Below are 119,465 nucleotides of genomic sequence, written 5' to 3' on the forward strand. Positions count from 1 at the left end.
TTATCTTATCTTATCTTATCTTACGCATCTCATGTTGTCTTGTTATAAAAGTTTTAATGCATTAAGCCTGAACACATTAATAACTGAAGTCTTGTAATGACCTGTCATCCTTCATCAGAAGTAGCACCAATTTTTTTTTTTCTAAAGAGTATTTTTGTGAAATGTACTCAAGAACATTTACACATCTAACTTTTTTAAGCACAGTTGGAAGAAAGAAAATGAGACATTAAAAGTATCTTGTTAACAGTAAGGATGAATCTTTACCAACATTGCCCGGCAAGTCTGACACATAGTTTAGTTTATCTCTTAGGTCTATATCACACCATATTTTTGCTGTCCTGTGTGACTGCATGCTGACAACCAGCATTTGAACAAAAAAAATGCATTCGTGAAGGACCATTTGTTAGGTTTAATTCAGCAAAAAACAATAATCCAAGTCTAAAGACACAGTCCATCCAGGAGCATGACATAGCAATAAACTAAAAGTATAACTTTTCTATTACCTGAACTCAAACTCGTGATGAGAGGAAACTTCTCTAAAAGTTGTGTGAAGAGGGATAGAAAATGCACTGTTTTCATCCAGTGAGTAAATGGTGTCAAAGATGCCTCTCTAGGGTGCTGCTGTTTCTCTGGTGAGAAACTCCTCCTGAGAAAGACTCTTCTAACTGCCCGAGTCAAGAAACCTTGGTCACCTTGTGTGTCGCCTCTTCACCGCTACCCTGGAGGGAGGCCCAGTAGTTTTCGCTGCTGTGCTGCATTGCAGTGCACCTCTCTTTTTGTTGTGTCAGAACAGAGGGCTGCAGTGGGAAGATAACTTCTCTCTTCCATGACTTATTGGTAACACTATACAGTTTTCTCCTTTGTTGTGTCCTCCTCGTGGAATATCAGCTCAACCATTTGGGGATCTTTGAACCCTGAATAGCGGACAGACTGCAGTGCTATTAAAGCTTGTTAAGTATTTTCTGCATTTTTACTGAATGCCATTAAGGTGGCTCTTTACCTATTCACTACTAGCCTTCTTGTCCTTGACCATAGCCATGCTGTCTGCCTTACTGTCTGTGGCTTGTCTTGCTTGCTAGTGTTCTATATTATGCCGTACTTAGGTTAAAATTGAGCAAAAGTGTATTTCTGTTTACTTATCCTTTTTGTTTTGCTTTTCTCTCATACCTGATTTGTTTTCTTATCATCTACATTTGTCACTGCCAGACTTAGTATAATATGTCAAGCTAGAAATGTAAGACAGTAATGATGATGACATGCCTTTTTCAGGAATCCAAGTTTCTTTTTAATAGTAAGCCATCAGCAATCTGGTGTCATGTTGTGAGCTCCTTTGCTGGGTTCCCACACAGGTCTACAATATCTTTTCAGATAGTGTCGCTGGATAAATAGTACCGACAAATTTTGAAATGTAGTTCAATACTTCAGGTCATCATTGTTCTTCCACTGAATGTCAATCAATAATCCTCTGATTCACTGGCCTGCAGCACCATGGAAAGCAGTCCTCTGCCTGCAGTTCCCTGCTCAATGAGAAAGTTAAACATACAGCTACCTCTAGCAGCAAATGAACTTAAATTAGCACAAAGTGTGGAAGATCAGAGAGCCAACTTAGCTCTGTACAAAGGTAAATAAAATCCACCTCCCAGCATCTCTAAAACTGAATGATCAATGTGTAATCCTTGTTTAATTGTTTAGTTTAAGTAGATGATTGGGGAGCTGGCAACTTTCAGCACCATGGGGAGCTGCCTTACATGCAGCGTTTACCTGTCACACAGTTCTTCTGTGAGGTTGTGATTTAAATATTTTGAAAGTAACATAACAGATGTCTTCATCTAGAAATGTAAAACCAGTTAAATCAAAACCAGTTGGTTAAAATCCAATAACTTTCTAAACTTTCTAAATTACAATTTTTTTCCACAGTTGCCTTGACAATCCAATATCTGTATTGTTTGCTGGGGCCAAACAAAGTTCACAACTCTTTTCCCTTAATTTCTTAAATTTTCCCTTATTATTTCTGAGGCCAAAACTACTTTTCATCTCCACAAAGAAATGTGCTTTTCTGATGTTTGTTTGTCAAGGCGTTTTCAAGCCTTGACAAACCCACTTTTCCACTCAGATTCTGAGGGAAGTGACAACAAGAGACATCCATAATTTTGCTTTGAAAAAGATAACATGCAATTGCAATAGTGCCTGCATGACAGAGCAAAATATGAGAGCTGACTGGGGGTTGTTTCTAAAAGAGTCTATGGTAATTTCATGTACTTACATGCTGAACATTATCTCATTATTATTTGGATGCTAAATTACTTGTGTTCTCATTGGGCATGTCAACAGCATGCACATTGTACTGGCACTGAAGTCTTGATGAGGAACTGATTAGGATATGTATATAGCATATAAAAATATCTATTGGGATGCTGAGACATTTATACTCTCATCCAATTTGCTGGTATGTTTCATGCTCTATGAGTTTTCTCTTTTCATCCTATGTGGAACGTCAGAGGTGTAATTGGATTTATAAATGCCCCCAAGAGCCCCGAGCAGAGATGTGAATTGTTGTGTGATGGAAATGCCATATTTGCTAACATTTTTCACCTCGCACAGTGGGACAACCCAGGCAGGTAGGATCTCAGAAGCTGATAGGGTTTATGATTACGGTCTGTGCTCAGGCAGACTGACAGAGCCTTTCTCTGGAGTCACTCGAGTGAAACTGAGTTTCCCTGCCAATGTTACAGACACGAAGCTCATTAAGAAACACACCACACTGCCTACTTTTAAACAGCTTCTGCACGCTTCCCCTTCTCATCTCTTTCCCACTTGCCTCTAACATACCTATGCGCGCACACGCACATACACACAGAAGCTTAATTTTGTTTCATCATTCTTGTTTTCCTTTTCTACACCATCTTTCTTTTTCTTTCACCATCTGCAACTACTGTGTGGGAGCTGCGTGACTGTAAACTTACTGCTGGGACACCCCGCTTCCCTTTGCTTTGTTTCATACTTTTTGATCTTTATTATTCAAAATTGGCTCTCCTACTGCCACACTTGTACTTTATCTCCCAGCTGCTCCTGCCTCTAGCACAATAGGGTTTGGGGGGGGGGGGGGGGGGGGGGGTATCAGAAGAATATCTGACTCAAATGAGCCTGGACTGTATCTTTTAAAAACAGAGAGGGGTGACATGACTAATCTGGTATAACAACTCAATAACAATGAACAACTGTCAAAATAGTGAATATGTCTCCATGGCTTTTATTTTCAAGCATGTGTTTGAGCAAAGGGTTGGTAAAAGCCTTTTCACATCTCTTGCCCATTCATCCATTCAACCATGTTTCTTTTGCATCTTTCAGATATTCTTTTAGTATTTTTTTTAACATACCTACAATGTGCAATCATTGACATCAGTATTTGTAATGAAAAATGTTACAATGTATTGCAAAAACCAACTTTAATGTAAACAATTAACTTTGGTGAAAATGTATCTTTATTGGTGTTTATTGTTGTGTACCTTGTAGAGTCTCTCTCAGTGTAAGTTAGAAGGCTAAATAATAGATGCAAATGGAAATAGGCATTTGGCAGCTGAAAGACAAATGCTTAATCTAATTTCCAAGTCTTGCTCCAACTTTACCCGGTATTACTGTAAATGTCAGAGTACCATTTAACACAAGCTACATAACTATTAATTTATACTGCATATAAATGTCTTGTATGAGCTCCTAAATGTCAAACTCAAGTGTCTCATAATCATTTAGCTCATAAGCTGCTTATTGGACTTTTCAATTCAGCTATTTACATACTGCTTCACAGTACACAATACAAGAGTAAGAAATATGTTTTGAAAGAAGATCCTATTATTAATAAAGTTAACTAAAACATAAGACTTCAAGTTACACCAGAAAAATGAGCCATCATTTTATCCATTTTCTAATCTGGGTCTGGGTCGTAAAGCTACTAATCTAAGCAGAGACACCAAGAACCAAGCCAGCTGAGAGACAAAATCTCTCCTGCGTGTCCTGGATCTGTTTCAGGTCCTCCTCGCAGTGGGACATCCCCAGAACACCTCACCTAGAAGATTAGAAGGCATCCTTGTCAGATACCTGAACCGCCTTAATTTGCTCCTTTCAGTGTGGAGGAATAGCAGCTCCACCACGAGCCAATTCAAAACTCTAAGCCAGCCACTCTGTAGAGAAAGCTCATTTTCACCATTTGTATCCCTGATCACATTCTTTTGGTCACTACTCAGAGTTTGTGACCAAGGTGAAGGCAAGAGAGTAAATCAACCAGTAAACTGCCAGCTTCGCTTTAACCTCCTCTCTTCATATGGGGTAGTAACTCATTCCCAATCTGAAGTGGGCACTAAACCCTTTTGCAACTGAGGACCATGGTGTCAAACTTTGAGGTGCTACTTTCCTCCCAGCCCTTTCACACTTGGCTGAAAGCTGCCCCAGTGTGTATTGGAGATTATTCTTTAATGACGCCACAAAACCACATCATTCTTTAAAAGCAGAGACGAGATCTTAAGACCAATGAACCAGATACCATCTGCCCATCACTGTCAGGGTTCTGGGTCATTTTGACCCAGCATTTTCAGTTTCTTGTATTTTGGTATTTTTCTGTATTATGGTTTATTTTCTGATTCTTTAGTTTTCCTGTTTTGAATATTTTAATCCTAAATTTCAGAGTTATTCTGGTTAAGAGTTTGTTCTTAGGTTAGTTCAGTGTCTAGTCTGTGCCTGCCATGTTTCCTGTTTTACTTTGAAGGTCCCTGTCTCATGTTAGTGTGTCCAGTGTTACTCTCCCCTGTGTTGTCATTATGTTTCATTCGACTCAGCTGTGTCCTCATGTGTCGCCAGTTCTCCTGATCACCTCATGTGTGTATTTAAGTCCTCAGTCTTCCTAGTGTTCATAGTTCCTCGGTATCGTCTCTGTTGGCTCAGTTATCTTAGTTTTCCCAGTGTAGGTTTTCAGTTAGCTCTCACCCATGTTTGTCTTCGTTTGAGTTGTATTCATGTTTTCAGCCACAATAAAGGCTCGCTTTTGGTTTGCAACTCAAGTTCCGCCTCCTCACTTCTGTCTGCTCCTGGGTCCATCTCACTCACTCCACTTGGTCCGCCCCATGCACCATGACAATCACTGTGCCTAGAAATCCTGTCTATGAAAATTATGAACAGAATTAGTGACCAATAGCTGCACTGGCAGAGTCCAACACCCACCAAAGAATGAATCTCACTTGTGGAGTAATGCAGACCGAGCTCTTTATGTTATTGTACAGGGTTCAGATAGCCATATTGTACAACAGAACAGGACATGGATACAGACATGGCTGTGCCTTCTCCAAGTCAACAAAACATATGCAGACTGGGTGGGCAAGCTCCCAGACACCCTTGAGTATCCTTGAACAGATAAAGAATTGGTCCAGCTTTCCACAACTGCATTGTTCCTCTAGAATCTGAGGTTGGACCAACAGATATACTCTATTCTCCAGTAAAGAGCAAAGATATTTCCAACGAAGGCTGAGGAGCATGATTCACTTTTTCTGGAAACTACTTAAAGAAATTACAAGCATGCGTGTTGAAAAATAAAATCGATAACAAATACTGCTTGTTAGAATTTACAAATTCAATTTTTACTTCAAATATAGTATTTCCATGTTTGTATGTGTTTAAATAAATTGCTGCACCCTATTTCCTATTTTTTTTTTTTTTTTTTTTTTTTAGCAAAATATAAAGAAATGCGGAGTGGCTTGAGACTTTTGAAAATGCACTATATATAAAAAATGTGAATCCGCAAGAGAAGGTACTGATGACAATGTTTTTTTTTTCACAAAGTTCTTGTATTGTTTGAACAAGTCTAAAGTTTTAAATATTACATCTGACAAAACTACAATAATATAATAAAGAACCAGTGTTCCATATATCTTCACCTTTGTCCTGTCATACACAGAGACGATTTTGAATATTTATAATGTTCCCAAACAAAAAATTCTTAGACACAAGTATTCAAAATTTATGTCTCTTGAACCTCCATAAGAGTTCATATGATGCAGAATGGCATGCTTGGATTTTTGAGAGGGGCTTGCTTTTCATAATAAAGAACAGGAAAAACTCAAAAAACTTAAATGTCATTTTACATATAAAAAGTTTATTTTTTTCATATTTTTTTTGGATTCCAATATGATTCTTCTGCTCCTGCTTTTTGCATTCTTTGTTTTGATTGTTTATGCTTTACAATGACTTCATTTTGGAAAATATTTGCAATGATCCCCAAAACATAGCTGGGTCTTCTAAGAAAATATATTTCCTTAGTTTAATTATGACTGGATAATAGGGGTGGGCAGTTCAGTCCAAGTATCAGTAGTATCAGTATCAACGCTGGTATTGATATTGGATCGATACTAGCATGATAAGACTGATGCTTCGGTTTGTTTGCCTCCTCTAAGTTTAGTCATTCATTACACAGGAGATATGTCTGTGCAAATAAAGCTCCTCTCATGCAAGCACACTTTGCTCCGCCCCCTGCTCCCTTCACTACTGTTTAGATGTCCTGCAGTCATGTAACTCAGTAGCACTGAGCAGCAACATGTTGGTTACAGTGACTGAGAAAGTGGAGCATCATGTAGAGGCACTTTACAACTGTAAATGAAAATCCTTTAAAAAAAAAAAAAAAAAAAGTGGTGCGTGTTGGAAGAAAATTCTTTACTGTGGCAACAACCCTGACTTATATAAATAAATGAAAGACCAAAACGAGAGCTTTGTCCTGGAACAAGCAGCAAAAGAAATGAAGAGAGGAGGAAGGAAATCCTTCAGACAGACCCAGACACCCAGCACAGAGACAGAGGTCACTGCCACAGTCCTTTCAGAGAGGCAAAGAATATCCAGGTAGCTCAGACAGTGGTGAAAGTCATGTTTCAGTCAGGAGTGTTAAAGTGTCACTGGTCTTCATAATTGTTACTTTAGCAGACTGATTGCCTATAGACTATATTCAGGTATTCAAATAAAATATTCAGTCTATGAAACTATGTGAAATAATTTTATTCATATTTTATTAATCAACACAAATATGAAAAATGCCTGAATCTAATAAACGTGTTTTTATCAAGTCTGTTTTATTCATGTAACACACTTAAACAACAGAGCTTGCCCCAAAGTGCTTTAACCTCCTAAGACCTGAACTCTTTCATGGCATGCTTTTTTAATTTTTCTTTGCTATTTGGGTTGATTGGGACCTAAAGAATGTAAAAATAAAGAATTACCAGATTTTTTTTAATCTAATTTTTGTTTTTGAGAAAAATGAGATCCACATATGAGGACATTTGTTTCAAATTTTGATAGAACAGTGGCAGTATAATGTCCTCGTAAGTGGATATCAGGCCCTTGTAGAGAAAAATTAAGTATTTTGGTCCCAAAGTGTGATGTCCACATATGTGGACGCCAGGTCCTAGGAGGTTAAAGACGGGCACATTTACATTCCAGGTCTTAAAAAAAAAAAAAAAAAAAAGTTTCAAAATACCTAAAAAGCTCAGGTGTTTTTTCTGTGTTACTTAATTATTGCACTGTGAAAAGTAAAAATCACAGTTATTAAATGGTCCTGAAAATGTATTCAGAATGTGACACAGAATATGATTCTTCTCTGCATGATCTGCCTTTAGAGCTTAAAAGTTTCAGTGTTGGTATTGGTATCAGAACTACTGGTTCTGTATTTACTTTACTTATCAGATTGATACCGATATTTACAGTATTAAACACCACTAAGATGGTGAACTAATTTTGGGGTGGAGTGTGCTATAGTAAACCAATGATATCTCCCCTATATAAGCTGCCTTTATTAGTTAAAAGTATCGGTATTGGTATCGTCAATCCTGTCTCTGTATTTACTTCATATCAGATCGTAACAAAATTTACAGTATGGCACATTGCTACTGGATAACTGCCTTTATAAATATAGCATATGTAACATATGTAATGTTATAAAATTTCTTCTAAATTCCACATTTTAACACTAGTAAGTGAAAAATAGGAATCTCCGATTTCTTAGACGTTTATTAGCTTTGAAAAAAAAGCACCTGAAGCACCTGAAACACCTAGACCCAAACAGACGGTAGCAATGCGCTTCGAGAAAGAACTGCAAAATAAAGGAAAAGTTTCTCTCCTGACTACTGCTTGACAGCCTTATTAATCCTCGTAGCAGCCTATTTCGTAAAAAAAAAAAAAAACTGCAGCATCAGCAAGAGCACGCGAATCTGCGGAGATAAAAGATATGTTCTAAACCTTTCATTGGTTTTATCTGCGCCAAAACAGAACAGAACACACAGAGAGGAGAGTATTTCTGTTACTCACATCAGCATAGGTACAGAACCCGACAGTAACTTTTCACTGAACCAAACACATTCACACAGACACCAGAGGCCTACAAAGAGAGGCACAACAGAGTAGTCGATTAATAATTTACAGATACACTGTCACATACCCGAGAAATGAAAGCCCTGGTTATGCGCCCTATTTATGAAGTGTACTTTCATTTAAAAAGAGGGCCCTGCCTCTGTCCGTGGTGCTAAAAAGCGTCTGTGCCCATCCTTCATAGGAAAAGAAGCCGTTGAACGCTTCAGACACACATAACACTGCTCAGTTGTGGCTTATGTAATTTAATTGTATTAACTACGGGGACACGAGTTCGAATTCCACAACAAATGCGCGCGACTGACAGGAAATTTGTGTTTGCAATGTACACCCAAAACAGCGCTTTGACGTGCCTCCCAAATCCTGCCTGCGCTCTACTGTGAACACAGAAAAAAATCCCCTGATGAAAATCAATGACACGGTTAGTGGGAGAGAGAGAGAGAGAGAGAGAGAGGAGGCGGTGTCTGCTGACAGAGGAGGAGGAGAAAGCGCCCGGTCCTCTAGTCCTCGCTGCTCGCTTTTGCCGTCAATCCCACAAGCAGTCGGGTTCTAACCGGAGTGTGCCCGGGGCTGTGGACTTATTTTACCCCGGGAATCAGAAGTGGACACCAACGAACTATTCCAGGTGGGCAGTTCACTGCGTCGCGTCGCTGGTGTGAATTTGAAAAGAAATCTAAATTTGAAGTGATATAGGGAGAAAGCAGCTGAAAGCCAAGACAAAGGTCCGTGGGGGCAGCAATTGTGTTGACGCCGATAATTGCTTTTTTTTTCTTTTCTCTTTTTTTTAATTAGCGGATGGGAAGCTCGCGAGCTAATGTTACGCTGTGCCCCATCTGCCGCGGTAACAACTCTCCAGTGTTTATAATCCGATTAGATGGAGCCTCAGCAGTTTGATGAAATGATCACTCTGCACCCCGTGCAGTCTTTCAGTGGGGGTCCGTTTGTTGCTTCATTGTGACATTCTGACCCATGATGCGTCACAGCGTGAGAGTTGTGTGTTCTCTAAAGTGCTCCATCTCACTTCATCTACACTTTGCAGCATCCTCCGCTCCCCATGTGTTTTCTCACTCTTTTCTTACCCCCCTCTCGCCTCTCTCTCTCTCTCTTCTCTTCTGTGTTTCCTTTCAGAAGATGTTCTTCTTTCTGCTACCTGTCGTGGCTCTCTTGCTGAGCAGAGAAACGGTGGTCTCCGCTAACAATAATGAGAAATGGCTGGGAACCGTGGCTCAGTATAAGGACAGATCCTGGAACAGATTCAGAGATGTGAGTTGCTCTGAGAAACACAACATCTAGCCAAAAGCGGCGTTTTAATTAGCTTCAATGCGAATCTTTTCATGTGTTTGTGTTTATCTGTTTGGATTTGTGTGTGAGAGAGAGCACACTGTACCCTTGATACACCCTGTGAGTACTTGAGCACTTGCCAGCAGGCATAATCCACCTTGTAGAAACTCAGCAGGTTCAAACCCCGGCTGAAAGCCAATCAGACTTATCGACAGACATTGCACTTCTGTACATGATGGGGAAGAAATCTTGCCAGCTTTTGCTTTGATTGAACGATATTGCTACTGAACTGCCTTTTTTTTTCTTCTGGTAATGCTGTCACAAAGTCATAGGGTGTCATTCTGTTATATAGGGCTTTCATTAACAATAATTAATCTCAGTTTCCATTGGGATCAGAAGACATGGGTGTGTGCTATGTGATTTTAACATACAGAACACCTTTGCAGTTAATGTTTATTTTTTATTTTTTGTCCATAAGCCTTTTCTGTTTACCCTAAAACAATATTAATGTTTAATGCAAACTTTATGTAGCAGCTATTATATGCAGAGGTATGTGTGTTCTTAAGCTGTGCACATAAACGGTGAATCAAAGGGGCATGTTTCCTCAAGGGTAAGGTGAAAATGCTGGATTGTATTCTCATTTCATGGAAGACAAAGCCATAAAAATGTGCAGTCTTTGGTTCGAATCACATCTTCAACACAGACCTGAAAATAAATGTTTGCAGTGTTATCTGACAGCATGAATTTACCAGCTTTAAAGCTGCTAAAACAGATATTAAAGTGTATCCAATGCACCTCAACTATAACCCGCCGTGTTCCTACTGTATTGGGACTCTGTCTTGATCTTCTATCTACTCTGCATGATCAAACAGTTCTAAAGCATCCTATTATTGGAAAGTGCTTGGCCTCCATCTCTATGTGTGTAACACAGCTGTCTGCTGGGGGAGCCCTAAATGGGTTAAGATACCTCTCAAGCAATCTTTAATAATTTAAGTGAGAATAAATCTGAATACCCAGACGTCTTGATGCATGACACGTGTTCTTCAAATAATTAGGAAAAGCCTGTGCTCTTCTTTAAGTATTTTGAGATGCAAACTTTTCCACCAATGTTTTAGGTTTGGCCTAATGTGAACTAACACACATCACCAGACCAATAGTAACAGCAGTGTTGCCATACTCTTAACATCATGATGCGCTTTTCTGCAATCCCCAGAGATTTCAGCAGACAGAGGGGTAACTTTGGCCTTATTAGAGCTGGCCTTCCCCACATAGTACTGTTACCATGATGTGAGAGGTGGTCATTGTAGTATACACTCAGTTTGAGCTCTACTACCTGCAGTGTGTGTGTGTGTGTGTGTGTGTGTGTGTGTGTGTGTGTGTGTGTGTGTGTGTGTGTGTGTGTGTGTGTGTGTGTGTCCACTTTATTCCACTCTCTGGTCTCCTGTGCAAATGAAAGTCATTAACAGGAAACTGTCAGTGGAGAGCTGAGGACAGGAGACGAGAAGGAGGAAAAGGAGGGGAAATGAGGAGCAAATATATAGGGGGGAAAGGCTGTGACATTTACTGTATGTTTAATATTTCAAGCAATGCTACTAACCAAATGAGGTAGCTGCTGTAGTGTTTACATGTGTCTTTGTGTCCCTGTGTGTGAGTGTACTGTCACACCTATCACGTTGGGAAACCTGCTGGTTGCGATTTGTCCAACTGTGTCTTCTTTCCTTCACAATTTATTCCTAGTGATTTCTCTCCTCCTGTGTCTGGCACCAAACTCTTTAATATCACAGACAGTAAGAAGACTGCTCTGTATGAATCAGTTTCAAACTATAAAACAACTGTCTAAATTTGATGACTGCGGAAGTTCTGATCTTCAGGGACAGTACTAGGGTTGGGCAATAAATCCAATTTTATTTTCAGCTATATGTTTGAACTTCAATAGGTCCTAGCAACTATGAAAACAAAATAACATAGATAAAATGACATTGTGCCACAATCCATTTTGCTATGATGCTCTCGTTTTGTCTTGTGTTATAAATGAGCACATCCCTCTTTTTACAGCAGTGGCTTTTACAGCTCCTTTACAGCATAACATTCCCAGTCAAGCTCAAATGTTTTATCTAGCTTTTATTTTTCTAGTTATTTTATACTGTTACCAGGCACTTTATTAGGTACACGTGTTTAGCTAATATTTCAAATATCTAATCACCCAATCATATGGCAGTAACTCAGTTCATTTAGGGATGTAAGCATTGTTAAGATAACTTTTTGAAGCTCAAACCAAGCATCAAAATAGGGAAGAAAAGTGATTTAAGTGGCTTTGAATGTGACATGGTTTTTGAAGCCAGATGGGTTGGTCTGAGTATTTCAAAAACTGCTAATCTGCTGGGATTTTCCCATGCAAACATTCTTAGGGTTCACAGAGAGAGGTCCAAAAAAGAGAAAATATTGAGTGAGAGGTAGTTCTCTGAGCAAAAATGCCTTGTTGATGTTAGAGGCCAGAAGAGCATGGCCAGATGCTTTTAGGCTCATTGGAAGGCAAGAGTAACTCAAATAACCACTCATTACAACCAAGGCATATGCAGAAGACTATGCAGAGTAGTCTGTAGCATTACTGAGCTACAGCAGCAGTCAGCTAAGAACTGGAAACCCAGGCTGCAATTCTTACGGCCGTACCACCTGGAGTATGCCTGATCTCATCTGATCTCGGAAGTTTAATAGGGTCAGTCCTAGTTAGTGCTTGAATGAGAGACTGCCTGGGAATACCAGGTGTTCTAAGCTTGTGGTGGCTGTAGCTCAGGAGGCAGAGCAGTTCAAAGACTAATCAGAAGGTTGGTAGTTCAACTGAGTATTGTTGCTGACCATGGTCACCCCTTTATGACCACAGTGCACCACCATCTTCAAAGTTCAAATCATCTCAAACTTTGCCCAAAATGGCCCCGATAGTCACTAGAACTTTGGGATGTGGTGGAGTGGGAGATTCACATCATGGGTGGGCATCTGACAAATCTGCAGTAACTGTGTAATACCAGAAAGTCAATATGGACCAGAATCTCCGATGAATGCTTCCAGCATCTTGTTGAATCAATTCAAAGACATTTTTTTAAAGTTTGAAAAATTCACATTTTCCCAAAATAATGAGTAATCATGTTGCACAATCTTAATTTCATCAGAGTAATTGTGATTGTGATTAATTTTACCATAACTACTTGGTCCTAGACAGCAATCAAGTGATCTAAGGAGGCTTAAAACTGTGAAAAAATGTTTGGCATAATCATCAGTCTTAAATGATAGTCTTAAATTAAACTATGTGTCGTGTATGTAATTATTTTATTTAAGTCTTTAGTAAGAACAAGGACCCCAGCCATAGCACTGCAATCCCACAGTGTGACTGTTGCTATGAATCATGTTTACAACCCAGGTAATTAAAACACAGATTGGCATGATTCCAGTTCACTTTGTTTTTTTCCCCTCCTTTTCTTCCCAACCATGACTCCATGGATTCTCCATTTTCTCCTCATGATTTTTTTTTAATTTGGGGTGGGGTGGAGGCAGTATGTCAAAAGCATGTTGAATGTTAAACTGATGATCTAGTACTGTCTGAATCATCTGACATTCCTCAGAGCTGATATAGTGTGGAAGGAAGATAACGTGCAGATTGTAACATGGAAAAAAAACTGTGCCTCTCTTTGTAGTGAGTAATATAAAAAATATTTTACATTATTGAAAAACACAATTATTAAAAACAAAAGATGATTATTCTCTACAGGATGGCACTTGGAAAATGAACATATCACAGTGAAAGCAGATGGTAAGCGAAGTATAGAAAGAATAATTACTTTATTGTGAACAGTAGAACCCAACAGTACTGGATTTTGGGGAGTTGATGCTCATACTGAAAATATATTGCTATAACAACCAATATTCTTCTACTTGTTCGTCTGACGTACACTCTGGTACATTTGCTGCAGTCATTAATGACAGTATTGGAGTCGCTCTGCAGGGAAAACTATGATGATGATGATGGTGACACCGTTTATAATTTAACCCAAGCACCTTTTTCTGAGTTCTGTAAAACATCTCTACCAGACAGCATAGCTGCCAATACCAATATATCTCTAATAGGCTGATATCAGCTAACAGATGTATTAGCTGCACTCTGAAAATATATCTCAAGGTTTAATAGCCTTGCTGGAAAAAGTTTAGTGTATAACAATGAGTATCAGCTATAAATTATCCCGATCCTTACATTTTCCAACTGAATTTTACCTCCACTTATTAATCTTGTGAACAATTTCTGTTTATAGCAGTACGTCAGTCTCTCTGTCTCTCTGTCTCTCTCAGTTCTTTGCTCTTTCATCAATTCTTATTGAGTGATGAAGTCAATATTTTTCTTCCAAGCTTCTCCATTTCTGTCATTTTCTCCCTCTGTCTGCAAAGCAGCGAATGACCCTGTGCTTCCTCAACCATAGCCCTTCCTATCTCCCCCTTTCTCTTCCCCTGGCCTTACCCATGACTCCTCCTCTCTGCTGTTCTCCTCTGCCTGCCATGTTTCACTCTGCATCCCTGTTGATGAGCCACTTGCTCCCTTCTGCATAATGCATGAGTGTCCATTTCTTGGCAGAGCTGGTGCAATAGTTAAATAGTCAATGTCCAGGTGGCTTATCTTGAAAAAATAAGGAACACGGGATTTGATTTATTCAATTGCATAGTCACATTACTAATAACTGAGGTCTAACGTGTAGGGAGATAAGTGTGCTGCAGATTAATCTAGTCCTTCTTTTGTCAAACGACATGCGGTAGAAAAAAATTGTGTTTCTTACCAGCACAGTTTGACATTTTAATAGCATTTTTCTCAATCAATAGTAGCTCCAGTGTCTTTGTTCCTTAGTTGCATTCATGATGCAAATGTTAATTTATGCTGTTTATGCAGACAACAGAACATGTTTGTGGAATAAATGGCATGCAATGTTCAGAATGAAGTCTGTAGAAAGACTTGCTGCCAGAGCTAGTTCAAATACTCACAATATTGTGATTAGCTGTCTTGTGAAAAATGGCTTTAATTTGTTTGTTGGTTTTTTTTTTCTGCTGCAGTGCTTTTATTTCTGTATGTATGCTTTGAAGATGTGGTTCAGCTTGCTAGAGGATACCTAAATGTTCTCGACCAATTAAATTGTTTATTAATCCTTAAATTTGCTAAACCTCCTTTGTTGCACTTTTGCCAAATCACTTGTTGTTGTCGTTGTTGTTGTTTATGCCAACAGTAGCCTTTTTGAGTTGTCCTGAGGTTGCAATCACCATTTTAATTTTCATAAGCTCTTATGCAAATAAACTATAGCTGCAGAGAATATACACACATTTGTATGCAACACAGGGTTCAACTGTGTTTCTGTTTCAGACAGGGTCAACTTTGTTGTAAGCCTGCAGCTGCCTTCTGTTGTTGGCTACATCAAAGTATTCTGCTCAGGACAAAAGTGAATATGAGAGGTCCAGCTGGAGCAGTGGTAGAATTAGTAGCAGCAAAAACTGCAAACCTTACTAACCAATCCAAACCTAGTGACAAAGATGATGCCACAGAGCATCAAAGAGCAACCCCGCTGATTTCCTGGAGCGGAGGCACCAATATTCACACTTCCATCACACTGGTGGCACATATTCATCCACTCTATCTCTCCTCAGACGCTTATCTCAAGTGTTGTCAATAGACACATTTTTAGCAAATAATTATAGTCCTTCATTTTTTTTCTAAATCATTTGGCTAATTACAGCAGCGTTCACCTTCACTGTAAAATGTAATATTGTGTTTAATTAAAAATATTAAATAGGCTGAACTCATTTTTTATCAATTTGTTATTAGAACTCGATTTAAATAAGTTACCAGTACTTTTTATGCAAAAACGCTGATAAACTCCATTTATTTGAGTTGTCTTAACTTAGAAAAACTAAGTAAGCTGGAAGTTTTGCTTCTCAGTGCGGAAGGATGAAAGATGTGTTTTGAAAATGCCACGTGACTACCATCCTCCTCCCTCCCGGATCAGTCTGCATGTTCATGGCGCCAGCATTTGTTATGGAATATATTGAGCAAACCTGGAGATATTATTGTTGTCATTGCTGTGGATCTTTACTGACTTGGTGAGTAAATGTTTACTCTTATTCAAACTGATTTTGTGGCTTCTCTTAGTTTAGCACCAGGTTTCTAATCTTGCTAGCTAGTTAGTGTTAGCCTAGCGTTGCTGCTGCCGCTGGGCTCATCTTACTTAAAAATTAACACCACAGTCTTAAAAACCTTACATAAAACTATGTCGGTGAAATTTTCTGTTGATTGTTTGAAATAAATAAGTGAGAAAAGAGCCCAGACAAAATTCTTCGGGAGGTGCAGCCGTTAGGGGTGGGGGGTGGATAACAGAGCTCTCCGAAAACGTGGAAGCACTTTTGCAAATATGTGATATTTTGATAAATTAAGTAGATATTTGAGCATTAAATAGCTACATTCTCGCCTGAAAATATCTTAAAAGGTTATTTTGTGACCCAGAAAGGGTAGTCTGGGGAAAAGGAGGATCGCATTTGTCGGCTATGTTTGTCAGAGGAGCGCGGCTAAAAAACTTATTACTTTTTCTGGGTCACAAAATAAACTTTTAAGATATTTTCAGGCGAGAATGTAGCTGTGTAAATTTCAAATATCTGCTCGATTTATCAAGACATCACATATTTGCAAAAATGCTCGGACGTTTTCAGAGACGTCCATTTTTTTCATGCTTTGTGGCAGCTTTTGAACATCTGTGGCATCTATAAATGTCAAATCTAGCCTTTATTTAACAACATAAGCAAACTCTATGTTACGATGATTGCACAGTCATTAAGGATCAAATCAATGTTCTGTTTTTTCTCCCTCTGCTTGCTTCTTACTGTCTTTGAGGCCGATCGGGACCAACACTCCTGTTGTTGGACAGAAAGACATCAACTCAGTGGTAAGTGTTTTGGTTTTCCAATATATTAGCAACTGTCAGTGACATTTATATTAATCAGGCTGAACTTTAATCATACTTTAGATCAGCCTGTTTTACTTATTGTTTTGTTTGTGCTTTGGTTTGGGGAAGTTGTTTCTTTACTGGTCTTTTCCTGTCTTCTGTTATTAGACTTGAGATATGACTGCACTATGCTGTTGCTGTGACTCCAGTTAATTCTACAAGACATGCTGTGTAAGTAAACAAACAACAACAGTTTGGTCTGCATTTCTTGAAAGATCACATCCCCCAAACTTAGATTAGAGGGTCTAAACTGTATATAGTGAAGTCTGCAAGTTTTCTAACAGCAAAATTTGTTTTGTACCCAAAATCATTTTGCACAACATTAGAATGAAAGTTATTGGCCATGTTTGCATAGCCCTTTTTAAAATGATGCTTTGATGACATTATTGTGTGTTGGGTGGTGGTCACAGCTATCCAGACTGACAATTGGGACATTGAATGTCACCTCTCCGGTGGGGAGGGAGCCTGAGATTGTCTAAATTGGAGTCTGTTTTATACCAGAAGCAGAAAAAAACATGTTTTAAGAAAGCAATTAAGTTAAAATATGATTGTTTGCTTGCAGGACACCAGGAGAGATGAGTCCTCCGTCACAGATGGTGTGGTCAGTGAAGATGGTCGCCTGCAAGTTCAAGCTCATTGCATCTCCAACCATCAACCACTGCCACTGTACTTAAGGGAAGTTAAAGACTTTCTTCTGCACCTACATTTGGATCACCTTGATCCATGACAGTCATTCAGGCAGTAATGCCTGGACTAGAAACAAGCCATCCTTAAAATATTACAACATTCCAGCTCCTGTGTTGGAATGGAAAACAAATGTGTTGTTTAAATTAGAGACTGCACTTGTGACAGAACAACAAATATTTTATTTTGATTATATAAGTAATGTAAGTACAAAAAAAACTTGTGGTAGGCCTAAACTTATTTTCAGAATAATTACATCTGAGACTTTGTTTCATTGTAAGATTATAACAGTGATGGCAATATAATTGTTTGTTGTTCAGCAGAACAGTGTCCATTTTTGGCTGTTATACTTTGTTGTGTTTGAAAATAAAAGTTGGGCTGATTTTAACATCATTACAAAAAGTGTTGTTAATTATTTTTAATCATATTCAGGTTACCACAAATTGTTTTTTCATTTAGTTGAACTTGAAATGTTTGTTAGTAGGTAAACAATTAGTATTGTACAGTCAGAAATATCAAGTTATTCTTAATACTGCAGACTTGCAATGTATAAGTTGTCCTAACAGTCATCCTAAGTAAGCTTTACTTAGTTTTTTTGAGGCAACGAGTTTCCATAATTTTTTTGAGTTCTGGGAACTAAAAAAAGGCTGTACAGTGTACTCAAAATGAGTAAGTTGCCCTAACTTGGTCATCTTACGTAAACTTGATCCAATTTTTTTGAGTTCTGGGAACAAATGAGCTTGTACAGAATACTCAAAATAAATAAGTTATCCTAACTTAGTCATTTTTAGCTAAGCTTTACTCAATTTTTTTGAGGCAACGAGTTTCCATAATTTTTTTGAGTTCTGGGAACTAATTAGATTTTACAGTGTTGTTGACCACAATCTTAGATGCCCTCTGCAGGGAATAGAGGTAATAATGTAGTATAATCTGTTTATAACATTTCATAAAATAGTGCAATTGGAGATATACAATGCAACTGAAAAGATCCTTTTATAATCAAATTTTATGGAATATTGAAATCTATCAACAAACAGTGTGTACATTGTTGGGCTGACCGGTTTGGGTCAGTTCTGCTATTCTGGATTAAGACAGTCTATCACAGGTGGATTTTATTGGTTATTGGTTAGTTTGTATTGAAATTAATGTACTCTAAGCATTACAGCTGAAGAGCCTTTTTATATTGTGAGCATGAGCTTAGTTGATCTGAAATGAAACATCAGTGCATGAGCTTAGAGATCCCCAGATGGCAGAACGAGAGATTGTTGAAAGAACTGGAAAAGATAAGGCATTCTGCAGCAGAAAAAAACTCAACAGCTGCTTAGTTTACTCATATGACATCTTCTGCTGATGGGTGACTTGCAAGACCTTATAGCTTATTAACAGAATGCATTAAGTTGAGTGCAACAAAAAAATGGTTGGAGGGCTGTGTTGACGTCACAGTTTACGTGAGCAAAGACCATCATGGCAAGCATACCTGTGGCATTAGTAATCTCTGACAGCACACCACAGACTTTTCTGCACTGCCACTAGGAAACAAAGACACCAACTGCAACTGTGTCCTCCAAGCAGACTAGAAAATAACATCTGAAAGAACACACGTTCAGAGTGCCTATAGTTGCCTGCGTTCATGGCCACAAGTCACTATAGACCCTTATAGTGGAAAGTAAAAAAGCCCCTTAGCTTTCAATACAACCCCTGCCAGCATGCTATAGCTAATGTACAACAACTTTTTGACTGACAAAAAGTTCTGGTTATAGATTTAAAAATGCCATCTTGTACAGGAAGTCTGTTGACATAGACTTCTTAACTTTTAGACTTGTGGGACAAACCTACCTGAATGCATACTGATCTGAAAATTTGGTTCATGGATGAATATACTTGGAGTTACATCTCAACCGTGTCATCTACTCTCACCATTTCTTCCAGCTTTTTTTTCCTGACAGAATAAAAGCTGTCATTTCTATTCTGGAATCTTTTATACCAAAGAGGTAAAAAAAAAAGTTTTCAATTTTCTGAGCCTGTTGTTTGTTTCTTTTCTAAAGGAGGCTTTTTTAGTAGCTGTCCACTTCCACTATTTTCATTCCTTTCAGAGTGAGATTCTGTCTACCACCCTGCTGGTGTGCTGTCAGGTTTACAGAAACTAAGTCAAATTTATGAGGGACATTGGATGTCTGCTGTGTATTATCTCATGTATTTGTGTAAATGCATTCCGTCTTCAGACTGTCTATTCATTAGTCGGTGTATGGAGAGACATGATGAACACCTGTGTATGTGCTTGTGTAGGTGCCCTGTAATTTAAACATGAGAGCCACCTGTCTCAGCTCATTCTCACAATGAGAATTAAATGCCATCCGTATTCTGTTTTCCAAGATGCCAGCATTTTCAGGACTGTCAGTCAAAGATCCCGCCTGTGGCGTAGTTTTGTCTGCAACAGAAGCACCTGAAGAGTTACTATCATTTATTAAATTCACAAATGGTTTGTGTGGTAGCTTGTTTTGCACGTTTTGTCCTTTTGCATTTATGGAGGAAAGGATTTTGCTGAGCGTGCATTTTTTTTTTTTTAGCTCCACACACTGCCTCACAGTCAACACATTTATACCTGGATGCACCCCTCTGAATCCAAATTAAATGGTATTGGTCGGTGTGTCTGGGTTTGAGCAGTCCTGTATATGCATGTGTTCTGATTGGTCGGTTGCACAGCCGAGGGGGAGGGGTGGGGAGGTTTAGAGAGGTAGCTTAGAAAAGACGAACCCCTGGAGTCACCTTCACCTTCCCCCTCTCTCTCCCTCTCTCTCTGACACACACACACACATATACATACATAAACCCTGAGTGTATTCTCCCCAGCAGACATACAGTATTTCTGTCAATTAAGCGAAGACTTGCCTGAACACCTGTCATTCTTTCTTATCTCCCCCTCTGCTCTGCCCTCCATTTCTCTTTCTCCTACTCAGCTGCTTCTATACCTTCTCTTCATGCATTTCATTATCCTCTCTTCTCTCTCTCTCCTGGCTCATCCCATTTTCTTTTTTACATTCCACTAATTCCCGATGAAACAGTGCCCTTCAAAATAAACCCCCACTCTCTCTCATGCTTTCTGCTCCTTTCAACCCATGATTTTTTTCCATGCTCTACTTCTGTGTGAATATTTTTCACTTTGAGCCATTGATGTCAAATGAGAACATTCTGATTCTAATCTCTGTTCTGAAGGACTGTGGTTGTGTGCATTTCTCTGTGTCGTCTAGTACCTCTTCAAACTAAAATTTCCATGTGTCTGTCTTGCTGATGTTTCTGCCTGTGTGTACTGACACACAAACACATGATCCCATCCACCCCGAGGCTTTTGGTGAGATCAATTATTGAATTCACAGGGCAGGGTAACCCGGATTGGAGCCTTGATCTAATCAATAAGAGTGAAAAATACAGGAACACACAAACACACACACACACACACACACACACACCATGCATACATAGCCAGCTGAGGGGCAGTTCGGTCACAGGAAAGACAAAGGTCACTGTTCCTTATGACCAGGACACACAGATTGTGAAGTGTGGGTGTGTGCACACATGTGTGTACACTCAATACTGGAGTGTACAACAGAGAGATAGACAAAGCAGGGGAGCTAAAGGACTGGCCGTAATTTTGGCTACAGACCAGAGAGGGGAAATAGAAAAAAGAGAGAGAGATGCTAGGAGATGAGAGGAAGAGGAGGAGCTTTAATGTGAAGCCTATGAGCACCGGCAGAACAGATGGACAAACACAGAAGGATAGGAGAAATGTGGAATCGATCATCTGTGTGTGTGTGTGTGTGTGTGTGTGTGTGTGTGTGTGTGTGTGTGTGTGTGTGTGTGTGTGTGTGTGTGTGTGTGTGTGTGTGTGTTTCAGTCAGCTTTGTTACGGCAGCCCCTCCAAGCTCCATCCTTTCTCTGTGGGGATTGTCTTTCTGTTGGTCTATTTGGTGCAGATATGAAGGTCTCCTACTAAGCTGTTGATTCTTTTGAAGAGATGCTGTCTGGTTAGTCTGCTTCTCTCTAAAGATTTACCTAGACAGACTACCTCCAGACCATGGAAAAAAAAAAAAACCAACCAAAAAACTGTAATACCACCAGATCTACATTTAGATCTATTCATCTATGCAATATGTTAGAAGACTTGCATTAAGAACCCATGTCCTTGGTACCATTGTAATAGATGAGGTAATAATGAGTTATTACATTGCACATGTAACTGGACACATTAAATGTGTCCAGTTATATATGCAAAGAGATTATAGAACCTTTCCACTAAGTGCCAAAAATGTAATGAAATTTCCTTCACAAGCATTAGCTAGCAATATAATCATTTAAAAAAATCTCACAGGCTAGAGACTGAAATGTGAATTTACCATTCTCTGAATGTTAGGTAAAAGCATTAGCAGTAATTATATCGCTGCATAAACAAACTAATTGAATGCCATCAAACCATCCCTTAATGCAACAACGTGATGGAATTTGGGTGGATTCCCTCTTCAGTTCTGTCCTTTATTAAATTAAATCTGTTTTTTTTGGTTTTTTTCCTGAACATTATTTTGAGTGTTACATCTGAAAAATAAAATTTGGGATCATTATCATTGAAAATGGGTCACAATAGTAATTTTTAGCAACCACATAAGCATTATTGCCTATTAAAGGAGACTCTTGTATCAGCAGTGGAGCTTTCTCTGCTTTCATTTGCCTCTTCTTCACATATAGTTTTGATTGGCTATTTGATTCACAGTCTTACCAATTCAGTAATGCTTTGGGCTATGGGTATTGAGCAGGATTCCATCTAATTAATAATTCAACTAATCATTTGAGCACTACATCAGATTCAATCTGCATTCTAAATGTCCAGTGTTAACATGTGATTACAATGCATGCAGGACTTATGCATACACCTTTGAGCTGTTCTCCCTTCATTTTTTTTTTACCATATTTCATTTTCATTGATTTATGCCATTGTTGTTGTTTTTTTTGTTTGTTTTTTTTATATATATAAATGATCGAGTAAAGCATAAATGTCACAGTTGTTCTGCTTGTTTCTTGCTGAATCTGTTGCCACTGCCATTGATGAAGCTATCATCCTCACTGTGCACCTGTTTTTAGAGTGTGATCAGATGTCTTTTCCTCTGGGTTTTTTTTCTCTCTCTCTGCATCTCTCCATAAGCCAGTGTTTGATTTCTCTTCCTGTTAATCTGCTTTATAAGTTGACTCAATGTAGAGATAAGCTATAGCAACCTTATGTGCTTGCTTGTCACTCTGCCAACCCCAATACAACAATTGCATTGTAGTATTGTAGTGCGAGGCCTTGGGTTCATACCTCCTGCTCTTTTGAATCATTGTTTTTCATCCTTGAAATCTTAATTAAATATATATGATGCACACAACAACAGCAGCAAATATTACTGCCACAATTAGGCCGACCTGTGTCTTTTTTGAAAGAAAACTCTTACAGACTTGAAGTATACATAGGTTTGGCATTTGTCAGGGTATTTTTGGATGTATTGATATTGAACAATGAACAGATTGGCTCTCTGTGGTTGGACTGGCAACTAGTCGCAGCAGATGGCTCCCCTGAGCCTGGTTCTGCCGGAGGTTTCTTCCTGTTAAAAAGGAGTTTTTCCTTATCACTGTCACCAAAAGCTTGCTAAAAGGGGGTCATCTGATTTTTGGGCTTTTCTCTGTATTACTGTAGGGTCCTTACCATACAATTTAACGCACATTGAGGTGACTGTTGTTGTGATTTGGTGATATATAAATAAAATTGAATTGAATTTTGGTTATTCAACAGCCTTTGAATTACACACCCCCTAAAATCTATTAATTTGGTGTCTCTTACTATGAGTCTAATAAAATAATATTGTAAGAATGTACAGCTGTGCCAGGGGTTGTGCTAGACTGTATCGTTCTATTAAATACTTAGCATCTCAACATGTTGACAGCGACTGTGCTGAGCAGGTATAATGTTCATCCTCAGGGGTAGTTAAAATCTGCAAACCATAGTTTATACCCTCACTCAATAGCTGTTGAGCTTTTTCATTCTTAAACCAAAAGTTGATGGTGTAGAACATTCAGGTAACACATAGTTTGCATGATTCATTCCTCTGGGATATTGAAAACTTCAGAACTTTTTCTGGCAGTCAAGTTGTCAAGATTTGTCTGCCTGGCTCTTGACAGACAGAAAAACTTTGAGCAGTTCTGTGGAAGGCGTCGAAAGAAAACATAATATTATAATAATTATGCAGCATGAAATCTATGTGACTGAAAAAAAGCTGCTGGACATCTGAAGAAGTAAAGGTTAATTAGAAGAAATGTGAGCATGAGGCAGAGAAAGATAATTCTCACTGTTCAACTGTTTCTCAGTCATAATAATCACTTTTTGTATTGTGAAATTTGTTGCTGCCACACCACGGACCAACATTTTCCTCTCTCCACCGTCATGTAGTGAGGTATATCTTGTGATTTATAAACCAGCTTCTTGCCATGACTGATTATAAGTGTCTTCCTTTGCTTGTTCCCCGTAATCACAGTAGTTGTTACTGAGATGATGAACGGATCGCTTTTCTCATCGTGATAACTGATGCAGATTATCATACAAACAGCACTCAAATTACACATCAGCCTCTGGAATGAATTGTTTGGCTACATATTGTGTTTTGGCAGCAGTATAATCACTTATTGTTATTCATTAGATTTTATATGCAAGTTGGCTTACCACATTTGAAAAACAAAATAAGCCTTTCCAAACCTGAGAATCAAAATGTGGAATAAATTGTGAGAAGTCTGTTTCTGGTTTTTTTTTTTTCCTCACACCTTCGCAGTTTAGTTTTAGATCAGTGTCAGCATCTCTTCTCCACCTCTCTCACTCTTTCTCTTCTTCTCTCACTCTGATGTTTACAGTCTCTAAAACCATGTCAGATTGAATTGGTCATTATCTCGTTTTTCCCCTGAGGAAAGGGATACAGTTACTGTTTGTGTGTTAGAGTGCGTGTGTGAGTTTGAAAGATGTCTTGTCTCCTTCAATAATTCATCAGGTTTCTGCTATTGCGGCTCATGTGATGCTCGAGGGGGAGGGAGTAAAGGGGAGATACCAAGAGAGGCAGAGAAAGGAAGACGGGAATGGAGGGGCATTAACACCGAGATCTGACAGATTTTATTTTGTGTAGCTGTAATTGATTTTCCATATCCCTTACTGCATCACTTTCTACAGCATTTTTTTTAAAAACTCATCATTTCCACTCAAGGTTAAGAAAACAGTAGCAATTTGGTTTTCTTAACCAAGCAAATGTTTATTAAATTAACAGACAATATACTAAACAGACTTGAGATAGACTGGTGACCTATCCAGATTGTCCATTTGACAGCTTAGATAGACTTACATCATTTCATGCTGCTTTTCTATTGGTTGGCTTGTATTTGTATCAGAATTGTGGTCTCAGGATGTGTTTGGTCACAAGAAAACAGATAAGTTTTGACTTTTGATTTTTGACTGCTCATTTGGAGCAATGATTTAAGATATCATATTTCTTACACAATGGTAATCCTTTGAGCAATTTTTGGCTAACCTAGACAATGTGTGGTTTAAAACCAAGACTGCTTATAAACTTATCTAGGAGAAAAACTTCAGAGAATTCCCCAAAAATGGGCCATAACAGAAATCATAATAAATTTGCAGTAAAACTATTATGTTATCCCAATTTTCAGATTTGGTTTACTCTAAATAGGTTGCATTTTGTGCACGTTTTTACATGTATTTCTTCTCATACGTGTTTCCTTGTTGAACATGTGGTTTTACTACTATGCTTGTTATCTAGCCTAAGCTTAGGCTATAAATGCTTAATTATGTGACAATGTTGGATTCTATTTTATATTCATATACTGATGAAGTTTAAAAAAATAAAATAAGTCCCTGCAACACTTTCATTTATGATATGCAAACTCTGGGTAAATCAAAGCAATAGCAACAATTCTCTGAATTTTGAGAGGGTTATTATAGCAGATTGCTAAGTGTCTGAGAATGTTTTGATGTTACAGTTTGTTTTATTCTTACAATGTTATGCATGCAGTGATGCAGCTGAGTTTGACCCTTTTGACTCATAGTGGTCATCTTTGATAAAACTGAGACTGCATGCAGTGGTATGCAAGGACCAGCATACAGAGTAGAGTGTTTTAATCCAATACAGGAAAATTAGGCACATTTTCAGCATCTCCCTATCTCTAAAGGCAGTCTATTAAACATTTACAAACTATAGCATAGTTTGTGGTCACAATTTGGAACCAGAAACCATGAACCTTTATGAGTTTATTAACCTTTACCTCAGTAAGTTAAACTTTCTGTTTTGTTTTCTGTATTTGTACTTTAATTACACTCTTCCATGAATATGTTTCCTTAACTGTCACTCAAATAGCACAATACCATCAACAGCACACTTTCCCTCAAGATTAGTGATGGCTGTGGTTCAGGACGTAGAGTTGGAAAGTTAGTGGTTCAAACCCTTGGTTTTGTAGCCTGATGTGAAACTTCCTTGGGCAAGAAATTGAAATGCCAGGTCCCCTTGATCATCTGGATGTTAAGCTATAAGCATTTAGGTATAGAAAAAGGCACCCTGTATGTATTTGTTAATGAGGCTTATGGTGAGAAAGAGCTTTGAGCACTTAAATCGAGTACAAAAGCACATACTAGTTCAGGCTTTTTCTTGAATGTGACTTTGTTATGTTTCCAAACATTTTTGTATTTAGTGAAACCCAGAAGGCTCTGAAAATAAGATCAAGGTTTAGAAAGACTGCAGTTTTGCTTTCTGGAGTCACCAAAGTTATTATAACAGACAAAAAAAACATCCAATTTTGAAGCTGTGGGCATACTGTTTTATCCAACAGTTGTAGAGATATTTCACACAAAACCACAAGAGTGGACCTCCTGTTGGCACATGGAGAAAAGTCAGCGGGATTTGCCCTCTGGGGACCGCAGGAGTCCAATACAATTTCCCACAGCTTGTTGAGATATTGCCTGTCTTGACCAAAGCATAGGGCTAACCAATCTAGAGACAGACATGGCCATTGCCATTTCATACTATAAAGGCATATAGTAGGAAAACTGCTCCTGTACAGGATTCATTCAACTGGAATTCAGGTATTACATTTCAGCAACACAGTCTGCACCATACTCCTGCTGTGAAGTCCTAATAGAGAAGAATCCATTTTATTGTAAGCCCTGTGTGTTGGTGGGAATCTGTGGTTGTGAGTATTTTCTGCTCTGTGTTGAGGGTCAGAAATGGCAGTTGAAATGGATAAAAACCATATTGAGCACAATAATCAAGATCTGTAACAACTCTTAAAGTTATTCCAGACATTGGAGATACTTCTAGTATGTCACTGCCAACTTTAGACCCATTTTCTGAGGCGTTACACAACCACTCTCCAATCAGATGTCACAGTGTTGTCAGAGTAACAGCTGGGCGGATGTCCTGTTTCAGGCTGACTTTCAAACCCAGAGAGACATGAGTAACCAGATTTAAGCCAGATGGTGTTTTTATGCTGTATGTTATTTAAACTTTTAATGTTGAAGATATAGACATGTGTTTGAAGGAGAAACGGCTCATTTAAAAGTCATTTGGTGAAGTTCAGTTTTTATTACTTTAAACAGTGTAATGTAGTTAAAGTGGAGTCCTTTCATCGTTAGTTGTAGAGTTTTTTTTTTTTTTTTAAATCTAAACTGTTATTACATTTTACTTAGACACTATCAGTAAAGCTACTTATGCATCAAACAGTTAATACTAAGTCTATATTTTCACCCTCTTTTGGCTTTTGATGTGTTTATTACAAAATCTGCAAAGCAAATTTATGCACATGTTTTGCGATGTGGAATCTGATAAGGTTTGTTTTATTCATAGTTATAATCCATATAAATTACATTACACACTAGAGGATAGCATGTGCTCATACAGGGATTTGTATCACTGATTACACATTAAGCACCGTTCAAAATGAAGTGTAAAATTGCTTTACAAGAACAAATGGAATACTACAGTTAATCTGACCAAAATAGATACTGCATCAGTGCAGTTTTTATTTTGATCAGCTCAGATTGTATACATTTATGTGATCATTTCTGTATAAAGCCATTGGATCTACACTGAATTACACTACACTACTGAAATTGTTGTTCGGGTAAAACCATTTTTTTTTAATTATGATACTATAACAAAGATGTTTGGTCATTTGAGTCACATGTACTGTGTGTAAGGAGAAAAATGCATTGCACTGCTGCTGATTGGTTTGGGATTATGGTAATTAGAATCATATGTAAATCAGTTTGACTGTAACTGAAATATACAGAAAGTGAAAATAAATTGCTAGCTAATACACATCCTAATGACAAACTTAATGATTAGCCTAGCTTAACACATGCGTTACATTAGCATCACAGTTCACTCCATGTAAACACATATAAAAGTTGTTTCTGAACACATTAATACTCACAAAGACAAACGTTTTCCAAGGTACAAGCGTGTAGGGCACTTTTAGCGTGTACATGAGCTTATTCACTCTTTTAATACTGCCAAAGCACTTTTCACAGCATTAACGGAGAAAATACATCAAAGATAGGTTAATGATCAGAGCACTCCGTCGCTCCCATTCCCGCACGTACCATACAAATATCGCTTGCGATAAAGATGCCTCACTCTGAGCAAATTTCAAACCCACACATTTTAACTGTTTTTAGCATGAATTACTTATAATATTTCTTAACTTTGAACTTATTTATCACCTTGCTTACGTAACTTAATCAGATTATGCACTAACTACTGACTTTTGACCAAAACATCAATAACAACAATCAATATATGATTGAAGTGCAATCTTTCCACTTTAATTCAAGGGGTTTACATTACAAAATGCTATGTTTCCTTCACTGAAATGGTCTGCAGCTGTCTTCAGTTACTGCTTGTTGTGTGTCTATCTGCATCACTTTAATAACTGAAAAGCATGCCCTATTGGGGTGAGATGATGTATCTATTGAGGAATATACAATTCCTTTGAGAGACTCCTGGGTTGTTTTGGGTAATTGTACATTTGCACTGTGAAAGCGCTATGTACTTCAAAATGCATCCTGCTGTCATACATGCCCATACCATGACCTTGTCACCACCATATTTGGCAGATAATGTGGTATATTTTGGATCATGAGCTGTCTCTTTCCTTCTCCATACTTTTCTCTTCCCGTCATTCAGGTACGGTTTCATTTTAGTTTCATCTTTCCAAATATTTTTTATAAATATGCTGTTTTAAAGATTTTGGCAAAACATCTTCCTTTCCTGGAGTGTAACTAATGATTTGTGTCTGGCTGTAAACCCTGTATTTTCACTCATGAAGCTGTCTCTTGATTGTAGACTTTGACAGCGAAGTGCCTGCCTCCTTAAGTGTGTTTTTGACTTGGTTAGATCTGGTGAAGTTGTTTTTCTTAACCATGAAAATAATTCTGTCATCATGCACTTCAGTTGTCTTTTAGGCCTTTTGCTGTTGGTGAGGAGCTTTGCACACTCCTAAAGGTTTTGCTATCTCTTTGGCAGGTTTATTTTGCTTGTTTGTTTGTTTTACATCTCTTTGGTTTCACATTTAAAGTTACATTAAAAAACAACACTGTGAATAAACTTTTGAATATTATGTCTGCTTCATTTGTCATAAAATAACAAAGGAGCAGGCCACACCTGGTCATAAAACTGTTGGCCGGTCAATTGTCCAACTGCTTCTAGAAATGTAGAGTATAAAAATTCCTGAAAAGTTATTGCAAAATGTTGTAAAATTCCTGGAATTCAAGTTGAAAGTCTGCACTTCAATCACATATTTGTTGTTAGATCTAAAATCCAGTGTAGTAGTATACAAAGGCAAAACTATAAAAATGGTGTCTGTCCAACAAATTATGGAACTAATTACAGAGCAGTTGTATAAAATAATTGCCAACTATGGCAACACATCAAAAGCTAAACAGATACAATCAATATAATCCTCATTTGGAAATCCACCAGCTTCAAAATAAAAATTCAGGAGAAAATATGGCAGGAAATGTAGATGAGTAGCATTTTGCCCATCTTTAACCATGCGTTTGGATTTTTTTTCCCGGGGTCTGGATGTTCCCACTTAATAAACAGTAGTGTGATGGACTTACCTTTATCATTTCCTTCACTTTGTCACCTTTGTGACACCCCTAATTCTGTATGATAGACTGACTCTGTCATGTCGCATGTGCTAACAACGGCAGTCCCAATGATCGAGCAGTTAGCTGGGGAAAGACATAGGAAGAATAGTGAAGCAAAATGGTCATATGCATTGGCTGAATAAAGGGAGATTGATTATGCGTATGTTACACTTTTGATGAGAGAGAGACAGAGTGAGATGGATGTGGGAGTAAAAATGAATACGGTTATGCATATGCATGTTGGAGGCTGACACAAGAATTGTTTGACAGCTTTAATTAAACTCAGCTGAGTCAGGCGGCTGAGCTGCGACTTCAATCACATTTTAATGAGCCACACACCCAGCAGCCCACACGGAATAAGGTGCATTTCTTTAAATCGCCCTGTTTTCTTCTGCCTGTCTTGTGTGTGTTTGTTTACAACGGGAGTCCCCATTACGTGAAACATTAATTTTTAAGATGAAAACAGAGTTTAGGTTTTGGCAGGTCGTAGTTACAACTAAGCTAAGTCTTAAGAACATGATTGTAAGTCAATAAAGTTCTGTAAAGTCATGAAAACATAGGAACAGAACTAAGCATGTGTGTGAGTGTGTACATGTATGTGAGTGCACTCCTGTGAAAGCACAAGCCTTTGGCTTATTCCCAGTGACTTCTTCATGGATTTTCAGTTGGATAGTACGGTGTGCTCAGATGCTGCTGATCAATACGAGGAGCTTCCTTTTTTTTTCAAACTGACAGAAAAAAAAATGTTTCTTTCCAGCCAGTTTTGGCAGGCATGGCTTCACTTTGGACGGGGCTTTTTTAATTGCTGCAATTAAGAGATTTGCTTTGCCAAAACCTTTTATTTGCACAGCATTAGAGCCTCACTGACATATTGGTGGACCAATATTATCAGCTTATGTTGGCTTATCACAGATATGTTGTAACCAGCATGTATGTTAGAAGATTAGAGATGGATTGATTCTTATATTGCTCTTTTCTACTTTCCCAGTGCCCTCAAACTACTTTATACAACACTATTTCTATGCAGAAGTGCTTTCTATTTAACATTCAGAGAGAAACTTGGGGTTAGTATCTTTCCTAAGGACATTTGGCATGCAGACTGGAGCAACCAGGGATCGAACCGCCGAACTTCTAGCAGATGACCTGCTTTACCACCTGAGCTACAGCCACCCCTTAGTGCTGGCATTGCTAAAAAAAAAAAAAAAAAAAAAAGCATCATCAGTGTTTGTCCCTTTTCATGCTGAGATCTGATATCACTAAATGATTCGGCGTTATATTTAAAATGTCTGCTGCTCATACTGGATGCTACCAGAGCGTTCTAGGAGCAATAGTATAGAACAACGTAACTGTAACTGGCGCTGTATCAGTTGGTATACTAGGCATTTTTTAAGTTGTTAGCTTGATGTTGTGCATAGCAGCTTCTTGCATGGGATCTTGTTTGCCTATTAATGTTTTCTTTTAATTGACCTGTTAGAGCCAAGGCAACACTGCATAGAGCTAATAAAGCTTCTTGCAGCTGCCTATAGAAAGGTGTGTTAATCAAGTGTCACTTAGTGTTACTGGTTAATGCAGGTAGTTTGGAAAGAAATTGTTGGACTGTACATAAGTAATTAAGTGCACCTACAGACAAACAACCACACACAGAGATATTTGCAACCTAATACAAGATCCAATCAGGCTGACATTTCATGTGGTTTAAGTGCTCTGTTTAATGATCTTAAGTAGATTGTTTTTGAAGTATTCAACAACAGTGTAAAATACTTTGATTTGCACTAGTATTAATCTACTCTTGTGTATACATGCAGATACATACACTCAGATGAAAAAGTTTATGACCCTTGCTTGTATGTGTTCTCGCTTTTATTACAGCAACTTTTCATGGTGAGAGCTTTGACATTTAAATGGAAATGGCCAGTATCAACCCACTCTGACTTTCTCTAACTGGCTGCTCAGAAAGAGAGAGTGGGTGAGAATTTCTGTGGCTCACTTCCAGTGAAAGCACTATTTATCATAATGCTTTTACCTGTATTTGTGTGTACTTGTATGTGTGTGTCATGTGTGTACCATGTGTAGCCAAATGGCAAGAAGGACACTGCCTGCTTTAGTTGAAATTCTGTCAATCCAGCCTCTGTTGTTTCACTTTCTGGATTTCAGAAACTGTATTACTGTTAACTGTTGCATCTCTAGGGAAAACAGTTTTAAGAGTTTTAATACTGATCAAAGCTGATACCCTGATTTAATTCAACCAATTAACTGATTCTATTGCTGATTCACGCTAGACTAGGTGATAACTGATTGTCATAATAATAATATTAACAACGAGTCCAAGAATGTGTCATCTGTTCCAGCCTAAACTGTAACTGTTTCTTTGTAATTGGAAAAGAATTACACTGTAATACATGTATGCAGTATTACTATAAATGACACAGGATTGTTGGAAAATATTATTTCTACTGTAAATCCTTTTACATGAATAAATAACCAGTCAGATATTGGCTGATTCATTGTTGACTCAAATTCAAATGTAGATTCTGCCACAGTTAACCTGAATCAATACTGTATTAAGCGTTAGTTAATACTGTTTTATCGTTAATGCAACATTAACATGTTTATGTATAAAACTCTTTTTGAACATTATCTGCATTAGTATTTTAAAGTTTTATTTTATAATTTTTTGTAAAATGTGAATAAATACAGTGAGGCCCATTATGTGTATGCAGTGTTGGGCAAGTTACTTTGAAAAAGTAATTCAATTATAGTTACTAGTTACTTCTTCAAAAAAGTAACTGAGTTAGTAACTGAGTTACAATATTCTAAAAGTAATTAATTACTTGGAAAAGTAACTATTGCGTTACTTAAAAAAAAAACCAAAGAACGTTTAACCCTCTGGGGTCCAGGGTATAATTGGCCATTTTTTTACTACTCTTGATTTTCCCTCCACATTTTACCTTTAAAAACTATTTGCTGTGCCTTGTTTGGTATCATTCTTTTTAGCACAACATCACGTGTCTGAATTTACAGTCATGTTTTCATTTTGACAAACTGTATAACCAGAATTGATCTAAAATCAGACAAAAATCATAAAATCAGAGTAGAAAAAGTTATATTTTTATTGTAACAACCATAAACATGTTTAATGAATGATATTTCATAACTTCAAATGCAAATATTAATTGTCAATTTTAAATCCTATGCACAAGTTTTGCAAACAACAAATTTATTTGCATCCATTTACCTTGATTTTTTAAATAACCATTTCAAACTATTTACAGAACAATCAGCTGTCCTTCAATAAGATGCCACAAATTATTTGTGCCACTCCAAAAACATAATGTCTGTCCACTATAAAGGAGAACATCACAGCCTGATACCTGCAGGTCTGACAGCAGCAGGTGTATCACTCCTGTTTCTACCTGGAGACAGCAGTCGCCTCATTGTTCTAACACACAACACAAAACTATCCACAACACTACACACTAACTAAACAAGACAACACATTAACTACACACTCCAAACACGCTAAACGTCACAAATCTCTCACATCTCAAAACTCGCTCTCTCTCTTTTTCTGCTCTCTCTCTCTTTCTCTCGTCGTCACTCCTAAAACTTTTTTTTGTTTTGTTTTTTGCTCATAAGCAGAGAGTGCTTGCTAGCGCTAACGTGGCAAAACTATTGAGGTAAAAACGCCGCGTATATCTTGTTTATCACGACTCTGGTTTTACGTGGCCTATCAACACAATTTATAAACTGGTATATGTCACCTTGTTGCTTTGTCTTTAAGTGGTCATGTGATTGACTTACCACGACTACTTTATTCTTCCTCAGTCAAACAGCAGCACTCCTGCGATTGTTTTGCCCCTTAGCTCCAGGTGTTGTGCTAGACAGTGATCGTGATTGCCGTCCGCGGGAGCGCGCAGCTACTTAAAGCTGTAGCACCCTGATTACTTACAGCTACTACCTGCAGCTGATATAAGATTCGGTAAGCTGAACACAGCTTCAACCGTCTGTTTGTTGAAAAATAGTAACGGACCGCGTTTCCTTGTTAGTAACAGTAACGGCGTTGTAACGATAGGAATAGTAATTAGTTAGATTACTCGTTACTGAAAAAAGTAACGCCGTTAGTAACGCCGTTACTTGTAACGCCGTTATTCCCATCACTGTGTGTATGGCTACAGTAAATTATATTTGTGATATTTGTAATTAGGAATTTATAAGCAGGCTGGTGGGGACGGCTGGGATGAAGGAATATAGACCATAGTTTGTTTCCTGTTTCACTCACTGTAGGTTTTTTTTGTTTTTGTGTACATATTTACGTTCACTTTTTCGAACTTTTTGTTTAGGTTTAGGCAAAGACATATATAATATAGTAAATAAATGTATAAAAAATATGTTACATCACTATAATATTATCCTTATTGTCTCTAACCAGCAGTGATACAGTGCATATAATTACACTGACATTTCTTCAAAACTGCACCAGGAGGCAGAAGAAAAAAGATCCGGTTTTAAAAGGCAGAGCTTGTTTGTACAAATAAAAACCAATCTGAAAAAAAGAGCTATGGTATATAACACTATCAGACATATCCCTGCATTGCTCTGTATTTAAACCTTTAAAATAACATGTAGAAGTGGGATTTCCCTGCCACTGTGCTAAACTTTACTTCAGACAATACTCACTGAGCTGTGCAGATCATAGTGTACTTGGAGTTAAAAATGTGTTGATACTTAAACTGAAATTACCGCAGTGCAAAAAAAAAAGAAAGAAAGAAAAGAAAAACAAGATTTCAGAACAACTGAGCCTACACATCTTGGTAGAGCAGCGCAAGTGAGAATACAGCAGATGTTACATGGTGAGATTACTAGCTATTGCCTTATGGGAGAGCATTATGGTGTTAGGAAATGATTTCATATTTAAGGTCCAATGTTTTCGAACCACCTGAACCTCGTCATATAGACAGATTTCATCATTTTAGAACATCTGGTGAAATCCATTTTTTTTCTTTTTGTTAGAATTATTAACTACTGAACTCCTTATGTTGTTGTATCGTTATTCTAAGTCATAGACAGATTTATTTTTTTCATTTAGTTTGTGGTAGAAGTGATGGTGGTAAGGTCTGCCTAGTTTTATTGCCATATATAAAACTATTTGTTTGGTTGCCATGTTTGCCCTTCTCTCCTAACTTTATTCACTGTGACAGAGAACCGTGGTTGCAGGGAACAGAATTTTGAAGTGGAGGTAACTTAGATTTGTTTTCATTAAAGAGCTTTGTTTTACAAAAAGTGTGAAAAATGTTCACAGTTATAGAAAAGTAGAAATAAAGTAGTAATAAATAAATAGTTTGACACAAGATTGGGATTTTTTTTTGTTTTGTTTGCCCGTTTAAGGCAACATCTTTCAGGGGACACAAACACACTGTGATCTCAGCTCACATTAAACTGGAGAGTTTGTGTCAATTTGGATATGAAATTAAAATAAATGTAGCATAATTTCTTGAATCGTAGGATAATTTTGTTGTTTTTCTGTCATGTCTTACCTGATGGAACAACAGGTAAGTCTGTATTTCTCTTTCTCTTTATTGTAACACAGAGACAAATGTTTGCTGAGCTCTAATCTTGGGATCATCAAAACAAATATACGATAGCTGTCAAAGAATAAACACAAGTGGTACAGCACAAAACTTAATGACTATGTTTATCAGCATGTGCTATTACGTTTATTTTCTGGTTGGCAAGTAATTGTGACTCGAGGGATTGTGGCATTTGTTTTCAGCTGGGTTATATAAACACGTACCTACAGAGATTTGCGCCGCTGGCAAGATGGTTTGTGGCTCTCAGCGTGTCAGTGTGTTTGTGGGTTATGTGTCTTAGTAGGTAGAGCTTTGGTTACTGCAGTGTAGACCTTTAGGCTCGAGTGTGACAGCTGAGATATGTAACCCTGCTCATCTCCACAGACACGGTACAGTTTGATTTCACCACAGTTTGATGGCACTCCAATGCACTACAAAAAAGCAGGGAAAACTCTATTGCCTTTAGTCTCTGACTGCGGTTCACTGATAACACTACTGATGTATGTGGAAATGTAGCCCTCTTGTACAATTTTACACCACTGTTGTGAGAATGATTATCCTGATATAGTTTTCACAGCATTTTTTCCCACTTCTGACTAGAGGGTAAAAACCTGCCAACTGGCAAACAGATGTTTGCACCATTATTTAAGGTACATCTGGACAGGACACAGACTACAATTTAGCATGTTGCACAGTAATAATAAATCAAAAATTCAGTAGGATATTGTACTGATATGCTTAGAGTGATTAAAAAAATCAGTTAAATTTAATGGCTGCAGTGTATATAGTATTCAGTATAGTTATTTCAGAATACTTCAGTGATGTTAGGTCAGTTCTTACACAGTTTTAAACAAGTTGGGGAGGTAGTGTTTTAAGTAAAGACATTAAAAAAAGAAATATACTGTGTATCAGTTCTGTTATAACAATTCCTTATGAGTGCAGCGTTTACCTCTAAAACACTGAGCCAGCAGGCTGTAAAGTTTATTTATCAAGTGGAACCTCTTTAGTTTGCCTCAGTAAGAACGTCTTTCTATCCTAGTCGATGTATGCAATCCAAGTAATAGAAAGTCACTATCAAATGCTGTGGTTGCTGATGGTGCATAAAATTACACTTTTCATGCAGTCTTACTGTATTATGGCAACACTAGCTGCTTCATTTGCAATAGAAATATATTGCTCTGTAGCAAGTATACATTTCACAATGCCAGAATAAGTGATATTGGTTAGTCTGACCTCATCAGAAGAAAACCCAGAAATTCTAATATTGAACCATGACTCCTAAGACAATTAACAGCCAGTATTATTGTTGGGGTTTAAGATATAAGGATATAAAGAATCAAACTAAATGGTAAATAGAACTATATATAGCAAAATGCATCAACATCGTCTTGAAGTAGATTACATTTTTTACCTTAATGTCGGGTCTCCATACTGAAGGTATCCACTTCACATGGCAATGGCTAACTGTAACTGTCACTTACTGACCTAAACGCACATGGTAATTGTGTGTGTGTGTGTGTGTATACAGATTCGAATTCAAAGATGCTTTATTGTAATGACAATATTGTTTATTAATTGTAATTTTTTTAACAAGTCAAAGCATCAAAATCCAATTTATCATAAAATAAAAGATACACACAGATCAATACATATTAATTATCCAGTTCATTTCAACTTAATTTATTCTGTAAACAACTATAAATCATGCACGCATGTGTGTGCGTCCAGGTCTTCCAGCATAGTAACCCTACTATTACTACACTACACTACAAACCTTCTGCTTTCTATCTCTGCCAAATAATAATCTCTGTTTGGGGCTAGATAATCTGCTTTGGCCTTTAGTTTCTTCATTGCGGTGTTTCAGGTAGATTTCTTTGCATTTATATATTATTAGTTATTTAGTATTAGTTATATAGTTTAGTTTATTCTAATTTGTGTTTGGAAAGCTGTGGCTAAGGTGTGTTTGAGGGAGGGCAGTTAGTGTCAGCACCATCTGACGCATATACGCTTTTAGAATTGTAGCTTTTTCCTGTTGTTGAAATTACCTCTTATTATTATTCATTTACTACATTTTAAAAGCTACTTGTTTAGCTTCAAAATAACTGAACCTCGAGGCGCTACCAGGATGGCTGTCACATAGCAACCTTTGGTAATTGTTTTTCTTTATATAAGAAATGGAGTAGTTTTCATTTTCCTGTCAAGGAAAGTCATCAGTAACACTGCAAGGTAAACAAATAAAACAGTTTTTAAAAGTTCACTTTCTTTTTATTTTGGATTTTATTTTTTTGAACCACTGAAGTCAAGTTTGCAGAGGTTCAGCAGTCCCTTACCTTTTCCCGAGTGGAACAAGAAATGCTCATATGCCCTGCTATTATTTGTAAATCAATTTCAGACCCAACTCGCCCTGTTAATATTAAACCTAAACCTGTACAATGATTAAGGCTCAGAAGTGCTGTTGGGCAGGATGGCTAATATTGTGGAGGTAAACACACCCTTGGAGTTTACAGTGCATTGAGTTCACTTAAGTTCTGCTGCTTCTTTATTTGTGTGTTCTGCTCAGAAATAGTAGATGGAGGCTGACACTCATCCCTTATACCAATTCTTGTATACTTAAAACTTTTCTAGTACAGTGTATACTCAATAATTACATAGCACAGCTTGGGTACATTTGTCTTTAATGATGGCCTACTTTGTGCACTTTTCTGAAAAATAACTTATCTTCAAAGGATAAGACTACTGTTTATTTTTTTCTTATAGACAAATGGTGACATTTTACATAAAGATTCCTTTTTTATTTAATACATATCAATGTATTTCTGTAAATATGCAGGAGAAGGTAAGAAGCTTTGAGTTTTAATATATTAACCAGTAGAAGTATAAGAATTGTTTGCAGCAGCTTTTTCTGCAGTGAAACACAAGCATAGGAGCCTGTTTATTCTACTTCTGGCAGTATATAGGACGAAGGATATAAATATTTGGGGTGCTCTATATTTTTGCTCTTTTTGGGTTTTTGTTCTCTCTCACCTAAGCTCTTTCCTTCAGCTTTTTTTTTTTTTTTTTTTGCTGCTGCTTTTAAATGGAGATAGAAAGACCTATTGTTTATTACTAAAGCTAACTTTGACTTCAAATTCAGATTCAATCTTAGTGTGCAGTCTTCTTCTTGGCAGTAAAACTGGTATAGTTTGTCACCATAACTTCTTTGGTGTGCACTAAACATTGAACTGCCTTGAGCTTTTGTGGGTGGAAAACCATGTGAAATAATTAACATTGAACACAAGTACCAGATATGTAAATGTTTTTTAAATGACAAAAAATTGTTTGGTTTTAATGTTAAAGACGATACTGCCTTCTAGGCTAGAGGGATGACCCTCAAAAGTGCCTTGCTTAGTTCTCAAGATCACACAGATTCAGAACACAGAAGTTGTTAAGGTGACTCGAATGAGGAGGAGGAAATCAAGCATCATTTGCATTTAGCTGAAGTCAAAGAAGTGGAGTCAGTGAGCCATACTGATAAAAAAACAGCTTGCAGCTAGCCGCTAATGGGAACGGGTCAAATTAGAACTTGAACATGGTTTTAAATAGCTTAAAATTAATTAAATTGACCTCTGCCAATCACACCCAGCAAGTCATGATATCATTTTTAACCTACATAGTGATTATATCTAGCTTTGTTGAAGATGCTCTGCCAATATGAGTGAAATCTATTCTACAAAACGAATTATAAGTTAAATAAACTTGACATTTTCACCCTATTTACATCTTTTTTATTGTACTTTGACTACACCATACACTTTTTAAATTAGAACAGTGACTATACCTGATACAGCCACATTCATATATATCGCTGGATTCACCACATTTTAGATTTTTCTTCAATCCCTTTCTTGTGCTTCTTGTACAATCTCAGCAAAAACTGCCTAAAATTATATTAATACATTAATCTAATTGGCTCACAATTGAAATTTCCACCTTTGAAGCACGTGCTTCAGAGGTGCTTTTTGTAATTGAAACAAAAATGGATGATTGTAATAGTGAAGCAGTACATCTGGATCCATTCCTCTTTTAACTTCAAAAGGTCATGCTGAGTGTATTGTGTTCATATTCTTTTATGTTACAACAGCACATATCCCAGTATGTATACCTGGGAATGTACAACTCTCAAATATAAATGAAGAATAGTGAAATATTTATGTTGCCATATGTACACTAAACAGTGGGAGAGATAGGAGTGTAGAAAATAGTAGAGCGTAGTAGCAGAGTAAGAAGGGAAAGCAACCAAACAGAGGAGTATGAGTTTCGAAAGTGACAGGTCCATTATTTCTTTCATCCATTAATAACCAGCCTGGTCATTAGTTTGAGAAATGAATCCAGGCGCTCACAGAGACAAACAAACACATTGCTAATCCCGTTCTCAAACAGAGTGTCAATAGCCCGACATAAATGAGGGGAATGGAAAGCAAGCAGAGAGGTCACAGTGGTGAGAAAGAGGAAAGTATACAGAAAAGAAAATATGGTAAGAGATTGTGACAGACAGTTAAAAAGCTGACGGACATGTCAGGGTTTTGTAGATGTAATTCACAGAAATTGATGCTAAAGATATCAAATGAAGCAATGTAAATGAGGCAAAAGAGGGTAAAGGAAAGGAAAATAAAATGAAGTGCCTGTGATTTCTGCTTGAGAAATTTTTTTATCTTAGTTTGGGCAGTGATGGCTCTGTTATTTCCATCATCTGTGAGGAGCCAGGTAAGTCATTAGTGCTAGAAATGAATCTTTGTGGCACAGAGACAAACAAACATAGCACCGATGTCAACTCTCAAACAGAATGCCAATCAGCAGCTATATGTGTTTGTGATGAATGGTAATTAAACTGTGAGAAGGACAGACAGAGAAAGAAGCGGTCTGTGGTCTGTCCTGCATGCCTTCTTGCAGCATCGATTCCACAGTGAAATCAACAAATCACATTTCAGAAAGGAATGCCCGTTTGCTCTCTCACCATGTCTTCACACTTCCTAGCCCATCTTTCAGTTGTACCTTTTTTTTCTGTTTTCATCTTGTTCTCAGACTCATACTAAACACACTTCCCACAGGTGTCTATTTGTCTTTTTCTTTGTCTTTGAAAAGGAGATCATACAATAGTAGTTGATGGAGTACAATAACAGAAACCCTGCTGATGGACAAGGACAGAACCTTCAAATATACCTTCTGTGCCTGCAGGCAAGCTGCTTGGGTGTGTCTGTGCGAATGCCAATCGATGGCAGTAAATTCAACAACAGCTCCAAACTAAGGCTGCAGATGTCGCTTTCTTTATAAGATGATAAATGGAAAATATAAAACTTTATTGATCTTCATGTGGACACTGGGTTTTGCAGTATAAACAGTAATATGCTTAGACCCAGAAGTAAAATTTAAAGCAATAAATTCAACAATATAATGCAAAAGGAAAATGGAGGATAAAATTTTATGAAGGCATATAATCATAAAAGGAAATGCAACCAACATTTTTAAGCCAACTAATCCTAGTTCCTGTTTGAAACCTTAGTTTGACCAGGCCAAGTCTTCGATTCAGTTCAGTTCAGTTCAATTTTATTTATAAAGCACCAAATCACAACAGCAGTAGCCTCAAGGCGTTTTATATTGTAAGGTAAAGACCCTACAATAATACAGAGAAAACCCAATTACACAGCAATTAGACTCCCCTATGGGCAATCACTTGGCGACAGTGGGAAGGAAAAACTTCCCTTTAACAGGAAGAAATGTCTGATAGAACCATGTGCAGGGAGGGGCAACCATCTGGTGCTGCTCACGGGAGGTCTTCAGCCTAAAATGTAATCACTGACCTTATTATGGGAATTGGCTTGAATCCCCGCAATGTGAGGGTGTAAACAGATTAATATACCCCTTCTTCTCCAATAGTGTCACACACATTCAAATTACTTTTCACTCACTGATTATGTCCTGAGACCCAAACTGCTGACAAGTTAGGATGCTTCTAATTGAGTAAACATTCATATACAGTTCACACATGCTTAAACGCAACAAAAACACACACAAATGCACAGCTGCTGTCTTGGCTTCTTCGATTGCACTGCCAAGTCTGTATTGGATTTCTGTTTGGAGGCAGCCACCCGCCCTATTACAGTGTGTTCATCATATAAACTCACACTTAGATGCACATATAAAAAGTGTGATGTGACCAAATAGCTTTTAAAAAATGGGTAACCAGATACAGAAGTGCAGCCTTAACACTGAGTGTGATGAGCACTTTATGAGTAGGAGGAATGCGGTGTCAGAAGGTGGAGTTGGAGGGAGCTATATAATGGACAATCACGCTGGTTCCTCTTAGCCGCTTTAATTGCAGCAGACAGTTTTCTAATGAGCCGGGAGGAGAGGCCAGGCCAGGTTCTCATCAGAAAAAAAAAATTCTGTGTGGTGGTGAAAGTACAATTATAGTAACTTGTGCCTTATTAAGCCAGTCTGTTTTTCTTGTTTAGTATTTCCAACATATAGTAGCAGTGCAGTTGTTTGTAACCGCTATATTTGACATGTGCCCACTCCTGTAGAAACTCTGAGATTAGCAAGAGTTGTACCTTTTTGAAGACATGTTTATAATAATTCAGTGTGCTTCACAATATGAGTACTTTAGAGGATGCGTACCACTGTAAGAGGTTTTGTTAATAGTATAAATATTCTGTCTGATGAGGGGACGAGATGCATACCAATACAAATTATCTTTTTCTACAGCTAATTTCAGACTTCAATCTTAAATCTCCTCAAAGTGTTTTACAAAAACTTGGACAAGTCTTTTTAGATCTTGATCCTGTGTAACTAATTAAAGTACACAGAAGACAGAGAACCACGTTATTACTGTATAATTGCTAAAGTGATCAGTGAGCTGAGAGGAATGTCATGTAGAGGAGATAAAGATTTCTTGGTTACTTAGTTGGTATGAATTTGCCAATTGTCTCAACTTAATCACATTGAAAAATGATAATTGATACAGACTTGTTGGAAGATTTTAATATGTATATTTAACCATTAAAGCAAATAAAAGTTAAAGCGACAAAGGCTTGTGTAACATCCATATTTTTTTTTGTCCATTTCTTTGTGTGTGCCCTTACCAATTACAGCTGCAAAAATGCTTTGTGCTTGCATTTGCATTAAGAGGTGATCTGTGCGAGCTATAACACAACTGCAATTTCATGGTAAATGGAGAACTGAAAATACACTTTTATGCTAGATTTGCATAAACTTTGTGTCTGTCTGTTTCAGTTTCGTTTAAGGCCACAGTTTGAGAAAATACGCTAAAGCACAAAAAAAATTCCATCCAGTGAAAACGATCTTTCAGCCGTGTTTGTGTAACTGTAATTTTTGTTCCGGCAGGATCTAGACGTCAAAGAAACTAAGGTTTTTTTGTTTTTCTCCCCCCCAAAAAGGTCCATGAATGCAGCACAGTGCTTTCTCTTTCTGCATTTTATATTGTACAATATATTTTTTAGACAGGTATCCAAAATTATCTTCATGTTTGCCCTCTCTATCATCTATATGTCTGCCTGCTTGCTGTGATGATCCCACATCAGCCTCTGTGTCACTGGGGAGCCTGAGGCCTTGATAAAAAAAATGATTTAATCGTGGTCTTTCACCGGAGCTTCCGCGCTCGTGTGTGTATGTGTGCACGTATATGTGTGTGTGTGTGTGTACACTCGTGTCCTTTGCTGCCCTTCATTTTCAAATGACTTGGGTATTGCTTGAATCATAAATTCTAAAATAAATGAAAATGGATGAATACAGAATAAAACAAAAATCCCTACTGTGAATAAAGAAACCTTGAAATTACAGTGTTACACAGCAGATTCCTTATTCACCCGCTACATTTATAGTTCCCAGGCTATTTGGTGACACTTTTATCTAACTGTGCCTTGATCTCTGACCTCATGTGGAATTTGCTGGAAGCCTCACTTTGATTTGCTTATTGCTCATCTGTTGCTGTCTGCAATACATTGCCATAGATCTGAGAATGGAAAAACATGCAGTTAATGCAACTGCAGTGAGTAGCATTGGTTAAGCTCTCTCTGCACCTATAGAAACAAGAAATTTTAGCCAAATATATTTTACATAACCAGTTACATTTTATTGGTGACCAATTTCACCAATAAACTCTAATACATAAGCCACATGACTCAGTTATATGAAAAGACATTGTGTTAGGGTTATTTTTTGAAATAGCACAGCAAGTGCAGCTGTGTTTTTTTTTCCTGATAAAATCTCCTTGTAATTGCAGTCATTCTTAACCGTCAAGATATTTTTAGTTGGCTGATGTCTGGAACATTTTGTTGCATTGTGAGGGTGAATACAGGAAGTGTAAATAGGAGGAATTTATGAGAGCTTGTGATGCACTGCAACACAGAAGCGCAAAGTTCCTCTTAACATCACATCACCACTTAATCCAACTGTATAAAACCAGTGTTCGTATATTATTTCAGATATCTAAAGGTGTACATTTCTGTCTGCTTCATCTTCTTTTGAAGTCCGGTCATTCCACTGTCTGTCATGGTACTTAGACACAATATGAGGGAAGTAAAGACATTTGCTTTAAAAGCTTACGTGCCTCACTGATGTTCTCCTGCATTCCTAAAGGCATGAACTGAAAGATTAATTGGTGATTCTGATTTAGCTGTAAGTGTAGATGTGTGTGTTTTATGGACTGGCAAACTATCAGTGTATAACTGGTTGTATCACTTGTTTGTTGGGTGAATATCTGGATTTGAATCTGTATTTAGAATATGCATCCATAATGCAAAACATGACTGCATGATGTCGTCAGCCCGTGGCCATATGGAGCTTAATGTGTTGTCTTCCAAAGAGATAAAAGTGAGCTCAATGACTTATCTACACTTTTAACAAGTGCACTCCAGAGAAATGGCAAACTCTTTCATCTCTTAACAAATCCCTTTCTTGCACAATACATGCTTGGATTTTGGCAAACATTTTCAAATGGTTCTTGACATTTTTTTTGTCTGTGGTATTGAATTATTCAGTATTTTCAATTTGTACAGCAAACCTAGAGTCACTGTGTGAACTTTAACCTCTGTTGTCAAGTCTTGTTTTCTAAATTGTTGAGGATCTGTTGAGTTATTTTTTTCATCTTAGAAGTGGATTGTGCTTTACACTGGCACACTGGGTTCCACATTTATTGAGACTAAAGCACAGGCATGCTGAACCTTTGACTTATGAATGTGGTTGAAGTGACAGTTTTGGCAGCCCAGCTAGTGGAGGGTTACAGTAGTCGAGATCCAAGATGATAAGAGCTTGGATATGTCAGCTGTGGGTTGGGTAACATCACACTTGGCAGTCTGGCCAGGACTCACTGTCATGTTGTCAGTGCTGATGGAAAGGTCTTCAAGGAGATAAGACTCACATGGGAAAATAGCAGCTCAGTTTTGGCAGCGCAGGCTGAGATTCAGGTGTTGGGAAGCATCCAGCTCAGCTCAAAATGTCACCCAGACGGGCTGAGATTCCACCTCATAGGACAGAGAGTTGTCAGCACAAATGGAAAAAAAAAATATTGGCCCACACTCAGCTGCTCATTGGAAAAATGTGGTGGTAATGTAATCTCATACACATGGTAATCGCCACATTAAAAAACTATAAAGCAGAAGTGTCAGACTCATTTTAGCTGCTGAAATGAAGCCCAATTTAATCTCAACAGGCCTGACCAGTAAAACCTGTGCATAATACGCTTAAACTTTATTTATTAAAAAAAAAAATCAATAAACTAAAAGAAAAACTTTTTTTTTTCTTTCATTTAAGGTCAAGGAGCACAAGAAAACCTTCTCATTTAATGAACTATCCTTTTGGCCAAATCGATGATCAAAGTACTGAGATGACTGTAAAAATGAGTGCAATTTCAACAATAGGTTTCCAGTTTTCTGTCCTCAGTGTATTGTCATTACAAAGGAAACTCAAAGCAAACTAAATCCAAGCAAAAAAAAAAAATGGTCACAGCAACAAAAGGAAATGGCAAAGTAATGGAAGGAAGTGCTCTGTTCTGGACTAGTTTATTTTACAGCTAGTTGCTACAGTTTGTGTGCTTTCCACGGCTGTGGTATTATCTGTCTTTAGGGAAGCATTTAGCCCAAACTCTACCATACAGTATACCTGGATTGAGTCGAATCATGTTCACCATTAAAAAAAACACTCTGGAGTTAATTTGGAATTAGACTAAAGCTCCTCCAAAGGGTTTTGATGTGGTTTTGGTCTATACTTAAATGTGAATACCATGTTCACATCTGCACAAACCACACTAAGGATGCCACAATCAAGGCTCAGGTTGGACCCAAAAGGCAGATCCAAGTTTATTCACAGTCCTCAAGAAAATGTTTGACTGGTTTAGACTGTATGAAGTGGCTTTGGCACAGGAGAATAACTACTGATTAGCAGGGCGAGGGAGAATCACTGTTAGTGTAAGCCAGTGTGAAGGAATATTATGGGTCAAACTAAAGTCTTATTGCCAGGCTTATTTGTATTACAGGCACCAAAGACATAGGAGGGGGGGTAGGCTGAGGAGTGGGCATCGATATCCTGAGATAAGTAGATATTGCAGGTGAAGCATCTGGAGATATTGACTCATATTGGCTCATTTTCTCCAGAGGCAGAATGATTAACTTGACAGCTGGTGAAATCTTTGAGAAACACTGTAAAGATGGCAGAGACACTGAAGTTAGTTGTCACTGGAATAAACAGGATTTAAACAGCCTTAGGTTAGGCCAAGTTACCATTGTAGCGGACACAGTAATCTGGTGAAGAACTGCGGCCACAGCCACTCTTTAAAAACCCGATGACAAGACAGCAGTTCACATGACATGATACATTTGGAACAACTTGCAAGACTATGTTTAACGGTTCAAAATACAGAAAATAGTCTCAAAGCTTCGTGTTATTATTATGTTTACATGTTATTATGTAACTGTTCTCTGCAATTTTTACACATTTTGACACTCTAGCTATAGAGCCTTACCGAAATGTTGACTTGCATGTAGATCTATATGCAATTAATTAAATGGGTCATTGTGCTAATCTGAGTTGGTTGGGCTCACTAATAAGAATTCCGTAGAACTTTTTTTAATTTGAAAAGTTTTATCAGTGTCAGGTTGTCTTGACTTTCTCTACATTCTCTACATTACTTTTTATGACACGTTGTCCTCAAGATTTCATACAGTGGCGATACTGAGTGCAAAGTTTGTACAATGGCACACAATTTATGCTCAATTGTTTTTCTTTGAAAACATGTTAACTTCCTGCAGCATCTACTTAAAACCATGAGCCAAAATTCCTTTAGTTAGTAAGTAAGTAAGAAAAGTTTATGTACTAAGTAGAGCTGTCAGCGTTGATCTAGTTAAAATGACGTTAACGCCATTAATGCGGCAAATCTCCGTTAACGAGTTAACGCGGATCGCCCCGTGCGTTGGGCTCCACGGCGTCAACGCATCAGCGCGGTTAGCTCATTAACGCATTAGCGCCTTGCAGCCCCACGGCGTTAACGTCATTTTAACGAGATTAACGCTGACGGGACTAGTATTAAGCACTTTTCACAGACAGCCACAAAGCACTATACACAAAAAGAGCAAAATATATAGAAGAATTAACTGCCATAATAACCAATAAAAAGACAATATGACAGTAAAATAAGCAGGTAGTTTAAACAAAGTTTTTAACTGCTTTTTAAAAGAGTCTACAGAGTCAGTGTTTACCTTACCATTTTTTTCCCTTCAACTACACTATATCTCGTTCTAGAAGCATTACATATACATATTACACACACACACATATATATATATATATATATATATATATATATATATATATATATAGAGAGAGAGAGAGAGAGAGAGAGAGAGAGAGAGAGAGATACACAGAACGCACAGAGATGTGGTGCAGAATATGCCGTGAAAATCCCACTCTAGCGGACAAAAACAGTGCCTTTTAAATGAACGCAAACGCACGTTGCAACTTCTTATCTGGTGCGCGTCTTTTATTTTGACAGCGAATGTGCACCTACAGACCACTTATGTGCACCCGTGTATATATATATATATATATGTGTATATACATACATATAAACCACACCTGCAGTAGTTATATAGTGTTTTAGTAACAGCTCTACATCTAATTCTAACTACACGCGACCTTATTTCCCATAATAAAAAATCTTGTATGAAAACACTAATACCCTCACCTTTAACCTCCAACTCTCTACCTGGTTTTCTCTTAGCAATAATTTATTCACCATTCTTTTCAGTATTATATTTCTCCTTTATTCTCTCCCCTCTGCAACCTTTTAATTTCCACAATTTTCTTTCACTGCTGCACAAGCATGCATATTTTTGTCCTTTTTATATTCACACACGTGGAACACAGGCTCCAGTGATACCGTCACATTTGAAAGTCTTGAAAGTCAAGGGAAAAAAAAATCCATCCAGCTTTAAATTGGAGATAAATACCGTCACATTCATTCCAATTACTTTTCCACTCTACTATCAGCTTTTTGATTAGCATCCCTGTCAGCTTTATCATTATGATGCCGACTTTGTTGATCACTACTGTTGTGATGATGATGATTGTGTTTGTGATTACGCTCCTTATTGACAGTGGCTGTGCCTCTGGTACATTCATTTATCGCCCGTAGCTCGTTCTGATTGGAATTTGCTGTCTGCAGGAGAAAACCGGGAGTTTTAACTACTACGGGCATGTGGGAGATGTAAATCTGTGTAGGGTTTCAATTTAGTCAGTGATTAGGTGCGGAAAAAAATAACAATAATCATCCTCAACAGCTCACCTGCTTTATTATTAGGTAGAAGAAAAAAAATAACTTGAATTATTGTTGTTTTGCCTTTATTTTTTAATATATGTTTAAAGTGAGACCACTGTAGCATCTGAAGCCACAAGAGACAATTACAGGTAAATCCTAACAGTATAAACCGTCATCCCTGTTCAAGCAATGAAGCAAGCAGGACTGTTAAATTAATTAAGGGTCCATTTTATTACTTGCGAATTTAACATTTCATTTATAGTCTGTAGAATATCCTATTTCCTTATTCCAAAGTGGCATGGTCTTGCTTACTGTCCTGTGCAGAGGGAGAGATTCAGAAATAGAAAAAGCCAAAGACGGGGCACCTGGGGAGGGGTGTTGAGAGAAAAGAGAGAGAGAAATAATCAGAAAACAGCAGCTCCCTTACGGAAAATATTCCTCTTGTTTCACACATGATGCTTTGTGAATTGGGTGTGAATAACTGCAAGCGCACTCCTCTAAGATAGGATTTATATGCTCACGCCAACAAACACATAGGCAGAGGTTAAGGCATGTAATCAGAACAATAATTTGTGGAGGAAATGAAAGCACAGTCGAGGAAAACAAAGGAGAAATAACAGTAAATGCTGCCTCTGTATGCAGAAGCTCAAATCTCATTTAACAGCAATTAAGGAGGAATTTGAGGAAGAATAGATGAAATGATAAATAGACGCATTTTTTGGTGGGGGGTGGGTTTCTCAGTTGGCTTTCCAGAAGGGAAGGGAAAGGAGAATAACTAAATGACAGCAATGATGAGTAGCTGTGGAAATGTGCCTGTCAGTGTTTTCTTCTTTCTTTAGTGGCAAAAAAACATAAAATTGTCCCAATAAAAAAGACAAAACAAAGACTAGCTCATCACACATTCTTTGTGGATTTTATTTGACTGAGTATCTGCGGATAGCACACCTGACAGGTCTACACAGCACGTTTCAGTCCTCGTTTTGAATGGCAGAAGGGCCGCCTGTCTAGGTGAATGATGTAGATCTCGTTCATTATTCACAGCGGCTCTCTAAACACATAGGACCTCACAGAATGGCTCCTGCCTCAGAGTGCTTCAACCAAAACAAATCTGCATTTACAGCAGGGCTTCTAGAAATGTTATTAAGCTCCTCCATCACCCTTACTAAATCTGTTTCAACAGCATGGCAGGAAGAGTGTGTGAGGTATGTCGGTGTTCTTTCCACCCTTCTCAGCCAGAGCAATTGCAAAGAGCATTAAGCATATGAATGTAAAGATCCGCTCAGGTATCCTCTAAGGAGTCACTGCTTTAAGCGAGGGGATTTCTTCAAGCCTCGCTATCGCCTCAGTATCTTAAGCATGACTCTCATGTTTTCGCTCTAATTATACTGATCTTGTAATTACACAGTGAGAAAGAAGGATTTTAATAGAAGCATTAAGGCTGCCTTGACCGATCTAAGTGGATATAAAATGGAGAATAAGCCACTGAACTTCTTTGCTGCCACATGTTGAAATATGAGGTTTTCCAGGGAGCAGCTGGTAAGATTCAAGTTGATAGCGCGTGTAAAAGCACCTCCTCTGGAGCCCGGCTCAAAGACGAGCGACTACACTCACATTGTGGTTCAGAACTGAGAAGAGAGAGAGTGAAATAAGATGTTTGAGTCATGCTAGTAAGTTCCCCATCGCCGTTTTAAAGGGCATGTAAAATTCAGTATAATTAACATCGCAAATGGCTGAAGAATTGCGACATGAATTTTCAGATTAGAGTACTGGGCAGCTATTAACCTGCCAGCTGGAGAGAGCTTAGCTACTTCCTTTGGAATACATCAATGACAACACAGTTATAAATTTCTGAAATACAACAGTGCAGTTGCAAACATTTAGAGCACGACTGTGTTCGTTAAAGAGTAAACACAGACACCACATTTCTGTTACCTAAATCTTTCATATGCCATCCGGAAGGAACCAGTCACATGAGAAGGCGCCCTTCAAAGAACCAATCACCAAACTGGTCACTAAGCTTCGATTTGCATAACACAGATTTTAAAAAGAAAAGCCAACATTCAGGGATTTCTGTATCCTCAGTATTTAGCGTGACAAGTGAACAAATCTTGATTTAGCTGGTAGCAAAAGGCTGATTTCCTGTAGTGGTGTTAACAGCAGGTCCAGTGGATTCAGATTGATTGGATAGCTATGATGGCTCAAGGTAAAACTGGGTTTGAAGACTTGTGTTCTAACAACAGTGAGCATGTCTTAAGATCGTGATTAGTTTGCACTAATTAGGCTCCACATAGACTGCAAATGGAGCCTTTAACAATTGTTTCCTTCCGATAGTTGCAAATTGACAAATTCCAAAATCCTCTCCCATGGTCATGCATGAGTCACATGTGATTTTTTGGCTTAAAAGTACCAAATTAACAGGAGAGAAAAAGATCTCTTTTTGCATGTTGCAACTTGCATGAAACAGGTCCCAGTTGCCCCAAAAGGCAACAACAGCAATAGGACACTGGTGTAAATTTAGCATGTGCCTCAGAGATGGAGTGACATAAACAGCCTGTGTTTTCCTTGTGTGTTAGACATCTCATATAGCATGGTGCACTGGAGAAAGCTGATTGATCTCCAAACCTTGGTGAGTGCTTGCAAGCTAGCACTGTTTTCTGCTGACATATGCATCAGCGTCAAGAACAAGATCTTTAATGGGACACATTTTGTAGTGAGTTTAGCAGTATGAGTGCTTTTAAGTTATTTAAGTTAAGTATTTAGAGGGAAAAAAACAGTGTTTTAGGATTTGGTAGGAGCTGATCCTCCTGAACAATTACAGCTATTAAGGGGACTGGCTACACTGAATGTGTCATGTTTATTTTGCACATGAATTTAGGATTATCGTCTTAATATATACGACTACTACAGTACTTTTGTCATGTACTGATGTCTGTATCCTCTTAAGTCATGGTTACATTTTGGTGAGAGAATGCTGGATTCAGTCAAAAAGTATGTCAATAAAACACACTTGTATTTACAGTATATGATCCTTAATGTATTTAAATATGATCCGTTACTGCTGAAAATCCTTGTCTTACCTATAAAGGGAAAATAAGTCTTCCATCAAATGGTGAAAGCTGAAAGAGAACACTTCTCCCAGGAGGGCTCATTAAATCTGATTTTACTTTTGTTAAGTCAGAATAAAGAAGAAAGACTTTCCTATATGTCGTCTCAGATGTGCCTCTGGTTGGAGTTACAGTAATATGTCCCTACCCGATACAGTTGTGCATCATTTGGGGTCTGACAGAATATCATAATTTTAGGAGGATTATTATATCACTCCTGCAGAGGTGTGAGAACGTCAGTCAGTGCACAGATCGTCCAGGTGGAAGGACCAATCCCCATGTGGTCTTGTTAGGGACGTGTTGTTTGTTCGCAGAGAGAATTCACATAATAGAGGTTGTTGTCCTCCTTTCTATATCTAAGAAGACAATGGTTAGTCCTGTACACACTGTTCCAATATGCAAAATAACTGTGTCACAGTAAATGTAGAGAAAGACAGTGATCAGTCATCTTGTTTTTCTCCAACTAATGGTAGGAATCTGTATTTTTTTTAAATAAATAAAAACAAGGGGTAGTATTGTGTTCTGTACAGTGGGTTGGTGCACTTGGCAAAATATTTTCGCAAGCTTGCTGCTGTTTAAATATAAGAATGTCTGCAATAATTTTAAAAACATCAAAACTAAATACCGGAATATGGGCGGCACAGTGCCGTAATTGTTAGCACTGTTACGGCAAGTTTGTTTGAACCTCCTGCTCAAATGTGTGGAAGATCACAGTGGCTTCTTCCCAGTGTCCAAAGACATGGCTGTTAGCTGAGTCACTCTGTGAAGGACTTGCAGACAGAAGAACTTCACTGATGTAGCTGTACTTCAGTTGGATTATTTATTGTTTATCTTTGATTTTTTTTTTTTTTTGTCAAATTAGGAATTTTTGAACAAAAAAAAATTTAAATTGCTGAGTGTCATTATGTGGTATAGTGTGCCACCATAGTGTGCCCACAGCTGCTGTAGGTACTGCCATGATCCTTTTTGACATTGAGTTTTTTGGGTTTTGTTCAGATTTCGCATGTTGGTTCCAAGTTTCGATTTCATTTTTATTTTTGTCTTTGCGCAGTTATAATATTTCTGGTTTAATTTTGAATTAATTGACATGGTGATGTTGTGGTTCCTTTTGATGTCATTAGTATTCCACTCTGCCTCCTTTTCTTTGGTTTCTGTGTTTTTACCCTGTGTTTCCTTGGCTTCATTTTTTGACCTTAGATGCCCTTCCTCTCCATGCATCCATGTTTTTAAAATCACATGCGACAGTTTACACTATCTCTTGGATTTTCATTCAGCATTTTGGTCAACACTACAGGTTTGATATCAAAAGTAATCTGTGTGCTGTTCTTGGTGCATCACTAATACATGATATGTATGTGATGTTCAGCCCACATATCATACCTTCCTGTTTGAAATATGATTTCAGTTGTCCTTCCTGCTTCTATTAAATATGATGTTGGTAAAATTGGAGCCTATCACTGCAGAGGAGTCCAGGCTATCCCATTGTTAGCTCCCGTCTTTTCCCGTCTCCATGGGTACTCGTCAGTATAGCACAAATACAGTGTCGCTAGCAGCACCAGGAGCAAATTGGAAGGTATGAAGTGATCATGGGCTGAACATTCATTTAAAGAAAAAACATTAATGTCAAGTAACCGCAGTGGTTAAATATCTCTCTATTGTTAAATGTTTACTCCAGTTGAAATGAAACTAATGACTCCAGAATTGAAATATTCTTCTGCTGCTTTTATGAAAGTACATCTCACGCCTTTTTTTCAGGGTAAAACTGCTGCAGTTTCTAGTATCACTCGCCTAATCGTATGTTATGTTCATTTCAGAGGTAGAATTAACATATACAATGCATAACAAATTTATTACATTACCGTATTGGACTACTTAAAAACACATAAAAACAAGAAAATGCAAGACTGTCAAATCTGTCAAAAACTAAAACTTTTTGACCTCCTTAAAATTCCCATTTTTATACCCACAATTGAGCCGTCACACTAGACGAAGTTAGAAATGAATCAAACAAACACGGTTCAAACACGGTAACTTTAATTAATTAATGAATTGTTAGTCCATAAACGTGGCGGAATCATGAAAAATAGTTATTACTATTTATTAGACTCCATCATGATGTATTTGGAAACACTTGTTTTGCCTTACCTGCAGTCACAGGGATAGGGACATTATTGATTATTTGATTATAGTAAGCAGTAAGCTGTAGATTGTGTGTCATTATTTTTGAGGTGTTCTTACTGTATACCAGATTTGAAGTAATGCCCAACACACCGGTATAATCTAAAGAACTAAACTCTGTTTTCACAAACTAAGCAGTACTCTAACAAAAAACATGATAGAAAGGAGCCTTCGAAAGTGTTGACAGAACAATAAGTGATGTATTTATCCTCAAATATGAAAGGATCGAGTGCATTGTTTGTGCAAGCTTTCGTTTTGAAGGAGCGCGCTTATTGAGATAAAGACGTCTGTCAGCTCGAGCAAACCTCAAGTTGCCGTTATCTGCTACAACATCTTAAATCTGCTACTGTGTTTGCTTCATCTCTCCCCGCACCGCTCTTCTCCGCTCAACCTTTTCCATGGTTTTTATCCTGCATTCCCCTTTCCAATCCGTTCTCCTTCTCATTTTCCTACATCAGCACCTTTTCCTCTTCTCTCTTTGTTTCCCTCACTGACTCTGTTCCTGAGTAAGCCTTTTCAGTTCCCGTGAGACTGTGTGAAATTAGCTCCTGGCTGCTGGGAGTCGTAGAGCTGTGTTGTGTGAGATGGTGGGGGTGTCAGTGAGTAGTCCTGGTATTCTTTACTGCTAACTTTGATCAGACATAAGGCACACTGCTGTTTTTTCTGTTGTGTTTTGATATAGAAGCAAAGGAGTGCAATAGTTTTCCAAAGTGCTGTCCTGCTTGAAGCCCATCTTCCTTACCTCGAGCAGCAGCAGTGCTGTTTTAAAAACATTCTGCACAGATAAGAAATCTATTGGTAAAGATGAGTGTCCCGTTTTTTGGCTCAGTGCAGTGTTGTTTCCTGTACAGGACGCACTCAGCGGTGATAAATATGATGAATGTGGTATTTAGTAAAAATGTCAGTGGGAACTTTAGTGGGAATGGTATTTACTTGAACAGAACAAACTGTCTGGCAATATTTTAAAATGTAAATGCACAAATGAAGCCTGTTTTATGTTTTATTTTTATTGTTACCATAGTGATAAAGGGCTTAGTTATAGTAAATTGATCTTTGAAATTTGAAGAATTAAACTAAACGCATTGTGGCATAGTTTAGGGCTCTGTGAAATGTGTTTTGCAGACCAAAGAGCTCAGTTATATACTGAGAAAAATACTATGTGCCCTTCCACTACTACTTTGTGTACAAAAATCTGCCTTGCATATTTATATTCAGCATTAACAACAAGATTTTTGTTCATGCTGCAAAAGTATCAGACTTTGTGTTCAGGAAATCCACATAAGCCCTAAAAAAACCCACAACCCTTGTGCTTTGACTGTTAAAGTGGGGGATGTATAGCATTAATAATTCTTATTTAAAAGTGCCTATGCAGTGTTTACTGTAAAAATAATTTGGCTGACCCTTAGGGAAACCCAAAGGGTAAATATTGCAGATTTTATTATTTTAACAAAGTGCTGAACCAACAGATATTTTCTGTTCCCATGCAGCAAACTTCTAAACATTGTGGGAATTTGTCTGGGGCCGTGCGTGGAGGCTTTGTTTGCATGTAGGCTATTTGACTTGCGTTTAGTTTGGCAAAGCCTCAGAGACAGGTGAGTATCTGCACAAAGACGTACACATAAACAGTCGCACGCAGTGAGATGTAAGCGCTCCTTCCCATGGGCTTCCTTTGAACTTTCTCCTGGCGTTTACTCTGTGAGCACACAGTATAAAACAGTAAAAAAGACACCAAGTGTCAGAATGAAGGCAAATGAGAAAAAGATGGGGAACGAAGGAAAGTAGAAGATGAGCACAGCGATCCTCTGACTGGTTCAGTACTGCTCGAACATCTTAAGGGAGGAGGAAACTCTGCAAACTTACAGAGTAGAACTGAGGAAGAAGAGAAAAGGATTAAACAGAGCAGAGTAATGTACTTGGAGTAAAGAAAGGGCATTTATCTCTCCGTCCTCCTGAGCTCTTCCCTTGTTTCCTCAGTGGAGCAGACAGATAAGAGGGTTTGTGTATGATTGGCTTAACACTTGGCCCTATGCCACTGCTGCGCTATCACTGTGGGATACCAGCAGGAGCTGAGGGATTCTGTCAGATGGGATGGTGTTTAAAAAAGATTGGATAGTTTTGTACAGCAAGTTAGCTGACTGAATTTGAATCAGCATATCTGAATGCTGCGTGTGAACTTGAGCTGGAACATGAAATGCCCAAAACACACAGATGTAAGCCTCCTATCATGGACCCTTTCACTCTCTATTTTTTCTTTGCATAATTTCCTCGACTTTTTACACATTTTCACTGTGAGACTGAATAGATCTCCCTTTATGGCACTAGCTCTCTTTGAGAGTGAAAAACAGAGTTGCCATATCACTTCATTATGACAGCTGTAACCTTTTGAATCTTTTACTTTGGAACCTTTTTGAAGCCAATCAGTGCAAATGTATGGCGTCAGTTACTGCCACTATGGCTTTTTATTACAACAGGCTCACGCTAATGTGACAAATTGAAGCTTTCTAGTAGAAACCAAATAAGAGCGAGCATTGCTCTGCTGTCTTCTCTATCTGTCTGTGAATTCTGCTGTTCCTTCCAAATATCACTTTCGCATAAATTATTCAGCTCTGGGTATTTAGATGTGGTGTAGACAACTCTCCCCGAACAAAACAGAAGCAGGTGGGCAGCTTACAGTTTTATATATCATTGCGCTGTATATCCAGTGTAATGGTAATATTAAGGTAACAGCTGTGAGTTAGAGTAAAACACTGAAAAATTAAACCGAAATGATCACAGCAAAGTGTTAAGAGAATTTCATCCAGCAGCTGAAGAAAAATACAGCTACTGCTTTGTTTTTTCACACCAAGAAGAGGTTATGGAAGCATGGCAGACCGCGGCAGAGGAAGTAATTCATCATCATCATCTAGCTTATGGCTGTACGCTCACTAGTGGAGCTCACTTCATAGATAAGAAAAATCAAAGAACCACACAAGTTAGGGACCGATTGCAATTCAGTTTTTCAAAAGCCTGACTTGCCAATTGTGTTTTCCTTTCTTTGTAAGCACTAAAGTTAAGAGCTTACACAATCTATGATGGAAAAATTAAAGATTTTGGTCACCAGCCTATCAATCTGTGCACCTCTGACCTTCACTGAAAACAATCTGTTCTGACATACTCACTGGCTTGTTGAAACAACAAGTCCCTTAATGCTTCTGTGTTGCCTGCTTCCTCTGAAAATGAAGGACAGCAGATCTGTGGTAGTGTCAGGCTAATTTACTAACATGCTGTCTTATTTATTATTTATTGAACTGTGTCCACTAGCTTGTATCTCCCCTCCACTTTGACCAACCTAGACTTAGATCTATGTCGACCTCGATATGCCTGTGGTTTACATGCTTGCTGCTGTGACATGGAAACAGTTCATAGCTTGACACTTAGCTAGGCATGTGGAGAAAATCTCTGAATCACAGCAAAGTCATTTAGACTTTGTTTTTTTCCTTGTCAGTTTCCTTCTGCCTTTGCCTTGATCTAATACTCCTCTGTCATTGTGTTTAACACAAAACTCAGGCTCAGCCTTTTTCCTTTTATCTTTGTCACTTACTGACTGCCAATTTTTTTTGGGCAGTCACTTGTTTGTCCTTTTACAAACTTAGTGATGGGTACGCATGAAGACCCGCTTTTTCTTCACAAAGCTTTCAAAGTTGGCACATGCTGTACCAGACATAAGTAGACACGACTGAAAAAAATATAATATCAAACAGCACCAAAATGAAATTAAACGATTATTGCTAAAGAGATTTACTGGTGAAAAATGTCTTGCTCATTCCTCTTTGTCAAATCTCAGAACAGCTCCTTTATTCCATTTTATATTCTAAACAATGTATAGAAACAAATACATCACCACAAGGAAATTATGGCAGTTTTTAAAACTTTTAGATTTTGAAGAGAAACAATACAAAATTGTGGATTCCATCCGTCTATCCATTAATTTTTCTTCCACTTATCCAGTTCAGGGTCGTAAAGAGGCTGGAGCCTATCCTAGCTACGAGTGTCACAAAATAATCAATAAGGAAATGATTTGCTGAATTTAACTCATCTTCTCTACAAGATGGGACATTTTTTTGTGTGAAAGACACAAAAATGACAAGAAGGTGGCATTTGAGGATCTGTACTGCCTGCTTTCTGGGTGCTTTCTGGGTCTTTCATCCCTTCCACTTTCCCGTGCTGTCAAACTCAATACTGACATCCAATCATCTTCTTGCCTCCCTTCTTTGAGCCAATCAGCCTCTACCCCATGTGGTTTAAATCCATGCTCTCCACCATTCTCCCTTTCAGACTCTCATTCATGCAACCCACCTCCTCACTATCTCTGCCTCACCCAAGTCATACGAAGCTCCATCCAAGCCTCAGTATCCATCTTCACTAGCACCAGCGTCTAGACTCCAGGGGGTCCTGTCCTAAATCGTATTACTGCTGGGATTCTGTTCTGCCATGACGGGTCATCAGAGTCTAATCACCAAATATATTGATTAATTTCGCTATCTGAACAAATCATGTTCAATTCTTCAAAATGATTTCTCCTTATTGAATTGATCTAATTTTGCATGACAATGCTAAATAGCAAGAGATAAAGGCGCTCCAGCTCCAGCTGAACTTATGTTACATTCCTTCCATTATCTTTTTACAGTCATAGCAGGAAAATAGCTCAGTTCTACTATTTAACGCAAGCCTAAGTATTCAAAATACTGAGTCTACCAGAACTACAGTGTGAATATCACATAAATAGAATCTGATACTAGGCGTAAACAGCAGTATTAATCACTGAGAGGAAAGACTGTTAGAAAATGTGCAGCTCTATTCCCCATTTGTGAACAGCTACTCTCAGATTTTTTTCTCCCTGCCTTCGAGTGAGGCCTTCGGGTGCAGCTAAAACTGTTTCTGCTCTCTGATTAGTTTCAACAACATTTTGTACAAACTCGTTCTGACAGAGAATGCAGTTACAGCCTTGAGCATATCCTCAGATCAAATTTGTTTCAACTTTTTTGGCATCAAATAGGATACATTTTGGATTTATGAATGTGCACGTTTTTAAAGTGGGTGTGAGCGTACATAGAGAAGAACATTTTTCAAAGATTTTTTTTGTTTTTATGTGTGGTCATTTTTTGTTTCCTAATAGACAGTTATTTTCCTACATCCAAAGCAACCCTTTTTCTCTCAACAATCAACCTTTCTGCCATTGTGTTCTGTGCTTGTCACTCTGTTCTGGTTGCTCTCAGCAGGTATATGCAAAGAGTGCTCTTCCGCAGGGCTCCATCATCCATCTTTTGCCTTTTTTTTTCGTTGTTACTTCAAACTAGTTGTCCTCTTATTCCTCTCACTCTACTCAGTGCTCAATGCTTTTTTTGTTAAACTGACTCCTCTCTCTCCATTTTCCACTTCTTCTATCATAATTGAATCCTTTTCATGTTCAATATCCTGAAACTGAAAGAAAATATGGGGAGAAAATGGAATGAAGCTTTTTTTGGGGGGGAGGACTGTTGGAGGAGGAGATAAATCTGCAGAGAAGATGGCAAGATATTTTGAATAACAGACTGCTCAGTGAGGTTTTCCTCTCATTAATGTGAAAAGAAAGGACAGAATGAAGAGGAAGCAGATTTTTGATGTCGGCTTCCAGCCATATTGTTCAGTTTCTGGATCTGAAGGGGATAGTGCTCAGCAGTATAAAAAAAAATAGCACAAGAGTAGAGAGGAAGAGAGTTGATGAATGAGGGAAGCTGTAAAAATAGAAAGCCAAAGGGAGAAGGGAAGGGAAGTACGCAGAGAGAAAAGAAGTTGTTTGTCTCAGTTTAGAGGAGCTGGACTGGCTGTGAATGCACATGTTATCACTGGTAGGTCAGGTCTTACATAATTTTACAGGCTGGACAGAAATCATTGTTCTAATGATGAAGCCATGTTTATTTTAGATGAGTTGTGTGTGCGCGCGTGGGTGCAAAAACAGGGAGTGAGAGAGAAAGAGAGGCAGTAAAGGCTGACTACCTTCCAATAATATAAAGGCAGGTGTGTGTGTGTGTGTGTGTGTGTGTGTGTGTGTGTGTGTGTGTGTGTGTGTGTGTGTGTGTGTGTGTGTGTGTGTGCGTCTATGTGTGTTCGTGTGTGTGCATGTGGGGTATCCTCCTCCATCATCTTCTGAGCAGCACATGTAATATTCAGTGTTATCCATGTGTTCATATGAATGAGATGCTGCCTGTCAATCTTAAGGCTAGAGACTCAAATACTGGATCGACTCCGGTGGACCTTTGCTACAGGAAAGCAAACCCTCCTCTCTGTTCTTCTTCTGTTCTCCTCTTTCTTTTTTGCCTCTCACTGTGTTGCCTTCTCACTCTGTGCTCCAAACCTTTTTCCTCTTCCCTGTCTGTCCATTTCTCGTCTCGTCGTCTTTCTTCTTTAGTCCTCGTCGACTATTCTGCTTCCTCTCCTGCTCTCCTCCTGCAAGGCATCTCATAATTGCCTTCATATTTTCTCTTCCTGCATGTGCTTTAAATCCTCAATTTGCCCAGTACATCTTTTTGTTCCTCTTCTCCTGATTATATCTTCATTTTCTCGCATCGTCCATTTCATAGCTCCATTATGAAGAAATACGGGTTGAATGGATATGCAAACAGGGGTTCTCACTTGTGCAGGCTACTTTTGCCTGTTAAGAAAAAAAAACTATTTAACAAGCTTTGTCAGAAATTTTGAGAAGGCATATAATATGCTTCATAATGTGCTAAAATCTATTTATCCTTTGATTTTCCTTTGCTCATCCAGTTCGTCATTGCTATAGGGGTCAGGTGGGGGATAGAGCCCAACCGAACTGAAACAGACTGTCTACCTGTTGCAGACCTAACACATAGAGACAGACAACATTCACGGTTATGGTCAGTTTCATGCAAACACCACACAGAAGGGCCCCAGGCTGGATTTAAAAACCCACGACCTTCTCACTTTGCTGCCCTGCTGAAAATATCAATATCGAGCCTAAAAGAGGTTAAACTGGAGTCAAACTTGTATGATCAAGACAGTCTCTTTTTGATTAATCTCTTTGAATTCTCAAATTTATATTTTGAACAGAGCACTAACAGTGCTCCAGCCAGCATACAGTCTCTTGCTAGCTGGCCCAGGTACAAATAAGTTGCAAAACACCTAAATCTGTTCATAATGACCCATCCCGCGGCATAAGTAGTGGTGCAGTCAGTTTAGAATTTGCTCATGTCACTTAGTTCAGCCAGGGCTGCATCGCTCAACTGGTTTAAGTGCTGGTCATAACGTTAATAACACGGATTGAACTCTGTCAGTATTTATTATTTAGAAAAATAGAGCTCCGCGGTCAACATAAGCTACTGCCTATTTCCAAGTATATCCGCAAATAGCTTTCTGTCTTAAATGTATGTCTTTAAAATGCTTGTATTGGTTGGGCTCCATTTTAAAACTTTTAATCCAAGTAGTTTGTTAAGTGTGTTACAGCTAATTAGTTTTCATATTAATTCATCACTGTTGTGATAATGACCCAGAAGGCTTCATAAGCCCTTATAATCATTTTACCTTCAGTTGTATGGCTTTAAATCCACTTGAGGTGATATAAATTGTTAATGGAAGGTCATTTAACATTTTAAATGCAGAGATTAGTTTTTTTTTTAATTTGTTTATATCTTTTGTTGATACATTTGTATAGTTTGGAGAATTGTAAAATGGTTTGATTGACTTGATTGAAATGTTAAATACTTTTGTTCTAATAACTGCAAGATTTCACTGTGTGAACAGGCTTATCGGTTGCACAGCTTCTCACTCTAAATCAATGTGTTGCTTTTCCAAATGTGAGCATGTAGTATCTAAAATTTTTGTAAAGCAAATCTGCTGCCTCTATTGAGCATTCTTCATTCCTGCAGTACAGTAATCTGACGCAGTGTATCCCTGAAATCCACTCACTGCTCTGTGCTATCTGTTCACAAAGCTCATATATCAGCTTCACAAGGCACTGATCAGATCCCAGATCAGTCCTTGTCTCTAAGTAGAATGTTGCCTAAGGAAAAAAGCAGAGACTTGGTGGAGAGGGAAAGTAAGATAAGGAGGGGGAGAATTAGAGACTATGGGGAAAAAGATGAGGGTGGGAGGATGGGAATTCGGCAAGGTTCCAGAGCCATGAATAAAATGCATAAAGTACACAGTAAATTTTTAATGCTGTTTAGTTTCCACTGAGAGGCCAGATTTGCATCCTCATCCCCTGATTATGACATCTTCAGTCAGCACTCCAGGCTTGGCATTGCCCATTTTAATGTTAATGTGAGTGTTTGCACAAATTCACTATTACCCGCTTGTGAGAATAGGCATATACACACACATACACACTCACACAAAACACACACTTTTCAGAGAAGGTTACTTCTGCTGAGAGAAGCTAATCGGGCTGAAACCATTCCCGCTTTGGTTCCTTCTGTCCCTTTTCTTGTCACAGACTTCCTAAGGGACCTCCTATCAGATAATATCAGGCACATCACATTAAACTGAGAAAAAGAAAATGAGCTGACCTGGTGAAGTCCTACTAGACTGACTGTGAGGTCATAACAGTGAAAGACTATTTCAGATCTTCCTTAGAAGCAGACCAAAAGCACTGTTTATGTAGCTTTAATAGTTCCCCCTCACACTGATAGCCTACAGGGCGCTTTACAACTGGCTCACCAAAGGATTCAGTCTGGCTCACTGGATAATCTGTCAGAGCCTAACAAATGAAAAGACAGCTTTTATTTATTTAGTCAGTTTTTGCACTTTGTGTTTTAAGTTGTTGAAACTGGATTGCATCTTCATATACAGTGCTGTGAAAAAGTATTTGCCTCCTACCAGATTTCGTCAGTTTTTTCCATATTTGTTGCTCTTACATGTTTCAGGTGATCAAACAAATTTTATTATCACAAAAATATAACCCAAGTAAATACAAAATGGAGTTTTTAAACCGTGATTTTAATTGTTAAGAGAAAGAAATTACCCAAACCTAGCAGGCCATCTGTGAAAAAGTAATTGTCCAACGTAATAAGGTGAAAAAGTAATAAGGAAGGGGGTATATACTTTTTCACAGCACTGTACATATATCGATTCTGTAGACGAAGAACAAGATTTTTGGTGCTGGAGGCATTCTGTTTTATGTCTATTGTCTGCTCGTAGTCCAAGTTCAGTTGATTGATAATATCAGACTGTCTAAAAGTAGTTAAACAGTATATGTAGAGCGTAAAAGACGGATTGCTTTTGCAGCAATGTGGTTTTATTGAATATGAAGACTTTCATAAAGTATACTTAAATAAAAAAGGTTTTCTAGGTTGCTATGCAATGGCTATACTTAGTCAGCTTGTATGGATCAAATTGGGGTGCATACAGCCCAATTTGTTTGTAAATGAATGTGACATCCTCGTGTAGAATAAACATTGAGGCACCATGGCAATACAAAAGAAGTCAGCAGCCCACAATGACTTCATGATTGTACAATAACTAATAAAATAGAAATGACACTGACAAAGAATGAGAATAAAAATCTGGTGTCACATTGGTGAAACAATGCTCAGCCTTTAACTTTTATATGAGCATGTTCACAATCCCATTTCTTATTGTTGTTATTATTGTCTTATTGTCTTTGCTTCACTGTGTTTCTCCTGTTGCACCATGTATCATACTAAGCTTGAATATATTATAGCAGAGTCAGCAGAGGTCAGTACATTTTAGCTGTGACCCCTTCATAATATTATGTTTTTCATTTGAATACCTAACAGCTATCCCATAAAAGTCTCATCTAAGTCAAGGGTCAGATGGGGTGAACTGCCAGGGGAATTTCTTTTGCCTCCACAATCCTGTTGAGAGACTTGTTAAACTGCAGTTCTGCAGCAATTTACACTGTGGCTAACTGACAAATATCCCACTTTTCATGCATTGAAGTGTTTATATGCCACTTTGATTTCTCAAAGTACTCCAGTTAGTACTGTATATTCAAAATGAGGAACTAGAAACTATTTTTTTCAGTACGTAATATGTGCAAAAAAACCATATTCCTGACTGAAATCATACTTAGAGATGAGACCCAGAATAAACAGCACAGTCATACATATAAATACAATATCCTAATTTGTTGTTTTCACTATATCCATTGCATTTCCTCATTGGCATGGTGCCCCTTGTCTTTCCCTGGGAAGACAGTTCAAACACTGCTGCTACATTTTAATGTATCCTCTAGCTCCTAAACAGCAATGTTTAATGAAACTACTCACTGCAATTTGAAGGTGTTTGCACAAAAACATGTAGTCAGTTAACCATAATTAAAATAGAGGCGGTAAATAAACTGTAATATGAACAGGTGTATAATAAAATAGTCCAATTTTCAGTGACAGCTGTTATGCTATATTTTTAAATTGATTTTTAATTGAACACCTCAAAAAAGACTTAATTACACAGATATTTTGTGTGTGCGTGTGCGTATATGTGTGTGTGTGTCAGAGCTTCTGCAGTGTTCACAAGTTTGGACACAACATGGTTAACAGGTTTTTTCCTGACACTCGCTCCTGAAAGTTCCACCATCACCTCCAACAAAGACGATATGATAATAACGACACAGTTTTATGTCCTTGTAATCACTTTAAAGGGTTTGAATGACATTGGGGCAGTGTCGCAGCGAGCTAAACAGCCAGTTAATGCTTTTGAGATGAGCACAATAAAATATTAATGGGGGTCTTGGGCAAGGAAAGGTCATCACTGTGACTGAAGCTGAATAATAAGAGAGCTAGTAGCAACACTGTGAACCTTAAGTGACACCAGCTAGAAAACAATGGAGGCTCTTCTCGGGCAACAGCAGCTCAGCTGCTGTCCTTTGTTGGATACAGTTAACGCTCTTATCTGGTGTGAACTTTTGTTTGTTTTTTGTTTTTTTAGTCACAGGTAAAATTTGTCTCACTAGAAAATACAGAGGATTTCCAAATTGTAGATGGTACAGAAAACAAATATAGTGATTCTACCAGAGCTGCAGAAAAACGAATGAAAACCATTAGTGTTACTGACTGTAAATAACCCATTGTAAAGAGGCGCTATAATCCATCATGATGTTTGTGTGATTTTTTTGTACACAGGTGTAAGAAAAGAGAAAAATACTGTGACTTTAACAAAAATAAGAAAATGTCTTGAAGTATAATCAGGTTTTAAATGTTATTTATTACAGATGACAAGTTAGCTTCTGGATTATTTGAAGGCAGATAGAAGAAAATTCAAAATAACTACATTTTTGATGTTTTCAGACTATTTTAAGTGATCTTAGGGCAGGGATGTCAAACTCATTTTACATCATGGTCCAGATACAGCCCACTTCGACCTTAAATGGGCCAGACCAGTGTAAAGATGTTTAACTTATGTTTAACTACACATTTAATCCCTGAGATATGTAAAAAAGTACATGATACATGATAAAGAAATGCTGCTATAGTAAATCAAAGAATTATAACTCTTAAATTGTAAGAAATAAATGTGTGAAATTACATGTTAAAATTAAGTTTATTAATTAAAAAAAGTTAAGATATAAATGATGTAAAGTCCAAAATCTATGCCCTCCTTCATGTTTTCCAAAGTGTTGGATATTACTCTTTTCGAGCTGGTTCTCGCTCCTGGTCCTTATTTTTGGACATCCCTGTCATAGGAGACAGAAGGGATTTAAAAATAAACTTTTTCAATCTCTTTCAAAATTTTTGTTCATCTGAACTAAATGTCTATAAGGATTTAATCTAGCTGACCATCTGTTTCAGTGCATTAAGGTATGTCCAGCAAGATGTCCAGCAAGGGAGAAACACTGTAAAAATGGGCTCTGCTTGTGATAAAACTAGCCCCTCAACAGCATTGTTAACACAGGCAGCCAACAAAACATGAAAGCAATCTTCATTTGATCATAATACATTATTTTGCTGCCCAATAACTGCTGTTAGTCAGAGAGCAGCTTGCGTACCGACCCTTAAGTCTACTGACTACCTCCTATGTTTTTTTCCCTGACCAGAAGTCTCAGTCCACTCAAAAATGTTGTTAGAAGAATCAAAAGAAAAGCAAGCAGCTCGTCGTCTCCTGTGCGTTTGGTTCCCGCCACAGCAGGCCAAATTGAGTTTAGTGAAAGAAAGAAAATATAGGACTACCCATCTAGCCTTTGGCTTAGTTTGTTCACCAGACCACTTACCCCTCTTGTTTCTGTCCCAACGTCATCATATTCACCAAGAACTTGCCTTACAAGATCTTATGTCTACTCTTAAATCCCAGAAGATTGCACCCATTTACCCAAAGGATAGCATCCATAGAGATTACATAAAGCCTATTAAAAGTCAGTGTCCCATGAATATAATTATGAAGCTATTATTGTTACACTGAGATGGTTACATATTATTTCTTGGACCACCCTGAATTTTACAGATTCCACTGCATTTCAAAGCTGCTGCTGCTGCTGCTGCTGATGTTGTTTTTGCATGTCACTTTAGCTGTTTTTCCTCTCAGTTGGGACTGGATTTAGCTACAGCATCAATTAGTTAATGGACATTTTTCATCTACAGATTAGATCCAGATTAAAACAGTAAACCTTTTGTTTAGTCTCCGTCCCTGAAAATTTTACATGCCCTCCTTTTCTCTTTTTTTTCATATGGCATTTTGGCATTTGTAAAAAGGACCCCAGTTAAATAATTTGCTGCTTTTTTCTGCGCAACTTCCGTGCCTCTCCCTCTCTCTTTCTTCTCTCCTTTCCCTTATGCTGCCCTGTTACTCTGCGTGTACAATTTGGCCTCAATGTGTTTCAAATTACATGCCACATCAAATAAGGCTATCTCATAATGCTGCGAGCGCCGGTGCAAGTGTGCGGGTCCTTGGGTATTCCACCACCTTCAGATTCGTATTAAATGAAACTCTAGAGTTCAACTCAGTGTTCAGAATGAGTAATACAGGGTTGTAATACATCTGATAGACATAGCATACTGTGCCATTATCACTGACCTTTCTTTTCTTTTCTTCTCCCTCCCCTCTATTCCTTTCTGTCCTCTGCAATCATCTAAAGGAAGCAGAGGTAAGTAGAGTCATTGTTTTTGTAACTGTCATTATTTTGAAACACATTGTAATTCTTTAGTAAAGTTTTAGTGCACTTACAAACTGCTGGATAGGTGTTGCTGATTTAATTGCACAGCAGGTTAGGTGGCTAGTCAGGCATAGTATGTTATAGTCCAGCATATTAAAATTCTGCTGTTGTGCTTGTAGGTTTCACACTCTCAAGCAAGCTTACTATGTTTCAATGAAGTAAACTGAATTAACCTGACTTCTCTGGCAGTTTGCTTCAGAGCATTATTGAGGCTGGGTTATGTGGGCTGTCTGTGTTCATCCCAAAAATGTTGGCAAAGGTCATAGTTACGTGCTCCATAAATAAAGAAAAACTACTAGTTATTTTGAAAAAAAATAATCATAAAAGTAGCATCCAAAAAGAAAGTTAAATCCAAGTATGCATGTGCATGGTTGTGTATCTATATTTATTGTGTGCAGTGTTTTTTTATTTAGAATCTGGAAATATCTGTGCATGTCTGACTGAATGACTGATCTGGTTTAGAGAGGAAAGACAGCATCTGGCAGTGTGGTTGAGGTTGTATCACTGTCCAAGGAACAGGAAAGCTTCTCAACGGTGAAGACACTAATAATGCTGAAACAGAGCAGGAGATGTGGACATAAAATAAATGAAAGAAAATGATGTGAGGACATGATTTAAGTAAGCGCCTAAGGGAGAGGCTAATTAGGTTTCATCTCCTGATTTCAAACTTCTGCGTTGGCTCAAATTTTGACGGTTGTCATTTATAGAACAAGGACTGTATGAGTGGGTCAACTGTCCATTTTCACTGGACTGTTCCATATTACTGATACTAATTTAGTCTCTTTCACTTTTATAGTCACTCTCCCTCGCTCTCTCTCTCCCTATAACTCAATAACACAGGAGATAGAGTTCCTGTTTTCAGACCCAGCAGGTTCACAAATGTCACTGACACAGGCTCACTTCCTGCTGACACACATATGGTTCACCCAGGGAAATCATTTAGAAGACACCACCACTACACACCTCTGTGTGCATATATGTGTGTGTATTAGTACTTTATGTAATATTATTATCTTTATTATTAAATATAAACTGAATCTGACAGGAGGGGTCAACTACAGCTCTTCCTTTAGGTACCCACACATGGTGTCTTGGTAATAAAACTGTTATAATAAACTAAAATGTTGGTAAATCTAAATAATTGAAAAATACCTTCAATTATAAAAAACAAAACAAAAATTTCCTTAAAACCCTAATAACACAAACGTTTTAGTGTGTTGTAAGCCGTTATCGTGTATGTTAAAGCATAAAGTGTTTACAAACGTTCAATCAAGTACAAATATCAGTTTATGCTTTACAGATCAGATGTTTTAAATGCAAATCTGCTGCTTCTTCTACAAGTGGCTGCTCCAAAAGGACACCACTTATACCACTTTTTCCTTTCATCTATATGTCAGACCATTCTTTGTTTATTCTTTACTTACGTAAAACACATTACATGACACTAACAAAGTCATCACTCTACCCACAGTGGGCTTATTACTTTAATTGCTCTACATAGCAGAAGATGTCTCTAACAAGGCAGGAAATCTGCTCTTAATTGAACCAATGTATCAAATAGTATTAAAAAATCCAAATCCCTTATCAACTTAACTAAATTAAGCCAGTTATTTTTTTTATTTGAATATGTTCAGTTCATGAAGCTTTCCCTTTAAACAAAACTGTAGTGAACAAAGACTTGTTCAAATAGAGTCATGAAAATCATATTTGACCAGTGTTAATTCATAATGGCTGTTAAATGTTATGCTGCTTTGTTTGCTCTTTGGAGCATATAACCTTCTTTACGCTCGAGTGTTTCTGCTGCAAGTTTCTATTTACATTTGTGCCCTATTTTATTATCCAAACAAGCTCATACCATACATATTTTCTATTGAAATCAACAAAGAGACGAACAAAAAAAGAGAAGAATGGAAACAGGATTTCTCAGTAGCGACATTTAGTATTTGGTTTGTTCACTTTCTGTTCAATAAAATAATCTGTCCACTCTTCACATGTTTAGTTTTTCATAACCCAATCGCTTCTGTTGTGTTTCCACTCAGGATGACTACTTCAAAAGCTGGGCACCTGCAAAGTCTCTCGATCAAGGTGAGTTTTGCTCTTTTGTGTTACTATAAATTTTTGTATTACTGTAAGCTGTATGTGAAACTACGTGTAAAAATGGAAAACTCCACTGCTGCTTTGAGTTCTAAGTTGAGTTCTTAGTCATTTTTTTTAAACTAGTAAATGATGCCTGATGCTATACCTTTTACCATATACCGTATTATGTGTCTAATAATCCAAGTAAGCCAATCAGAAAGTCTAAGAAACATTAAATACTGGGAGTACTGGGAGAGGTTTGTCAGATTTTGTCAAATTCAACAGATATAAAAAGCGCATAGTCCTCAAATTGAAGCTATTGCAAGGAGTATATTTATGCTAAAATGCAGGTATAGTATATTTAACCTTCTTTTAGCACACATACAGTTATGTCCAAAAGGAGTTTTCATAGTTTTTAATTCTATGCAGTCCAACCCATGACTCAGCAGCTTGTAGCAGCATAACTACCTATGAATACCTACCTTTAACTACCCAATAATCATTTTTTGTATAACTTTATTATTCCCTCTCATCATTGTAGAGGAATTTTTCAGCCATTATCTTGTAGACTTATTGTTCTGCTTGGGATCACGGTCCTGCTGCATGACCCAATTTGGACCTGCGTAGGTTTAGCTCTCAGACAGACAGCATCACATCTGACTCTAGAATACTTTGGTATACAGAGTAGTTCATGGTCCACTTAGTGGCTGGAAGGTGTCCAGGTCCTTTAGCAGCAAAACAAGCCCAAATCATTACCTCTCCACCACCGTGCTTTGCAGCTGGTATGAGGTGTTTGTGCTGATTTTTTGTGTTTGTTTTTTTTATCAAATGTGGCGCTGTGGTCAGACATCTCCACTTTGCTGTCATCTGATGAGCTTTAAAAGAAACTAAATTAAACACTGTGTTTTGTCAACAGCACCCCAATAAAAGGACCCAAAATCGGGATACTCAGAGGCTGCGTAAAAGACCTAAATCATAATCTTTAATTGAAAGTTAGACATTGATTATGCACAGAAGAGGAAGCAATGAAGAAAACCAGAGGCAACTATTAAAAATAAAACCATGACACAGTATGTAGACAGTGTATTAAATAAATTGTTTGATAAATTAGAAATTAAAACTGAAGGTCATCGACAAGTAGAACTAGTTCAAAACCAGTAAATGTCAAGTGTTATAAAGAGATCATTTACGTCACTGAAACTTTATTGTGTGACTGGTGTTTGATGTTCACATTGCATTTACGTGTTACCTTTGTATTTTAGCATTTTTTTCAGTAAAGATGCTAGAAGGACTCTGAGTTGCACTGTTGAGTGATTTGCTGCCAACAACCCAATAATCTCCCTTATGTAATACTCTTATTGTGCAGACAAAAATCCCTTTAGTTTATGTGTACTCATCTTTCTTTTGTCTTCTAAAAGCAAGTCTCCATAATGTGATTTGAAGCATTTTAGCATGAATGCATCGCAAGTGGTGTCTAATTCTTAAAGTTAGGGTAGTTCTGCTGTTCTTTGACTGTGTGCATGTGCCTGGCCAAATGTTCTTTCTTTTGCACTGTACGTGCTGCTTATGGACTAGTATGGCAATAATGCCAAGTCCACTTTGTCAGTCACAGTCAAGTGTGTAATGCTCTTAGAACCCCAGTAACTCTTGACTAACCTCAGTTATTACAAACACTAACTCACTTTCATTTACACTCACAGTCTTGCTTTACTTACGTATGCAGACGCACACACACACTCTCACACCGAGGCAGTTTGTGGGGTTAATTGGACGGCAGCTTTTTGAACAGCGCACCAGAAATCTTGCTACCACTGAGCTTGTTCTGTTCTTTGCTGGCTTGGTTTTGCATATGTAGCACAGTAACTGCAACTCTTCAGGGAAAGACTTGCTGAGCAGGTTTATCTGGGCCAGCTCCTCGTGGATACTGAGCCTAATGAGAACAGCCTTGCCTCAGTGCATCAAATTTTGGTGCTACTCTAGTTTCTCGGAGATAAGTAAAAACAAAAGGTAAACAGAGCTTCATTCTCTTAACTAGGGACTCAGTGCTTGCTGCATTATGGATATTATTCTTTGTGCCAAAATCCAGGAGGAGTGAGGCCAGATTTAGGTGCTAAAAGAATTATATACTTGGCCAGAAAAAAGGTACTGTAGTGCCACAACATCTGTGTCACATTTCTTTCTATACCTGGAGGCACTGGTTTGATTTAATCTCTCATAGGATTCAATATTGATGTTGTCAGCTGTATATTATTTGCAACATCTTTCACCAAATTAGGCCGGAGACCAAACACAATAAACACAAGAGTGCTTCATTTCATATTTCATTGGTGCTGACAGAGTAAACCCGAAGAGAAAGAACACTTACTGCACTGGCAAACTAAAGACATTCAGCATCTGTGTGGTTATGCATGTACACTCAAGCAAGGTGTTACTCTTTACTTGCTAGCATTTGGCTCCTGGTAATTATAACAGGGGTTTTAATTTTTATATGTCCAGCCATTCGTTCAAATTTAACCAACAGGGACATACTAGAACCAAAAGACAGATTGAAAAAAACAAAACAAAAAAACCCCAAGGTGTAGTTTTCCTTTAATTGCAACAAGAGTCAGTAAAGTTCACTGACTACATCATTTGTCTTTTACCATTTGTTACATTTTGTTTCGAAAGTGCTCCTTGATGAGAACACTAACATCAAACTGTCCACTCCATGCATGTGAGTCATTCTGGTTCAACACAGCAATGTGACATCTGTGCATTTATCTGGAGACTCATTGGGTGCAGCTGAAGCACAGGTCATATTCATGCCAATTAAATACTGCACATACTTTTTTGTGCCATATCATTTCTCCTGCAGCGCTGCACATCAGCTGCAACATGACTGCTCCCCTGCTGCAGAGCTCGAAACAGCCTGCCCTTTCTGCACTCCTTCAAACTGCACTCTGCAGTTACTCCCACACAAACAGCACAGCTGGGAGTAATGGATGGCTAAATGATTAGGCACCAAATAAGTACGAGGAATCAATCTTACAATCTGGTCCTCTTTTGGGAATATTTGCTGTTATCATGTGCTTCTTCAGTCGGTCCAATTTTCACCCAGCTGATACTGCAGGCATTTCATTCCTTACTGTAAACTTCACCTTTGAACCAAATCAGAGTATTGGATGTGAATGACTCATGAGCTAAGCAAAACTGACTCATCAGCTATCTACAATTTTTAGTATTCAGAGGATTTTAGTTTTACTTTAAGTTTTAAAATGAGGAATTAAAGTTGCCTAAACTGAAAGGTAGACAATAAAGATTCTAGGTAACACAGAGTGAACGTGAGGAACCACTGCAAAAAAAAATATGTACAAAATGATTAAATCTTATATAATCTAATGTGTGTGGTCAGATCGCTAATGATACTGAAATGACATGTGCGACCACAGCACTTGATTGGAGGTCAGTACAGGAAAAACAATACCGTGCACCTGCAGGTTTCACTTTGACTAATGAATCACAGGTCGTCCTTGGAGACTAATCAGCAGCAGAAAGGTTGATTGGGGGAAAATCCAGTCCCTGATGAATCACTCTGCAATTAATGTTCACCTCTGTAGCATGGGTAGCATGGATGAAATTAATGTTATCACAAATGGCTTGTTTGTAATGCTGAGTGATCAAATCCACTGGTGCTAAATCTGTTTTCCAGACATGTCGTGCCTACTGAGTTCCCACAGATGAGTAGTTTTAAGGCTAAATGTTTTTGAGTTCAAAAGATTTCAAAAACATTAAAATCAGTTACTAGAATTAGGATGGGACTGCATTGTTGATAGATTTTGCATGTAGTCATGATTTCCTGTAGCTGTTTGCGTATTTGTTGACAGTAATATTTTCTTCCTTTTTTCCTATCCAGTGTTTTGCTGTTAGTGTGCCTTTGCAAGTGCTGTAGTCACACGATACAAGACAATGATCTCCTCCTATCAAAGATCAGTTGTACCAGCCTCACATTGGGAGTTGTATTTATTTATTTTTAGGCAGTTAAAAAAAAACTGCTGAAACTGAAACCTAAAATGCCACAATGCTTCCTGGGTCCATCTTACATATGCTTAGATCGTCAGTACATTAACTTGTTTCCATGGTGACAGTTCATTGATCTGCCTGATTTCTAGTCATGGATGAACTGTTTTGGCTTCTTTACATATCCCCCAAAAAACTGTGTCCAATTAAGGATACAGTGACACAAGCCTAGAGACCAGTGAGTGACTCCCTGACAACCAAAGGTCACAAGAGAAAAATGTGTATTCTCCAACTAACTGCAAAGTGGTTGCTGGCAGTTGATTTGCAGTGAAATTCACTGCAAAGAAATATACAGGGCTGCACTAAAAACCTTTTGAGATTGCTTTGGTCCCTAGCAGGTTGCCGTGGTCACCTATAATTTTCTATAAAAGATGTACACTTGGCTTAAAACACTTCCCCACACATAGAGCAGTACTGGAATAGTTTACAGTTGCACTTTTTCAAGTTTATCTATTATTTAAGCAGTTACAAGGAGATTTTATGTACTTCTTTGCACTTAATGTCAGCAAACAATTTCTTAAATCAAACTCGTTTCAAGCTCCAAATCTGTTGTTTGCATGTGTTTAGTACCTCACTGGAGGTTCTAATGCTGCAAAATTGGAAATAGTTTTTGATATTTTTTTTAACCTGTTATGTATTGTATAAACCCATTTGTAAATTGGCTAGATCATATAGATGTGGTATCCTATAGCTAAAAGTAAACATTCAGCTCCTCAAATCTCACAAGTCATTTTTCTAAAAGACTAAAGTAGTCACAAGCTTAACTATTTAACTTTAGGTTAAGTTTAAGGCAATTTGCTAAAGCAGGTGAATTCTAATTCACTGCCTTTTCTTTAAAAAGGCAGTTTTGTTTTGTCCCTTCAATTTTATTTGTTCTCTTTCATATTTTCAAGATAATTTCCTTTTTCTCCCGTCCTTTTCACTTCACAGCCCTGTGTATCTGCTCATTGTTTCTACACGGTTTTCTATTATTTCTGACGTATTGAGTTCATCACATGGAAATTACATAATATTGAACAATGGGTTACTGTTAATCAACATGCCACAGTGCCGTAAATACACGCACACACATGCAGTTAAAGCCTGTGAGAGTTCATTGGTTGCTTTATTCATGCACCTTTAATTATTTTTTTAAGGAATTTGGTTGCTATTCTTATATTTTTGTGCATGTGCTCTTGTAGTCATGACTATTCGTGCTTGTGTTTTATCAGTTTATTTTATTCTTTAAATGAAATTGTTAAAAAAGAATAACTCACCAACAGAACAGCCCTCCTGCTTGTTAGTAGTTCATTAATTTTTAATTAATTTTTTTAACAGATAACGTTGAGTTGCTAACAAGTAAAATAAATAATTATGATAAAATTTTTATTAAAATAGTGCTTAGAAAAGTAAATGAGAAACGCAAATTTGAATTTGCAAAACAAATAATGTTCTTGATCAAAATGCACATAGCGTGATACAAAAAGATAGGAATTAAATTTGCAATTAAATGTGTCTTTAAAAAACAAAATTTGGAAAAATCCCACACAGCAATTAAATGCTACAACCCTTCAGTCTCCCTCGTCCATGTGTCCAGATATTTTGCTGTGCATGAACTTGTTTCCATGGTGACAGTTCGTTGACCTGCCTGTTTTCTAGTCATGGATGGTTAAAAACTGTTAAAAACTGCCTCTTTACGTGTTGCACTTAATACAAAATTCTACAGCCCTCTGAGGAGGTAGGGTTGTGTGGGTTACACTGGCCTGAGTCCCAGACAGCTCAGCTCATCCTGTAGGTGGATTACATAGACATCTGCTGTACTCACATCAGGGCTTATGTTTCATAGCGTGCCAGAACGGCCCCAAAATGGCCCAGGAACAATCAGGAAGAGGTTACTGAATATGAAACAAGATAAATGTTTTACCACAGAAACCAAAGCTCATGTTATTAAAACTACAAAAATAACTAGCCAAAATATTCTCAACTCAAGTTTCTCTTTCCAGAGTTTTAACAAAGATTGTGTCTAAAAATAATATTTTTATTGTTATTATATTGGTTAATTTGCTTCTTTTGTTAAGAAAAATAGTTTGAATTGATGTTTTATTTTGACAGGTACAAACCCAAAGCATGCGTTTGTAATTACTAGCACAGTTAATCAGTTATCAGAAAGGTAAATAGACTCACGCTTCTATAATGCTTTCATACTCTGTTTGAGCCACTCAGTGTTTTGTCACTACAGGCCTCGTTCACTTATTTACACAAGTGCTTTTTTCTATGCCTCAGTGCTTTTAACTAAATATTTGCACGCACTCACACTGATAAATGCATCTAGGGCAACATGCATACTATAGGTTGAACCACCAGCCTTCCAAGTGATAGGCAACCTGCTCTATCTCCTGAGCCATAGCTGCAGAATATTTGTAGTATTGCTTTCAGAAACTTTAATTTACAGCTGAGAAAATAACATCTCATAAAGAATGTGAGTTTGGTTAAAAAAAAAAAAAGTACTTTTTATTTTTTAAAAATAAAAAATACTTTTTTTTGCACCAACAGTGACAGTACAGAGGCATATGAAGTCAGAGACAAGCTGGAAGACATGCATACACTTTAATTATTGTTTTTACTTTTCAAGCATGACTGCACTGACCTGGAAAAAGAGTGACGGCCTACTACAGTGATTAGAATATCAGCCTGACATTGTCCTGACATTTACATTTAATTTTGCAGTTTACAAGGAAGGAAAAATACATTCTGTTAGAGAGTCTCAAATATGGATCACACGTTTTCATATTTACATTAATTTAGGCATGTGTTTTATTTCTTTTACTGAAACATTGTACTAACCAGTGTCTCAACATTCTCTCGCCTTGTTGTAACACACTTAACCCTGTGTACCATGTTTCAGCTTATTACATATTACCTCCTGGTCTTCAGAATCCATCCAGTTAAACCTGAATCCTATATGTCCTCCAGGGCAGCTTAGACTTCTTCCAAAGTCAGACTGAATTATTATTTATAACTTTCTACATGTGCATTAATTTCAGTCCCATCAGTAATGGTTGGAGAGTTGTGCTTAACAGGCTTTTCAGCCCAAGTAGACAGACAGAGAGATGAGAGGAGAGGAGGAAGAGTCCTTGGCAGAAGATAACGGATGTGCTGTCAGCGAGACCAATGGTAGAAACAGTATTCTGGTTATTTGAATCTGGCTTCCTCCGTATGGGCTTGCCCAACAGATTTGTGAGCTTGTTATTGCAATGCATTATCCAGAGAGGGGAGTCAAAGGGAAGATTACAAATGCCAGACAGGGCCCCATTATCACAGCCAGTCCAGAGGAGCACAGGAGAGTCAAACTGGCACCAAGATACAACTAGAGGATGCAACAATACAAGCGCAGAAAAAAACAATACAATTCAAGTTGTCAATTTTCAGGTGTTTGCTACTTCTGTCTGTTCTTATTAGTTTACATAATGAATTAGTGGTTGCTATGGGGACCGTTTTGGCAGCAGAACCCAAAGTCGTTTGTGAAGCACTCGGGTTTGGCAGTACCAGCGGCAAACAAAGCCTTGAAAATCTGGAGCTTCCAAATTGCCAATCGGCCTGATTAGACATGACACTGCGTTTTCCCAGCAGAGTGTTCGTCGTTGTTATATATTTCATCAGCTCTTTCTCCAATTCACTAAGTCGCAGTCTCTCTGAAGATATTCTGTCTGTCAGTTCCCATTTCTCATTGGTCCATCTTTAATCTTCTCTAACTCTGTCACTGCCTCTTAATACGTTCTCATAAACCCGCCTTTGATCTGCGCCTGGAGGAGCTAAAAGAATTAGAAAGAGGGAAACTGATAAGAGACATATAGGACAACAAACAGTCAGCACCTCAGCTCTGTGTATGAAATGGAGTGTGTGCTGGAGCAAGAACAAATATCTCATTTCGGTGTAATGTGCTAAGGGTTTGTTGCTCGCTCACCAGGCGTTCTTTAAACATTGTTTACCGCTCTGATTTTAATGGCTTGTTGGCCACATCATAAAAAATGACTCAATATCCACGACCCTCAGCTCAGCCCTTATCTCGCTCTTTCAGAGGAGTGAGCTCTCGCGGTGTTGAGCCTCGGCACATAAAAGGGATTATCAACGAAAAAGCACACATACATGCTACACTGATTTGAGGCATACACAGCAAATTAACCAGTCAAATACGCACACAGTGGAGGTAATCAATGATACCTGGAGCCTGCTGAGATGCAGAGGAAGTAAATACACACAGTCACACCGAGGGCATTGTTAATTTAATGAAGAGACAAAGCCAATCATAACAACAAAGCAATTAAATATCTGTGCAGCTGAGATGGAAAGACGTAAAGGTATAGAAGGCGCTAAAGCAGTGATTAAGAAAGGACAAATGTCAGCAGACCACACCGAGTGGAGTGAATTGTTACTGCCCCCCCGCCACCAAAATCAACAACAAAATAAAGTGAACTGCAGTTATTTGAACGGTGCTGAACAAGCTGTTTCCAAGGAGAGATGCGCACAGTAGTAGATCACGCAGACAGAGAGTCGAGTGAATGGGTGTGTTGTTGTTTTGATTCTGCCCTTCTTGCCCCGTGGCCACTAGAGACTCTGATGATAATTGTAAATTATAGGATAAATAAACTTCAGAGGATATGAGCAGGCAGTTGTTGCAAGCGATCATAGCAGGAGCCCTCGAGCTAAACGGCAGCACGCAAAAGTGACAGTGGCATCAGGGAGTATCGGGAGGGAAGAAGGCAGGGGAGGATACAAAAGATATATAGACATGAGGCCTACAGAGAACACTTGAGAGAGAGTGCCTGCAGAGAGGATAACTCAGAGATAAGAAAGTTTTCCCATAATGAGGAGGAGAGAAAGTCTGGCAAAAGGGAGAGAAGGGAGGAATAATGAACAGAGGGCATATTGACAAAAGTTGGACTAAGTTTTGCACACACACACAAACACCCACACCCTCTTTCCTGATCATTAAATACACTTTGTGGTCAGTCCCCACTCAAAAGTCTTGCTCGCTAATAAATACTGGAGATGGATGAGTTCGGAGAGTTAATCATTTCTGGGTGTTAATGTCACAGCCTACAGACAGACATGACAAACTCCCTGTACCTCAGTGTTTGGCTGCTCTGCTTCCTCCCTGAGGTAGTGCTGCCACTGGCTTCCTTCCATATGGGATGTTGTAGTGCTGTGAGTGTGTAAGAGCGAGAATAGTGTAGCAATTACTCTTTTATAATGAGAAGAATTCTGTCACTTTGCTTCTCTGCCAAATTTGCCAATGGATTCTAGAATGTATTTCTGGTGATTAAGAGGCATTATGTGAGGAAATACTTTTGGTCAGGTTGTAAATTGATTAAGCTAAAACACAAAGTAGGAGTGTAAAATATTGGCACACAGTCACATTTGCCTTCTTTCTGAGAGTTTGACATGTTTGTCTATTAAGTACAGAACTGGAGATGGAGGGAATTACATTATAGTGGGGAAAATAATTATTTGATCTCCTTCTGAATAATTACGTTTTCTCACTTAAAAAGAAACGAAGTGTCTCTGATTTTATGGTAGTTTAATTTAAATGAAGAGAGATGAGAGATGGAAACATTATGCTTTGAGGCTTTTTTGGTTCAAGGATGGGGCTGTGTACTGTAACATTATGGACGAGAACCTCTTTCCCTTAGCCAGAACACTGAAGATTGGTCATGGATGGATTTTCCAGCACAAGAGTGACCCAAAACATACCACCAAGGCAACAAAGAAGTGGCTAAAGAATATGGTAAACTATTACTTTAACCATGCAAAAGCATTCTCTAATGAATTTGTCTTATTTTTATGATTTTTTTCATTCAGAGCGAGTGGCTGAACCTGGCCGATATGGAGACCCAAGAACTAAAGCCCACTCCAGCTCAGCCAAAAAGACAGTACAGGATGGTGAGTTCTTATTTTAGTTTGTTTAGTTTGTTTTTAAATCTATGGTAATATATGTTTTTCTATTGCTCCAGGTACTCTTATTAGGTTAGAATGATGTTACTTCTCATATAGCTATACAGACTGATCACAGATTATAAGGTGCTTTGTGGACAGGCACTGATTTAGACAATAGACTGTGGCATTACTTTACATTGAGCTTAAACTGGTCTGATGTATCTGCTGAAGTTTATGAATAACATCGGATATAATGCAAAAGTGTTTAATTAATTTAGTTCCCCAGCCCTGTTCCGGTGGATTACAGAGATGCCATGGTGGTAAATAAAAGATAAATAAAGCTAATTGCTTCATCTGAACTAGATGGATCACTGCATATTCACACAGAATGATCAAGCCTAGCCTCTTTCCTAACGTATAGTAATTTCAAGGTTTGTCTTCAGTACTAACATGCAGTTAGATCTTTAATACGTTGGATGCAATTTTTGCAGTTTTTCCTCTGTGCACCACCACAGTAGATTGTGAATAAAATAATTGTGCAAAACACAAGGTCAGTTTGTTTCATAATATAAGAAGTGCTTCTACGTCCACTCGCCAGAAGGTATTGACAAGGCATAACCACGAAACTCACAGAGTCATTTCAAGAGCATGCACCAGGGGAGCAAGTTGTAATGACCATCCCCTGAGAGTGCTTGTTACGCTGTGTGGAGGATTTGTTGTGCTACCAAAGATGCACAGTGCACCTTAAATGACAGAGTTGCAAGGCAGAAAGGTAAACATTGGAACAAATGTGTGAATCCAAATGCAAACTGAAATGCATCCTTTCACCGACTACGTGCTCTTTTCTGTTTGTTATCTAGTTACACATATTTTTATCTGTAATTCAGTGCGAGATAAATAACATGGTAACACATAGTAATCTGCACTTTCTACGAAAAAGACCTGTGATGTTGCGAAACCCTGGATACATTTTCAGTACATTTTCTGTGAGTTCACACAGATGCATCTGGACGTCTGGTTATTTTTAGTTATTTACAGGTTCTCTTGTGTTTGATGTCATCTTGATGATGAAAGCAGTGTCACTGTATAACAATGCAGTGCTGCGTATCCTAAAACATGCTTTTGATTGGCTATACATTAGCTTCAAAACAGAATGATCATGGCTGTGAGTTGTAGGTAGGGATGGGTATTGATAAAATTTTCACGATTCCGATTCCATTTTCGATTCTGTTTAACGATTCGATTCTTTATCGATTCTCTTATCGATTCTTTTTAAAAAAGGAGAACACTAAGGTCAATTAGCTTAGAACTTTGTTTTATATCTTCTCTTTGAACAAGATAGAAATTTAGGAGTAACATGGCCTTACAAACCCAACAGTGAGATCTTAAGAGATCCACAGCCTACGGCTCTTCAATGGGGTGTCACAGGGTCCCCGGGAAAAAAAATTGTAAATGTAAAATAATAAAATAAATATTCTTCTGTAGCAATAACAAAGTATAACATAAATTATTCTGTAGCAATTACACAAGAATATCCAGTAATGTCCCTGCCTACAATTAAACACATTCACCGAAAATCGGGGGCATCTGCTGTGGCAAATGGGTGCAAGCCTTTTACCACAAACTTAGTCACTACTCGGTGACATTCGTCTATCCTGGCCTGAAAGGAGACGCTACCGGTAGACTGCAACGAGAAATGCCAGCGAGCGCCAGCCAGACTGTCTGTCTCTCTCATCATGGTCACCTAAATGCACAGTAATGGCAGGTTTTGTAATAAGGCAGATCGCGCTAACATAATATGCACTGTTAGTTGATTATTTACCTGCCGCATTAACGGGAGAGGACGTGCAAACGTTACCGCTGCTGCTGGGTTGAGATTCACGAGTCCGGAGCGGAATTAAAAAGACGACATTCATTTAAGGTTATCACGTGTTTTGTGAGCAAATGCTTTTGCATATTCGTAGTGTTTCCTCCCTTAAATGAAATATCTACTTTGCAAGTATTGCAAGTTGCCCTGTTGTCATCCGTTCCCGTAAAGTATGACCAAACTTTTGAGCGTTTGAGCCGCCATGTTTCCTGCCAGGTAAATGACGCTCCGCAACGTGGTGACGTCATTCGGGGCGACTGGAATCGATAAGGGAATCGTTTGCAAAAATGGCAAACAATTCCAAGGAATTGAAACAGTGGGAACCGGTTCTCAACAAGAACCGGTTTTCGATACCCATCCCTAGTTGTAGGACCCAAAAAACTCAGTTTTTTGGCTCAGTTTTCCCATTTAAATGGAGCACAATATTTATTTGATTTACGCACTTTATGCAAAGTTGATATAAAGGACACATTATTTGGCTATGTTAACTGCTGTTTGTGTAATTTTTTCTAGGAACAATAATAAGATGGTGAGATTAGTTACTAATAACAGGAGAGGAGATGAGATAAAAGCAGGGGAAAAACTGGGCTATATCTGTGTGAGATTATCCATGCTTGCACACACACATGCACACAAACACACACTTCAGTTTCAGATTAATGAATGCCACAGTCTAGGACAGTGCAGAAACATTTAATTATCTCTGACACTGAAGGGTGAGGCAAGAGGTCAGATCTGTCCTGTGTGCATGTGTGCATGTTTGTGTATTCACGTATGTAAGTGTGTGTGTGTGTGTGTGTGTGTGTGTGTGTGTGTGTGTGTGTGTGTGTGTGTGTGTGTGTGTGTGTGTGTGTGTGTGTGTGTGTGTGTGTGTGGACAGAAAAAAAAGGACGAGATCACAGTGTGTCAATGAGCCAAAAATCACACTGTAAGTCAAGCTTGTGGTCTTTCATTGTGACCTCTCCTGAAATTGACTAAAGGTCAAGCTGACACAAGCTACTTGTCTGGCAGCAACACATGGCCAGTTAAGTGCCTTGGGGATCTTTTTAAAGCAGAAGAAAGGAGACTACTTGACATTGTACAAGCATTAAAAAAAAAGGTTTTTCCTTTTTTAAAAAAGAATTCTAGAGTGAATAAAATGAAAAACTTCCCCTCCTGAATAGCTCCTTGCCATTCAAGCATCTGGTGCCCACAGGTGTAATGTCTATAATCTTTCTTTCTTTCTTTCTTTCTTTCTTACTTGCATTGCTTTGAAGAAAAGGAACAAGGAAATTACAAACTGCATTTTACAAAACTGTGTAATGATGCAGGGCTTCAAAATAAATGCAAATGCTTGTTCATCAATATTTAAAAAACAAAATACATTAAAATAAATTTTGAAGCTAGATTGGAAAAAGATTGTGACAAACATGATGGTCCCCAGAGGATGAATCCCTGACTATTGTGTACTTCCTTGAGGTTCACATTTGTGATTTTGAGGGAAATGGCTTATCTTTGGAGTCAATGGACATAATTAGCAATTCACAGGTTCCTCAGATTGTATTAAGCTATAAATTATTATCCACCATCCTGTCAAAATTGTACTCTGTGTGTTACATTGTTTTTTTTAAATACTTTATAAGCTGTACAATAGCCTGCTGTACCTAGATATTACAGGCCTGAACTGCTGAAGTTATCACTGCATAGCTATATTGCCTAATAACTTGGTTTAACAGCTGTTATCAGCAACTTGCTTCAGCTGACGTCCTGTTTTTATTTTCTCAGCGAGGATGCAACATGACCCCCCAGCTTCTACATCTAGCATTGTTTGAACACTTTAAAAGTGTGTCTCCGTTCCAAACTAGACAATTTCATGCATATTCTATGTTATTTTTGCTCTGTTCTTCACACCAACAGTAAAAACTATAAACATGCTTCAAGCAAGACAGGCTAGGTAGCTTTGGCATTAACTTTGTTTCATCCGTGACTATTAACAACTTCCACCAGAAATTAATGTCCTCTAGTAGGCATGTTGTCCTTAAAAGCATCTTTGTGCCTTTTCTTTGAAGCTGTCTTCAAAGACTCTTTGATTATTTTCTTTCATAGTGTCCTTTTAGAATTGTTTTGCTGCCAGCAACAGCTTCACAAAGCGTCCTCTTTTAGGGATTTTCACAATAAAGTGTGTATGTGTGTGTTTGCATATAATGGTTGTTTGGCAGTGATGAATATTCAGCTTGTAAGTGATAGTCAATAGCCTCTCTCTCTAGATATTATTCTTCTGTAAGCCAATGTGGTCTCATCTCTGACATTCAAACTGTAACAGCCTGTTTATCTTTTCCATTCCTCAGTTACATCCACAATAATATGATTTGCCCATGTTTTCAATAATTAATTTTCTGGATGGTGATTCTGCTCTTTCCCTGTGCTGTCCCCGAGGCTCTCTGTGCTTGCTTTCATCCCTCTATCACTCCTCTCTGACATCCCTTGCTCTAGAACCTCTTTGAGGCCAAATAGTAAGATCCCGAGGAATGTTCACAAAGCATAGAGGGAAGATTTTAATCTCCTATTGATATGTTTGTCTATCTCCCTCTCTTTCTCCCTGTCTTGTTTTTATTTCTAACCCTCTAAGGCAAAAGAGAAGAAACACCTTTTTAATTAGTGTATCAAAGCCTAAAAGTGGTGCTCATATTTCTAATAAGAGTTGTGAATTTGTCCTTTGGGAATGTTTTTTGGAGCTCTTGTTTATTTAATTTCAAGCTTATGTGTTATTAGAAAAAAGAAAAAGTGGTTAACACGTTTACCTAACAAGTCAAAGATCCCTGGTTCAACCCCGGGTGGAAACACATCACTCGGGGGTTGCGTGAGGAAGGGGCATCTCATGTAAATATCTGCCATGTCAAATGTGCAGAGCTACCTGCTGTGACCTCTAGTGAATAAGGGAGCAGCCGAAAGTAGCTGTTTATCTGAGGAGCACAAACAATGGCGAGCAATTGAGAACAGAATGGATAAAGGAATATACACATCCATACACAAAGGTTACTAAAAATATCTGGCTGACCCATGTAAAGCTCAACAGCAATTAAATTGAGGTCATGGTCTGTTCTCTGGCAGGGCTTTCTGGGATTGTGGCCTCTACTATTGGACTCTATCTTTATTACCCAATCACTGCACTTCACCCTGGCATTCATCCAGTATTAGAGGACACAAGAGGAGTGTTTTATCTTCTACCGCTTCTTTTCTAGGAAGTTTTACCTGCCTCTTAAGGAACATTAAAGTTTAAAAAAGGGGGACAAAAAGTCTTGCGAAGACAAAAACGTAAGCAAGTAGGGTCATTTACTGTCAGCTATAATTGTGATAAAATTTTACAGCCACAAGTACAATGTGCTTTTCTGCCAGGAAGGGTTGTAGCAATTAAATAGCTAAAATTTATGTAGGGATTGGATCTCCTGGAAAATGAGGAGACTGAGGACATTAAACCTCCATATCTGCAAGTTTCATTTTTAAATAATGACTACAACTACAACAACGCCATCACTTTACTACAGTTGCCAGTTTTTATCTCATGAAAAAAAGCAGGGAGCTTAAAATCACTGAAATCCTCTTCCTGTATCCCCCTGGGCATATTCCTCTAAACCAGGGATTTCAAACTTTTGATCTGTGGACCACAAGAACGCTTTGCAAAGTGTGAAAATTGCAGAAAAAGAGGGAATAATTTAGAGCAATTATGGCTCAAAAGGTAGAGCAGGTTGTCCACTAATCAGAGGATTGGTCAAAGTGTCTTTGGGAAAGGTACAGGTTTCTAAAAGTATGTTCATCAAAAGGGTTTGTGCTGAGAAAAGCACTGTATGCATAGTAATAACTGCTGGGTGGATAAAAGTAAAAGAGAACTCTAAAAAAGCAGTCTGTTTACCTTTTTTTTTTTTTTTTTACTTTTCCCTGTGTTTTAAAAATGCATAAAGTCATGAGTTTGGTTTTCCAAACTATTGCATCTGAGACAGAGAGATCTGAATTATTAGCAGCACGCAGGTAGTATTACAATCTTCTTACCAAAAGAGACATCACCCATGGCTTGCCATACAACACCGAAGCAATGTGGTTGAGCCAAGAAACAGTGCCAAGCATTTCTTTGAGTTACATCAGCAGAGAGTAGTATCACAGTGGACTGAATGACTGTGGAAAAACTGAGACGTATTGTTATAATTGGACACCTTTCTTGAGACATCAGGAAAAGTTAATTATCGCCTGTTTTTATAAGCAAATAAACCATTATGCATCTAATCTATAGTTATTTGAAATAATGCTTATAGCACTAGAACTTACTAAAATATGACAGATGAGTATGAGACCCACTGTTATCAGAATCAGAATCAGCATACTTTATTAGTCCCTAAGGATTTGGATATACACTGGATATACATAGAACACACACATGTATGAAAAAAATATATATATATACTGCATCTTTAAAAGCTTGCCATATAAGCACAAAGTGAATCACTACAGTCATAATTCAATTCTTTTGTCAGTTATATGAGAGCTGAAAGATGGTATTTGAGATATACTGTAACAATATGTAACATAGTGAACAGAGTGATGGAAGTATTGGGTTTTATTATTATGGCCTCTGAAAATTAATGCGTGAGGCATTTATTAAAACTAGAGTGCATAAAAGACGTGCTGCTTAGACAAAACATTAACACAATGATTTATGTGTATGCTGAGAGCTTATTAATCTCTCACAGATAGACATATATGGATATTATTTATACATGAGCTTAAAGAGGTTGACTTTGATCTTCATGTTCACTCAGTTGAGCTTATCTTTCCTACTAAGATGCAGCACAACATTTGATTTCAGCAGGGAATGTGTTCTCTTTTATGCGTTTGCTGTGCTCTCTGAGTGTGAGCTACCAACCAGGGAGTATATTGATCCTCACTACACTATATAAAAGCAGATCTGACCAGATGGGAGTGGGGCTGATGTTGGGTTTGCAGTGTTCAAAGCACTACAACAGCCATGCATTGTTTATGTATGTGTAGGCCAAGAGATTCTCAAAGGCAGATTATTAAAAGTCGTAGAGTTTGTCCATTGAGGAAGCTCAACTTTGCCATTATTGTACACTTTAAAATGCTGAATTCCCCCCCAAGAAATGATCACAGTGTATTCATTCCAATTCAACGCATTGAGAAATGCAAATATGGCAAAATACAATGCCACAAGCACCACAAACTAGTGTTTATATACAAACAATGTTTGAAAATGACAGGAAAAAAATAAATATGCCAATCTTGAATTCAAACGGAGGACATTTGTTAATGCTCTGCAGGCATCTTGTGCCTTCTTCACCCTCAGCTACAGCTCTGCCAGCTCTTCCATCTGTCTCATCCCAACAGACTGGTAACCCTTCACCCGAGGGTCATCAGTCATCCCTACATATGGCCAAGGACAATGGCTAAACAAATTAGTAGTGGTGTCTGTGAGTAAGACTGTTGCAGAAACGGTTAGCGTCACACAAAGAACACACACATGATTTGCTCCATATTTTTCTTCTTTATGAGCTCTCAGTTGTAAAGCAAAGCATGGTTTATCCACCGCGCGTGTCATACAATGAATCATATTTACTTCATGCTCACAGACGAGGACCAGATTTTTTGCACTTTCTGTTTCTTTATGGAAAAAATCATATCCGCAGCAGAGAGTGGGTTTATTTACAAAAATGTGGTAAAAATTGAAAACTTTAAAGTAAAATCACTTTTACTAAGTGCAATATGATTGTTACTTGTGCATTTCGACTTATACTTGAGAAATACTTGAGAAAAGCAGAGGAGAGACTCCTGTTGAGGAAAGTGAAAGAGAGGTGGCAAATGTGCTGCAGTGCTCCTGCATTACAATTGATTGGCTGGTTTAACCACCAGTGCTGCTCACTCAAGCTTTAAATAGATGGATAAAACTCTCTGTCACCCAGCACTCTTTTATTCGCTTCTTCTCTTCTCTGCCTTCTCTCCATCCTCTTTATCCTGTCATCTTCCCTTCTCTTTTGATATCTTTTTTCTTTCCTTTCCTTAAACTTTGATCCTTATCTTGGCTCCTCTTTCCTCCACCTTCTCCTGCTTTATTCACCCTTTTTCTCTCTTCCCTTGTTTTTTCTTGTCCTGGTTTCACTTAATTTTTATCTACTGTAATTCTTCACCTATCCAAAATACTCTCAACACCAGCTGAACACAATATTTCATTTGGACTATCATTGTCTCTATAAAGTGACTTCTTACTGTTTACTACATAAAACTTACATATGATAGGATCCTCTGTGATTGGGAGTATTTAGGTGAATAAACTCTCTTCCTCCCTTATTTGTATGTGTGTGTGTGTGTGTCTGTTTTCCAATTTATCTAAGAGTGGAGGTCGCCCAATGATCCCAAATTGTCCTCCAATCCTCTGTTAACCAGGTACCTATCCACCCCCTCTTTCCTCCATCCTTTCTCCTCGTTTCCCTCATCTCTCATTTCCTTGCAGTGGTAATGCCATCTTTCAGCTAAGTGAAATAAGATGGGTTTCTTCCAGCGCTGATAGATGGAGGTGAGGACAGGCCCCCAAATCAGCAGGCAAAAGAAGCACATTGCACAACAGACAGCTATCAGGAGGGAGGTTGACCTTCCATCTCTCTGCATTCTGGAGATTACGAGAGGCCATGCAGGCTTATAAATGTATTTTTGCATCTGTGCATGCGTTTCACGCATTGTAAGGAGGAAAGAAAGCGTGCTGCTCATTTATGACAGATGTCTACAGGGGACTATGAATCTCTTTCCTTGAGACTATCTAAGCTTCACCATCTTTAGTGTTTGGTTTGTACATTTTCCTCAGAGATAAAGAAAGCTCTTCCATAATATCTGACAGCTCCAGATATTCACAGTAGCACATGTTTACAATTTATATACATAGCTGTTTTATATATTTTCCCCAAAGATTGTTGAGATTGCAGCACCGTGTTCGGACTTCTGGACAATTTAATGATGATAAAGTATAATGCAAACCGTAGCGCGGTGTGTGATCAGGTCAGAAACTACTTGATGTTGGCATCAGACACCAGCTGTGGCTCAAACACAACCCATTAGTTTCCTAATGGAGACAAGGCCACTCTTGTTTTATGATGTTAGCAGCCTCATGGTAATGACTTGTACATAATGCTGGGCTTTGATCTATACACTTTGTACTCACTCTTAATTAACTTAGGATTTGAAATCATTTTTTGTCCACTCACTGCGGGGACAGCATGCAGTCTCCGTATGTGGTTTAAAAACCCGCTCCGTCTTTGATCTCATTTTATTAGCTTTGTCTTGTCACTCGGGTTTGTCCATTTTAAGGGCTTTCATCTTTCTTTTATACATATCTGGTACAGACTGTGTAATTGACAGAATTACTACGACCACTCGTCCAGAGTGCACTGGCTGATGTTGGCTGGCCTCTCTCACTCCATTTGTGCTAAAAGCTCTTGTCTCTTTCTTTTACTCCCACTGTCGCTTTCACCTCACACGCCTCCTATGTTTTTTTTGGTTTTTTTCCCTTTTCCTCAGTCTGTCAAATGAAAGCGGGTTTGTGCTGTTAGCCTAGTGTGAAATGACACAATGCTCAGAGTCAATGAGCTGCTTTGATCTTTTGTCATCTTGGACACCAGCCAGCTGTGCCTGGCTGCCACGGCAATAATGTCACACTGGAGATTGATTTGGAGGAAGATGGGGTTGACGCTCGGAGAGAATAGTACTCATTAAGCAGCTCACAACGCAGAAAACTCAACGTTTACTTCATACCTTTTACCATTCTTCTCCTCTGTCGTTTTCTCCAACTCATTATTTTTCTGCCTGCTTCAGTTAGTAGAACATAAGAGCCCACCAACTGTAAAACCAAAAGAGGAGCTTGATGTTTTGCTGCATCAGTTTTCAACCCCAGCGCTGCATTGTGCTGATGCTCCTGTTCTACGTGTTTCTGATAACTTATTCTTTGCAGCTCAGAGATGAAGTTTGTTTCTGCTTTCTCATTTTTAGGACCAGATGCCACCAAGGATCCATGCCTGAAGGTTCGCTGTCCTCCTCACAAGCTCTGTGTCAGTCATGACTACCAGACGGCGATCTGCACCAATCACAAGCAGCCAGGCCACAGGTAAGAGTCAGTTACAGTGCTTTGCAAAAGTCTTCAGCCACCCCCATTTCTTCATGTTTTGCAAAGGAAATAACTTGAAAGTCGTATTTGGTACAGCCACCTTTATTCTTCAGCACGGCCTGAACTCTCTCGAGCAAGATTTCTTGTACTTTAAGTAATTTTTGGAAATAGTTCTTCAGGCTTCTTGAAGGAAATTCAAAGCTCTTCTTTGGATGTTGCTCACCTTCTGTTTTGTTGTCTGCCAAGATGATCCCACATCCCACATTGGCTCTGGGGAGGCCAATCCATGATTCCACTTTGTGTGGAACAGTATGAGGTATGCTGTTGCTACATTAGGAGTGTTTCAGGTCGCTGCAGAAAAATCATGCAGTTCCCAATTACTTTCCAGATGGTATTGCATGGTGGATCAAAATTTGTTTTTACTTTTAAATAATGTTTTTTTGCTAAGTTCCCTTTTATGTATAGACACAACAGTGGTTTGTTCCTTGAGTTAGTTGCCTTTTTAAAGCTTGAACACTTTGTTGTTAATTGTTTTAACAAACACAGAAACAGATACAAGGACTGGACTGAAAATTAGTGAAAAAGCAGCCAATGTCTAAGAAACGCTTTGAAAGACCTTCAGAAAGGTGAAGACCACTTTAAAAATTATAAGAAAGTCTGGCTCCTTGAAAACAAAGCATGAAAAATGAGAGATTTGTTATAATTTTATAAGTTATAATTTAAGTTTGTCTTTAACAATGGCCAGCATCTAAATTGCACCTAAGAATAATGTAAAGCTAAAAGAAATCTTAATATAGAGAAAAATACTGGAGCTTGTACCTTTTGTGGAAAGGGACACACTATGACAATGTGAATCTCCAACATACTCTGTTGCAGTCTTTACAACACATTAGAAACAGGTTTGTGAATATGGTTATAGTAATGCAACGTTAATTGTGTTTTTGAGCAGTTTCAAAATAATTTCGAAACACTTACTGTCTTTGTCATCTACAAAAGAGCGAGCGCGGGAGTTTGGGTTAATACTTTTCTCACTCTTTAAATCAAATTCTTGCTATTTAGTGAGAGCGAAAAGCTAGAACTTAATATATCTTTTAAAGTGCTATGCCAAGTTCAACTTCAATATCCTAACTACCTGAAGGCAGTTTCAACAAATTACATCAGGCAAAAGCAAACAAATATCGTTTTGTGTTTTGTGTGTTAGCACTGTGTAATAACTCAGCGTGCTTCAATGACAGACATTGGCTTACGTATTCCCAACACCAATTAATTTTAATCACACTATCTGTTTGCTCTGTCACCACCCAATTTGTTTGTGTTTTCAACCATTGCCAATTTTAAGGGTTTTCAATTTTTCAGTTCAAGAAGCATTTCTTCAAGAAGACATCAGAGTATTTCTCTGTCTCTGTCTTGGGTTTAATTGATTTCCTCAAGTCATTAGCTCATAAGAATCTTGACTATAATCCTTTCTTTCCCTCCTTTTGTATTAAATTAATTACAAGTGCTATTTTCGCTCTAATGTGACAAATTATTCACCTGGACTGTGAATTTTCCAAGTATTATCATTCACCCGAGCTTTTGACAATGATATGTGTATTATTTTGAATTTAAGATAAACTAGTTGCACTAATTAGCATAAAACCGATTCAGTGTCCCTCCAGAGGCCAAATCCAAACTTTCTGGTTCCCCAGACATTTGCAAACACATATTGTGTAATAATTTACACAGTGATGAAGTATGTCCTGTTTATCTAGATTTTACTCACTGCTTCCCTGTAAACAGCACACACAAAAATCCTTATGCAAATTAATTTCCTTTTCTAAACAGCTGTCAACACAAAAATCCCAAGCACTGTTTCGTCTTCCTCTTCAAACTGAAAGATTTGAGTATAGAACTGACTTTTCTTATTGGGTGATAATATTTAGCTGCAGGCTTGAACGTCTACATTAGCAACCAAGCTGTAATTCAAAAACCATTATGGAGGCTCGTTTATAATTTTTCGCCCCCTCTGTCCCGCTGTGACGGGGTTGTACTTATGTCAAATCAGAAACTTTACAGACTACAGTATCTTGGAAACTCTCAGTGGGTAGCTGAAATATATTGCTAGATGAGGGAGATAAAGATCACTTTCTTTTGTCTGTTTGAGATGGAAATATCGCTACTGTCTTGTCTTCTAATAAAATGATTGGGAGATAGATGAGGGGAAGCGTTGGCCTTTGTGATGAACTTTTGTCTTGATTTAGCTGATTGTATGGGCTATTTTTCAGTGATGTGTGCATGCCTGCTGTGCTTTAGCAGCATTAACTGTTGCTTAGTTTGTTGCGCTCTTAACATGATTTTATAATGGAATAGATTTAAATGTACATTACTGGGACAAAGTCTTGAACGACCCCTCATTTTGTATATATTTTGCTTTGTAGGAGCCAGACTGTGATTTTTCTTAAAGTAATCAGGAGCAATAGTTATCCAGGCTTTCTGTAGGTTTGTCTAAGTTTTTCTTTGGACATTGGCTGCTTGTTCACTCATTTTCAATCCAGTCCTTCTACCTGACATTTTCTTTTAAGATTTTCAGGATTTTTTAAGCCCCTGAACACTGACCTATGAATCATTCAAACATAAAGAATGCACCTAACTCAAGAATAACCCCGTGTTGTGTTCACACAGATAGCTTAGCAGAGAACCAGTTTTAAATGCTGCAGTTTGATAGGCATGAAATAGTACTTTTTTTTAGTTCACAGAACTGGATGTGTAGACAACAAAAGAAGGAGTTACAAGCCTGAAAAAAAACTATCTACAACAGATGAACAGTACAGGTTAAGAAACAGTAAAAAATCCATCAAAGACCTGACACAGGACCTGAGGGATGAATATGGCCTTCAGTCGATTCATCTACTGTTCGCTGAAGCCTCATCAGAAGTGATCTCAGTGGAAGGATAGCTGTCAAGAAGCAATTCTTAAGGAAGGAAAATGGGGAGTTTAAGCTGAGGTATGCCAGATTACACAAGAAGTGGACTGAAAATCAGTGGTAACAGGTCTTACACGGTGATGAATCCAAATTTGACATTTTTAGCTCAGATTCTTGTCAATATGTACGGAGGAGGTCAGGAGAGAGATACCACAGTGAGTGTCTACTGCCATCTGAGAAACACGATGGAGGCTCTGTGGAGGTGAAGACTATTTACAAACTCAGAAATTTGAAAAAAAGCTTCTCTCAGAGAGGTCACGCTTTGTTCAAGAATAAATTTGGTCATAACAAATATTGATTTTCAGGCTTGTTAGAATTGTACAAACTCTGTTTTTTTGTCATATATACTGTATTTACATGTAGGTTTGCACATGTTTTAATAAATGTGGGGTGACTGAAGATTGTAATACCTTAATCTTCTGCTTTTATTATCTTGATCTTATTTGGTGGTTTGTTGCTTTTTTTTTTGCTTTTTTTTTTTTGAATGTATTTTTTCATTTGGTTCATAAATGGTTTCCATGTTTAATTTGAGAGCTGCGAGCTGTGTTTATTTAAATTTTAAAATATTGGATAAATAGTTGCATGTTTAAGGATATTTTCCAACCATTTTTTTATATTTAGTATCTTTTTTGTAATGCGTGTCTGTATATTTGATTAAGGTGTTTAATTCACTTAATGAACGAGTCTCAGGACTGGATAATTTAGCCAACAACGATTTATTTGCTGTGTATGCTGTAAATCATACCAGTTTACATAACTGTATATGAAACTGTTGACCAGAAAAATATATTTGTGAAAACTTTTGTAAGTTAATATTCCAGTGGGAAAGTTTATTTTGTTTTTTTGTTTAGTTTGTTTTTTTTTGGGGGGGGGGGGTTCCTGGAATAGATTTTTTACTATTTTTTGTTCTTGAATATTTTATACATGTCAGACATTCACTTGGTCAGAAGTGTTCTCCAAATGGAGAAAAATTACAGAAATTTACAGAATTTTCAAGAGTCTCTTCAGCTTTATTATCTGCTTGATAGATCAGGAGGCAGCCGGGTGTTCAATGAGAGCACTTAGACAGAAATTGCTGCAAGATTTGGATCAAACATAATTATACTGCTTATTGAAATGGACTTCTCAGAACAATGAAAATCTGCTTCTTCTGACTCTGACAAAAAAAGAATTATGATCATTACAATAATTTCCCTCTGCACATAAATGTTGTTATGCCATATACTGTATGTACTACTAAAAGTTTGGCTTCTGGCTCTGTGTAATCTTTTACTTTGTATGTCAAAAGTCAAACATATAACTGTCTAAAATATTGTTTGTAATGTTTTTTTTTCTCTCCACCAGTGTGAAACCCAGGAAAGGCAGTGTAGGCCACAAGCATAGGCTTGAAGCTGGTGCTCATGGGAAATGCAGGCTCTGCTCAGCCCTCCAGTCAACTCCTGTTTGTGGTTCTGATGGGCACACGTACTCCTCCGAGGTGAGACATAACTCTGTTAACATCATTGGAATATGAGCATCGATAGTTTTGATGCTCATAGTCAATGTGCTCATTCTTCTTCAAATTCATCAGTCGTCACCTTTTCTTCCTACCCAGATGCCTCCATTGCATTGATTTATTTTGAGCTGCAGGATCCCTATAGTCTGCTGGGCAAATTGCTCAGAATATCACATTGCCTGTGATGTTACTGGGCATTTTGGAAAAACTGTCCCGTGCGATTCTTTCTAGCTACTAACTCCTACCTGTAAGCACCTCCTGAGCTACATAAAGTCGCACATAGCCACAAACTCACCATGTAATTAGAAAAGACATTTCACGGTTTAACCTTTGTGATAAGTCAAGAAGAAAGTGAATAGAAGAAGTTAGGGCTGGGGGAGGTGAAGATCGATATCCAGGGGCAGAAAATGCCGTAAAGAAGTGAGGCTCCGTCCTTGGTATAACACACTGTAGATTCTTATTGACGTCCAGGTTCATCTTAACTTCTTGTCCTTGTATTCAACCCTTTGGTTGTCAGCAGTGAAACACAGTCCAATACACAGAAACCGTAAAACATAATGGACAGCACTTTAGTGTCTTACACAGCTAATTCAAAGTCTTAATGACAGTTATTGGCAAAATGCAGCAATCTGGGAGCTGAAGACTTTTTGTCACTTTTGCTGTAATGTATTCCAACATTTCAGTCAGGAACTTACCTTAACAGCGCAATTTTGTCTGATGAGACATAATCAATAAAAGTAGAGCAGTATATGTTTTTGTGTGTTGGAAAATTTTTTGGACATCCCAACATCAAGCATGTTAATCTCCTCAGCTCCTTTGGAAGATAACTCACTTCAAGACATACTCTAATCCAATACAATATTTTGTTTGTGAATACTTCCTAAAATGGAGCGGCAGAAGTGTTTTTCTGATATCGCTTCTGAAAAACAGTTGTTGGGAACATATGTATACTACGATCATTATATAATTGTGTGATATATTGTAGTGTAAAACACCTAATCTGACATTTTGTTCTATTCTATAACATTCTACTGGCTGCTCAATTGAACTGTCAAATGTACAAATATATATGATTGTGAGATTTGGATAGAATTTTTGTATAAGCTATATAGATGTTGGCACTCACGGTGCCCTAGGCAATTTCAATGCAAAGTTTCATCAAGATTGGTCCACTCGTCTAGAAGGAGAAGGGAACATACATGCGTACATACATACATACACACATACATTGATCTTTATAGCATGGTGTCACTGTGGTTGAAGTGTGCTGTAGATTCAAATAGCCTCCATAAGCTTCCATTTATGTTATAGTTAGAGAACATCCATCCATCTATACATTTTCTTAACCACACTGTTCCAGTTCAGGACTGAGGGGAGAATTCAAATGAACTCAATTTTATTTATATAGCACAAAATCACAACAACAGTCACCTCAAGGTGCTTTATATTGTAAGGTAAAGACCCTATATTAATACAGAGAAAATCACAACAACCACATGACCCCCTATGAGCAAGCACTTGGCAACCTTGGCAAGGAAAAACTTTTAAGAGGAGGAAATCTCTGGCAGAAGGAGGTGCAGCGGTCTGCCACGACCTGCTGGGGGTTAGGGTCATAGTGTAGGAGGTGGAGTACAAAAATAATAATAAATAAATAATGCTAACCGGCTAATAAACATTTTCATGCGCATCCTTATGTTTTGTTGACCCATGCACCTACCCAGACCTCCATCCTTACTGCACCAGCCAAATCCACAACTGCACCTCCAACCAATCAGTATGACACAAACTGCGATTATCAAGGTCTGTGCCCTGACCCGCAGAAGCCGAGACGTAGGCCTCGCTAATGACCAACCTGCCTGTGAGCTGGGACTGAGCTGAGGAGGAGACATGTTAAAGGCGAAACAAGAGGAAGAACAAAAAGCTGGGGGAGGGCTAGGAAATCCCTCTGCTCTCTGTGGTAATTTAGTTGGAGGGGTTCAGTTAGCTGCTGGAGTGATGGGTCCCTGTGGCCCAACTTAAACTCTGCTCACCAGTGAGCTGCTGGTCTCAAGCTTATTCATGTTTTATTATTACATTACATGCCTCCCTCATCATAACCACACACACTCTCTCACACACACTCAATATCCTATTAAGAGGACAGTGCTCTTATCTCCTGAGAGGCTTCGGCCCACTAAGTTAAATCCATTACTTACTTCCTCTTAAATCATCCTTTCTCCTCTCCTCTCCTCTCCCCTCGGCTCCTCTCCTCACCTCACCTCTATTTTTACTTGACCAAGTCAGGTGTTAAAATACTGTTTCATCAAAACCACATTAACCCCAGGAGAGAGACAAACATAAAGATTCATGGTGCCTCTCTCTCTCTGACAGTGACTGGGGGAGGACATCCATTTCCCCAACCCTCTATCCCCACCCGTCTCTCTCTCTTTCTCTTTCTCTTTCTCCCTCTCCCTCTCCCATCTGCAGACAGCTAATTCAATATGTTGAAAACAGGACAGAGCACTGTTCCTTTGTCAACAGATTTCATTAAGCAACATTAGCGGCGCTATCAAAGAGGTGACAGGGAGGAAATGATGGATTTGAATTAGAACGTGGGAAATGAAAGTGCTGGAAGGATAAGGCTAAGCCTGTGTAAGGCGTGATATGCGTATAGATGTTTATGCACCGTCATGGTCCCACTCTGACAAATCCTGTCGTCATCATCTCGCAAACAGAATTTACATATCTCATTTCAGTTTTCATTATTCCTCTTGGAAGGGTCTGGTAATTGGATTTTTTTTTCCTCCAACTAGTCCAAACAATTTCTTACCCCTCACTTACCTGAAATGAGATTTATGCTGTTAAATTACATTCAGAAGTAGTCTATCTTGCTTTTTGTGTTGCATTAGGTTTGTACTGCAGTGAATAATAGAATGTCAATGGGAATCTCGGTTTCTAATGGCGTGTCTACATGACTGCCTAATGGACATATCTTTTCATCCAAGATAAATGACCAATCCTGTATCAGCAAATGTTTTCCATAATCAGCTCAAATAAGAAATATTCATGTTTTTGTTTTGTTGTAATTTCATATATAGAATAATAAACCACCATTGTTTAAACATACCAGCTAAGGACAGCCATTATTTGTTTTCACCTCAGGTAACATCCAGTTCCCACATAATGCAGCTCAGTACAAATTCTATAGTAAACACTCACTTCCTGATGCTTGCCAAATCCTCCAAAGTTCACACTTGTTTGCATGGTTTGCAGAAAAATGTTTTTGCTCATAGTTACCATCTTTCAGTTCAGTCAGGTCAAAGGTGTAGATTCAGGGCAATATTTTGGACTGAAAGTACTCGTGAGGTCAAAGTGTTGCCTCCTTAGACTGCAGTATATAATAGGGATCTTTAATACACCCATGCACTCTGGTTTTTATTTTTATTTCTTTCCCGCAAACTTCGTCAATGATTTCGTCAATGACAGCTTGTTGTCTTACACTCTACATAGCACTTCCAAGGCCACAGGTGACATTATACAACAGGCAGATGAATTTATTTTTATTTATTTAGCTATATAGTATCTCAAGTGTGAGAAAAAAATGTTTGAAGGTTTTTGTATTGCTCATGTTAGGAATAAAGTGGAAATTTCAAGAATAAGTTGAAAATAAAGTGGAAATGTTGAGCATAAGGTCAAGTCCATTGCCAGCTATTTCACTTACAAAATTAACTATTTCATGTTTAGTTTTATTCTGTGCCATCTCTTCAAAGCCCTTATACTTATCACCACACTGTATAACAAATTTATACTCACAATCCCAATTGTTTTCTTTGAAATACTATTTCAGCATTTTTTTTATCAAAATAATGAGTTTATTTTCAAAGTTTTAACATCATTCTCAAAATGCAAAACAACAACAACAACAAAACTTGTCAAACTAGTGTTTCCTTTTTGCTCTTGTCACCAGTGATTGTGGGAATTAGACCCTGAAAAAGGTCTTTGTGGTTTGTATTTTACAGTGTAAATTGGAGTTCCAGAGCTGCCTGTCTGGGAAGAAAATCTCAGTGAAATGTGATGGGCTATGTCCCTGCTTGCCCGGTCAGGAGCTCAGCAAACCACTGCACAATGGCGAGAAGGCTGGTGAGTACTTAACCTGATAGTCATCTTTTTTTTTTTAACTATCAGGTATAAGGTTGCTTCCTTTTTATTTAGCCGGTTACGTAGTTAGTCTTGTTTGCCTTTATTTGAGCTTTAAGGGATGGATAAAGCTAGATTTATGACAAAGAGCTGAAGAAGATTATCTGCATTTTAGCAATTTTCTGCTTCAGAAGCGCTCTACTATATCCCACATAGCAAAATTGGTATGGATCAGATCTGGCCCACACAATGTGGGCACACAATGTGCTTACACATGGCCCACATGCCGCAAAGAATGACGGCCCTTTGGTGGCCCAGATCTGGTTTGCCAGATGTGGCCCACACATGGGCCAGCACAAGGCCAGTTGCAGACACACTGGTGGTCCTGTGCTGGCCCAGAACAGTTTCAGCTCTGGCCCCAGATGTCAGCCTAATGTGTACCTTAATCAAGCCATGTAATAACAACATGTGCATAATAGTGCAAAAGTAGCATGACAAAACTCTGTTCAGACAGTTCTTATATAACACTTTCACTATCCCAGATTAGTGCTCTATACAGCATGCCACATTCACCTACTTTCTCTAAAGTAGTGCTTCCTAACTACATCTATACACATTCACACTCTTGACATGCAGACTGGAGGAACCAGGGATCGAACCACTAACCTTCTGATTAGCAGGTGACCCGTCCTACCTCCTGAGCTACAGCCCCTCGGTGGTAAACATGAGTAAACTGTCACTAGGTTTTGGATAAAGTGTACACTCACAAACCTGTCAAACCTGCATTTGAAACGTTGGCTACCATAGCTGTATAGTATTGCAACATGGCATTTGGGTCTTCTAACTAAAATAGGAAAATAGAAACATAAATAGTGCCATCATTGCCAGACCTGGCCCACATCTGGATGACATACACTCTGCCATGACACCGGTCAATCAGAAGTGCCAGCTTGATGCCAGATCCAGGGAAGACCTGTTTTCTATGAGCCTGGGCCACATAAACCAAACCATAATCGAGCCAGATATGGCATGCCATCACATAAACAGTGCCATCTACGCCAGGCCTGGCCCATATCTGGATGACATACGTCTTATCATGCCAGAAGTCAGCCAGCAGTGCCGGCTTGATACCAGATCCAGGCCAGACCTGCTTGCTATGTGGGATCTCACCAGACACACACAAAAAAGCCTTTCACTGGTAATCCCTCAAACTCTCTGGTGATTCAAGGTGTTTCCATCCTTTTCCTGTCACCCCTCTCCTTACTTATTTTCTTTCCTTACTGTCCCATCACCCCCACCCATTCTCTGACAGCTGCAGGGATCAGTGATGGAGTGAGTGTGTGTGTGTCTTATTGTTTGTCATGGAAATGGGATTTCAGCAGATGGATGGAGAGATTCTGGTAGAGAAATGCAATCTAAAGGAAAGCAGCAAAGGAAAAGGATGGATTGTTATCGTAACAGACTTCCTCTCTCACAAATAGGGGATTGGTGGAATGGTTTTACTTTGTGTAGTGTTGATCTATCTATCTATCTATCTATCTATCTATCTATCTATCTATCTAAACTTCATACAGAAATAAAACTGTACTCTCAGAGGTCTTATCTAATTACTATTTGATTGTGAAGCATTTATAAAGCTCCCAAGGTTCATCAGGCAAAAAAGGAAAGTGTCTGCTAATTAATGACAACTCTTTCTTTATCTTACAGTCTCGTCCATTAGCTTAAGTCTGAATGAATGGCGGGAACAGAAAGTGATGCGGTTACAGAGAAGTGTTTTAACAACTTGACTGCTGTCTAATTAATTCCCTTCTGTCTTTGCTCAATAAAAACTATAATTATGTGTTTGGTTTGCTAAGAGTCTGGCTCTGAGAGGGAACAGAGTGGATGAGTTTGTGGGAAAAAAGGAAATCTATTTCCAGATCTTGGACACTGTCAGCATGCAGCATTGTTGTTTTTTTCTGTCTGGCTCTCTGCTTTGACTCTTTTCACTAAGGTCTATTTTTTCTATTCCTATTTCTCATTTAAATAAGTTCATCTATGGTTTTGTCTTCCTCTTTTTATGACTCTCACTGTCCTTTTCAGCATAGCCTGTCCTAAAAACCATCCGTCAGATAGCAGGTCCAAATGTTTGTGCATTCAGAGGTGGCAGGGATGAGTGAAATGTTTGTCGTCTCCCAACCTGATAGAATCTCTCATTAGATCAGCAACATAAAATGGTAAACAGATGGGGGTGGCAGTAGGTGAGGAAAACACTCTGCGTATGTGTGAGATTGTGTTCCTGTGGTAACAGTCAATAGATTGCATCAGGTTGATATGTGCAGTCATTCGACTGTGTTTACTGAGTTTGAACATTTGTACCAGACTAGTAAATATCTCACTTCGCACTACACCTGCGTCTGTAACTGCAGGACCATAAGCATCACTTTATCAGTAAACAGTGCTGTTGTGTTACCGCCCCTCTGTGTTTGCTTATTTCGGTTTTTTTCTCTGCTTAGATTCAGACACAGGAAGAATGACAGATGGTGTGCACTCTAATGTGTACCTGTACAACTGTTCATGCAGGCTATTATTTTAATATTCACTTTAATTAGATTTAATAAAAAGGAATAGATGACAGAAGGTTTTTTTTCTTTTTTTAATTTTGTTTGTTTTGTCATATGCACAGTTGTAAATATGGGAAAATGCACATTTATTATTAGATATATGATATTTTATAGATAATGGCGCATGCACACGCAGCGACCAGCAGTGAGAGTTTGGCGTCCTTGTATAAATGTTCTGCGTGTTTTAAGTGTTTTGCTTTTATGGGTACTTTTATGGATTTTTCAGGTTTTAGGCTTCTCTCATTTTTATTTAAAGAAAAAAATGGCTGCAAATAAACCTGATTAAGACTGGTCCAGTATGAAAAAAGACCCAAATCATGCAGTCAGGTCACTCTGGATGGCTTCTGTTCAGACTTTAGGTTAGCTAATATACTTTATCATCTTTAAAATCATTTTCATACTTTTTTTCCCCCATAATGATTCAGGAACTGCTTGTAAGCTTGGAAATAATCAGTATTTTAACATTGCCCTAAGGAGTGATGAAAAGGCTTTCTGCTCCATAAGACTAAATATATGTCATGGACCTGACAATTTCTATGGTTGTTTATTTAAATCTTGTGCTTAACAGCTGAGACCTGTATTTCACTGCATTTTTAAAAAGTCTTCACGGGCACAGTGTTGCATGGAAAGAAGCTGTTTTAGTTCCTGTTCCTAAATCCATTTATCAATTATCTTTACATCAGTTGATAGGAAAATAATTGAAAATCTCAACAAACTGAGCATATCCTTATCCCATGCAGTTAGCTTATAAACCACACAAAGGAGTAGATGATGCCACAATAACCTTGTTGAACCTAACTGTTAAACACTTAGAAGGAAATACTTCTCATGGTCTCATGGTCAGCTACTGTTTATTGAGTTTTCTTTGACCTTCAATACAATTCAGTCTCACATTTTAATCAGAAGGCGACTGGCATCCCACAGGATGTGTGCTTTTACCCTTATTTATTATCTGTTATCTATTATTTATTCTGTACACAAATATGTGTGTACAGAGCTGGGTATGAAAGCAGGCTCATTTTAAAGTATCAAGATGACTCTGTTATTGTTAGTCAGCTCCAGGATAATGAGCCCAACCGTGGCACAGTCCTTGATGATTTTGTTAAAAAGTAATGTGATCACTGGCTTTAGAACATGTACTCATACACAAGAGATCACATCCATTAAGAGTCAGACGGTGGAATGTGTTCAGTCTTTTGAATGTCTTGGAGCAATTATTGATTCAAACTTTGAAACAAACTGCGAAGCTTTGTGGGGACAAAAGGGCATCGGCGGCTGTCGTGTTCAAGGAAAATTTCTCATTTCCACTCTGATAAATCCATGCTGATGTTATCTGATTGTGCTTTTATTGAGACTTTTGTCTTTTTCCTGAGTGTCATTGATTGGTTATTTATCTATAGAGAGCAGAAGTCATATCAAAAGTCCTAGTTATATCAGAAGTCATAGTTTGCCCCTTGGGGATAAATAAAGTCTTATGATTCTGATATCATTGGATGGTTTAATTGACCGTTTGGTGAGCTTCAGCTTGACACTGGCCTGTAGCTGGTTTGATTTTACTTTTTTACTTTTCTGATTGTTACAATCAGCCGCATTTAAAAAGTGTCAAGTGTCTATTTTGGGGGGGTTAAAATTGCTTAAAAGTTTTGTTATTGACTCCATAGTATTTATATATTATAAGTGTGACTTCAGGATCCGTTTGCATCAGGAAGGGCATCTATACGATGGCCCTGAGAGGCCAAACGGACTGCAACTTAAGAAAACACCAGCAATGAGAAAAACACTGTAAAAGCATACAAAACACATTGGAAATAGGAAAAAACACAAGGGAAGTGTTTCTGGGGAGACAATAACCCGACGGACCAGTTGCAGAAACCCAAAACATGCTAGGTGTCTTTCATCATAATTCATATAATACTGATGATGGATTTTTAGGCTAACAGGCTAACACACTTACCTCTCATCTTTTCTTTCCTCGCAAAACCGATAGATCCTCCACTTCTTTAAGTGTCTCCCATCGCAATTCTTAGCATATTTTGGTTCCTGCAACTGGTCTGTCGGGTTATTGTCTCGCGAGAAACGCTTCCCTTGTGCTTTTGGAAATCATTTTTTTCCTATTTCTGCTTTGTTTTTTCCTATTTCCGTTGTAATTTTTCCTATTTCCGTTGTGTTTTGTGTGCTTTTGCAGCATTTTTCTTTTTGCTGGTGTTTTCTTAAGTTGCTGTCCATTTGGCCTCTCAGGGCCACCGTACATCTAGTATAAAAAAAATGCCACATCAAACACAAACTACCAGCTGTGGTGTGGAATAAGGGAGCAGCAAGAAGTAGCTTGCCAAACTTCATTTAGTTGGCTTCAGTCTTAGGAAATCCACTATTTTTAGCATTAAAGTGGCAGTAATTAAATCAAATGGGATTGCTTATTACTTTTGACTGGTATAAAATTAACATGCAGTGCCTTTCTTGACAGACAGCAGAGTTTTGCTTCAAAGCTTTTTACTGCAGCAATGACTAAGGAATCACTTTGACCACATCTGGCTGTGCTAAACCTCATGAAACAAGTTCACCATTTATAGGATTTATATTTTCCTTACGTGGCTTCACTAATTCCCATTCATGCAACTTATGTATGAATGGGAATTACTGGTGTTTGCAAAATATAAGCACAAACAGCAGAAGAACAGCATGTTTTTTAAAGGAAGAGCAAACTATTATATTAGAAAAATGTACAGTGGTTAAGTGCCTAAATCCAACCGGGTGCTAAGCAGTATGTAAGTAACAGAAAAAAAACCACTAAGCATGTGTGCACTAAGGACTTTAAGTCATTCGTAACAAGGTAAAAGCACTGGATCAAGTCCGTTTAAAGCCAGGAGGCATATCTGCAAAAAAGAAGCACACCATTTCAATTACACGACTTATCAGTATGTGGCACCATCATTAAGGCTCTGGTATATCCAGCTATAATGACAATAGCATATTCCATTAAACCGATGTTATGCTTGCATGTATTCTTATAGTGTTGTAAGACAGTGTGTGCCTGATTGTTTCAGCTGCAACCCCGGAGGTATTAGATGCTCTGAGATCAAGTTTTAAAAGCATATAACACATCATTTAAAATCATAAATAGACTTGCTTTTACTTTTATATGATATCAACTTCAACACATAAGTAGACTGTTTATGATTATGTCACTATTTAAAGCTTATAAATTACACAAATTTGTTGTAATTGTTAATATCACTGATTTGACCTTGTTATATTTACAAGAAGTGCTTAAATGAGCCAAACATAATATTCTCTTTTTAAATATAATGTGAATGTTTTCATATCTTCCTGTAAACACTGTGGGGCTACACTGGGGCTGGAAAACACATTATGCTCTAATACTTAAATTTACTCCTGTAGTCATTTTATACTGTTTATTTATAATGAGCACATAGACTGTTAAGGTGAGTCTAATGATTAAAACATTTATATAACTGGCAGTAAACCCACTAAACAAGACACTTTAAATTCCTTTCCATTACATTAAGTAAACACTGAATATAGATGCCTTAGAATTTGCTGCCAGGGCAACATTTAGCACTTTTTCTACAACCTGAGATCACTTTTGATTTCTAAGCTGCTTTTTTGTGGCACTGATTCAGCAAGGCGATGGAAATATTCCTCAGAGATTTTGGCCTATATTGTCATGATAGCATCACACAGTTGGTGCACATCCATGATGAGAATGTCCTGTTCCACCACATCCCAAAGGTGCTCTAGTAGAGTGAGATCTGGTGGCTGTGCAGGCTTTTTGAGTGCAGTGAACTCATTGTCATGTTCAAGAAACCAATTTGAGATCATTTGAGCTTTGTGAAATGATGCTTTATCCTGCTGGAAGCAGCCATCAGAAGATGGGTACAGTGTGGTCATAAAGGGATGGACGTGGTCAGCAACAATACTGAGTAGCCTGTGGGAGTTAAACAATGCTTAAGTGGTAGTAAGGGGAACCAAGTGTGCCTAGAAAATATCCGCCTCACCATTACACTACCAGCAGCAGCTCAGCCGTTGATACAAAGCTGAATGGATCCATGCTTTCATGTTTGCTAGTGCCAAGTTTTGACCGTGACGTCTGAATGTTGCAGCAGAAATCAAAACTTATCAGACTAGCCAACATTTATCCAATCTTCTGTTGCCCTATTTTAGTGAGCCCATGCAAATTGAACCTACAGTTTTCTGTTCTTTACTGACAGGTGTGGTCTCCTGCTTCAGGGTTTGACATGTTGTGCTTTCAAAGATGCTCTTCTGCATACCGTGGCTGTAACGAGTGGTTATTTTAGTTATTGTTACCTTCCTATCAGTTTGAAGCACTCTTGCCATTGTCCTCTGACTTCTGGCTTCAACATGTAATTTTCACCTAGAGACCTGCCTCTCACTGGATATTTTCTCTTTTCCAGGCCATTCTGTGTAAACCCTGGAGATGGTTAAGTGGGAAAATCCTAGCAGCTCAGCAGTTCCTAAAATACTCAGACCAGCCTATCTGGCACAAACAATCAAGCCAGCTTTAAAGTCACTTAAATCAGTTTTCTTCTCCACTTGGACGCTCGGTTTGAATGGCAAACATTGAATGTATATTTATTATAGCTACATTTTTTTAGTTCATCTTCAAGTCTGCACTTCCATAAAAAGGCTTTTACAAGACAGAAAATATATACACAGACGGAATAGGGGCACGCAAGGGGCCACATAGTCTGAGGATTGGGAATAAATTAATTTGTTGCCTTGTCTTTGCATCTTCTGTCTGCTGCACACTCCCTTGATTTTGAATGATAGCTGTAAAAGAGTCTACGCTGCAGCATGCAATTTATTTGGAGAGCAGGGTGAATATTGTTGTTTTTCTTTGACAAGGCAGAGTGGTAGTCTTCAGATTTCATGTTTGCGAGTATACCTTTCCCTAAACCACACTAATAACCTTTATTTATCACTGAGTGGTAGCGGGCCTATGGGGAACATGTGTGTTTGTCAGTCACATCACTCCCCTCAGTCTCCTCCTTCCTCTCCCAACTCTATCAGTTTCTCATTTATTTTCTGTCTCAAGCCTCCACTCCATCATTTTGCAGAGTGTGGGGTTAAAGTTCCACCTCCGCTTTTCTGTCTTTCTCATTGTTGCTGTTGTTTCTTGTTTTTTGGGGATTTTTTGGATTGTTTAGAAGACTGTGAAGCACATGCATCTCTGAACTGCATTTATATGGGGACAAATTAGTGTCTGCTTGGCATAAACGGATGATAGAAAGTCTCTGCAGTATTGTAACTCACAAAAGCTCTGGGAAAATAAATTGTCTACAACAGAGAATTTAGAAAAATCTTAAGAATTAGGCCATAATTGCAGGTTAATTACATGCGTTAACCGGTAATTTCTCTGAGTTTTCCTAATGAACATTTAATCCTGATGTGCTCAGAAATCCATTGCCGCTGTTTGCCTGTTTGTCAGAGAAGGTTAACACATCGACACAGGGGTGCTGAGGTTTCATTTGATCTGTCATCTCCCCTGAGGCAGCACTCTGTGACATTGCACATCATTACTTTCCCCTGTAAAACAATGACTCGACCTGACATGAAGCGATCCAGCAGATGATCTTCTATAACGGCGTAAGTCAGTGCTGGTTATGGTCAATCAGATTTTTAAAGTAATAATAGTTCATTTTTATGTCAGCTGCCACTGGGGAAAAAAGACACTGACAAAACAAAGAGCACTGTAAGATGCTGAACAGGCTAAATCCCCTCGCTAAATTAAATTTTCCCTGGCATTTCGGTCTCACAGTTCTACTGAGAGCACACAGGAGGACAGATTGTGCTCTCTTTTCTCCTGCCTCCACACTTCCTATGCTCTCCTAACGTGTGCCAATTGCTCAGGGATTTTTTCCAGAGTCTTGACCAGCGTGAAGAGTGTTTTTGTATTTCTTGTTGAGACTGTCTTCACCACTTTCAAACATAGGCTGGATTCACCATTTATTCAAACAGTCTATGTTGGTCTTTCCTGACTATACACCTTGCTCTTACGTTGATGCATAATGCCTAAATGATTTTGCATTAGCATCATGTTGAGAGTCATCTGCAGGGCTTAGTGTACAACTTTGTGGTTACAACTTTAAGCATGTCGCATGTCGCATTTGCATTGTGTAATTGAGGCCTAAATTACAGTTAATCTAAGGCGGAAAAAATAGAATTGCATTGACATAAACAGCTAAGATATGCCAGAACTTGTGGCTGCTCCGATATCTCACATTTGGAGATAATAATTACAAGAATGATTAGTTATAATTGGGGAAAATAGTTGCATTTTCTAGAAGTTTAATAAGAATCTTCACTCTTTCTTTTTATTTGTTTTGTAGCACTGCTCTGAATATGTAACACAGCAAAGGGGTATTTATCACCACAAGGATCACAGAGGAAATAACCTGTTTGGAGTGATGCATGGACAATCCAACATCAGGATAATAGGAATCTCTGCATTCTGCTGTCTTTGTATAGCTATAGTATCAAACAAGGAGTTTCACATGCCAGGCCATGCCGTAAATTTAAATAACCAATAGAATGGTAACTGAAATGGTTACTTTTGGTTTGCTAGTTTATTAATTCCCCTCCAGCCTCTCTAGACTGTTTTATATCCAGTGATGTTGTATTACACAGAAAAGTTCCACTTTGAAAAATGAGCTTTAAAAAAGTAGAAGAGATACTGATTTTGCCAAAATAAAATTACTCTTAAGGCTAAACCTGAATTGGTTGTCTGCCTTCCGCTGTTTGTGTATCTGGCCAATTTCTATCTCTACCTGTCTCTCTGCCTGTGTAGACACTGTATTACTGATCATTATCTGGGCGAAACTTAGCTCAGTGCCAGTGAAATCACTCTGGAACGCTGATAGCTTGGGGCAAAGGAAATCAAACATACCTTTGTATCTTTTTAATGAATCTGACCTTCTATCTTCCTTGTATCTCCTTCCTTACTGTCGCACTTCCTTTCTTTCTCTTTCTGTTACCTTGTTAAGGAATGCCATCTCCTTCCACTGCCTCTCACCAATCCTCTCTCGCTTTCCATCTATCTTTAATTTTGATTCAATCAGACGCTACTCTCGATGTCTCAAGGTGATCACCACCTACCTTTTCCTTTGTCTGGAGCCAGTGAGACGCTTAGTTAATTATTTACAGGTGATAAAGGGGACCCACAGAGGACCTCAAGGCCTAATTTCTCTTGATATTTGGAGTTGTATATCAGAACGTCTGGCACACACATTTATCTCATGACCTAAACTGCCCTGGAGGGCTTGACATATGTAATTTGGGAAAGTTCTTCTCAATCTCCTCCTAATGAAAGTAACAACTCTAACATCTGGTGATAGTGCAAAAGTGCACAGATGAGTATGGGAGAAGATGTCTAGAAGATTTAGGAGAACTATGCTCTCTTTGTCTTTTCTCTTCTCCTTTTGTGGATGTTTCTTCCCGTTAAAGGGAGTTGTTCCTTCCCACTGTCACAAAGTGCTCACTCATAGGGGTTTGTTTGATCGTTAGGGCTTTTTTTCAGAACCTTACAGTATAAAGCGCCTTGAGGTGATTGTTATGGTTTGTATAAATAAACCTGAATTGAACTAAATTCAATAGCTTTGCCTCGCCTTTCTCTTCGCTGTTGTCATTACATAAGAGACATTTAAGGGCTTGTTTAGCACAGAAAAACACATGCAGTATTTTGCATTTTCATGCATCAGTTTTGTAAGATTAAAGTCTGAAGGCAGTAAATGTTGAAATTTTAAGCACTCATGCATGGCTTTTTTTCCTTTTTTTAACTTTTTTTTTTTTAATCTAGTTAATTAGCACATTTGTCTTCAAGTGGCTAACATTCAATCATGGGCATTTTGACATTAACCGACTAATTACACAAATTATATTTTATTCTTTTATACTGAGAGATCATTGTTTTTTAGTCGTAGTGGTTCCTTGAAACTTGACTACTGCCATTTAGCTATGTGAGCTACCAGGACATTGCATTTTTTTTGTCAGGCACATAAAGTTTTTCAGGGATAATTAGCACAACAAGTCAACAAAACACATCTGTAAACACAAATGAAAATGTTTAAAGTGGCATCACCGAGAATACCCACAAACCAGTCTTCTTTGGAGCTGCCCCTGTTCATCCAGTGTGCACATAAATATATATATTTATATGTATGTGTGGTGGGAAAAACTAATTAAAGGAAACAAACAGTGCTATAATTTTTGTCATGGTGTTCAGTAGCAGTGTAGTACATTTCAATTTAAAAGATTACAGCTGAAATTTGCACTTTTAAGGTATAGAAAGAAAGAAAAGAAAACTATCATTCCCAGTGAGACAACACATAAACCAAACCTTTAAACATAAAGAAGCAATTCAGCTTCTTTAAAATGTCCAGCTAGTGTTTGATTTGATTTTCATTTTTATTTCACTGCCACTATCTAAGATAATGTTGTTCAACACACTTGTCTTTTTCATTTGTCCATTTCTCTATCTTGTGTGATGGATTTCAGTTTTAACTTTGCTTTTCTACATACAGCAGGTAGTTTTCCTCTGAATCAGTCTGTGAAGGACTCGTAGACTGTGATTTTTTTTTTTTATTTAGGTGCCAGATTTTGCTCATCCAGGTTCGCAGACATGAAAGACAGCAGATGTGAGGAGGTGGTGGGTGAGAGGGAAAGCAGAAGGAAGGAAGAAGGATAGATGGGGATTCTAAGCCATGATTCAGTGGTTGATATTTGACCCACAACTATGATCGATAGCTTCTCATGTGAGAACGCTGCCTCTATATATGTGCGTGTGTCTGTGTCTGAGAGTGGCTGGCTGGCTGGCTTGTTGCCTCTGTCTGCTTCATCCCATGTAAAGGTTCCTCGTCAAACTCTCTTTGATAGGTTAGAGTGGGGCTTTGACAAATCTGACACTGCAGTCTCTCCACCACCTAAGAACAGATGGAAAGCAGTTGTTTGGTTTATTATTTAAAGTAGAGTGCACATTTTGCTCTTAGTTGTTGAGATTTGACAAAGTAGCTATTTACCCAAAGGCTTCTATTTATTCTGCCCACTGCTGCCTTTTTTCGTCACTCTGCATTGTGATAAGTAAGAGTTAAATTTGCTGCTAAAATATAAAAGCCACCAAAGAGATCTTCCAGTTCCTTGAAGCTGACAAGGTGCAAAACTTTTCAGCTTTGTTTTTCTCGCACCTGTTGCATCAGTTATGATTTCACAAGGAAATCAAGGACTGCTGCTTAGTCATAGTTCTGCAGTATCACATACAAAACTCTTTGGAAACTAAGTGAACTGATGGATGCTGTCAGCGAACTTTCTTTATGAAAATGCACAATGGAAAAATCCTGACAACTTAATGAAAAGAGGGGGGAAAGCTGAGAACCTTAGACAGTTATAAAGTATCCAGGGAAAGATTGGGCCTACATGGCTTTTGATTTTGCAAGTGAAAAGAAGTAAATACAACGACTACAGGAACAACCCATTAAAGGTTAGCTTTTATACAGATATTAATGTTAATATGATGTGCAGTGCTGTGCAAAAATGTGAGCCACACATCATTTCTTCATATTTTGCTTTCATAGACCCAGACTTTCTTGTCTTTCTTTCTGTTCAACTCATTTTCAGTCCTTGTAGCTCACATTTCCAAAGGAATGGAAGCTTAAAAATAGAGCTATCTCAACGAATGAGTGGGTGTTGTGTCTAAACATAACAGACAAATGTTAAATTGTATCTTTTGGCACAAGACCCATAATTTGTCCAATTTCTTTAGGCAAATCTATGAAAAATGTACACAATAACATAGTATTTTACACTGGCAAGCTGAGGTACCTCAGCATGGTGTGCCACGTGTCCTTAAAAAATGTAAGGAAAACCTACAAGTGGAAGATAAAAGAAGAGTTGGCAGATTTTGATCCATCATGCAATACCATCCAGAACAGCGGTCCCCAACCCCCGGGCCGAGTCATTTGGTTCTGGGCCACGAGAGTTGAGGCACGGGTGTGAAATGTATGGTTTTTATCGCTATTTTTTTTTTTATCATTTTTATCGTTAACCCGGTTTCCCTGGGTCTTTTCCTGTGTGTTATAAATAAATCTTCTTTTTTTGTACCGGTACTGTTTTTATTTTGTTGGATTTATCCACGACACCTTAAAGGCCGGTCCGTGAAAATACTGTCAGACATAAAACGGTCCATGGCGCAAAAAAGGTTGGGGACCGCTGATCTAGAAAATATGAGACTGGCAACAGTTTCTTTTTTCATCATGATGATGACCTCAAACACACCAACAGTGCAGTACAAACATACCTGGATAGAAAAACTACACAATGGAGTAATAAGTGTCATGGACTGGCCTCACCAGTCCCCGGACTGGTTACTAAACCAGTGTGGGATCATCTTGAAAGAGAAGAGAACAAAAGTCAACAAACATCCAAATAAGAGCTTTGAATACCCTTTAAGAAGCCTGGAGAACTATTCCTGAAGAGCTGCCTGAGAGAGTTCTGGCTGTGTTGAACAATAAAGGAGGCCAAGAATTGACTTTCAAGCATCATTAGAAGTGTGCAGGCTCTGTTGTTGCCTTATGTACTGTATTTCCATTTGTGTTTGCACATGCTTCAATAAATCGCTGCACCTATTTCCCATTTTGCTAGCAAAATATAAAGAAAGGGTGAGGGTTGGCTCAAGACTTTTGCACAGTAATGTATTCTGTTAACATAAAAAGGTGTGAGAACAGGCCTTTATAACTCTCTGCATCGGATGTATATGTGAATATTTTCAGCTTTCTAACTTAACGCTCTCTGAAAGGGCTCCTTATGCACTCAGCAGTGCTGGAACTATCAGAAACTATTTCAACAATGCAGACAAAATAAAAGGATAAGAGTCCATCTAGACTCATTCAGAGCCATAGTGCAAAGTCTAGAAACTTTGAGAGGAAAAGATGAGGCGTGTAGTGAAGTCAGAAAAAGTGTACAATAATAAGGAAAGCGATAGAGGGAGTAGATATCAAGGGTAAAAACTGTTAAAGAAATGCTTAAATCTTTAGAGTCTGTAGGGAGATGTACAAGGAGAGAAATGGGAAATGAAGCACTCAAAGCAATTTAGGTGAAAGAAAGAAATAAAGAGAGTCGGACATATCAAAGTGGCCTTCTTCTTCGTCATAAAAAGAAACTGGGTTAGCCACAGCCAGGTATGATAAGTGGCTTATATTGAATCTTGAAAATCGACAGAGTTAAAGAAGAGAGAGGAATTGGAAATGAACAAGCAATCGAGGGAAATGAGCAAGAAGTCCTCAAAGGCAACAAAAGAATCAAAAAAGCAAACAGTGATACAAAAAGGGGGATAAGAGTCCCCCAAGATGAGAGGGAACAGAGAGCAAGACGATGAACGGCACAGATGATGTAGGGATGCAGTGCAGTCACATAAATGATCAGGCAGGGACAAACCTTCCAGAGGTTTGAGCTTCGAACGGGCGACGTGCTACCGACTGAGAATCGCTGAAGAGAGATAATGTTTAGCTGTTGGTATTTTGTTCTCTCTTTCCAGACTGGAAATGAAGAGTGCTGTGAAATGTTATCTGTCTGGTCCTGAAGGCACACACTCACACATACGTAGTTACACACATACACATGAATTCTACAGGTAATGTCACATGGATAGCCAGTCAGACAGGTATTTTTCATCCTCTGTTACTCAGAACATCTTTTATGGAGGAAGATGTGCACAATTCCAAACTATTACTGTAAAATGCAGTATGTACAGGTGTATCTCCATGTGTGCATGACCTGACAAGAATGCATGAATACGGGATGTTGAGTGTGGCTCAGCTAAAAGCAAGATGCCAACATCTCTCGGTGCAGAATGGAAATATGTGCTTATAAACTACCACTGACGCTGAGGAGTGTTTACACTTTGCTTATGTGTGTGATGTGCTCATATCCTTTTGATCCCATGTTTGCTGACATCTTAATCCACTGACAGCAAAGTGTGATTCAGGTCTTCTCTTTATTTAAGTGCAAGTCCTTGTGTGCGTGTGTGGATGAGTGATTTCGGTCCACTTAGGCGTTCACATTTCAAACATTCAGAAGATTTTCTCAGTTTTATATATTCAGATGTAAACACTAGAAACAGAAAGATTGTATCAAAGGAAGACCACGTGCAACAGGATTGTCAAGAACCTTCCTCTGTGGATCGTCTGTGCTACACGACAAAGCTGAAGGATTTTGATCGGTAATAATGGTTCGAGATGGCGAATGGCTGTTGTCCTCTAGGCACATTTATCAAACTCTCAGAAGAAAGAAAATGAGAAACAAATGTGTCAATCAGGCGCAGAAGATTGACACACAAAGATGCAGAATGAGACAGGCAGAGGCAGAGGTCTGCTTGAATTGCAGTCCGACCATGTCTGTCCCACGGGGCTGAAGCAACGAGAGATTTCTTTCTTGTTGTTTATGACTCAAATTAGGGAAATCCAGTTGGTGCTCTCTGTCATGAAAGCATCAAAATGGATGACAGTGCTGGATGAGCTTTCTTTGCAATTGCACAGATGAGAGCGATCATGCACAAAGATAGAAACACATGCATTTATCTTAAAATTGCAACAATAAAGTGGCATCTAATGCAGACACATCTATGCTTTTCTTTTCTTTTTTCTTGTTTTACTATGAAGGCAAAGTGGCATGAGCTGCTAACAGACCTCCATTGGTATTGTGTGCGTGTGTATGTGTGTGTGAGATTGTGTCTTTTCCTGCAAAGATAAAATCATTCATCTGAACTCTGAACGAATGCTAAATGAAACTGGACAGAAATGCCAAGAGCCATGGAAATACCAATATGTATACTGTACATGTGTGTATGTGCATATGTGCATGTCAGATTGTGTTCCTATGGTAACCAGTGTTTGAGTATGCGTTATCACCCCACTGTGTTTGCTCAAGGAGAAAAGTCAAAAGACAAAAGAAAAGGAAAGAATACAAAGGAAAAGTACACAGCAGAAATGGAATGAAAGTTTGATAAGGAGCAAGAAAAAGAGCTGTTTTTTTAACTCAGATGACAGCAGTAGATTGACAGCTTCCCTTTTCCTTATTATTTTGTGTGTCTGTGTGTGTGTTTCTGCAGCTTGCACTGATACAGAGCTTCACAGTCTTGCTGCCAGACTGAAGGACTGGTTCGGAGTTCTCCACCTCGATGCCAACAGAGACCTCAAATCCTCTGACAGCTTTGACTCCACCACTGGACGTGAGTACATCCCCATGCTGTGTGTGTGTGTGTGTGTGTGTGTGTGTGTGTGTGTGTGTGTGTGTGTGTGTGTGTGTGTGTGTGTGTGTGTGTGTGTGTGTGCGTGTGTGTACCCAGTAGCTGCTGAAAAGTCATGCTTTTTTCAGTTCTCATGAGGGCTAACACTGATGTTGACAGTGACCCTGCTCTGTTCTCTGTAATGTCAACGTGTCTGAACACATCTCAGCTCTCTGCCACTGAAAACACTCTTGCGCACATACTCGAACTCGAAACTCAGTGTGTTACTTTAAAAAAAGGAAATGTCGATGACTCGGACATGTTCTGCAGTTTCAGATGTGATTTTTTTTTTCTTTTTTGCCTCTCCATTTCTTCTTCTCTAGACTTTGATACAAGCATCCTGCCCATTTGTAAGGACTCACTGGGCTGGATGTTCAACAAGCTAGACATGAACTTTGACCTACTCCTGGACCAGTCAGAGCTGAGTGCCATCTACCTTGACAAGTATGAACTGTGCATGAAGCCTCTCTTCAACTCCTGTGACTCGTTCAAGGATGGCAAGCTTTCTAATAACGAGTGGTGCTACTGTTTCCAGAAGCCCGATGGTGAGGAAAGGGGGATGAAAGATAAAGGGATAAAAGATGGAGGGAACGTGAATAAGTAAGGGAATGAAGGAAAGAAAGCTTAAGTGACACAGATACGAGTTGCCTGCATTATCTCATTTAAGACCAGTTACAGTAGTTCTGATATAATGTAATAAACTAAATGTTAGTAACGGAGTACTAATAAAAACATGTTTTTAATTAATAATGCATTAAGAAGGATAAATAGTCGGGTCATTCAAAGACTGTAAATCAATAGCGAATGTAAGGATAATGGGTATTGAGCCTGATAGCAAAGGAGGATGTCTCCAGTATAATATGTCACTAAGCTGTTAGTGGAGGGAAACAGGTTTGAGTGATTATCAACTATAAGCTAAGATACAACTAGGGCTGTTTCAGTTTTCAATTTAATGATACTGACTTTCTTCTGTTGTTGTAGGACTGCCTTGTCAAACTGAGAAGAGCAGGATCCAGAGTCAGAGTCGAAGAAAGAGCCTCATAGGTCAGTCTGAAGTGGCAGCTGTCAGTTGCTCACTCCTTTGAATGCCCTTGGAGGAAAACTCACGACCGCAGAGTGAAATGGCAGTTGGATTTCTTTTAATAAATAGTTTCGAGTAGGGGGAAAAAGGAGATATTGCACCAGCACTATAAAGCACATCCAGGCACTTTGTACACATGTCATCTGTACCCATTGAGCAGATCGTGTAGTGTTTCAGCTCACTACAAAACAGCTTGAAAAATGAGCTGGGACAGGGTCAAATGAAGGTAAGAGAAAATAGGTGTGTGCGTTTGTGGATGTGTGTTATCGAAAGCGACTGCTTTTCCTTAAGCAGAATGTATGGTTCCTGTCTGCAACCTTCACAGCAGTAATTGATTGTTGATCTCCCTCCCTGTGTGAATACACAAGAACTTTTGCTGCAACTTGAGGACGTGTACATGTAACCTCTGCTGAGCAGATTTCGCATTATATGCTCAGATTTTATTTTTAATTTTTGTCTGTTTAACCTTTCCAGCAGCTTTCTATAACTTTCTGTGACTTTTCGTCATCCCTTCTCATTTCCTCCTGCTTCTCTTTGCTCGTCTCCAGGCACTTACATTCCCCGTTGTACTGACGAGGGCTACTTCAAACCAACTCAGTGTCACGGCAGCACTGGCCAGTGTTGGTGTGTGGACAAATATGGCAACGAGATAGCTGGCTCTAGAAAACAAGGCAATCCCAACTGTGGTAAGACCAAGCCACACATGTAGATATTCTTCAGTTTGCTACAGAAAAACAGTAGCTTTATTTCTCTGTTATTCCTCCATTTCTCTGACCTTCTTTCTGTGTTAGTGCTTTGATCCACGTTGTCTGCTTGAACATCTGTCTTTTTTGTTTCATTTGTAATCTTCTACAAATTAGAAAGGCTGCCGATCTCTTCTTTACAACACTGAAACACAGAGAGCACTGCAGCTGCAACTTTGTTCTCTTTCTTTGCTCAGTAATTCTCCCCGTGTGTCTCTATCTGTACTGGTATCTACGGATCAGTTATCATTTAGGAAATAGATAACATTAGGCATGCCTCTGGAGCCAATTCAGCTGTTTCTAATATGCCTGATTCTATCTGCCTCTGATATCCTGCTCGTGTACCTCTGATAAAACACCAGCATCTTGCAAGTCAAGACAGAAAATTTGTCACAGTTGTCAGCAGGGAGCAATGTCAAAAGATCTGTTATGAATATGAATTTGAAGCAGTGCTGAGGCGTACCTCACAGGGGAGAATAAACAAATAAACTACTGCCTGACATTATATTTTGACAAAGAATATACAAGATTAAGTTCTTTGACATGTTATAGTGATAGCTAACAAGCCAGCCATGGAAATTCAAATGAAATGGTCAAAAAGCCAATAAAAGCACTTTGCTACAAATCAATTGCACTGTGGAAAAAAGAACAATAATTAGGAGGAAAGAATCCAGGCAGACATACTGATTACCAATCAAACAGCCAACTCACTGGCAGATTGCACCTCGCACGGATGCCAGTCTAGTCGAAAACCAGTAAATGCAGGTTCCAGTATTGATGTCTGTCCAGCCTCCATGCACACATGCACACGCGTAGACAACACCAGTCCTTTGTCTCTTTTCTAACAAGCTCATCTAACTCTGGCTGAGTGGCCTCAGGCAGGGGTTGCCTGGAGTTCTCCCATTCTGGCCTGCGTAGAACAAACAGGTAGCAATGCAGCAGCTCTCCACTCAATAGCCTGAACACAAGGACACCAAACTGATTTTAACAGCGTAAGTGCCACTCAACCACAGCACAGTTGTACCCAGGTGTAAATAGGCTGTTTTGAACACAGACTAATTTGAGGTCCAAGCTTCAAAAAAATGTTTGAGGCAGAAGCTGATAATGACTCCTGTTCACACTGTAGCTCCACTGGATTCAGCATTAGTCTCCCATTAACCAAACACCACTAAAACCATCCAGTATAATCAGCTCCCTGTAGCCGCATGTTGTTTGCTGGGTAAATTAACAGAAAGCAAAAGTTGTTTTTTTTATTTTTTTTTCTAGTAGATTATTTACTCCCCTGAAAAGAAAGTATTGGTTAGGCAAAGAGTTAGCTCATGATGGCCTACTCTGATTCTGTGCCCTATTTCAAGAGTTTACACCCAGGTTAATTGCTAACATTAGCAATTAGTGCAAAACAAAATAAGGCTGGAGCTAATGGGAGTGGAATTAGTTTTGAAGGTATTTGGGTGTGAAGTGTTATACTGAATGTTTTGTTTTGCATCATGACCTCCTGTACCCTCTAATGAAAGTCTTGACACCTCTGTATATATCAATAAAGATGTGGTTTGATGACCATTACCATAGTTTCCGGGTTTTTCCAAAGGTAGCTGCAAAAGCGTAGACCACCCTTGCTAACTGCCGAAGCAAACCCAGTAATTTTGTCGTATAAGCTGGTCTGAAATATGACAGAAACCTCTCAGTTCAGAAAAGTGCTGCAAGGGTTACTTCCAGTGGTCTTTCAAGTTTCAGGGAGCCCACTAACAAAGAATTTATAATCTGGGAAATCATCAATATATCATATTTAATGTTAATCTGGGGATATCTGTGTAATCTGTTTATTGTGTTTTTTTGGTCATCTCTCTACAGATGAGGATCAGGAGACATCGGGGGATTTTGGCAGCGGCGGTGCAGTCATACTCCTCGACGATCAAGAAGAGGAGCCATCACAGACCGGTCGGAGCCGGCAGAAGAAGAGACGGGGTCGCATCCATCCCCGAGGGACCATCGAGGACGACGAGGACGAGGAAGAGGACAAGGATGACGAAATCGGCTACGTTTGGTAGCTCCGCTCCATTTTCCTTTGCCATCAGCTGACCAGGAAACTCCGTTAACTCAGCACAGATCTAAAGCCATTCCAATGTCTCTTCCTCCAGTTACCTTGGCAGCAGTCCATCTCCTGGCCCCTCAACCTGCTACTGCAATCTCTGTCCCTCATCCAAATCTCTCTCTTCAGTGAACCTCATCTGACCTCTTCATTTTCAAGCGTTTCACTCTGTCCTCAGACAGAAAACAGAGAGACTATTAGATTTCAACAACTGTCAAGCCCCTTTTAGAATTCTGCTCGAGCTGTCCACTTTCTGCCTCCACGTTCCCCCAAACCTGTGATCTTAAACACCTTCTAACAGGGACTCTATTATCTCTGTCACTCGTTCCATCTTCTTTCAGTCGTTCTCTCTTTCTCCTATCACTGTATGTCCATATCAGAATCTCTGGTCAGTCTATGAGCCCAGATATGTTAGCTGATGTATTGGATGTAAATATGTTTCCTTAAGGGAGGCCAGGCTATGGACTACCTTCCCTGTTGCTCCATCAGCGGCTCATTTTCATATTCTGTGTTCCACTGTCGAGCTCCTTCCGGTGTTCAATGATGTTTCTGCAAATTGCTGCCACAGTTTAAGGCTCTGAGATGCTCCTTCTCCCCCTCTCTCTCACTCTCTCTCTGTTGTTTTAAGGAGGATTGTAAAATATTTGTTGATCTTGAATGTTCCAGGAAGCCCAGGAAACAATGAGATTAATGATGTATTGTCGTTGTTGTTGCATGTTTCTCATCGTGTTTCTATAAAAGAGAGATTTACCTGGCCAGGTCTAGCTCTATGCATCTCAAACAGAAAGTGATGCCTATTTGGCTGCTACAATACTTTGTTGCTATGTTGATGCTGTCTAGTGTCTTTTTGGTTCTTCTCCCAATCTCAGGAGGTAGGAAGTTGCATTGCAAAGTGTGATAGCAGTTAAGAAAAGCAAACTGCAAAACCTACAGTCCAGATCGGTTGGTTCTCAGCCAGCTATTCTTCTACTAATTGGTCAATAGGGCTGCTGAGGATTTTTGACTGCGCATGGACACTAAGCTGCTCCTGAGCTGGGAGGACACACGAAGTCATGCAGAAGAAGAGGCTCAGTTGTGCGTCAAAGCGTTGGATATGTTCAGTGATTTGAAATTGAAATCTTCACCATGTCAACTACGTGAACTTTTATTTGTAACTTTGAGAATTTAAGTAAAGTGGCACTTTGGGTGTCTTTTGAACCTTACAGGTCTGCGTCCATGTGTCTCTTGTTCCCCCGTGCTGAAACTTTTTAGGCAGGGCGTCATGTGTTTCATCTTATTTCACAAAATCTTGATAAAAAAAAAAAGTGATGAATAAAAACACATCTCTTGCCTGTCTTTGAAACCACAAACACATTTGCATGAGATTTTTTGCTTTTATTTTTTTCCGAAACCCGGATTTCGCTGCAGTATTACAATCAAAGCCCTCCATCAATACTGACCTTTTCCAACCTTGAGAAAGCATCGTCCCTGTTAGAAGCAGACATAAATGGTAGCTGCAGAAAATACTCTTATCACTTGCCTTTGAGAGAGGAGAATCACAAAGCTAGCGGTGCCCATAAGAACATAAAAGCTTAATGAGTGTTTTTGTAATATCAGTGGCTAATGGGACAGCTGACCCCACTGGCTTGAAACAGCCTGCGCAGCACTTTGAAAACACATTGTACCAACAATCAGAAGCTAAAAGGACAACTGAATCTTCTGGCTTGAAAAAGCCTATTCAGCAGTTCACAGCACTCTCTGTCACACAGAATAGACAATGGGCTTAACTATGTGCATCAAATTATGCTGGAAGCTGTGGAGGGTGTATAATCACCCGATTCTGGGACCCTGGCTCGTGCGTCTTCTGCTGTCATCAGGCTACATGAGAAAAGTTGGAAAGAAAATGTCTGTCTGCTTCTTGTGTCTCTACTGTATCCGCCTATATTCCCAGTTGCAGTGCTATATGGCTCTCAGCTATTCCTTTCACTGGATCCTTAATAATAATTAGTGATAACACAGCCTATCAAATCATAAAGAAAACATGTTTGGGAAAATACATTTTGCTCAAAATCCTATTAAAAATGGCATTATAATAGCTCATTTTTTCACATAAATACAAAACAGCTAGCCTGTGTGCAGGGATTCCTCTCCTTGATAAGGTCTCCAAGGTAACCTTTTAATATTGTTATAAGTAGGAATGCATCTACTTAAGCATCTGTGGCACCGAAGCCATGCTTGTCTATCTTCAGGAGAAAGACCTTGCAGTTTCAGCAAAACATCTCTTCCTCTTTAGAGCCGTCACATAAAGTGTTTAATTTCTGTTATTGAGAGTGATGTTTTAGGAGGACATACACGTGAATGGTTTGTTTATTCAGAATTAAGGTGACATCGGTTTGTTTTCCTCATCTTTCCTCTCACTCTGTGCTTTTTCTTGAAGACATCTCGGTCTACTGAGTTGTCTTTTTGCATCTTTGTTATGAAATTTTTGTCACAGCATGGGTTCGTCCAGCCACCTGCAGCAGAACCCCAACTCGTGCAGATGCCATTTTACTAAAAGGAGTAATCAGACAAAGTATCACTGGGTTCAGGAATATGATGGATATTTTGAACACACGGAAGGTTGTTTAGTAACTTCAGCTAACG

The 119,465-nt window shown here is 38.4% G+C and overlaps 1 protein-coding gene and 1 long non-coding RNA gene across 3 annotated transcripts; both read left to right on the plus strand.

Annotated features, from left to right (window-relative positions):
- Positions 1-8,878: 8,878 nt before the first annotated feature.
- On the plus strand, positions 8,879-118,045 carry spock1 (SPARC (osteonectin), cwcv and kazal like domains proteoglycan 1). 2 transcript variants are annotated; one of them, XM_063498162.1, is made up of 12 exons: positions 8,879-9,019; positions 9,523-9,657; positions 68,436-68,481; positions 78,367-78,447; positions 88,328-88,442; positions 92,749-92,881; positions 96,898-97,018; positions 112,754-112,873; positions 113,254-113,475; positions 113,912-113,974; positions 114,560-114,697; positions 116,606-118,045. In XM_063498162.1, exons 2-12 carry the CDS (start codon positions 9,526-9,528, stop codon positions 116,800-116,802), a joined length of 1,368 nt encoding a protein of 455 aa, XP_063354232.1. In that variant the 5' UTR covers positions 8,879-9,019; positions 9,523-9,525; the 3' UTR covers positions 116,803-118,045. The 2 variants fall into 2 exon arrangements, with proteins under 2 accessions (XP_063354232.1, XP_063354224.1); XM_063498154.1 differs by having other exon boundaries at positions 9,526-9,657.
- LOC134644967 (uncharacterized) lies at positions 15,568-17,752 on the plus strand. The gene is made up of 4 exons (XR_010096511.1): positions 15,568-15,801; positions 16,586-16,637; positions 16,806-16,868; positions 17,260-17,752. It is a non-coding gene; the product is annotated as an uncharacterized LOC134644967 (long non-coding RNA).
- Positions 118,046-119,465: the final 1,420 nt, after the last annotated feature.

The sequence above is a fragment of the Pelmatolapia mariae genome, linkage group LG2 (assembly GCF_036321145.2).
Source record: "Pelmatolapia mariae isolate MD_Pm_ZW linkage group LG2, Pm_UMD_F_2, whole genome shotgun sequence".
Taxonomy (NCBI): Eukaryota; Metazoa; Chordata; class Actinopteri; order Cichliformes; family Cichlidae; genus Pelmatolapia; species Pelmatolapia mariae.

Bases quoted from the DNA above. Each gene is read 5' to 3' on its own strand.
- spock1 (XM_063498162.1), top strand. From the start codon at position 9,526: ATGTTCTTCTTTCTGCTACCTGTCGTGGCTCTCTTGCTGAGCAGAGAA. The intron at 113,476-113,911 runs GTGAGGAAAGGG...CTGTTGTTGTAG, and splicing joins CTGTTTCCAGAAGCCCGATG to GACTGCCTTGTCAAACTGAG. The intron at 114,698-116,605 runs GTAAGACCAAGC...ATCTCTCTACAG, and splicing joins ACAAGGCAATCCCAACTGTG to ATGAGGATCAGGAGACATCG.